The sequence below is a fragment of the Euleptes europaea genome, chromosome 6 (genome assembly GCF_029931775.1).
Source record: "Euleptes europaea isolate rEulEur1 chromosome 6, rEulEur1.hap1, whole genome shotgun sequence".
Classification (NCBI taxonomy): Eukaryota; Metazoa; Chordata; class Lepidosauria; order Squamata; family Sphaerodactylidae; genus Euleptes; species Euleptes europaea.
Genome location: NC_079317.1, coordinates 59,215,036 through 59,344,607, shown reverse-complemented (window position 1 = coordinate 59,344,607; position 129,572 = coordinate 59,215,036). Strand labels below are relative to the sequence as shown.

Below are 129,572 nucleotides of genomic sequence, written 5' to 3'. Positions count from 1 at the left end.
AATTTCGTTATGATTTATTATCAGTAAATGTTTGATTTGTATTCCAATTTTATATACCTATATACCCGGGGTCATGTAAAAATTTCTCGGGTGAAAAGGGGTCGCGAGTGGAAAAAGTTTAAGAAGCCCTGTACTAGACCAGGGGTCTGCAAACTGCGGCTCCCGAGCCGCATGCGGCTCTTTGGCCCTTTGAGTGCGGCTCTCCGAACTTGGTTCGGAGCCCCTGCTCTTGCGCCCGCTCGCACCGGCAGCAGGGATGCGGAGCTGGCGCGCCTGACAGAGAGAGCCGGCGAGTGGGCGCGCTGTCTCTTCCCCCCCCCCCGCCGTGGAGAATGGCTGGGTCCCCCTTTCCCTTGCCCTCAATGGTTGGGAGGCTAAAGTCTCCCCTCCCCTCTAGCCGCGCGATTGCTGGGCGGGCGGCTCAGCGGTTCCTGGCCCCCTGCCTATCAGCTGTTGGGCGGTTCGGGCTTCCTTTGGTAGACCTGGCCTCCGGCTGAGTCCCATTGGGAGGCCATGTCTACCCACTGGCTTTCTTGGCAGTAGACCTGGACTCCGAGGAGGGGGAAAAGTCCCCCTTCAGAGGCCAGGTCTACCAATTGGCTTCTATGGGCCTCCAGAGGCCAGGTCAACTGCCAAGAAAGCCAATGGGTAGACCTGGCCTCCCAATGGGACTCAGCCGGAGGCCAGGTCTACCAATAGGCTTTTATGGCGGTAGACCAGGCCTCCAGAAGAGGACTCTGGACGGCGAGGGGGAAATGGCAGGGACTTACAATTTAATTTTTATCAATAAATAAGATCACTATTAAGTATGATATCAAGTTTTATTCAGTGTATCTATAGTTTAATTAAGACTTAAAACTTTAATTAAAGTTTATTAAGTTAATAAACAGTGTACCTACCTATACAGTTTTAAGAAATTTGGATCTCAAAAGAAATCTCAGTCGTTGTACTGTTGATATTTGGCTCTTTTGACTCATGAGCTTGCCGACCCCTGTCCTAGACCCATCCTGCAGATAGCATACTGTAGAACGGAAAGGGATCCCAAAGCAACATGAGAGAATCATCATCAGGGTCCAGTTCCAACATCGTCCTAATTCTTGTTATGGACCAAAGCAACCAAGCCACTCCGGTGTCCCCTCCTCTGGCCCAGCGACGCCTCCTCCCCCCTCGCTTGGGTCGCCCCTGCACACCAGGGCGTGGAAATCGAGTTGTGCGTCTGTGTGGAGCGGGGGTGGGGGGGTTTGAACACCGGGGGTGGAGTTGGGGAAAGTTCACGCATGTGACTCCGAGGCAGCTGCTCGCGTTACATCGCGGCGCCCCGTCCCGGGTCCAGAAAGAAGCCGACGCCGCGGGGCTGGACGGCTCTGCCCTCCTCCTCCTCCCAGCCGGCCTCCCCGCCCCTGCCCGGTTGTTGTGACCTTCCCCAGGGCGGGGAAGCCCGTGCCGGTCGCCCCTTCTTGGGAAGAGGTGGGTCCGGCGGCTGGCCCTCTGGATCCAGCCCCCTCCCCTTCCGGGGCTGCGGTCGCCCCTTCTTTCTTGCGCGCTCTCCCTGGGCAACCTGGGCACTTGGTGGCGCTTCCTCCGGAGCCTGCGGCTGAGCTCGGCGGGGTCTGCCGTCTGTGCAGCGGGTCGCTTCCTCGTTCCCTCCCCGCGATCACTTAAGGTGCCGGAATAAAATCCACCTGCTGGCGCTGAGGCAACGTGCACGTGTATTTGGGCGTCTGGATCGTGATAAGATCGTGATAAGAAAGCGATCGATTCAGAGCCTTTTTCTTCTTCTGGTCCCGTCCTGTTTGAAAGAGCTGGGGACCTCCGGGGCTGAGTCGTCCAAAGGACCGTCTTCCAAATGGCTTTCTTTGGCGTAGCAGCTGTGACCAGCTGTAAGTACTGAAGGGCAGGAAAGAGTGGCGGAGGAGAAAGTGATTTCTGCACGTTTTCAAGGCATGTATGCAAAGTTATGTTGGTGGTTGTGAGTGCGAAATGTTTTTAAAAAGTGTTCTGCTTGGATTGTTTTGGCGTTGCCAAGGCATCCTTGCATTTGAGCCTCAAGCTGCCTGCTTGCCCGCACTTACCTGTGAGTAAACCCTGTAACGACACAGTGGGCCGGGAGCAAATGTGGCTGCAATCCTGTGTGCGCTTATTTTGAGATGAGCCGAGTTCTGCCACGCTTGTTTCTGAATGCATTCACACTGGGCAAGGCTGTAAAGCTGCTTCCTTGCCTCTTTAGTCTTTTGTGGGAGGGTGGATACGGGGAAAATGAAAACTGGGTGTTGCAGAAAACATCTTCACCAGCTGCATAACTTTGTCACGGCTTCAGAAAGATTATAATTGTAAGGGTTGGGGCAGGGTGTGTGCGTGTGTCCAGATTCGAATGTATTAGTACAGTTGTGTAACAGTTTGCAATTAAAATACTGTGACACGTCTGTTACCACGGAACTAAAAGCACACATGTTTTAATTGTCATCTTTTCACCTGTGCCACCTCTGCAGTACGAGGAGAAAGGGAACAAATTATGATGGCTTTTTGCCCGCACCCCATCGAAACCTGGAACCAGGCCTGCAAAGTTCTTTGGTGTACCACAACAACTCTACTTTAGCCTGGGAGACGGAATCCAAATGCCCCTTTAGACAGGAACTCCCTAAATGGCTGTGGTCCAGTCACTATCTTTCAGTCAGTTGTAGAGAAAGAGGTTATAATGCGCTTTACTCATTTGGAGCACTGCAGGAATTAACATGTAAGCATTGGAAGATATTGGTACAATGACATTCAGGAGAAGTCAGCATGCGCACACTAGCTGTGAGTTGTCTTCCAACCTGTTGCTGGTAGCCAGCCTTTGGAGCAAGTGAACCAAAAGTCAAATCCATGCCCTACAATACATGTCTCTGGAGTTTCAAGGTAATTCTGCCTCCAGGGAGCAGACAGTAGTGTTTGGAGTAGATGCTGGCAGCATACTTCATTTTATTTATTTATTTAAAATCTTTATATGTCAAATTTCTGCCTGGAAACTACAGATCTCCAAGGTGACTGATAATAAAGAAATTAAGATGCAATAAACAAAACAAAACCACCAGATAGCAAAATAGATCAAAATTTTAACAGAAGCGGTTTTGTAACAATATCAAAAGAATTAGTATCAACAAGAGTCTATGGTACACACAGTTCTTTGTGTCCCGTCTCCCATTTTTCCCTAAAGGGGAAGATCGTACATTGTGAAAAGGAAAGAAGAGAAGATGCTACTTCCTCCCTATAGAAGGGATTGGTAGATGGGGTGCTACCAGTGATAAGGCCCTGTTGAATTTGCCTATTGCCTAGTGAAATAGGTTGTTGTTGTCCATTACAGTGTTACTGGTGGGAAGCTGATGCTGAAAAATGGTAACTTGCATGAACCCCTCCTGTCTGTACCACCTGTACCATATTGGTTGCAGATTGGCTGGCCATGCTCTGTACAACTTCAGTATTATCTGCATATGCGAAACATGTAATCTTATCCCAGGGAGATAAAATCACTCTCTTGTGCGTCATAATTGAGCTGTTACAAACTTTTCCTTGGACAGCTCTGTACTCAAAAGTAAATCAAAATCTCCATCTCTCACAAGTGTGCAGTTGGAAATATTTGGGGAGGTGAGATGTAGCCATTTAATTCCCTAATTAGAACAGGTTAAAAACTACAGAGGATTCAATTGTTCTTTTGTTAGTGATTTGTTACCCACTTTGATATTTTTATGCTTGAGTGGTGCCCTTTTATAGTGCAATTGCCCACTGAGCATTGAAATTACACCTATGAGTAGGGAAGTGGGGCTAGCTGTTAGGACTCTGAATTAAAGGGCTGGCTCTACTTTTAAATAGTATTTATAGACAGAAGGTAGAAGTTGGATGATACCTTCAGCTGTTTTCAGAAACACTTCTTTAACATTTCCCCATAGTTGTAAATTCAGCGGAACAGTTGAGTGGTTTGAAGCTGCTCTCCGTGGTCCCTTTTTGCCTTGTGTAATATTATGTTCGTATTTAGAAATGATACAATAGAATTCCTAGCATCACATTACGGAAGAATAGCTCCTTTAGCCTGGCTTCCTTTTTCTAAAGATAGGATATATGGATCTATGCTTATCAAGAAAAGTGTAGTCTGCAAGGTTATGCAGACTATATATAGGAGATAAAGCCAAGGTATTCGTTGGTACTTTCTTCATACTATTCTATTACGTTTCAATTTCAGGCTTGCCTTTGTGGTGCCCTATATCAAAAAGAATACCAGAGTTGGGAAAGGGCAATCAAAATGATCAAGTGGTTGGAGCACATTCTGTGTGAGGCAAGGTAAAAAGCGTTTAGGGCTTTTACATTTTGGAGAAAGAAATTCCAGGGGAAGGACACGATAGAAGTCTATAAAATTATGAATGATGTGGAAGATCAAGAAAAAAAATTCCTTTGTGATTCATAGAATCATAGAGTTGGAAGGGATCACCAAGGTCATCTAGTCCAACCCTTCACAATGCAGGAAATTCACAACTACCTCCCCCCCACATCCCCAGTGACCCATACTCCATGCCCAGAAGATGGCCAAGATTCGAGAATTTAGAGTTACTCAATAAGACTGATTGGTGTTACCGTAAGTGCAGTAGTGACTCCTAGCTAAGGTGACTTTAAAAAGCACTGGATAAATTAATGGAGGGTCTATCAATGAGTATTCACCATGATAGGTAAATAAAACTACCATGAATACCAGGTACTGGCAAAGAGTGATGCTTTCATGTAGTTATGTAAATTTCCCAGAATCACCAGGATGGCCATGGTAGAACGAATACAGGACTAGACGGATCTTTGATCTGATCTTCATGTCTTTGGTCTGATCTGATCTTATTTATGTATTCATTCCTTTTCCCTCTTCTGTATCACCACTGATCAATACATTCCCTGTATACATGGTCACCCGTAGACCCCAATGGTGACTTTTAGTCCTTGGTTGCCCATAGCAATTGCATGTTCAAGCACTAGCTAATGGGCAGCCCAGTCTTAAGGGGAATAGTTAGTTGATGGCCGGGGACGGCGTAGCCACGCTTCCTCCTAAGAGGTTTCCTGGGCTGTAAATAAAATAAAAAACTCCACTTAAAAAAAATCCCTGTGAAACTCCCCCACTGAGTTTCACGGGGCCATGTCAGCTATTTTGCTGGTGTAACTCGATGCTTGCAAAATGGTGTGTTCCTGGGGCGAAAGGGCTTTGGAAGATGCCCAAAGGCAGCTCTGCCCCCCTGGAAAAATGGAAAAACGCTGTCGGGGAGGCAGCGCTGGCGCACAAGGCTCGCACTCCCGTGTCGCTCTCCGGAGCCACCGTAAGTGGCATGGACACTGGCGCTGGGGTCACGCCAGCTCCTAAGCGACTCCTGTGCCCCCTTCAGGATTGCATGGTTAGATGAGGTGATCTGAGCCTTTTAATAGCATTATTGTAATAACTGCCTTACGATGACCTTGTCTAATGATGTGGTTTCAGAGGGCCTGTGAGTTAAATGTATGTAGATTGCATCCATAGCCAGGCTCTTGAGTTCATTGGAGATATTTTATATAATGAAAAGTGTTCACTTCTCTTTGGAGAAAGATGTGAGGTGGCTACTGGGGGTTTACTTGAAAGCCAGTATTGTGTAGTAGCTAGCATGTCAGACCCAGGTTCAAATCCTCACACTACCATTGAAACACACTGGATGACCTTGGGCTAGTCACATATTAATGCCCCTCACAGGGTTGTTGTGAGGTTAGAATGGAGGAGAGGAGAATGGTGTAAGCTATTTTGGGTCCCTATTGGGGAGAAAGGTGAGGTATAAATTAAGTAAATACATAAAGTTTAATTTGGCATAGTGAAGTCTTTTCTCCCTTACAAATCTTACTGTATCGTAGAGGAATCCCCCTTGATAAGATCTTTTTAATACTTTATTATCTAATTAGCCAGATTTACAAATAATATCCTTCTGCCTTTTATGGTTCTCTGAGGCACCCTCATACACGATCAATGTGATAATATGTATTTTATATTCCAAGTCCCGCTCGTTAACCAAAGGCAGAGAAAATTCAAATGGAAAAACTAAGAGAAACTTTCACACAGAATGCTGCACATTTAATTTTTTTGTCATAACAAATAAGTTATGCAGTGTACCTGATTTTGATCTCCATTTTATCTGGATAAGCAGTAGTATATGTGAGACCCAGTGACCACAGATTGAAGCCATGGCAAGAAAACGAGTTGTTCTAAGCTGTGTTAAGAGTTTTCTGGCTGAAGTCTGAAGCTGGTTGAAGTCTTGGTTAACACAGGATTCCAGTCGTGGCAGGGCTTTGGGAAGGACACAGGGATATTCTGAATGTTTGAAATTTCTGGGAGAAATTCAAGGCTCTCATTTCTCATCTGGTGGGTGTGCCCTGAGGGCAGCCATGTCACTGGCTGGCCTGGAGCCAAGGGGACTCTGCCTGACTTGCAGGACTGTTTTCCAGCAGGTCATTTCGTAATGACGTCAGATGCGAGAAGGGAATGAGACTTGGCAGGGCAAAGTCTGCAGAAAGTTCAGCCTGATATTTAGACCCGTGCCTTAGAAGGAATTCCATGTACACACATTTTTTGCTGTGTGGATGTTAGCACACATTCTTGTATGCTGCCAACCCTCTTTTTCTGGTATGGCCCTCTTTTAATATTTATCTTCATTTTGACTCATTAGCTTAACCCCCCCCCACCAAATGATTTCTTATGAATCCCAGCAGCCAGAATATTCTTTTTGCTTGTACAGTTTTTCAGTGTACAGTCAATTTGACTGATTCTGGTAACTGCAGTTAGGCATAAGCTAGACAAATTCACGAACAAGTAGGGTTGCCAACCTCTAGGTACTAGCTGGAGATCTCCTACTAATACAACTGATCTCCAGCCAATAGAGATCAGTTCACATGAAGAAAATGGCTGTTTTGGCAATTGGACTCTATGGCACTGAAGTCCCTGCCCTCCCCAAATCCCGCCCTCCTCAGGCTCCACCCCAAAAATCTCCAGGTATTTCCCAACCCGGAGCTGGCAACCCTGTGAACAAGAGAATCATGGGTCTGGAAGAAACCCATCTAACTTGGACTCCTGCTGTAGATCAGGAACCTTCATAGGCAATAACCCTTTAGCTGACTAATACTTATAATACACTTTATTATTTATACAAACAGTGGAGATGATATACTGTGCCAGAGGTTGCTTTTCGTAATGTGGCACGTGCAGCACATTGAATGTTGTAACATATTTGTTTTCTAATGTGGCCTGCAGTCATGACACTATTTTATGTCTTTGGCCTCTGACTACCTTCGCACTGGCTCTGTTCAGCAAATACCCTTGAAAATGAGGACACAGGGAAGGACATCTGTTACATTTAGCAAGTTTAGAAGGTAATCACCAGGATATCTAAGGTGGGTGTGAGCAGAAAAGAGGCTGTAATCCACCAGTGCACCAATGGTGGATTTCTGATAGACTACTTAATGCCTGCTGATTGCAGGGAATGTTTGTTTTACCTCTTCACTTTAGAAAGTCCAGCAGAGAATGCTGGGGGTCTGATTTAGGGGGTAAGGCATAGGGTGAATCCCTGTCTGAAAACTCTCTGGCTGCTGTTCAAGACCTGAGTTCTGACAATGTGTGGTTTCCTGTGGATGTGGTATCTCATCACTTCCAAGAATACCATATGATGAAAGTGTAGTGTAACTTAAGTTGGCATGAATCACTGTTGCCAAATTCACAAACAAGAGAATCATGGGTCTGGAAGAAACCCACCTAGCTTGGACTCCTGCTGTAGATCAGGAACCTTTATAGGCAATAACCCTTTTTTAACTTTCACTGGACAGGCCTCCTTGCATTTTTTTCAGGCTGAATCCCCTGACAAAGTCAGAGTCATAACTTCATTTTCTGCTGTCCATCTGAAGATCAGTGCTGATGGTGGAGTCAAAGGCTTTTTATACATGGCTGTTTCATCACTGTCACCCCACCAACTCCTTCGGGGCTTTGCTTTGATTATGATTGCATCTTCCAACCATCAGAGGTCGCCTCACTCTCCCCACGTGTTTGCCCCATGTTTTCTCGATTCTGGCGACCTCTGATGGTTGGAAGATGCAATCATAATCAAAGCAAAGCCCCAAAGTAGTCGGCAGAGTGACCATGAGGAAACAACCATGCATAAATGGTTGCAGTTAGAGCTAGGACCCTAGGGTTATAGCGGTTTGGCTTCAAAAGCACAGGCCTTTCTCTGTGCCCTTCCATCAACAACCCAAACAGTGAACCGTTTCTATCATGCCCTTGGGGGGACGAGTATGAGAGAGGGATGGGGTGAAGTCATTTTGTGAAATGGGAAACAACCAGCAACAGCTCTTGAGTTACACAGATGTTACACAATTTATTTGACAATGTCAGGTGTTCTTAAATTTCCAGAGTTGCAGTTTCATTTTTATACTAAAAATCAAAACCAAACCTGGAGATCATTTTAAAATTGAAACAAGTACTTGTTTGGTCAGCTTTTACAAAAATAGGAACCCCCTCAGTTTTTTCTTAGTAATTTCTTGAAGCGCCTTTTATTGAAGCAGTTGATTGCATTTGATTTAAGCACTTTACCAATAGGCTTGCCAGGTCCCCCCTGGCCACTGGTGGAGGGGGTAGGGTTGTCAACTCCAGGTTGGTAAACTCCTGGAGATTTGTGGGTGGAGCCTGGGGAGGACAGGGACCTCAGAGGGGTGCAATGCCATAGAGTCCACTCTCCAAAATATCCATTTTCTCCAGGGGAACTGATCTCTGTACTCTGAGCATGAGCTGTAATTCTGGGTGATCCCCAGCTCCCATCTGGAGGCTGGCATCCCATCTGCTTTTAGTCATTCTTTTTCTAAAATTATTTTTGGTGCTATTGAAAGATTCTGATGGATCAGAATAAAGATCTAACTTTCTCTGTCTAGTCTGCCCATGGAAGTTTCTTCTCTCTGGTCCCTTCTGTCTCAGCCTAATTTTTCATGGTAGTGCCCTAGGGTTGCCAATCTCCAGGTACTAGCTGGAGATCTCCTATTACAACTGATCTCCAGCCGATAGAGATCAGTTCACCTGGAGAAAATGGCCATTTTGGCCATTGGACTCTTTGACGTTGAAGTCCCTTCCCTCTCTAAACCCCGCCCTCCTTAGGCTCCGCCCCCCCAAACCCCGCTGGTTGCGAAGAGGTGCCCTCTCTTTGGGGTGGCCTTCTGGAATAAGGCTCTGGGAGGGCCTTTTGAGAAGTCTGATTTGCGCTGCCTGTGGCTATTCCAGTAGATATTGTGGTTGTGATCTTACTGTTTTGATTTTGTGCTGCAGATTTTTTTACATGTTGATGTAAGCCACCTTGAGGCCCCTTTTATGGAAGGATATAAATATTTTCAGAAACAGTTCAGCATTCTGTTTCCTACAGCAAACAGTTAGATATCTTTGTGCAATTTGCAAGCCAGATGTGAAGGCAGCAGCCCACCCCTCTTGTTTGCCCCAGTATTTGGTATTCAGAGCTCTGTTGCCCCTGAAGGTGGAGATGCCATTTAGCTATCAAGGCTGGTAGTCACTGACGCAGACATGTCCTCCATGAACAGAGAGCCACACATCATAGTCAGCTTTAAGACCCTACAGTCACTTTTGGGGCTTGAATGCTTGAAGTGCCTTTTGCTCTGTGCTACAGTTGGTGTTTTAATAAAGCTTAATCGCTTGTTTGTAGTATTGATAAGAAGCTGGCACATTGCACTGCTGAAAGCCAAGACCTGGCTCTGGTTTTCTGCATCAAAAGGACAGAACATCTTAATCTGACAGAAAGCCACATGTTCAACCAATTGGCCAAAGGGGTTTGCACTATTGGCCAAAGGGGTTTGCACTATATTTCCTTCTCCAAGTCTCATGTCATGACTATTGATGTTATCCCTGTAATTGTTTAGGGTGCTTCTACATGTAGGTTTTGAAAGAGGTTGGAAGTACGGTTTTGAGGCAATTCTAGATCCTGCAATATACCCGCAGAAAAGTGCTGGCACTGTGTTGATCTGCTGTGTGTCCCTGGCAATCCACTCTACATAATAGGATCAGGCAGTCAAGGTTCAATGCAGGCAGTGCAGCCCACTATCAAAGTGGAGGAAGGAATATTTTCCTTGCTGTTGTCAGAGTCTTGCCTTCTGGGTTCTAAGTTTCTGTATAAACCCATTCTTTCTCTCCAGGTGTCTCCAAACTTTGAACGCCAGGCAGAAAGTAGAAGGAATCAGCCAGCCATAGCTGTCGGTCCAAGCTGTGGCTCCATGCTAGACTGGGTGGGTTGCATAAATGGGAACACAGAGCTTAAGAGCTTGGTGGAAGTAATGTATGGCACAGGAGGCTGTTAGGGTCTAACAAGACTACAGGAAGCAGAAGAATAAAACTTCAACAGCACAGAGAGATTTTATTTACAAAGTTTGTATCCTGCCTTTCTGCCCTTACAAGGGCTGCCAGCGCGGCTAATAATTTAAAACATACATGATAAAATACATTCTAGAACCATTAAAATAAATTCCTCTCCCAAACTTACTTTAAAACAGCTGTAAAAAGAGTTTAAAAGCAGAGTTAAAATACATAAAACTGTTAAAATATATAAAGAACATAAAATGGTTAGGAAGGATGGATCATTGTGGGAATGCCAAATGAAACAGAAAAGGCTTCACCTGTTGGCAGAAGACAGCAAAAGAAGGGGACAGACGAATCTCCCTGGGGAAAGTGTTCCAGAGCTTTGGTGCCATGACTGAGAAGGCCCTCTCCCAGATTGCCACCTGCCTCAGAAGGCAGGGGCACCCAAAGCAAGGAATCTGAAGATGACCATAATAGTTCACAAAGGATGTAGCAGTCCTTCAGGTATGTTGGTCCCAAACCATATAGGGCTTTGAAGGTGGAGACCTGGACCTTGAATTGTGCCTGGAAACAAATTGGAAGCCAGTTTAGGTGGACCAAGACTGGAGTGAGATGGTCCCTATGACCCATTCCAGTCAACATCCCGGCTGCAGCATTTGGTACCAATGGAATTTTCCAAACACTTCTCATGGGCAGCCTCATGTAAAGCACATTGCAGTCATCTAACCTAGATGATGGAGGAAAGTAGGGCAAAGTGGTAGGGCATGTGTATGTGTTTCTGTGTTAAGGTTCCTTCCGCGCCAGGAAGAACTAAAGATGGGAAATAGTGAAGAATTATAGCTAGGGGGTTAAGGAGCCTAGCTGTGGACACAGCAAAAAGCACCTGACCTTCAAGGGTTATTTATAGGGTTGCCAGGTCCCTCTTCACCACTGGTGGAAGGTTTTTGGGGTGGAGCCTAAGGAGGGCAGAGTTTGGGGAGGGAATTCAATGCCATAGAGTCCAATGGCCAAAGCGGCCATTTTCTCCAGGTGAACTGATCTCTATTGGCTGGAGATCAGTTGTAATAGCAGATCTCTATCTGGTTCCTGGAGGTTGGCAACCCTAATTATTTAGTACCTGTGTAACATGGGAGTTTGGGTAGTTCCAAATTTCCTTCTTTTAGAAATCCTGTGGTTGGAGAAACGCAGACTGTTTAATGTGGGTGAAGCAGGATCCCATTTGAGTTTAGCTACAGAGTTGGGTCAAGTGACCAGTATATGCACTTGAACCATTCACTTCTAGGGCACAGAGGAGCCTGTGTGACAAGAAAGGTAAAGTTATTTTGTGAGAGTGTTCATGCTGGCATTTATGGCTGTGTCAGGCCCCCGACTTCACCTTCTCACTTGCTCCTAAGCTCTTCAGGCAGGTAAACCATCCATCTCCAATGATTGCAGCAATTTAGAGAGCTGCTGTTTGAGCCAGCGGTGTGGGGGAGAAAATGCCAGAAGGATGAACTGGAATAACCTCGTCTTCTTTCTCGTTCCCTCAATTGGAGGACCAAGTGCATCCTGCAGGGAGGGGAGGGAGCACAGCGCATTCTGGGATCTGCTTGTATCTCAGAGCACTCCCAGACTTCTCTCTTTTGCTCCTTGTGTAGCTGTGAACTGTTAAGGCCACCCAGTCAGTGGGTGGCAGATGAGGCAGCGGCAAGCAACAGAGAGGCAGCCAGTGGCAGGGGAGAAGGGAGAGAATCATACACGCAAGACAGCAGGGCCAGGTAAGGAGAATAGGATTTGGGGGTTCTGGATCATCATTGTGGAAATGGTTCAGTTCATCTGATTGGATGGTGCAGGATAAGAACGGTGTATGCTGTGCAGTTGAGATCTCTTTTCTGACACCAAATTGCCTTTTATGTCTCATGAATCTCGTGAGACTGAAGCAGTGGGGAACAAGCCGGATTTTGTGTTCTGAAACACACCTACAACAATGGAAGGATGTGGGATAGAAAGTCATTAGGACCCATGATTGTTACTTAATATTTTGAATTCTAGCCCACCGTATCCTGTGAGTTGAGGGTGGCTGTTATTGGGTATTGCTTTCTAAGGCACTTCTTCATCCTCTATTCCTTCCCCAACCTGAATAAGATTCAGATTCTGCTTCTTTGTAGGTATTGGTGCTAGGGTACTATAATGCATAACCAGAGGTATGTGGGGAGCGTTTTTGCAAAAGGTGGGTATTTCACACATGCTTTACCACTGATTCCTGATCTGACCGACAACCCTTGGGCATTAACATTCTTTACTTGACTAGATGATGAGCTAGGGTTTTGGCGCCAGACATTTAGGAAGTTCAGTGGCAGAATATCTTTGATAATTTTAGTGATTACCATGCTTCAGGACTTTAGGAAAACCCATATGCCAGTTATTCCCAAGGATGGGATTTTCCAGTGTTTCTGAAACTGAAAGCTGGAATAACTCTGCATAAGACTGCATTATTAAAATGTTAGGAAATGAGCAAAAACGTTATTTTCTTAATCACATCCAGTTCTTCCTAACCGAACTCCCTTTCCGCCTTCGAATAATCTCTTTGTAACCTTGAAGTTTCCTCTCTTTAAATAGCTTTTATGCCCTCCTCCTGCCTCTCTGGCTACTTTTCTGTAATAAATTCAGCAGAAAAGGGTTCAGTCTGCTTCCACAGAGGTGATATGTTCTGGTCTGCCTCTCAAACAGCACCCAATGTTGTTGTTTTCCCCCCACAAAGTTGTCCTCCTCCCCTTCCATTGCCTTCCATGCTTTACCGTCCTTTGCTCTGATCTCTCTGCAGCCTGTCCAATGTTTTGAGAAACTTCGGGATCAAATTGGGTTAGCCCACATGTGCAGGAAGGTGGGTATTTCTGAATTCCCCCACATCTGGCACTATTTTCTACCTCTATTCACTCACGTTCATTATTCCCTCCCCCTTGTTAATGGCAGGCTTTTTGTTAGCTTTTTAGGGAACTGGTGGTAGGTATATCACTGTAACATTATAGCGACATACCTAGTTCAGTTTTTTTTAAGCTGGCAAAAAAGCCCTTGGACTGACCATATTTCCTTGAAACAAAAACGGGACATTGGGACGGCAAAAACGGGACACGGGTTATGTAATATTATGTAATCCGATCGGAGCACTTTTTCTATGAGAATTTACCCAGCCATGCCTGCATGCAGCATAAGAAATGTCAGAACTGAAGGAAACAAACATTGGAAGAGTAATGAGGTGCAAAATGGGACAAAATTGACATTTTAATTAAAAAGATGGGATGGCCAGGAAATTTGATGGAAACGGGACTGTCCCATTCAAAACGGTATGTATGGTCAGCGTACCTTGGAGGAAGATTTCAGGCATGAAGGAATGGGCTGGGAAAACCCAAGAACTGTCCAGTGTGGATGCTCTGCTGCGAATGCCTCTGAGTGCACAGTAGCAATGAGTCCGCAATGGAGGTATCATCCTTGTGTGGAAGCAGCCTTTGTTAAAAACCCTGAAGCATTTCAGGCACAGTCTGCTTTTTTACACTTTGCACTGTTAAAATATTTTTTATTTTGCATCTCTTCAACCATACAGCTTCTTTTTGATGCGTCGCATCACGTTTTCAGGGTTTATGACCATGCGGAGGCTGCTTTAAATGGCTACCAGCAGCAGCTGTTTGCGGTAGTGTGGAATGGCTTGCTGCTGTGGAAGTCAGTTGAGAGCAGCCTCTATGTGCCTAGTACGCCAGCCCTAAGAATGCCGTTTTGCCTAATTTTAAAAAAAGAAACCCACCATGGGAACCACCATTTTTAAAAATTCAGTGGATGCATTTGAGTTGGAAATATAATCTGACTTCTCAGAGTTTAGCTGTAAAGTGTAATAGGTGTAAAACGGAAAGCTTTTGAGAATTAATCCCTTAAAAAAGGGCTGCCAACCTCCAGGTAGTAGCTGGAGATCTGCTATTACAACTGATCTCCAGCCAATAGAGATCAGTTCACCTGGAGGAAATGGCTGCTTTGGCAATTGGACTCTATGGCGTTGAAGTCCCTCCCCTCCCCAAACCCTGCCCTCCTCAGGCTCCCGCCAGTGGCAAAGAGGGACCTGGCAACCCTATTCCTTCTGCAGGCTTTTCTGCTGGTCCAACCTAATATATATCTTGTTTCATCCCATGGCTGTCCATAATTTATTGTGAAGGTGATCTGTCCTGGCCCCTTAAAATGCAAAGACTGAGGCTATTGCAACTGTCTGCTTCTGCTTTGGGTAAGGTGCCTCTTAGCATATTCCATGGACCCTTCCTCTTTCAGTTGTCCCCTCTCCACTTCCTTGCAAAGCTCACTTTTCAGCTGAATGATGTGTTCATAGAGGTAGCCAGGAGTAATTGCAAGGGAAAGGGATGCTATTTTGCCATTCCATGCAACAATTTTAGGCAACTTTGCCAGCATAGGTACACAAAGAGGTGTTTAACACCTGAAGATCCCTATCTCCTAATCTTTCCCCAGCAGCTTTTGACACCAGGTTTGTTTCATAAAGGGGGGGGGGGAGAAGTACATAGCTACTTGTGAGTAGTGATGAGGCAGTGGAGGGGGTGGGCTAGGCCTACCCCAAAGGAGCCTGAGAAAAGGGGTACTTGAAAGAGCTAAGAGGAACAATTGTGAGGGAGTGCTGAGAGAACATTTAACTTCCCTGTGACAAATCCTCAGAGGAAGTGAGGAAGCCTTTTAGGAAGTTTGTGAAAATTTTGCAGCGTGGCATAAAAAATGGGAGGAATTGACCAGAGCAAAAGGTCAGGTTGGCACCAGACTGTCGTGTGTCAAGAAAACAAGTGTGTCTTGTGTGGGCTATCATGCAGCCTTGTCCTCTCATTGTCACATGTCTTCGATAACATGTATATCAGAACAGAGAAGCTGTGATTTAAGATTTCAAGTAAGACTTTGCAAAATACAAGTCAAATGTAGAAAAACATAGTTCTTCTTATCTGGAAGCCTTAAAGTGCAGTCCTCCTAAGTCCATTGAAGTCAATGGGTTTAGAAGGGTGTTACTCTGTTTAGGATTGCACTGTACAAAAAAACAAGGCGGAAGGAGGGTCTGATTTGGAGGACTGGGGAAGCAGCTTTTGAAAGCGAACTGGCCTTAACCGTGCCTGTCACAGGCCTCTGAATGTACAAGCTGGCCATTTTTACTTGGTTACTTGAAAACATATTGGAAGCTCACTTGGCGTAAACTGTGGCTGTCTGGTTACTGGTGTGAGTCATTATAATCATATAACATTAACATGGGAAAAATTGCACTTGTTCCTAATTTGATTCAGGGTTTATATTAAAATTGTTAGCGATTAATTCTAAAAATCTTTGACTTGAGGTCCAACTTTGAGAAAGATCGATGGAATTGTGCTGCATGTCTTTCCCCCCGTCCATATAACAGCTATTCAGGAATCTGAAGAGTGCTGTCGTGTCTTCCCTTAGTCTTCTCTTCTCTAGGCTAGGCTAAAGGAAGACCCAGCTGTTCTCTTCAGATACATGAAAGGGAAGTAACATGGAAGGGACAATGGATTTGTCTCTCCGGAGAGCAGAACTAGATTAATGCGCTTAAAGTTGCAGGACAGTCGATTTCAGTTGAACTTCAGGAGAAGCTTCCTAATGGTAAGAGCAATCCAGCAGTGGAACCAATTACCCTAGAGAATGGTGGGCTCTCCCTTGCAGAAGGGTTTCAATTTCAAACAGAGCCTGGGCAGCCATCTGTTGGGAATGTTTCAGTTTTGCAGTTCCTGCATTGTGTAGGGAGCTGGGCTAGCTGGCCTCTAAGATCCCTTCCAACTACATGTTCTTTATGCATTGGAAATCCATCAGTAGAAAGTGCTGATGATGGCATGTCTTCCTGTCTCTCCCTGCCCCCCAGGACCAATATTCAGCCCTAAGAAAAGTATATTCCCAGTGTCACGTGTGAAGCTATAGCTATGGGGGTCTGGAGCCAGCAGTGTGGACGGGGAAATCTCTCTCTGCTGCCTCTTACATGAGAAGAGTTCTGCTGACAGAAGAGACAAAAGGGAGTAATTTTGTCCACTCCTCACTGCAGTATCCCGACTCATATGGCTGTTACTCCATGGTGGTCTTACAACCCCGGGAACAAACCTTTTTTTGGTTTGGAAATGGCTACTAAGGGAGGAGAGAGCTGGGAAGATCAGCAATCCTTAAGAAGACTTGCACTAGATCTGACCCTTTATATGGTATAAACCTATGCCTGTGGCTAGATCAGCCTACCAATATCTCTTACCTATCTCCCTAATTATGGGCAGTGTAGTTGGCCTCAGTCAGAAACTGGGCTTTCCCATTGCTATTGAACAACCTCCTTCATGCTTTGGGCCTGTTAGGTTATTCAGTCTTTTAGGGAGGAAGTAAATGCTAATATCAATTTTGCATTAGAATATTCATTGATTTTTGAAGATGCTTATGTACGTTTAAACTATTGGCCTGTCTCCTGGAGGCTAACTGATGGTCAATAAAAGTGGACCCTCCATGCCCTTACTGTTGCTAAAAGTCTTATATTACAGTGCTGGAAAGATAAATGCCCATCTCCAGTAATCCAAAGTATTCAGGACCTTAGAGCCTTATCAACATTTGAATGTATGGGATATAGACAACAATTGTGCATGGACATTTTTTTAGATTTGGGAGGGGCTGTGGCTCAGTGGTAGAGTATCTGCTTGGCATGCAGAAGGCCCCAGGTTCAATCCCCGGCATCTCCAGTTAAAGGGACTAGGCAAGTAGGTGATGTGAAAGACCTCTCTGCCTGAGACCCTGGAGAGCCGCTGCCTGTCTGAGTAGACAATACTGACTTTGATGGACCAAGGGTCTGATTCAGTATAAGGCAGCTTCATGTGTAGATATTTGCAGTGTTTTGTAGATGTTTATCTGTAGTCTTGCCACCATTGTTATATATTTTTAAAATTTCTTTCTGTTTGGGAGTTTGATTTATAGTAAAAATTAAACAAACAAAAATCAACAACAGACTCCCTGATATCAAATTCCTAGCTTGTTAAACTTGGTTATTCCAGAAACCTTTGTTAATGTGATTGAACTGATGAGTTGAAACATTGTTATCTATTCGACCAAATTACTTATTCATTGTAATGTTGGTAGATTGTTGAAGCTGTCTATGGTTGATCTTTTATAATAGACTAATTATGTATTTTAGTGTTGTTGTTGTTTTGTGTGTGATGTCTTCTCTGTCTGGGTTATAAACTTTGTTGTTAGCCTTGAATCAGAAAGGTGGAATTTACATATGGGAGATAAATGCTGCATCGTGATGAAGTACAGGAGTAGGGGGTTAACGTTGTTGGAGTCTAAATAAAAACAATATGATGGTGGTCTTTCTCTCCTTCATGGTGTTGCTGCAGTAATATAGTCCCCACTCTTTTGTTGTTATTTCTGGAATAACCTTATATAAAATGTTCAGATTACTCAAGGGAGAACACTCTGGTACCATGCCTACTTTAGAGTGTTGGACCATCATTCAGAACACTCTGTCTCAAGAAGGGTGGGAAAGTTCATAAAATTGGAAGCTGGTATTAGTAGACTTGTTTTAAACCATTTTAAAAATACACACACACGACAATATCAAGTTGCATACGATATACTTTTTTCTACTATTGCAATTCCGTGGGCTATTCTGATGTACCATTATCTTGCAGAGTGTGAAGTAAGGAAGTAGGAAATGCTATCATAGCCACTGTTTTTCCTACATAGTAATATTTCTTTACTCAATGAATAATTAAACTGTGGAATTCACGGCCGGTGAGATAGTGATGGCCATGAACAGAGGTAACATTAAAAGAAGGTTAGATAGATTCATGGGGAAAGGCCAACAGTGGCTACTAGCCATGGTGACTGAAGGGAGCCTCCATATCCAGAGGCAGCAAACCTCTGGTGCTGGGAGGCAGTGGCAGAGGAGGGCCTCGGCTTCTATGCCCTGTTTGTTCGGCCCTTCAGGGAAACAGGGTGGCTGGTGTGTGAGGATGCTAGACTAGATGGACCAGTTATCTGATCCAGCAGATACTATTTATAGGTTGATTAAATAGCTATTAAGAAAAAGAAGGAGGGGCAGAGCTGGACTTCATTGCTTGGGAAATAGATACCCCAACTATGACAAGCTAGCTTTGCTTGCAGGTAACTAGCTTTTAAAAATGTTTTAACTCCCAACAGGGAGTTCGAGTGCTTCTAAAATGGAGGTCAGCAATGTCAAGCTAACCTGTTTAAATCAGGTTCATCTTAAGTTAGGGTTGCCAGGTCCCTGTTCGCCACCGGCAGGAGGTTTTTGGGGCAGAGCCTGAGGAAGGTGGGGTTTGGGGAGGGGAGGGACTTCAGTGCCATAGAGTCCAATTGGCAAAGTGGCCATTTTCTCCAGGTGAACTGATCTCTATCAGCTGGAGATCAGTTGTAATAGCAGGAGATCTCCAGCTAGTACCTGGAGGTTGGCAACCTATCTCAAGTGCACACTCCAGGCCTGGGATCCCTCTTTCAGTCCATTTTCAAGTATCTGAGAAATGGATGTATGTCTCCAGCCTCTGGGAACTGCTACAACCCTTTCTCAAAGGCGCCTTATTAATCTACTCAAGTTCAGACAGCAACATCAAGCTTTTATCCTATCAAAGGCTGCCCTGTAGATTCAGATGGCAGCAAGAATTGCTTTTGCTGTTTGACTTGGCCTTGCTGGATAGAGGATGTGTCAGTTTTGAGGTCCCTCTAGGCATGCATCTGTGTCTGTCCAATGTTGTTTTGCTTCATTACTAAGCTGATGGTAGCAGAAAAACAAAACTGTGTCATCCAGATTTTCACGTGCAGAAATTAAACCCTTCTCCTCCCCCCCTCTTTTTTTTACTGCTTTAGTGTTGTAAGCTGTAAGGCAAATCTTTAGTGAAGAGCTGATCCACAAAAACAGTCAGCATCTAATCTGTAAAGGAGGCCCAAAATATGACAAGGGGGTTAATGTGCTTAATTCTTGAGTGGATGCCTTGCTTTACATGCTCCCACCTTCTGAAAGGAGGCTGGTGGCTAGTAGAAAACAGTGTGATGCTATGTATGTGGACCTACTCTTTGGAACTTTAGGCAACTCATAGAAGATGTTCTTGTTTTCCCAGGTCCTCAGTGAAGTATTTTTAAAACACGTTTTATTTTATTTTTAGGATACAGAATAGAAAAGGGAAAAAGGGAATGATAAAAAAAGAAATCAACAACATATCTTAATCCATGTCCGGGGCAACCCCCGCGGCATATATTACCCCCAGTAATACATTGACACTTATTTTACTAATGATATTTGCAATACTTGTATTTCCCACTCTTTCACAATATGATTCATATTTGTCTATCTCTTTTTAGCTGTAGGTGAAGTATTTTTTTTGTAGCCCCCTTGGCTGATTCTAATATCTGTAGTGTATCCGATGCTGGCTCAATTTATTTGGTTGTTAGTGATTTTGATTTTATTGTGAGATACCTCGTAAACTCTGAAGAGGTAGGATAGAGATGTAATATGTAATGAAACGTTTAGCAGCCTGGACTCTGCAAGGTTTATTTTTAATTAGGTTGCAAGGAGCTGAGCCATCTTTCATATTGCTTTGTGATGTCTATCAAACCCCAGTTTCTGAACTTCTTACGTTAATTACCAATCATATAATATCAGAGACTGCAATGAAGGTAAAACTGAACAAAACAAAGAGAGGGGGAAGTGGATAGAGAAAAGCTGGAGACAGGCAAAAGTAGGCGAGAAGGCGATCAGGTTTAAAGTCAGATGATTATGACTTAAAGAGGAAGAGATGACAATTCTGAGGAAACAAACCACTGGAGGCAGGGGCAGTATGGGCTGACACCCTTGTGGAAACGGTGTGTGTAAAAAAAAAAAAAAAGGAATTGTATTTTCTTATGCTTCTGTTTTCCTCAAAAGGCTTCTTCGTTTGGCAAGAAGGCTGCAATGCAGTGCTGAGATTAGCAGTCACCATGTTTCACCCAAGAGAAGAATGTGAGCCCCACTAAAGAAGCCATCATGGGTCCCACACAACTTGCTGCACACAGCCATGGGAAAAAGACAAGTGTATTTGAGATGGAGGAGAAGAAAAGGTTTGCTCTTTTCTATGGCTCAGAGATCCCACCTGAGCACTCAGGTAAGTTCAAGTCCTTGGTTTAACTAGAATGAATATTTTGAGCAGACTAATAAGAGCCAATCTACATGTTATCCAGATTTATTTTTATGTAGATAGTTTTACCTCACTTTCTCTCCAGAGTGGGCTCAAAGAGGCTTTACAACACCATCCTCCCTTCCCCAGTTACATCCTCACAACAACCAGTCTGTAAGGTAGGTTGAGAGAGCAAGCTTCAGTGGCAGAGTAGGGATTTGAACATGAGTCTCCCAGACCCTGATCTGACACTATAGCAAGTACACCAGGCTGATGTAGCTGAAAGTGGCAGAATTCCGGACTGTAATACTTCAGATTGAAGGTGGGGTATTTTTGAATCCTTCCCCACATTACAAAAAACACCACCTTGCATGTGGTAAACCACAGGGAGAAAAGCTTTAGAATCAAGCAGAGCTTCCTGACTAAACATGTGTTACATCTGTGGATTTGAGAAAGGGAGGGGAAGATAGATGAATGGAAAGGGGTGGAACCAGTTGTGGGTACTGGAGACACATTACAATTGATGGTTTTTCAAAAAATTTGAAAGTGGTTTGATAGAGGGATTTGTGTCATCTGCCTTTTGCCTCTGGTAAATAGCTTTTGCAGGCTTTTGCACTGTTTTTGAAAAGCCTGCAAATGTTATTTGATGTGAGACAGCAGTGGGACAAAAGGGCTGTGTTACAAAGCAAGAGAAGACCGGCTTCTCCCACATCACTTTTAAATGTAATAAAAACTATACCAGATGGATAGCAGCAAAACAACAAAGATCCTTTTCATCCTTTCACGTCTGTTATGCCATATGTTTTCATGGAGTAGAGCCTACTTTATCAAATGCGTGAAGATGCAGCTAAGGATACGCTTAATGAAACTGGTGGAGGGGATTTGAGCCCCCAAAGTTCATGCTATAATAAATTTATTGGTCTTCAATGTGCTACAAGACTGTCTTTTTTTATTAATAAAGAACTAATGTTAGACTCCCATAGAGAAAAAACAATGCTGCCCTCTAGTGACTGAATGAGAGAGAATAAAAGAATCTTTACATGACAGCAAGTCTCCCAATTTTAAAAAGTAGCTACTCCTTCACCTGCATATCTTTTTGCTTAATTTTTGATAGAACACTCCAGGGAACTTCCAGGTTCTTTCAGAGCTGAATGTAAATGGTCAGCAGGGCAGGTAGTACTTTCTGCATGATCTCAGATGTATAAGAAGGGGGGGTTGCTTGTCTGACTTCCTTTTTCTGTCAAAATCTCCCTAACACACTAGTTTTGTATGTGAAGAGATGTTTTAACAAGACTTGGGAAGGATTGTAACCTGTGATCATCCATATTCTTTAGAGGCGGTAGAATTCTTGCTAACGTTCTTGTTGTACAGAGGGCCCACCTGAACCCCTTGAAAGGATCTTTTTCAGTAAGAGCCCAGTTACCCAGTGACTGGTGTGGCTTATTTTCCCCCCAACAGGTGTCATCATCATTATCCCTTTATTGGCATAAAAACACAATACAGAAGGACACAAAAAGAATGGAAATATTAAAAACTGCCCTTTATAGAACAGTCCCCAACAGGTGTAAATCTAATATGATTTACGTATGGTTTACACTTTTTGTCTGAAGAGCTCAGGGATGCATACTTAGTTTTCCCCTCCATCCTCACAATAACTGTATGAGGTAGACCAGCTGAGAGAGACCGAGTCAACCAGTAATCTTCATGAGTGAATGAGAGTTGAACACGGGTCTACCCCTGCCACAGGATGATGTGATGGCTCCAGGTATAGAAGAAGAGTTGTTTTTTATATGCCAACTTTCTCTGTCACTTAAGGAAGAATCAAACCGCCTTAGAATCACCTTCCCTTCCCCTCCCCACAACAGTCACCCTGTGAGGTAGGTGGGGCTGAGAGAACTGTGAGAGAACTGTGACTAGCCCAAGGTCACCCAGCTGGCTTCATGTGGAGGAGTGGGGAAACCAACCCAGTTCAGCAGATTAGTGTCCGCCGCTCATGTGGAGGAGTGGGGAATCAAACACGGCTCTCCAGATCAGAGTCCACCGCTCCAAACCACTGCTCTTAACCACTACACCACACCAGTTTTAAAAAGCCAGTTTTAAAAGGGTGTTAGACAGATTCATGGTGGATAGTTCCAGCAACAGCTGTAGACCACAATGGCTATGTGGAATCTTCATCTTCGTACTAAGTAATCTTCTGAATAGCAGAGCTGCGGGCAGTATAAGGGGAAGCTTTGGCCGCTGTGCCCTGCCTTGTAGGTCTTCCTGGCCACGTGGCTGGTCACTGTGTGGATGCTATACTGTATGGACCATTTGGTGTTATCCAGCATGGCTGCTCTTACGTAATGTAAGAATTGGCTCTCATCAGTGGCGGACTGGGTCTAAAAATATTGGTTGCCAGGAGACAAAGGGGGCCCACTCACAACTATAACGCTATCATTTAATTTTTATAAGAAATAAATAAAATTTTCAAAAAATTTTCAAAATTTTTTCAAAAAATACAAAAAAGTACAATTTAAATTTTAGTTCCATACAGTAATAGTATTGGAACTTCTATTATATTTTCAAGCTACTAAAAGGTCGTTAACATTTTTAACATATTGTCTAATGTTTTAGGGGCCCCACTTCAACAGGGGCCCACAGGGCCCACTTGCCATCGGGCAAGCTGACACCCTGGCCAGTCCGCCAGTGGCTCTCATGTAATGTTTGAACCAGCTCTTTCTAGATTAGTCCCCTGGTTCTAGAAGTGTGTGAGAAACTCTTGCTAAGTATCTGAAGAACATGATTAGCAGAGGCAGTATCTGTGTCTTCCTGAGGCGCGGTCTGTCGTGTGTCTTGATTAGACCGGGGTATAGTGCTTCCGAGTTATTCCATTTATGTGGAGGGATTTCTCCATGCTTTATAAGAAGCCTTCTTAGCCTCCTTTTAAAAAATCCTTTCCCCCTTGTGCTCTTCTCTCTGTTTATAGAAAACCCTCCCCTGAAAAGGAAGAAGGGGCCTGCCCCCAAGATGCTCGGAAATGAGGTGTGCAGCGTCTGTGGGGACAAGGCCTCCGGCTTCCACTACAACGTACTGAGCTGCGAGGGTTGCAAGGGTTTTTTCCGCCGCAGTGTCATCAAGGGTGCCCAGTATGTCTGCAAGAATGGCGGCCGGTGTGAGATGGACATGTACATGCGCCGAAAGTGCCAGGAATGCCGGCTGCGCAAGTGCCAAGAGGCAGGCATGCGGGAACAATGTAGGTAACAAGAACAGTGGTTACCCAAAGCAACATGGAAGAGAGAGAATATACTGGGATCATGCCGCTCTGAGGGCTTCTTAATGCGATATTATGCCTTATACGTAGACCTGCCACAAACTGAAGTAATGGTTTTAAACATCAGACAATATGCATAATGCAAACTATTTAATTTCAAATGTTATTCTGGTTGCAATATATGAATTTTCACTGAATTGAGAATATTTAGGAATTAAATCTCATGTTATGCAGACCATCAGACCATCACTGGAAGCTATGAGGGGGGAAGGCTTTATGGCAGACATAATAGCTTCAGCGTTGTAAAAGCCTTTAGGAGGCTGTGCAGAAACATTTTGAAAAGCTTTCTCTGCTGCCATGAGATCTTGAAATTTGCACTTTTAAAAAACAGAGATCACAGAGAGGACACTGGCCTTTGCAAAATGTCGTTTATGCCTGATTAATGAAAAATAAACAGCCTGCTTGTGTAGGAGCCGTGTGAAGAAGGGGCGAGTGTTACCAATGCAGATGGGTGTGTAGAACACAAGAAGTGGTGATGGATGCTGCTTCCGTACTGCAAAGGCAATTCCATGCTGGCCATAATTAGACAAGGAATAGAGAATAAAACTGCTGCTATCATACTGTCCTTGTACAAATCTGTGGCGAGACCACACTTGGAATACTGTGTACAGTTCTGGTTATCACATCTAAAAAGATATTGCAGAGCTTGAGAAGGTGCAGAAAAAGAGCAACCAAAATGATCAGGGGACTAGAGCAGCTGCCCTATGATGCGGTTAAAATGCTTAGGGCTGTTTAGCTTGGAAAAAAGGCAGTTAAGGGGAGACATGACAGAGGTCTATAAAATTATGCTTGGCATGGAGAGAGTGGACAGGGAGAAGCTTTTCTCCCTTTCTCACAATACCAGAACGTGGGGTCATCTGCTGAAGCTGGAGGGTGAGAGATTCAAAACAGATAAAAGGAAGTATTTCTTCACACAATGCATAGTTAACTTGTGGAACTCCCTGCCCCAGGATGTAGTGATGGCTGCCAACTTGGAAGGCTTTAAGAGGAGAGTGGACATGTTCATGGAAGAGAGGGGGTATTCATGGCTACTAGTCATGATGCGTACCTATTCTCTCCAGGATCAGAGGAGCATGCCCATTATATTAGGTGCTGCGAATCACAGGCAGGATGCTGCTGCAGTCGTCTTGTTTGTGGGCTTCCTAGAGGCACCTGGTTGGCCACTATGTGAACAGACTGCTGGACTTGATGGACCTTGGTCTGATCCAGCAGGGCCTTTCTTATGTTCTTAAGTTAGGAAAGTGTCTTAAAGGTTTCCCCTGTTTCATGTTTGTACCTTTTCTGTTGTGTGTCTATTCCCTCACTGCTCCCTGTTCTGTCCCCAACTTTCAGGTGTTCTTTCTGAAGAGCAGATCCAGCTGAAGAAACTTAAGAAGCAGGAGGATGATCAGGCTAGAACGGTAGTTGTGCGGCAGAATCCGCTGTCGCCTCCCAGCAACCCTCCCAAAATGACACCTCAGCAGCTTAACATGATAGAAAAGCTTGTGGCAGCTCAGCAGCAGTGCAACCAGCGCTCCTTCACAGACAGACTCAAAGTGACGGTAAAGGCACATTTTAGGGTGGTTCTAAACTAGAAGGGGAAAACAAACGCCACACGATCTCAAGGATCTGGGTTGGAGTCTCTTTGTAAGCATCTGGGCAGGGTCATGGAGAAGTGGCCACCACCCAGCCTGTTACTCCCTTCCACACTTACAGGCCCTACTGTGGCTTCCAAGAGAATAAGGGCCAAACTGGTAGAGCCTGAGAGGGGTCTTGGCTGCACCTCACAATAGCTGGAGTCGGAGGTGTGACCCTCAGAGCAGGGCCAGTGGAAGCTTCCTATTGCTGGTTTGGGAAGCAGCAGAGTTTACCACAGTTCAAAGTGCCAAAAGGCCATGTTGAAGCATCATGGCCTTTGGGCTGTGGGATGCTGGCTGATGATTGCTGGACAAGGAGAACTGTGGTAGTTGTTTGCATCAGTTTTATTTGTTTGAAAGCTCAGGGCAACAAGGCTGTGGAGGAACTGAGACATTTCACTGGTTAGATTTGTTTTTCTTTCTAACTTACATCGACTTCTTTCTGTGCCCCTGCCCCATTTGCTTTCCCTTCCAACTGCAGCCGTGGCCTCAGATTTCAGATCCCCATAATCGTGAAGCACGACAACAGCGCTTTGCTCATTTTACAGAACTTGCAATAATCTCTGTTCAGGAGATTGTGGACTTTGCTAAGCAGTTGCCAGGTTTTCTGGAGCTCACCAGAGAAGATCAGATAGCTCTTCTAAAGATGTCTACAATAGAGGTAAGAACTGGATTTTGTCAGAAGGATCGACAGCCAAGAGTTGAGTGCCAACTTGGCAAGTGCTGAAAGGCAGGCATGCAAGAACGATTGTGCCTTTAGCAACTCCTTTTTCGGGAAATCTTGCCAGCCATGAACTCGCTTCACTGGTGGATTACCTAGCTATGAGATCCTATCTAGCATCTCTCTAAGTTTATAAAATCAGCTTTCCTGATGTTTAGGGTACTTGTTTGGTTATGGTCACCTTGTGCTTTCCATAAGAGCAAGAATTCCAGCATTATGGGATTGCTTTCCCTCAAAGTTCCCACTGCTTTCATCTCACCCACTAAGGTTAATAAGGATTGAGTTAATAAGGAGGGCTGATACACTCATTTCTTCCACCATCTTCTGAAAGAGGAACTTGTCAGCAAGAGACATCAGAAATGTATTGGGCTTAGCAAAGTTAGTCTCCCAACCAATATCAGGGCAATTGAAATCTCCTGTTATTACTAATTATTGCTTCCTTGAAAAAGGTTTGTTTCAGGAAAACATTGCCCTTTAGTTCGGAGGTCTGTAATAAACTCCAGCCCCAATCATGTTTTTCTTTCTTTCTCTATTTATTTTTGCTCTGATGCTCTCCACAGGGCTATGAAGTTCACTTTCTTGGAGTTCTGCACATGTACACATTTTTGGTATATAATATTACTTCCCTCTTATTCTATTATTTTTGGACTTATTCTATTACTTTCAGTTGTTCCATTCCAATCACAGCAGCCATCCCATCAGCTCTGTGATACCTATTAAGTTATATTTACCTCCCTGTAGTATGAATTCAAGCTTACCTTGTTTATTTCCTGTACCATGGGCTTTAGTGTAGAGACATCAAAAGCCATGGGCATGTCTTTCCTGCTACTTGGTATGTGTCACGCCGCTCCTGGGCTTCTGGGACCCCCGGGGTCTCTGCCTGGACCAAGGGTGGGGGCGGAGGAGCCTCCTCGGCCTCAGACCAGTCCGAGGGGGAGTCAGAGCTTTCTCCCCTCTCAGACGTTGCCAGGTTGTCGGCTCCCTCTCTCGCAGCCTCCTCACAACCTCCGTTTGGCTTCCTCCCCGGCCGCGGCTCCCCTCTCGCCTTATCACCTTTTCCAGCCAGAGAGGCCCCGCCCCTTTTCCCCACACCCCCGTCCCGCCCCCGTGCTCCCCCCCCAGCCGGGCGTTGCCGGCGTCTTGCGGCGATCGGCTTCAGCTGCGCCGGCCGCTCTCCCCTGCCCCAGCCGCGCCCGCCCGCTCAACAGCTGAGGGGGGCGGAGTCTGTGCGGCCGCGTCATTCTGGCCGCGCCGGGCCTCGGGATTTGCGGCGCCGCCGCTCCGCTCCTGGGTTGCTGGGCCCCATCTGATCGGCTACCTGGGGGAGAGAGAAGGAGCAGCGTTGGCTTCCCCCGGTTCTCTGGGGGGGGGCTGGGCGACTGGCTGTACCCCCTCCGCTTCTCCAGCGGGTAAGCCTGGGCCCAGGGCTGTGGGTCCGGGAGAGCTGTCGGCCCGGGAGCCGGCCAGCTGGCCCGTCCCGGGACAGTATGTGTGTGATGATGGTGATTAGACACCCATGGAACTCCCCTAGTTCCTCCTGTAGCACCTAAGTCCCTATCTTTAGTATTTACCCTTGTACTTTCCATTGCAGGTGTATTGCAGAAAACAGGATTTGACTACTTGGCTGCTCATTTACTTTCTTACCTTGTATGGGAGACTGTTCTGGGTAGTTCTGGAGTTCTGACTTGTCCAGTTCAAATCCTGGTCCCTTGTGTTCTAGGGCAACAGAGGTTAAGGACTGAAACTTAGGTGACTACTGTGGTAGAATGCATGAAGCACTTCCTCACTGCATGGTACAGCTCTTGCTGATGGTGCGGGTAACAATCTGTGAGTGCAGGAATCTAGTCTGCTGATTTCATAGTGAAGACCTTCTTCCTTTTGTTTAATGTTTAAGGTGATGCTGTTGGAGACATCTCGGCGCTACAATCCAGAAACAGAAAGCATCACCTTTTTGAAGGATCTGAATTATAATCGGGATGACTTTGCCAAAGCAGGTGACCTAACCTCAATGTAGACCATCAGTCTTCATATGTGGGATTTCCTTTGAGCCTCAATCTGTTACATGGGTTCCATTCTTCTTCTTCTTTTACTACCTATGCAGATTTTTGTACCTCTCCCAACTTTCTTCTCATCTCTCTGTGACCCATCTTTGTTTTTCTCCTTGTCTTAATTTTTTTTATAAAACTAAAAGTCAAAGAGGTGCTTGAGTCCCTCATGCTGTCCACCTTACGTTGGCCTGTGACCTAGCGGTGGTGTCTCAGCCAGCAGTTGAAGACGAGTGGTTCAGACTGTCGTGCAAATATTTGTTCTTCACTGCGGGCCAGTATTCAGGGCAGCTTATTTTCTTTACTGAAACATAGAATGCAGAGTCTATGCCAATAGAAATCAAACTTTGTTCTCATGATAAATTAAGGAGAAAGGGTGTATGTCAGTGGTGGAGCATCTGGTTTGCATGCAGAAGGCTCCAGTCTCAACCCTTGGTATCTCCAGTGAAAAGAGTCAGGTAGTAGGGGATGTAGAGGACTTCAGCCTGAGACCCTGGAGCACCACTGCCAGTCTGGGTGGACAATAGTGACCTTGACAGACCAAAGATCTGATGCAGTATAAGTCAGCTTAATTTGTTCAAGGAAATATTCCCATTTTTCGTAAGCTTATTCATTTTGCAGGTTTTACCCAGAATCTGAATTTTAATAGTTGGTAACATTTTTTGATGAGATGATTGGGAAATGCCAATTATTATGTATTAGTATTATTATGTATTAGTAGCACAGGGTGGCGCAGAGTGGTAAGCTGCAGTACTGCAGTCAAAAGCTCTGCTCACTACCTGAGTTCGATCCTGATGGAAGTCGGGTTCAGATAGCCGGCTCAAGGTTGACTCAGCCTTCCATCCTTCTGAGGTTGGTAAAATGAGTACCCAGCTTGCTGGGGGTAAAGGGAAGATGACTGGGGAAGGCACTGGCAAACCACCCCGTAAACATAGTCTGCCTAGGAAACATCGGGATGTGACGTCACCCCATGGGTCAGGAATGACCCGGTGCTTGCACAGGGGACTACCTTTACCTTTACCTAGGCATACATGACTGCAGTGGTGGTGGCCGGGGGAGGGGGTCATGAAGAAAGAACCAGTCACTAATGCAGCCTTAGAAACTGCAACACTGTAATCTTTCTCTGCTTGTATATTTTCAAACATACTTTTAAACCACAAATTAGAAAAAAACCTGTTGTTTTCAAAATGAAATCAGAATGTTAACAGATTCTTTTCAAACATGCAGACCGCAAAACTATCCAACTCATTTTCTTTCCTGTAGTTGATTACTTCTTTTCCCTTTAATGTAAGTTCTGGTCCCCAATTTCCCGGGCTATGTAACCTACTGTGAAGAGAGAGCTTTGAAAAAACAGTACTGTTGATGCCCTAATAATGGAATTTAACCACCTTACTTGCAGCATTATCTTAGAGTGACGATTCCCTTTGTATTCATTGTGTCCTGCTTTTAGGATTTCAAAATTATTTTTGAGGGTTATGATTTCCTTAATTCTGGAGGATTTTTAGGACTAAAGTGCCTTAATCGATGTCTCAGATAGAATACTTTTGTTTTATGTAAATAGTTAACATGCCCATGTGCCAATTATTATAGATCCAGATGTTTGTGGAGAGGAGGTTTTACGTCTGTGGTTTGGATCTGTGAATGGAGTGAGTTCACAGACGTAATACACCCGTTCCCCCAGCAGCCCACTACGCACACCTAAGCTGTTGCTGAAGGCCAGAGGACCCTCTAGAATAGTGGTTCCCAAAGTGGGCAGTACCACCCCCTGGGGGTGGGGGTGGGATTACATTGGGGGGCACTAAGAGTCAAGGGGGCAGCAGGGGGGCACTAGAGGTGGGCCCCTTCAACTGTGTTTGATAGGGTAGGGAGCGCTGGGGTTGAGTTTGTGGAACCAAGGGGGCAGTGGCCCAAAAAGTTTGGGAACCACTGCTCTAGAACAATATGACATATGGCGTGGTGGTAGGGGGCTGCTACTGTAGAAGAAATATTTTAAATTTATTCCCCTCTTCAGCCCGGTACAAGTGGTACAAATTCCATGAATGAAACAAAAGCCATGCATGAAAGGAAACCCCATAGAAGGGTAGAGGTTGTCAATTTGGCTGTCCTTAACTTCCTGCTGCAACCTCCACTATCATGTAGCATATTGTTGAAGGGGCTGCTCCTAGACTCTTAACATCAGCTTATCATGGGGGGCTGCAAGGGGCAGCTGGGAAAGTTAGTAAAAATCATTTCCTTGACCTCACTTCATTTGTAGAAGCCTTGGATTCAACTCTATGCTTCTAATTGGGATCAGTGTGTCCCATGGAGTGTTTATTGAGCGCACCATGGTGGGAATATAATTTAGGAGTATAATGGAGTGACTTTTTGCCCATATATTTCTGTCTAATTCAGGACAAGAACTCAGCTGGTTTCCAAATACCCTCAGTCAGCTTTTCTGCAATATGAATAAGCAGTATTGATTGTTAACCACCAGCTCTTTATCTTTTTCTTCCAGGCCTGCAGTTTGAGTTCATTAACCCCATCTTTGAATTTTCAAAAGGAATGAATGAACTACAGCTCAATGATGCCGAATATGCACTTTTAATTGCTATCAGCATTTTCTCTGCAGGTAATAAGCCTGGAAGGGTATAGAAAATACTAGCATTGATTAAAAAGGTAGAAATGATGGTTGACCCCTTTTATCAAATACCCATATGGGAGAGGATGGGGTCCTGATGCTAGTACTGAAGGATGATTTGTGCTGCGGGTATGATTTCATTTTCCTGAGTGGCAGCCTTTGTAATGTGCCAAAAATCAAATGCAAGTCTGAAATAGTGTAAACATCCCCAGTCTTCAAAAGTAGAATAAATGGAAGAAACCCACAATAAAAACAGAATGAAAGCAAAATCATTAGTGCCTAGTGAAAGTTTCTGTGAAAGTGGCCTTGTTTTGGCCAAGTAGTGTACAATGCAAAGGGATCCATGCATTTGCAAACTGCAGACCTTGCTCTCCCATTTGCTCGCAGCATTTCATAGTCACCTTTATGAAGGGGGAAAAAGTATGTAAACAACTGAGAAATTGGACACCCCTGCTGAAGTCCCTAATACAAAGGAAGATAATATGAAAGCTGCCCTTTTCCTCAGTTACCCCATAGAATCGTTGCTTAATGGCTCTGGAGGGAGGGTTTCTGCTTTGTTTCAGTGGCAGAGAGAAAAGTAGTCCAGAGAACGTGCTGTGTGCAGTGATAATGTTCACCTTCTGGGAAATACAGGATTATGATAATGGATTGTTTCTGAGACACCAAGGCCTGAACGTCAGAGGTCTCTGTTTATTTTTCAGCATGTATAGTCTGCCTTTCTTGATAAAAGCTGGGTTGGGAAGGGACGTGGAGTTGTGTGGTTGTCTGGATGCTTTATATAGACAAAGGTATTTGACTGCAAACACTGAGTACAATCCAGCCGTGGTGAACTAATCCCATTGATTTAATAGTAATAGTAGTAGTAGTAATAATAATAATTACATTTATATTATACTGTATCTCAGTTCTTACAACATCCCTGCAAGATAGGCCAGTATTGTTATTACAGATGGGGGCTGTGATTGAGAAAATATGGCTCCCTTAAGGCTACTTTTCTTAAACATAACTTCTGGTTCACAGCCGTGTCTCGTGATTATTGTTTATCCATTTCAAGTTGGTGGGGCTTTTTCTTGGCTTTATTGAGTCTTCCTTGAGAAAATCTTTAATAAACACAGACCAATCACAACAGCTGGAGAAACAGTTTCTTGCAACAGTGTTTATGCTGTAAGTTGTTTCTCAGCTGCAGGATGTATGGGGGAGAGTTGTGGGTCCAGGCTTACGGGGAAGGGATGGCTTTCAAGGTCTGAAGTTTAATAGGAACAGGTTAAGCATTACCAGTCTGCATTCAGCTACCTATAAAGCTTCAATCTGCTTATTGGCAGACCGCCCGAATGTTCAGGACCAGCCCCTAGTGGAAAGGCTGCAGCATACCTACGTAGAGGCCCTACATTCTTACATTTGTATCCACAGACCAACAGTAAGTGTCTAGATTAAGCTTTTGAGTAATCACAATGATACCAGAGATATGGATCTGTGTGTATATGTATTTTCTGATTAAAATACTCCTAAATTATCCAAACAAGTCTGATACATGATTAGCCATGCAGTCTGTTTTCTTTTTTCTTTTTTAATTATCACTATTTCTATATGAAGTAACCTTATCTTGAGTCAGATTGTTGGTGCACTGACAGTCACTTTCAAAGATGATGGGTTTCCCCAGCCTTGTTATTGGAGTATTTTTATCTGGAGATTTCAGTCGTTTATGCATGGGAGTTTTACCTGAGGATCGTTGCTGGCTGGACCCACACTTTCTTTTTGGGAATCTATGCACTAGCAGTCTCCAAGCTCAAATTAGGAAGTATTTGAATCCCTGCCCCTTGAAATGCTGCTTTGTAATTGGCTGTAGTGAGAAAAAAGTCCCTCTCCGAACCCAATAACTGCATAAAAAAGCATTTTAAGAGCATTTAAAGAACAAAAACAAAAAACGGAGCTATTTGTAAGGAACGGTGGGGGGGTGGGGAGAAACCCAAGCCTTGTTTTTAAAAGTCTTTCTTGTGCCCAGAAAGAACTCCAAGGAAGCATTTGCATCCTCACCCCTTGACACGCTGTTTTGTAATTGGCTATAGTTCTTTCTGTGAGAGATGCCAAGCTTCTGTGTCCCACACTTTGCCTTATGCATGGGGATTTCAAGTGGGCTGAGCTTAGGGGAGATGGAACAATTGGGTTAATAGAGGGATGGGAAGTCCTGGGATTTGTGAGGGTGGGCAGCGAGCTCATATCTAATGGACGGAAAACTCATGCATAACTCCAAGGAACAACCGAGACAGACAGGGGATGAACGTGAGTGAAAGTACCCATGCATAAATGGCCTTCAGGAGTTTAACGGGGGGCGGGACGACACCTCCAAGCATATGCCATGTAGCTATGGTTCTCTTCCTCTGTTTAGTGTTTATTCAGTAGGAGACATTGTATAAAACAGAGAAATGATGTAGTTCCTGCCTATAGAGGCAACAGAGAGAAACTGCCATTCTTTTGAAGAGCGCTTGGGGGCAGGAAGAAAGTATGCCTCTGAGGTACTTTAAGCTGCATTATTGCAACAGAGCTTTTCTTACCATTTGCTTCTGTCTCCTATGGACACCAATTCCCTACTCATGCAAGAGGGAAGTTAACAGGACCTTGAAGTTAACAGATAAAAGCTACTGCATATTTTCCTCACAGCTTTGTTCTGTTAAGAGGCAGACATATTTGGGGACTTTGCAATTTAAGTAATGAATTTCTGTCTCCCTTCTGAATATAAGGAATTCCCTTATGGTGAGTTATATCAGTTCTCCTGGCATTGTTAGCAGCACTCTGGGATCTTGGACAGCTTCTTCCCTGCTTCCTGAAATCTTTTCAGCTGGAGATGCTGGAGGATTGAACATACTTCTGCCTTTGAATGGTGGCCCTGATTCTTGGGGGCAAAAAAAGTTTGGAAATGGGCCTGTTGAAGGTGTGAAAACTTGGGCAGGATCTCTAATGTTACAAGTAATTGATTTCATTGTCTTGCCCAGGTTTTGTACTTCATACTATTATGATTTCTCAGTCATTATCCCTGCCTTATTACCCTCAGACCCTTGATTGCTTTCTATGCCATTTACCACCCAAATCTTTTTTTTTCTTTTCAAAACAGAAAATACTAAGATTTCAATGTATTATGCAAAGCTGTGTATGGAAACTGTGGAGATTAACATAATTTATTCTGAGCATAGAACTTCTAGGCACGGGTCATCATTACTGTCTGTGATATTAATGTGGCTGCGAAGAATGAATTATGTGCTTTATAATGTGCTAAAACTACCGTTTTAGCTTTATTATTATGTATCACGGTATATAAAAGACTTTACAATCTTATTCAATCTCAGAATAACTTTCTGAGTGGATCATTACTAGTCCCATTTTGCAGATGATAAACTGATACTTGAGAGGGATGGAAAGATTTAGAGCTGTCTATCTCTAGTACATTTTATGCTTCCCCATTTTGTCCGCACAACAACCCTATGAGGTAAGGTAGGATGAGAGAGAGGAACTAGCCCAAGGATAGCTGGTGAGCTTCATGGTTGAGGGGTGATTTGAATTTGGGTCTCCCAAATCCTAGTCTGGCACACTGACCACTAGACTGCATCGGCTCTTGCTATTGTCTGATATGATTGTCTTTGTTTGTGACTTGCAGGATCATCTAATGTTCCCACGGATGTTAATGAAACTGGTCAGTCTTCGGACCCTAAGTAGCGTCCATTCTGAACAGGTGTTTGCTCTTCGGCTACAAGACAAGAAGTTGCCGCCACTCTTATCAGAGATATGGGATGTCAGTGAGTGACGGCACTCTCCCAGGGCGCTGACCCACTAACCTCATTTTTCACCTTGTGCTAACCGGAAGTCATCCTCTTCTCTCCAAAGTGCTTAAGGCAGTGCTGAAGACTGTCGGGCCAGTGGTTTCTTTTAGACGGCAAATAAGATGGACTGTTTTGGTCTTGCAAAAGTAGGACAAACAACAGAAACACCTCAACATGGTAGAGATGAAGAATCCTCCTCAATAATTCCTCCAGTGCCTTTCCTCTTCCACGCGCTGATACTGTGATGTTAATCTAACCTGTCATCCAGGCACACAAAGAGGCTTCTGAGGGGTTTCAGAGGCGGGCCCCTTGCAGGTCCGCTTTGTGGAAGAACATTAGAGTCCCTCTGGAATGCACTGGCAGTTTACTACAATATATATATATTCTTAATATATTTTGTCATTCAGAAAAATTAATAACAGACTAGACACAGATGAGGATACTTGTGGTATTTCCTCTTCATGAGTCTTCATTTCTTAAAGGGTTGCTGCTTTCTGGGAGGTGGAACCACAAGTGCCATTTTTTGCTGACTTCTTGGAAAGGGGGGGCAGTGGGTTGGGAAGGTTGCTGTACAATAGAGAAAACTGCTCATAATTTTTCCCAATCATTTCCCTCCTGCCCAAAGTGTCTTAACTATCACTGTAATATTTTAGGGCCAGTCACACATACAATTTGAATGTGCTGGGGAGCCATGTTTAATCATAGTTGTCTGCCATGTACAACTGTTTCAAATGTGATGGTGTGCACCATGTGTACACAACATAAACTTGGGCAGTGTGATCCTATGCATAACTGCTCAAAAGTAACTACCTTACTCTCAAGTAACTAGATGTAGGATTGTAGTCTTAATCTGAAACCTTTTAAGTGGAAAGCAATATGTGAAGCTCCAACATTAACCTGGTGTACTTTAATGTGCATCATACGTAAGGAGTATGCACTGAACAGCAGGCTTGCCTACAGCCTTCTGCACTGCATTGTGCTCTGCTATCACATGCTGCCCTGTTCCTGTTTAAGCAAAAACAGTAGTGTGTTGCATCACTGTGTCTTCAGTTTCAGTGAAAGTGGTAATATGATAAATGTGTATGTAAGTCACAAACTTCTACTGGATCCTGTCCAATGCATTTTTGGGTTTTTGCGGGGAGACAGAGAAACTTAACACAAAGGAATGTATTTTGTCTTGGGCCATTTCCACACAGGTTATCTGCCCTGGATTAAATGCTAGTGGGACGCTGGTTTTTCCCCTACTTCCCCATGGCATCTTGGTGCATTTGTGTACCTTCCGGGTGTTTTTCTCTGATCTTTCTTAAACCTGCTTTGCTCTGAAGTTTTGGGAAAGATCGCAGTAAAACCGGGATGGCTCCCATGTGAGTGAGAAAGATCAGATTTTCCCAACAACATGGCAGCCATTTCCCCTGACCATGGATGGTGCTTTTATTTGACTCTGCTCAGCACAAAGGGGAATTTGGGAAATAGCTTACTGAAAGGTAAATCCTTCAAGATACCCATGTGGTTAGTTCCTGGCTCCAGCTGTGTGGACTGGTCCCTGTCAGTCATTAGGACCTGAAGAGGTCAATGTGAGCTGAAACAATCTCCATAACAGGAGGCACAAGTCTTCCCATTCCTCAGTTTTGGAGCTGCCAATGTGTGAATATATGTTGGAATGGAGCTAAATATTGAATTTAGTATTTACAGCCTGACCTACAGACTGAACATCTCAAAATGTGGAACTAAACGTTATATGCAAATCCATGTCACCAAATTTGATAGCTGCTTTTGTTAGAGAAAAGACAGCAGGCCAGGAGAGGGTGATTTGGAACAACTGGTGATGGGCTGCTTAACCCTTTTTTTATCCACCAATTTAAGCCTGTGGCTCCCATCCCTTGCCATTTTTCTCCTCCTGGAGGTTTGCACGGGTAAATATGTAGCATGTGGCATCCTTAGGCTAGGAAAAGCAGCTGAAGGAGGATTGGAAGTATGTGTGTTTGTGGGGGGGGGGGAATGTTGAGCAGTGAAATGGGCGAGCGCTCTGCCCCTCCCCCAGTTCTCTGCTCCAAATTGACCTTTACAAAAACAGCTGTTCTCTTACAAAAGTACTCATTGGGGTTTTGTTATATGCATTTGCATGTAATGTTTAGTTCTTTCAGATCTCTTCAGGAAAGAATAGAACTCGGTTTGGATGTGTGATGCAAGCCTGTTCATTTGTCTGTTAAGAGTATGAAAGGACCTTCATCTATTCAGAGACATCTGTTTGTTTGTGTCCTTTCTTTTCTACCTTGTATATTCCAAATTATCCCTCCGGAATGGCCCTTCGGTCTTTGTACCCATAAATAATTCAGTATTTTCATCCTGATCCTACACAGAGTTACACAAGCCTATGTCCATGATTTCAGTGGGTTGCAGTTGACGTATTTCAGCATAGGATCCAACTGCTTGAGCAATAATTTGCCTGACAAAGTACTCATTGATCTACTGTTTGATACCAGGAATCAAATTTGAGATTTCCTGGTAGTCTGGTTTTATGTGCTTCCCTTATTATTAGGGATTGAAGTAAATGTGCCCTGCTGCAATCATCCTGAGAGTCTGGTCCCACAAATGAATGTGAATGTTGACTATGTAACCAAGTGCCATACCTGTGATGTCGGCCTTGTGTTTGTTTTGCACTTGAGGTTGGTCTTTTTCTACTGGCCTTCATTATGTAAAGCACTTATAACCATTTTTAAAAATCTGTATTTTTATAACTCATTGTAACTGCAACATTCTTGCCATTTAATTCTGTATTTTAACTAATTGTTGGCAAAACGTAATTTTATGCGAAAGAATAAAGGCGAATAATAACTTTTATTGCCTTGAGGGGAAAAAAATCAAAAATAAGTTCTGAGATGACAAATGGGAGCTAATTATATCAAGAATTGAGGAGTCAGGCCTGTGAAGGAAATGAAACAAGTTGGAAAGTGAATTACTACACAGACCCAGGGTATTGTCAGACTCTATAGTTTGTGAGGGACATTATATGATGCCTTGGTTTGCTGTATACGTAAACGGAGGAATTTTTTGGCTATAAATAATATGCCAGATATTACTGTATTTGTGTGTAGTTTTGGGGAACAATCCAAATTAACTCATGTTCATGAGAGTTTGCCATGACTTCAATAGAGTGAAGATTGCGCCTTATTTGGCCACAGGAGCCCATTAGTGAGATCATGTGGAAAATGATGCTCACCATCTTTCTGGGCTACAAGAAGAGGAATCTATAGCCTGTTCAGATTTGTTCCAATTTTGGGCCCCTTGTGGTTTAAGTATCATACTCATTTTAGATCTTCCTATGGCCATTTGAATTTAAATCTTCAAATGGTCCAACACCACCTAGCAAGCTTCCATGAAAGAGTGAAGATTCAAAACTGGGTCTCAGATACTAGTACAACCCTCTAACCACTGTCTCTCTGTAACATTGCAATGAATAAAATGTGTACATCTATATAATTACAGTCATATGGCCACAGCAAAAAATCATTTAAAAATGTTCACAGGGGAATCCATGGTTTCTGGGGGTCTGACCAGAAAAGGGAAAATGGTATGACCTTTCAGGGCACAACTGTGCATACCTTCCAGTCCTCATAGCACAACCTCTTCCTTTGACTATGATCATCCAGGAAACATCATACCAAAGCAGGTTTAGAAGACAATGGAGCAAGCCGGGAGGATACTAGAAGGTGGATGATTGATCCATGATTGCTGAATGAGATCACAAGGATCCTCCAAAACAAATTTGCTCCACTTTGGCCAAATAAGCGGAGCAAATCTTCTATATGGAAACAATCAAAGGCTAACATCTTCCAGGTGCCACTAGAGTTCTTTAATTCTTCAGACTGTTTTAGGAGGAAACTCTGAAGCTTTGGAGACTGTTTAGTGTGTGTCTTAAGTGCCGTCAAGTTGCTTCCTACTCATGGCGACCCTATGAATGAAAGTCCTTCAAAATGTCCTATCTTTGACAGCCTTGCTCAGATCTTGCAAACTGAAGGCTGTGGCTTCCTTTATTGAGTCAATCCATCTCTTGTTGGGTCTTCCTCTTTTCCTGCTGCCCTCAACTTTTCCTAGCATGACTGTCTTTTCCAGTGACTGTTGTCGTCTCATGACGTGACCAAAATACGATAGCCTCAGTATAGTCATTTTAGCTTCTAGGGTCACTTCAGGCTTGATTTGATCTATAACCCACTGATTTGTTTTTTTGGCAGTCAATCCGTAACACTCTCCCCCAACACCACATTTCAAAGGAATCTATTTTCTTCCTATCAGCTTTCTTCACTGTCCAGCTTTTACACCCATACATAGTAATAGGGAATATGATGGCATGAATTAATCTAGTCTTGGTGGCCAGTGACACATCCTTACACTTCAAAATATTTTCTAGCTCCTTCATGGCTGCCCTTCCCATCTCAATCTCCTTCTGATTAGTATAGGAGGGAAATAAAATTTTAGAATCCTTTTTGTTTTGAGATGGCTAGGTGAGTTGTGTGTGTTAGGTACTGTAAAGCAGCTTCTGACTTATGGCAACCCTATGGCCCTGATCTGGGTGGCCCAGGCTAGCCTGATCTCATCAGATCTAAGCAGGGTCAGGCCTGGTTAGTGATTGGATGGGAGCCCACCAAGGAATGCCAGGTTTGTTGTGCAGAGGAAGGCAATGGCAAACGACCTCTGTTAGTCTCTTGCCTTGAAAACCCTATGGAGTTGCCATAAGTTGGCTTCGACTTGACAGCACTGTACACACACATGTATTAATGCCCTCCAAAATGTCTTATCGTTAACAGCCTTACTCAAGTCTTGCAAACTTAGGACCATGGCTTCCTTGATTGAATCAATCTATCTCATGTTAGGTTCTCCTCTTTATTGTCTTTTCCAGTGATTCTGTCTTCTCATAATGTGACCAAAGTACAAAAGCCCCAGTTTAGTCATTTTAGCTTCTAAGGAGAGTTCAGTCTTGATTTAATCTAGAACCCATATACATGTCTTTTTGGCGGTCCACAGTATCCATAAAACTCTCCTCCAATACCACATTTCAAATTAATCAAATTGCTTCTCTTCAGCTTTCTTTGTTAGGTGAGTTAACAGGAAATAACTAATAAAGACAGAACTCAGAAGCCTCTCAGAAAATGGGCAAAGAAGAAATTAAAGGGACAATGCCAGGTACAAATTGTGGCTGAAGGGGATTTTTTCTAATTAAATATATTGTAAGATGTTGCCTATGAAAATGGGAATTATCAGATGTTTCTGAGGAACACAGCATTAAATTAAAAACCAGATGCTACCACCATTTAATCCTTAAAATGACTGTGGAAAAGCAATATTATAGCAGTGCAAAAGGAAAGAAGTATGCAATCAGTTCTAAGGGCAAAACAAGATGCTATTTGTAACACAAGATTGCCGCAGGGACTTGAAGCAGGACAGCAGCTGTGACCTCCCTATTGGAGAAGCACCACAGAGGTCCAATATTGGATCAGTACTAAAGAGGAGGAGGGTCTTCAGCCTCTCTCCTGCCCCCCTTCTTAAATCAAAAGAGCTCAGGGGACACAATTCATCCAACTAGGGGTCTGTACATGTACTGACGGGCTACATGAGGAAGAAAAAAGAGGGGAATAAGACCCAACCTAAAAACAAGCTGGGTACCCGAGGTTGGGTAAAAGGGGAAATATATACATAAATACTGTAAATATAATTTATTGGAAGCGCTATGTAAAGGTTGAAAATATATATATATAAAAAAACATTAAAATAGCACAATAGCATATCCTAAGGTTGACATCTATAACCACAAGCAAACGCATTTCGGCCTATTGGGCCTTCATCAGTGGTTAATTAAAACCCATGTTAGCCTGCACACATTTACAGAAATACATACATACATACATATACATACATATACAAACAGTTCAAACCCAACCAGGCATGTGTATAGATTGTAAAATCTATTGCCAATTACTCAAACATCTGGTCAGATTGGTTCTAGTTGTAATACTGGTTAGTATATGTCTCTCATATACTATGTGTCAGGTATCAACCTAGTGGAGCAGTGTGGGCTACATGAGGATCCATTTTTTTTTATGAAGTTTGTGTATCGTGGTGCTGTGAAATGGCATGTTTTGTGATACGGTCTGTAGACCTGGTTGTATATGAGTTTTGGTGTTGAGTTTTGGGGGAGCCCACATGGTAACCATGAGACTCCAAGAGGGATCCATGCTATGGATCCATGTATTAGTGCTGTGAAGTCACCATGAAGCTGCAGAAGTGTGATTTTTATAGTTCTATCTGTGGCCAAGGGCATGATGAGTTATTTGATTGTGAATTTGTAGTGACCAAAAATTAAAATCCTGAAGTTGTGTGCTTTTGAACCAAGTTTTTGCTCCATGGAGGTGCTGCAAAGCAGCGGATCTGTATTTTTGGTGTTTCAGTCTTTAGCTATGGACATGGTATGCTATTTGATGGTGAATTTGGGGTTACCCAATGCAAAAATCATGAGGATCTGTGCTTTGGAACTATGTTTTTGTTCCATGACAGTGTCACAAAGAGGTAGATCTGTAGTTTTTGTGGTGCAATCTGTGGCTATGGACATCATATGTGATTTGATGGGGAGGTTGGGGTGAACCATCACAAAAATCCTCAGGATCCATTCTTTGGAACCACATTCTTGCTCTGTGGCGGTGCCATGAAGTAGTGAATGCATTATTTTTGTGGTGCGATCTGTGGCCAAGGACATGATAGGTGATTTGATAGTGAATGGGGGTGGTGGTCTAACACAAAAATCCTAAGGATCTATGAGGATCATGCTTTGCAACCACGTTTTTGCACCATGGTGGTACCCTGAAGCTGTGGATGCATGATTTTTCTGGTGCTACCTGTTGACTAAGACACAATCTACAATATGACAGTGGTTTTATTTTGTTTAAATGTAAAAATCATATGAATTAATGAGTATCCATTTAAAATAGAATAAGGTACCCAAAAGGTAAGGAATCAACATGAAATCATGGGCTAATATTGATACAAGCGATTTTGTGAATAATATATTATAAATTTAATACAAACACAAAATTAATATAAACAACTTGTATGTAGCCCTGTATAGACCCATTTTTCCACTATATCTTGATGACTGAATACTGGGAAAGGAATACTTCTGTAGGAGCCTAAGATTATAAAGGCAACTCTGGATGAAATATACATAAACAAATTTTAGACTTTACAATTTACAAATGTCAGCTTACTCAGTCTAAGGATTGCAATTTTCTTATATATTCATGTACTTTCAAAATGGCATAGAATTGTATTAATCGGACCACTGAAGAAGGCTTCACAGCCGAAACATGTATGGTCTGAGCTGCGATATTGTTTGGGTATATTGTTACACTGTTGTAATTTTGTGTTTTAATGTTTATTTGGCATGTTCAGCACAGATATATAGAGACTAGAACAGGGCTACTTACAAGTTGTTTACATTTATATTAAATTTTGTGTTTGTATTAAACTTATTCTATATTATTCACAAAATCACTTGTATCAATATTAGCCCATGATTTCATGCTGATTCCTTACCTTTTGGGTACCTTATTCTAGTTTTACAGGGTTAAGTCCCCCCCTTTTTTGTTGTTGTTGTTGCTGTATCCATTTAAAATAATCTATATCTGACCCAGTCCCAAATAAATCCGTATGCCTAATGGCATAGGGTGGTGGTAGCATCTCATACTCTGGGAGGTGGCAGTTTTTATTTGCAAAGGGCCTTCTGTTTGGGTAATTACTTGATCGCCTTTACTTGTATTGTGACAGTAAGCGGTGCAAGAGTCAGATGCCATTTATGCACGGGAGGTTTTGCCTTGGATTTGCCGCTCTCTAGATGCGCATTTTCCCCATACAGATTCTCAAAACTCAATAATAAGCCCCCATGCGGAGTTCTGAGAAAATTCCGATGGGGAAAAAGTGCATCTAAAGAGCGGCAAATCCAAGGCAAAACCTCCCGTGCATAAATGGCCAGAGGCAGTTTAATTCACAGTGGGTAGCCGTATTAGTCTGTCTGCAGTAGTAGAAAAGAGCAAGAGTCCAGTAGCACCTTAAAGACTAACAAAAATATTTTCTGGTCAGGGTAGGAGCTTTCGTGAGCCACAGCTCACTTCTTCAGATACCTAAAGAAGGGAGCTGTGGCTCACGAAAGCTCCTACCCTGACCAGAAAATATTTTTTGTTAGTCTTTAAGGTGCTACTGGGCTCGTGCTCTTTTCTACAGAGGCAGTTTGTGTCCCAAAACGACTGGCGTCGGTTCGAGCCTTTCCCCTTGGCGAGGCCTGCGCTGGCCGTGGTGCTCAAGGTTCCGCCGGCGACTCCACAGCGCCACTTCGGGGGGGTGGCCGGGGGGTGGCGCACTCCTTTCGCCTTCGCCCGGCGGAACGGTTCGTTCTCGGCCCCCCCCTCCCACTTATTGGTTCGCTCCGCCCTCCTCCGGCTCTCGACGCGGAACTGGCCGGGAAGGTTGGGCGGCTTGGCGGCGCTTGAGTGCGAGGGGGGGGGGAGGAGGAGGAGGAGGAGGAGGAGGAGGATGCGGCCTCCAGTGACAGGTAAGAAGAACAGGCCTCGGGCCAGGCCGCCTGCGCCATATGGGGGAAGACGGCCGGGAGGCGCGGGCTCGTGAGGGGGTGGCGACGCGAACGGGGAGCTGCGCCTGCGTGAGACCCGGGAGACGTGACAGGGGGGCTGCTGCTGAGGTGAGGAAACAGCGGCGCGGGGCTGGGGGGGGGGGGCTCGATTTCCCTCAGGGTTCTGTGTGGTCTTGTTTACTCCTGGAAAGAGGGGGCTGGTGGGGGCGCTGCGTGACGAAGCACGGATGCTTGCGGGGGTGGGGGGAGGATGCATGTGAGTGTTGGGCCTGCAACGGCAGGTGGGAGGATGTCGGAAACCGACGCAGAGCCGTGTTGTTTGTGCGTTTTGCGGTGGGGGGGTGGGGAGCTGCCTGAGGGGCCGTTGGTGGGAGGAGGGGGAGCAGGGCTAATAGGGCCTGGGCGTGAGAGGGCTGCTGCAGGTGCCAGAGGCAGCTCTGGGGCTGTGTTGAGGAGGGCTGCTGAGCGTGTGTGAGATTTGAGTAGCTTGGCCCTGCGCTCCCCCTTCTCTGGGGTGACACCTTTGGGTGGTATCTGAAGGGTGGTATCTGAAGAAGTGCGCTGTGGCTCACGAAAGCTCATACCCTACCAGAAAATATTCGTGTTAGTCTTGAAGGTGCTACTGGACCCTTGCCCTTTCCTACTACTGCAGACAGACTAACAGAAAGTCTGCAGACAGACTTCTACTACTGCAGACAGAAAGCTCACACCCTGCCAGAAAATATTTTTGTTAGTCTTTAAGGTGCTACAGGACTCTTGCCCTTTTCTACTACTGCAGACAGACTAACACGGCTACCCGCTGTGAATTACCTATGCATGTGTAGCGATGCATTCGAGGAGACTGCCCTGTTCACCCCCCACCCTAGCACCCAGCCATCCTTCGGGGCTGAGTAATGTGGATGGACACCTGTTCTCCCTGCACTCACTGGAGAGCCAGTGTGGTGTAGTGGTTAAGAAGAAGAGTTGGTTTTTATGTGCCGACTTTCTCGACCACTTAAGGGAGTCTCAAACCGGCTTACAATCGCCTTCCCTTCCCCACCTCACGACAGACACCCTGTGAGGTAGGTGGGGCTGAGAGAGTGTGACTAGCCCAAGGTCACCCAGCTGGCTTCATGTGTAGGAGTGGGGAAACAAATCCAGATCACCAGATTTGCCTCCACCGCTCATGTGGAGGAGTGGGGAATCAAACCCGGTTCTCCACATCAGACTCCACCACTCCAAACCACTGCTCTTAACCACTACACCATGCTGGCTAGGAGCGGTGGACTCTAATCTGGAGAACCGAGTTTGATTCCCCACTCCTACGCATGAAACCAGCTGGGTGACCTTGGGCTAGTCACAGTTCGCTCAGAGCTCTCTGGGCCCCACCTACCTCCCAAGGTATCAGTTGTGGGGAGAGGAAGGGAAGGAGATTGTAAGCCGGTGTGATTCTCCTTAAAAGGTAGAGAAAGTCAGCATATGAAAACCAACTCTTCTTCTTCTATATGAACACCTGGGCAAGGTCACTGGTGAGAGGAAGAGGCTAAAACGCAGATCCAGAGTTCAGTGCTGCTGTCAGTGGAGATGTTTCTTTATGCTTAGTGGTGTGCTTTATATCATCCCAGAGTCCCTTGGGTCATCTTGCACTCTGCAGAGAAAAAGCAAGAGTTTGGGCATCTGCTATGTCTTGCAGAAGGTGTTGGTGATGCATTTTCTAATTTTCGTTTTCTGACCTCCAGTTTGCTCCACTAAAGATGACAAAGAGATGGTGGTTGATAGGATTTGAAGACACTGTTAACTCGGGGTTAATATTAACCTGACAGAGAAGCAAACAAAGTGTAAAGGAATGTACTATTGACAGTGCTGTTGAGTGTTCAATTGGCACTATAGCTAAGTAATGTGTCTAGGGTACATGTATGAGGCACACAACTGTATTTGGTTTTCTGGAGATACCTCATGAGTCTCTAGTGTAATGTAAATAGTTACTTTTGTACCTTGTTTGTATGATGTCTCCCTCAAACGTAGTTTCATTAAAATCTACTTTCAGCAGAGAAACACAGCCCCTTGAAATGTTAGTAGTATATTTTATACCTCTCTTGAAGGGAAAGTGTTAAGACATTTTGAGAAATAAGTAAATTTACGGTACAATCCTAATAAAGTAAGTATGGAGTTTAGTGGATCTTACACTCTAGTAAATGTGCTTTGGATTGTGTCCTTCAGCTGCAATCTGAATGGCACATTTTGGAGTAAATCCTGTTAATTTGGTTGGTGAGGGAGATCAAGGACATTTTCACATGAGAGGCTGTAGTGGTTCCCGCAGCTGTAATATAAATGTAGAGTAAAATATTGACTAAAACATCCATTTGTTTTTTAAAGCTTCTGTTTATTTGTTGTCCTGCATTCATGTGTCTACAGAAGTAGCAGAAGGGCTCATATTACATGAAAGCATTCTGAGGCTTCTGTTATATATAAAAACATTTTGACACATTCTGGCTTTCAGACATGGGGCTTAAAATTAGTGTTCTATTTCTGTTTTATTCTGTCCTAGTATTCACATATGGCAGAAATAGCATGTGAGAACCTCAAATGTTCTTTCAGTCACCTATGTGAAGATCTTTGGACTTCTGCATGGGTCTTTGGGTCTTTTCTGCATGGATTCCCCCCCACCCCGGTCAGTTCTGGCTCCATACTGCTTCGGTTTATCCCCTGATTTCCACATGCATTTTTGTGCATTTAGTTTTCACTTAGTTTTTTTGTCTCTCCCCATCCCCTGTTTTTTTACCATCTCTTTTGAAACCACTTTTACCCTGATCTTTTTCTGGAAGCTGATTTTGAGTCAGCTTTTTCCTAGTTCATAATGTTTCTATCAATTTTCTTTGTCCCATCCAGTCCCACCCACCTCCAGCTTACTTTTCGATGATTGGACTGTCGTCATTTTTAAACCACTACCTCTTCCCCTCGAGACAATGATTTCAATTTTTTTTTAAAGGCCCTAAAATATCAATATCACACTATAGTGTTGCAATGATTATTTAAGCAGGTTCTTTGACTCCTCGGCTTTCTTTCTTTTCTTTTTTTAAGTAAGTTGCTAGCCTCTTCCCTTGCAGAGATATGCTTTTTCCCCTTATATCTCCACAAGGGATGAGTCTAGAAACTTACTTTAAAAAAAATGAAAGCTGGGATTTTGTCATAGATGCCTGTTGATTGACTACTGAAGTGCAGGATAGGGTGGGGGCTATTATCAGATGTTTCAAAGCTTCAACTAATTCAGTATATGGCAACTCAGCTCCCTGACAGGGGTAAGGAGTGAAGCAGAGGGACCATATTAGACCAATACCACCCACTGGCCATCATTATGCCTCTCCGCTGAATTCATGGTACTAGTTATTATAAAGTCATATATAGCTAAAATTAAGTGTGCCCCCCTTATGACATGCCCCTGATCCTTAGAAGAGGGCTTTCTGAAAGGCTTGCTTACATATGAGGTGGAGTCTGTAAAGGTATGGATCTTCTCAGTCATTTGTAGAGGCCGCTCCAAAGCCCAACTTCTATGGAGAAGTTAACATATTTCTGTTGTAGCTTGGTTTTATGGTGTGTTGGAGCCAGGTTGCTCCCTCTCCTTTAGATGCTTTGTGAGGTTTTTGGGGATGATTTTTATATTTGGGTTGTACAGTATGTTTACATTTTTGACTAATTTTTTTTCTATTTGTGTCTTTACATAGTTTATATAAGTACTTTTGACCTTTCAAAAGACAGAGATTCTTCACACCGCTCATAATTTATAGTGTAAAAGATAAATAATTAAGAATGTACTTTTGTAAAGTTTATTTGCGACACTTTGCAAATATGTTCTCTTTTGTCATACATGACATAACTATCAATTCCACAAAAATATTCTGGATAAAAATATTATTTTGAAAGTTGCACAGGAATGTTACTGTGGTTCACTGAAGAATGGTGATAATGAATATCTTGTCAGAGCAAGAAAAAACCCCAGTTGTGTCTCACAGTGAACAGATAGCAGCTACATCAGCTGAAATGGCATGTAGATTTGTAATTAAAAAAAAACTTTATTACACTGTACTTCTTCATAATGCAGCCCATTGTGTTTAAAATGAAATAGTCTTCTACTGCACATCCAATCAGTGTATTTCTATCAGGGCGTTATTCACATAAAAAGTGCAAAATCACCATATACAAATAAGTGGGGGTGGAAAATAGTGAGTTCTGACCACAAATGGGGGGATTTGGCTTATTACAAACATTGAGAAAAGCTCATGGGAGGGATGTTCAAGATTGTCCAGTGAAGAGCCTTTGCGACCATTTGAAATACTTTTTATTCTTTGCTAAACAAAGTAAGGTTTAGAACTGTGGTTTAAAACATTTTACTAAAAGAACCAATTCAGAAACATTGTTCTTAAGATGAAGAAATTGGCTTAAGTTAACTTTGGGAGAGGGGATCCTTGGCAGGCTGCCATTTTCCTGCCAGGGGTAGGGGATCCTCTGCCTCCATCTCCTTTCTGCCGCCACTCCTGCAGCCATCAAGAGAAAAATAATGTTTTAAAAATTGTCCCCTCTAGGAACTGCTGGAAAAACTCTATGGCTTTTGCTAGAGATGTGTGATATCACTTCTGGGTTTTCCCTGCACGTGATGTCATACCATTGCTGATGCCCCCCCCCCCATTCTTCTGCTATTTGATAGCCAGTGGCTGGTAACCCTAGATCCTGGAGGCAGTTTTTAACTTGGCTCATGCAGCTGGGCAAATGGGTGCCTAGAAGACTGCAGTAAAACAGTTATGATATGACACAATTTTCCTTCTTAGTTATGTAGTCCCTTGCTGTGCATTATAGTTCAAGTAGCATACAATATGTGTATATTAAATGTTACTGTGCATAATGTGCATATCAAATACATGTTCAGATAATTGACCATTTTTGCTACACTGAATGGATCAGTCCAACTGTTACATAAAATGTTAATTTGGCATATTCCCCTTGTGAGAAAAATGGTGGTTCAGGACTGTATATTTAGTGTACTTACACGTCACCTTTCTCACTGAGACGAAAAGTGAGTAATTAAAATAAAAAGTGGAATAAAGACAACAGTGTAAGGAATACCATAAAAATCCAGCAATTGAATAACAAAAATTCAAAACTGGTGCGGAACGAACAGGATAATACATACAGCAAATCTTGACTACATCTTTTAAGGCAGTGGTCTTCAACCCATGGATCAGACTCATCACTCCCAGCTGAGTTGCAGAGCCCACTCTTGCTTGGTCATGAGCGCCTGGGGGGTTGCCCCTTCTTTGTTTCCATTTGGAAGGACCTGCTGTGTACAGGGCAAAGGTGCCATGCATCATCCCTCTTCTTGCATGCAAAGTAGCTGGATCGTGAGGTAGGGTCACTCAGTGATGGAGAGGATTCCTGCATGTTTCTGATCCTTGGCTTGTTCCTCACTATAGAACAACTCGTGATACTCGAATTCACTTCCCTGTCCACAGCTCTTTCATATGTTGTTACCCACAATACCGGCCTTGATGTGGTCATAATCGCTAGCAGCAAATATCATACTTATGAATTTCTTAGATGGCTTTAATAGGGAAGTTACACAAATTCTAAACGTACTAGAAATGGAGGGGGCTTCAACCTAGACAGGGAAGCTAGCTTATGGGAAGTACTCTGTACACGGGGACAGTCTTAAATTAGCTCTGAATAGAACAATGAGATCTGAGTGGCAAAATGCAAAGTTATAAAAAAATATGAGGAGGAAAACAAATTAGAGATGATTCTGCTTTCACATGGCAATGTAATTATGTGAGCTAAAATTAGTTTTAATTTTAAAAAAATCTTCTACCCTGCCTTTCTCCTGCCAGGCGAGACCCAAGGTGGTTTACAGATTGCAATATACAGAGCTGCTTCATACACCACAGTTTTTAGGTTACTGTACATGTTTTAAGTGTGTGTAAAAATGTAAAATGTGAATGTAGCAAACATCAAGTGCATTATTAATGTAGGTATACTCTTCACTGAACTATAAATGGCTGCAGCTTATCCGTTGTACAACTAGTAAGAAGCTGGGTGTGCCTCAGCATATCATGTGAAATACACTACGCTGAAACCTGAATACATTCAGTTTCTTCTGTATATTGGGCTTTTCCTTTGAAGGACAGTTTGAGAAAATGTAGCATATCCATTTAGTAGTTTCTCTGTAGTGCCTTGCTCTTCAGTTTGAGCCGAAACTTACTATATGATCAGTTGTCAGTGCTGGAGCTGAGAACCAGTGCACATAATGATGAAAGCACACTTGAACACATGCAAAATGCCTTTTACTTACCTTGTGATAATCACAATTAGCTTTTCCTACCATTAAGAAAAATAGCTTCCAGATCAGAAAATACCACTTCAGTTAAGATTTGAGCCTCAGCTCCTCTCATTTTAGAAATACAACACTGATTGGACGTTGTAAGCATTTGGATGCTTCCAAACAAAGCAAGTTATCATGAGAGTGAGTTATGTTTAGAATCAGTAAGATGATATTGTGGGGTAACTAAGCTGTTTTGAGTTGTCTTGAGTGCTCCAATATTCTCTGCCTTCTTATTTCTCCAGTGCTTTAAACTGTTGAAGAGCAAATATTACTGGATTATTTATCCTGAGTAATATTTAAAGTAAACAAAGTACTATATAACTGGAGGAAATGAGAGAAAAACTAGTTAAAAGTGGAGTGGGTCTTCTCCATGTGTCGGCTCTATGTGAGATGAGATTGGTGGGCATAAGGGGCAGGGTCTACTCTGTAGAGGCATGCTAAGCTCTGGAGTGCTCTTCCCCTGGAGACTTGTTTACCTCCCATGTTGATTGATCTTTGGAGATCAGTTAAAAATTGTTCTTTTCCAGAGGGCCAGGGGGATTTAAGCCTCCCCCCCACCATGTATTTTAGGCTCTTTTATGGCGGGTTTTAGTACTGCTTGGTTCTTTAATTTTTGTTTTGTTTCTGTTTGTAAAAGCTGGTGGGGTATATGCTTTGGACTGTGATTATTTGCTGGTGGTGTTTTGTTCCTGGTTGGTTTACTTTTGATATTTTATTATTTTAAATATTTTCACTCTTTTCTATCCCTGTTGTAAGCCACCTGAGTGCTTTTAAGCAGAAGGAATGGGTGTTTTATAAATACATCTTACTAGGAAGCATGTATATTTGTCTATTAAAACATATGTTACCTTTCTGCCATGGTGGTGGCACTCAACTCTGCTTTCAGTGTATAAAAAATATGAAAGAATGCAAAGCATTAAAAAGTAGCAGCAATAAAATAGTAAAACAAAACTTTGGGGAGGGTGGGGTAAAAGTGTAATAAATAAATAAATAAAGCTCACTGTAGTACCAAGGGGAGGAGAGAAATTATGCACCAAAGGCTTCGGTCAAAGTGTCTGACAGACAAGAGAGGGAGATTCAAAGGCATGGTCAAACCACTGAAAACACTTGTCTGTAGTGGATGCCCATCTAGCTGCCAAGAATGGGGACGCACAGAGAAGAACCACCAGTGGATAATCTCAACTAATAGCTAGTTAGCTAGTCCTTTGGGTACCAGGTCCCCACAGCTGTATATGGCATTAAAGGTCAACACCAGCTCTTTAAATTGTGTACACTTTATGAAGAACACTGAAGTAACAACTCAAAATGAAACCTGTGTTAGTATTAAAAACTCTAGTACATTATACACCAGCAAAATGTCCATCATTATGACAAGTGGGGTTGTATTAATGCATGCTGTAATGCTGTTGTTTTGCCAATAAAGGTTTATGTATGTAAAATTGTGCATAGAAACAAAGTGGAAGCCAGTGAAATATCCTGATTTCGGTGTGTCCCTGTAGGGATGAATTTAGAAAAAAGGATCACAAGATTTTCATACAATATAAATTAGTTCTGTTGTTCTCAGGATCCCCAATCTGCAAGGTGGCATATATGGGAGCCTTGCAGCCTCCAAGTTACCATTCTGCTCATGAGCACTGATGATTTTTTTTAATTTATTGGCTATGTGGCAAAATCATATGGCTTTGACAGTGAGCAATTCTGTTGGCAGGTGCTTAAGCCATTGATTCTGGGTCAGTTCTAATCCTCGTGCCTTGTCAGGAGTTACTGTCAGAAAGGACTCAGATGTCAGCTGCTTGGTTTGCTGTCTATTGTTTATGCTTATAAAGCTTATGTGACTGCTCTGGAGGCAGAATGACTTGCCTCACTTTGTCACTCTGCAACTGTGAAAGACTAGGAAAAGAGACTCCCAATGCTTGTAATTTGTTCTGTGCAGCCTATTGTGAGTTTTTCATGTAGTTGCAGCTTTGCTCTGGTGCTTAGAACATCAAATATAAATAAATGAGACCACCATAACGCATTTGGAAGGAAGGGGATTTTAGACTTGCTAAATGCTTCTAGACACAAATATCTAGTGTATGAGTTTTGTAAAAGTCAAAATGTATCAAAACCCTCATACAGGCAACCTGTTTCATTTCGTATCTTGTATGCCAAGCACAGTATAAGGGAGTAATAGAGCTTCCTTGAAGGTTGCCAGCAAAACAAGAGCTCAGAAGCTTGCATAATGTGCAGAAGCCACCCAGTGGGTCTCCTTGACTCTTCCTGTTGCCTGCAACTATAACGCCAGAGGCTGCTAGCTGCTGCATCACTTTCAGTGCCGTTCCTCTCTGCTGAAGAATGAATTCAGTGTGTGGTTTCTCCAACATTCTCCCTATGTGCCTTCTCCCAATGCTTTCCGCATGCACTATGAAAGGATAACCTCTCACAACAATCTTGCACCACTTCGGCTAGATGTCACAGCAGAGTTCTTTACCAGAGTGGAAAACAACTCCCCCCCACCTTTCAAAAGTCGAAAAGGCAGTCTGATAGACATACTTCTGCCTTTCTCTGTAACACACATCATTCAGTTAAACATGCAGCCTGGCTCACTTAAGAGCAGTCCTACAACTAACCCAATCCTTTTATACCTGAGTGATCTGGGGATGACACAGGCTCACTTAGCAACACATTCTGATTTTGTTTGGGGAAAACTGAAAAGGGAATGTACACGCAGTTACTTGCATGGGGAAAATAAAACAATGGAAGGGTTTCATATACACAGGAGAATGTGAAACACAGAAAACGCAGCCTGAATAAACTGGTTCCCTAGCTGACTTCCAAATCCTGAGCCATGTTGGCCTGACATTGGCCTATCCAGCAATGGTCGTTCTTCTCCTTTGTTTGCTCCTGGGAAAGGCAGGTGTAGCTACATGGATAGGTGCTCTTTCCCCCTTCCAGTTGATACTAAGCTGATCAAGTGATGCCTCTTGGAGGAAAAACCCTATCCCTCTCTATGGGGCTTTGTTATTGGCTGGTCTGTCCCATTTTTGCTAGAGAGGGTGATCAAAAGGACTGTCTGATTTGAGAGGTTAATTAACACATGGGGTTAATGGGGACCACGATGGGACTAAGGCAGGAAGGAGGGATCACTGAGGGAAAGGCAGATGAAACAAAGTCTTCACCCACTGGCAGAAGATAGCAACAGAAGGGGACAGATGAATCACCCGGGAGAGAGAGTTCCAGAGTTTTGGTGCCGCGATCGAGAAGACCCCCCCTCCCCCGGGTTGCCAACCGCCTGATCTCAGAAGGTGAGGTTACCTGAAGTGGGGCCTCAGAAGATGACTGCACCTGTTAGGTATGTTCTTAAGAAAGTAAGTAGTCCTTCAGGTGTGCTAGTCCCAGGTAATATGGAGCTTTAAAGGTCAACACCAGCCCTTTGAATTATGCTTGAAAACAGAGTGAGAGCAAGTGTAGATGTCACAAAACTGGAGTGATATGGTCACTATAATGCACTTCAGTCAACATCCTGACAACACCAATGGAAGCTTCTGAATATGTTTCAAGGGCAGCCCCACATAGAGTGCGTTGCAGTAATCTAATCTAGATATAACCAGGACATGTACCATAGAGGCCAGGAAAGGCAGCTGTCTAATCAATTGAAGCTGGTGAAAGGCTCTCCTAGTTACAGCTGCCACCTGCTTATTCAGCAGCATGCCTGATTTCAAGAGCACCTTCAGACTACAGCCCTACAAGGAGAATGCAACCCTATAATAGAAATCACAGCTGATGAAATGTCTGTGGAGTTCCAAAAGAACAGCAGCCTTCTCAGTGTCCAGTGTATAGACCTGGCAACCATGTACTTCCTGGTTCAGTGGCCCATTTTCAGCCCTAGGGTTGCCAACCTCCAGGTAATGCTAGAAACAAACAATAAGCCCCCTATGCTGCACTAAGTTAAGCTTTAGCAAAAAAACAGCACGTGGCTCACAACTTTCTCTATAAAGCAATATATATTTTACTAAAGTGAACTTAGAAGATAACAACATGCCCAAAACTCACAAAGTGCTGTACAACGAACCCCAATAGTGACAAACATACACTCCTACTATATATCAATATATACAATGGAACAATCCAGTTCATAGCTTCAAGAAGCCAATATAACACGCATAGGCCAAAAACCTTTGACAGTACCCCAAAAGTGCATCCAATAATGTCAGAAGCGTAGATAAGTAGCGCAATTTGCGTAAGTAATGTATCTTTTCGTTCCGGCACTTCAAAAGTACATCTAACGCTAATAGCGTAAGTGCGGCTAGGATAAATTACGTGTCTTCGGTGTCCATTGGTTTTATGCCACGGGCTTCTAATTTTTCGCAGGCGTTCTTGCGTTAATCCCTTTTACTTTTGGGTAGGAGTCATTCATAAAAGTATAGGTATGTGCATCCTAGGTATTTGTCCACGTTTCACCCTAAGGCTTCTTCAGCCTAATATACATCTTCCGACCTCTGAGGGTTCGTGGAAAATTCATTCTCTGTGTCTAGTGTATAGTGCTGACAACCATGTACTTCCTGGTTCAGTGGCCCATTGTTTTCAGCCCTATGGTTGCCAACCTCCAGGTAATAGCTGGAGATCTCCCGCTATTACAGCTAATCTCCAGCTGATAGAGATCAGTTCACCTGGAGAAAATGACCGTTCTGGCAATTGGACTCTATGGAATTGAAATCCCTCCCCTCCCCAAACCCCGCCCTCTTCAGGCTCCACCCCAAAAACCTCCTGCCAGTGGCAAAGAGGAACCTGGCAACCCTATTCAGCCCTCACTTGCTTGTCCACTTCCTTTCTGGAAGTTGTGCACAGCCCCCCCCCCCCCCGTCCCCTGTGAGGTTTTGCGTTATCCTTGCTTTCTCTTGTCTGTTCTTCAGCTTCACCTCTCCACTGTCTGTGGTATCTTCAGGTCTCTGTCCTACTGTCTATCTGGCCTCTCTTTTCCATATTCTCTAGAATTGTTCTCTCCCTGTCCCTTACGGTGTAAAACCTCTCCTGGCCTTAAATACTCGGAAGTTTCCCTTTTTGGCTCACGTTTATGTCTTTTCTGCAGACCATGTGACTGCATTGTGTTCTTTGTAACTTGGCATGTTTGTGAGTTGGACTGTTTGCACTAGCACAGTCCTTTAACATTGGTGACTTCATTACCATCTGAAATACAAAATAGGTATCTCTGACATTTTGTATCTGGTTTGACTGTTAGTGACATACATATATAATGCCGTTCTCTTGAGGAATATGCCCTGTATGCAAAAAGGCTGTTTTTTCTTCATTTTTCATAGTTCCATGAAGAATGCCACCCCCTTGAAACATGGTCCTCTAAGCGCCTGTCATATGAAGGCTTACTTGACCTACTTGTCTGAAAAACAAATGCATACAATTTCTCAGTGTAACATTTAACTTGGGAATGTATCTTAAAAATAAACTATGGAGAAGGAAAATGTTGGCTAAGTTTGTTTTGTTCAATAAAACATAGTATTTTATACAGCTTCACATAAAAAATGCCAGCACAATGAGGCAATAATAATCTGCTTTCAGCTGAAATAATAAAGGTGTAATATATGCAACAATGTGATGGTGTAAGAGACTAGAAGAATGTGGAGCTAGTTAGAGATATTCGGTGAGTCTGATGCATCTGAACAGTAATGAAAGACTACAATCACTTTTGAGTTAGCAATGTTTTGGTGATGCTAGTAAGATAAGAGAGCCAGCATGGTATAGTGTTTAAAGTGTTACACTAGGATCAGGGAGACCTGGTTTCCATTCCATGCTTGGCCAAAAAGCTCACTGGGTGATTTGGGGCCAGTCACTCTCCCTCATTCTAACCTACCTCTCTGGTGTGTTGCAAGGATAAGGTTTCCAACGAGCCTGGAGAAAAATGTCCTACATGTTTATAATGTATTTTATCCTATGTGTACTATCAATGCTGTAAGCTGCCTTGAACCCCGTAAGGAAGAATGGGGGCTAACAAATAAATAAAAATGAAGGCTTAATGTGTGGAAATAGGCATCTGTAGCTTTTCATGGCATGGAAATAAATAATATCCCATTGAACCTCTATTAAAAGGACAGGACATTCCCCCCCCCCCTTGTGCAATTGTGGGGCAGGGAGCGGAATGGTAGGAATCTGTGTACACCATCCTGAGTTCCTTGGAGGAAGGGTTTGCCACAAGATAAAAATGTATAGATAACTAGAATCATAATAAGAAATGCAGAAGGCTGTAATTTTCTGAATTCGGAATCATTTTAGGGCCATAATATGTTCTCAGGCTTGTTCTTATTCTATAACCTGTCTTGAGTCTCAGAAAGAAAGACAGGCTATAAATGATTAAACTGGAGTCTGGTTCTTTGTATACTGAATGCTTGCAAAACAGGCTGGTTCTTGGCCTTGTGTTAGAGGATATTTCTGGAGAAAATGAACTGAAGGTCCAGGCTTCTTGTACGTATGTCAGGGGAACAATGAATTGTGGTATGAGCGTATGGTTGGTTCAGCTCACAACCAGAGATAAATGATCCGATTTCATTTCAGCTATACTAGGGGGAAAGCCCTTGTGAGTGGTAGCTTTTAATGAGTGTATGTTGCAAATATGCCATCATAGAGGCCTCCAGTATCATGAAAGCAATGTTTAATTGCTGATTCAAGGCAGCCATTGTGCCCAGGTGAATCTTGTTTGTAATGTAGGTGGTGCTGAGAGATGTGTATGTTGCAGGTAGGGTGGGGGGGACTGCTGTTACTCTATAAATGGCTCTAATGGGTTGTGATCTAGGGCAAGAGACTGAGTTGCTATGGAGACTGATCTGAATCAGATTACCTGGGGCTCCTATTATCCAGGCTCTGCATGCATGAAGGCTGCATGACCAAAACCTTTTTTGTGAACATATGTTTTCCTGAAAGGATGACTTATGAAAAAGGAATCAGAAACTGTACTAGTGGTAACAAAATTAGTCAAATCAGTTGCTAAAGCAACCAAGACAACCCTACTCTATTCTTTATTGTGGGGTTTTTTTGGGGGGGGGTTAATACTGAGGAACATAGAAGCCTTCATACTGGTTAAGAGCTGATGACATAGATTCAAGAACTGAATTTGGTAGTCATTGGATGGTGTTTTGACTGGCATGAAGCTGAATTGGCTTTTTCAAAGGCAAGATCATTTTAAAGTCATTAGAAGCAAAGCTGTGGCATCTGTGTCCTTTTTGCCTTGTCCTCTTAACTGGTTGCTTTTTAATATTTCTGTAGAATTCACTTATTTTTGATGAGCCCATATCCTTTTCCTTTAAGAACTGGAAGATATTGCAATGAGGGTGCCACATATCTTTCCACTTTCAGTGTACACTGTAGGTATATCATGTACATGGCTAGGTTAGAATTTCTTGCCTCATACAAATCTCCTTTTGAAATTAACAGCTCTTAATGTCCAATGTCTTTTTTAATGTTCTGCAATCTTTGTCCTCTCACTAGATTATTTCAGTTACCTGAAATATACTAAAATATGCTAATCAGATATGACGTCTGTGGTTTTATATTCTAATGCAGCAGTCTTCCAACGTAGGGTTGACACTCCATGGTAAGTCCCTTTAATTTGGGTTCTATTTTTTTAGCTTTTGAAGAGGGTTAGGATGTACTTAGGATCTTTATTGTACTTAGGGTTGCCAGCTGGCCAGGAAAAGAAATATCCTGTCCCTTTAATTTGTGGAAATGGGCAGTTGAAGCTTTTCATGGTGTGGAAGTAAACAGCATCAACTGGTATTTGCTGCAGATCTAAGTGCTTTAAAGGGACTACTAGAGAGAGAAGTTTAAAAATTGGCAACCCTTGCTGTACTATAGTTACTTCAACACATACTGCCTGCGAGCTGCTGAACTGAGAAAATGGAAACTTAGCTAAGTGAAACTGAAATGAAAAATGTGTTCCCTCTGTGAAGTTACTCTTATCAGAAATAAATAATGCATGTCAGATGCTGTGCTTCTGAGTTGTAACTTGTCTGGAGGTTTAGCATTGAAATATCTGTGTGGGATCAAGTACATGCTGCTGTAGATCCTGCCTGTGACCTGGTAGTAAATTCAGCCTTCATCGAGCAGAAGATACCTTCTCGATCAAGGCTTGTAAGCAAATTAATTAACCTATATTTTATATTAAAGTAAATAATTTCTAGTTAGCTTTCTATCTGGTATAGCATGTTAGTTAACTGCCCTAGAGCCTGGTTGTGTAGTGTTTATAGCACAGGGCTTGGGTGCGGAAAACACAGGTTCACATAGCCCTACTTAACTATGAAATTTAGAACAAGACACGTGTACAGCTGACATGTTTGTCAGTTTATATGCCCACTTTGTTTTGGGTAAAGCAAGCATTCGGTGAGCCTTATTTTGACATCAAAGGAGGACATGAATAGATGTTTTAATCTCCCCCTGGGGCCAAACTAGTCCCCCCCCCCTTGGGTTCCACCAACCCAGCTCTCATTCCCCTCAGCCACTTGTCAGCTGCTGTGAACTAATGTCCTTAACACCACAGGGTCCCCATTTGGATCAGCACTGCAGTGCAGGTGGGAAGGGGTTTCAGTTATGGCTTCCCTTTAATGCTTGCAGGTACAAGCCAGCTTTCACTGACTAACCACTACGTTGGATCTTTTCACCCACACAGGATTCCACCACATCAGCCTGCCCTTTCCCAAGAGGCAGACTAAATGGTACAAGGTCTGCTTATCACCAGAGATAGGCCTAACAACCTGGTACTCTATTCTTTCTGAGAAAGAATACCAGGCACAGCTGCCCTTTAAACTGTCTGCTCTCCTGCTGAGGCAGACCCAAAACTATCACCGCCCTCTCCCACAGGCAGACCTGAACGAACTGCTCCTGTGCTTCCCTCCAACATTCCCTCCAAGAATGCATTTTATAAAAGATGAGTTTTAACCAAGGGCGTGATCTTAGAATACTTTAACGAAGTCTGTAATGCTTTTATGTATTATATTTATTTGTTACATTTATATAGCACCTTACTTTTAAAGGTCTGAGTATTATTTTAGCTTTGCAAACATCTTGTGAGGTATGTTAGGCTGAGATGTGGTGACTTGCTTAAGATTGTACTCTGGGAAATCTGTACTTACATTTCCCACATCCAAGCATTCTTGGCTTTCCTGGATGAAACATCCCCTTTTTCAAGTCTTGCCACAAGAAGGTGTGTCACAGATCATACGGTAGTTGTACCAGAAAGCCTCTTTTTATGTCTTCACTGCTGAAAGGGTGTTGTGTGTGAATTTATTATCAAAAAGCTGCTGATCTGCAGAAAATACAATATAAGCACTAGTGGAACTGTTTGGCACACCACTACTTTGCTGACTAATGACATCAGATAGCCAAAAGGGCATCTATCCTGCTGGAAGGGTATGCCTTTTTCTCTTTGTTGCCATTGTATGTGTGCGTAATTCTGCTGCTTGCTTCAGATGCTTTGCTTGAGTTACCAAAATCTGTGTGCAAGCCATGTTGCCCTTCAGCTTCTCATTTCTGTGTTGTGAGACATACTGTCCTTTAAAACTGTTTTAGACATATGGTTGCAGGTGGGTGAGTGACTCTTGCAATCTGCACATTGGGTTTTGAAGAGGTAGAGGAACTAATAAAATGCAGAACCTGAGCTCTGAACTATTGTGTAACATACCTGTGTCCTGGGCAATTTGGTCTTCTGACCTCACCTTGCAATAATTACGCTCCTCCTGTTCTGAATGTAATATTTCTGTAAACAGAATGCAGCACTTCATGAATGGGCTCTGGCTTACAAAACGCTTCTAATAAACGTGTTAACTTTCAGACACTCTTGTCATTTTAGCTACCCTTCTGAATACCTTGTGAAACTAGTTACTGTCTTTTTTTAAAGCTTCATACAATATGATAGTCTCCAAACTTTTGTTTCTTAGTCATTCTTCGTGGCGCTAAAGCACTATTTTATAAGTGACAGAAGATTCTGCTTGATGTTCAGCTTCTGAATACTTCTGAAAGAGATGCTTTTGACTGAGGCATTGTTGCCTCTGGACCATCAAAACTTTGGAGCATTGCTTACTGGAATGTGGTACCTTTTGCAGTGTTAGGGGTTTGTGGATTACTCCTCTTTTGTGCAATAATAAGAGGCTGTCTACACCACATAAGGTTAAGAAACTCTTGGCAGGCATAGAGTTAGGAGTTACATTGGCTATAGCCAATTTTTTTGCTCACATAATCAAATTCAAAGGACCTCAAGTGTGGTAACTGGTTGGCTATTTAAATTATTTATTTTTTATTTTATCTAGTGTGACATTGCTCAAGGTCTGTTGGCTAAATGAGCAGTATCAGCAAAGTAAGATTGTCATGGTAAAGTAGTATTAAGATGTCTTGCCTATGTGATTTTTCAATATTCTTGTCTTTCTTTTCTAAAGAAACTATATATCTGCATAGATAAACTAAACCCCTTTGATGTCCAATAACCAGAGCATGACTAAAAGTGGAGAATTTTTGAAATTGAGAAAATGTATGACATAAATTGAAAGGAAGGAGCTAACATATCCCAAGCCTGAAAAGATTAATATAGCAAAAATGCAGAGTCAGATATTCTTTTCCCAAACAGACAAGTTTAGACTATCCTCATGTTTTCTCTCCTTCTCATCCTTCTCTGATGTCTCCTTAGATAAGGAAATGAAGACTTGGTGATGCTCTTACCTGAAATTTAGGGGCTGAGTTTCAACCCTCAGGGTTATTAGTTTCTAATATCAACCTAGCCCTGGCTTCCAGGGCCAGGTTTAGTTTAGGAAGCCATGTTGGTTGTCAGGTCATTGGCCCCAACCCTATTGTTGCCTAATAATAATATAATTAACATATTGTGTCTGGTTTAGAGATTCATCACAAAGAGCTTTAGCTAAAATATGCTCACATAGTGAAAGGCTGACATGTAACAAAATAAGCCTAATGTGCCTTCCTTAAGATCCCAGGATCTAGCTGTGTGTGTCTGTGTAAAGTGCCGTCAAGTCGCAGCCGACTTATGGCAACCCAGTAGGGTTTTCGAGGCAAGAGACTAATGGGTGGTTTGCTATTGCCTTCCTCTGCATAGCGACCCTGGTATTCCTTGGTGGTTTCCCATCCAAGTACTAACCAGGGTTGACCCTGCTTAGCTTCTGAGATCTGATGAGATCAGGCTACTCTGGGCCATCCAGGTCAGGCCCAGCATCTAGCTGTGTGTGTGTGTGTTAAGTGCAGTCAAGTCTCTTCCGACTCATGGCGACCCTATGAATGAAAGTCCTCCAAAATGTCCTATCTTTGACAGCCTTGCTCAGATCTTGCAAATTGAAGCCTGTGGCCTCCCTTATTGAGTCAATCCATCTCTTGTTGGGTCTTCCTCTTTTCCTGCTGCCCTCAACTTTTTCTGGCATGACTGCCTTCTCCAGGGACTCTTGTCGTCTCATGACGTGACCAAAATACAATAGCCTCAGTTTAGTCATTTTAGCTTCTAGGGTCAGTTCAGGCTTGATTTGATCTATAACCCACTGATTTGTTTTTTTGGCAGTCCACGGAATTAAACTGATTAGTCCACTGATTAAACTTACCCTAGCCTAGTAGGGTAAATTTAATCAGTGTGTATATAAGAATTGTGCTGCTGGTTCAGCCCAATTCCCATCTAGTCTTATACTATGTTTCCAACACTGCTTCTTTGCAACAGCCAGTTTTCACTAGTATGCTGCTTCTAAATACAGAATGTGCCAGTGTCATGGCTAGTGGATGTTAATACTATTTAACTGGCTCCAGTTATTTGTTTAATCCTTTCTCAAAGTTATTTAAACTAATGGACCATGACCTTATCCAATAGCAGTGAATTCCAGAAGTTCATTCCAAGTCTGAAGTCTAATGCCTGAGCAGAGCTTGTGTGCTATTTGTAGAAACCCATATGTCTACCTGCATGTACACAGCTGACCCGATTAATGAGTGCCAGCACTTTTTTCAAATCACTTCCACAGTGAGAATTTGTCTCCTATAGTCTTCTAAAGGTGATTATACCTTGTGTAAATCAACCTTTGCCTTAGATTTATTCCTCTCCAGTGCACTTACCTGTTACAATCATATTTCAGTCTAGGCATGAAAAGTATGGACACTTTGTGTGATCAGGCTGTTTTATGACACGCTGCTGCTTGTGATTAAAGTGTTATATATGAGTATAAATCTGACACAAATTTCTCTTGGTTGTAGATTGATGTCACAATTTCCTTGAGCATCCTTTTCCCCTGAAGCACTCGCTAGAAGCTAGTTGATCCAATGAAAAAGGAGTTCACTGAGATGACTTAAAGAAGGAGTGAAGACAATGGTGCAAAAAAAGAAGAGCTGTCCTCGGTTACTGGATTATCTTGTGATTATTGGGGCCAGGTAATTTACAACAATCCAGATCTGATTTGCCTCAGATAAATCTGTTTCAGGATGTGTTTTAGATGGGAGTGGCCAATGAGATGGATTGGAAGATGGAAATGGTCACTAAATGGCAAACAAAATGGAGAGGAGCCCATATCTAGGCATCAGTTGGAGACAGCTGAAACATGAGATCTTGGCCAACCACAAACTCATTGGGTAGTCTTGCACGTGATGCTGTCTTGGATCTCAGTTCCTCTAATCCCCCACTCTCCTGGCCCAGTATATAATGTGGAGATAATATCTTTAATCTGGGGTAACTCTCTTTAGGATTGCATGGTTGGTCCTTTTCTCATGTGAGTGGGGGCATCCATTAGGGAACCACACCCTTAAGTGCCTCTCAAATGTTAGCCCTCTTACTGTGAAGAAGGCAGTCTCTTGCTTTCTCTGCTTCCTGATGAAAACTTTCTCCCTTTTATTTGTCTCTCCCATGCAGTAGGTTTTACCAGAAGTTATCACCTTGCTTCACTCATTTCTTTTTCAATCTGGATGAAATCACTGGGTGCATTGACCATTGTTTGAGTTTTGTAAGTCCATAGATTGCTTCGGCTTGCTCCTAGTCAGGATTTCATTCCTCATCTCCCTTACTATCTTACTACTGGAAAGAGTATTACCTCATGGTCCAGTTACAGCGAAGGTTCCTGTGGATTTTGTGCTGTTCCAAAATATAACTAATGTGTTTCTGTAATAAAGCAATTTTGCATTTACTTTCCTTGTAGACAACCAAGCAGCGATAGTGTGGCACAGACACCTGAACTACTACGCCGTTACCCTCTAGAAGATCACCCTGAATTTCCTCTTCCTCCTGATGTAGTGTTCTTTTGCCAGCCGGAGGGATGTTTGAGTGTGCGGCAGAAGCGCATGAGCCTGCGAGATGATACTTCATTTGTTTTCATGCTCACAGACAAAGATTCAGGTGTCATTCGCTATGGGATATGTGTCAACTTCTACCGCTCCTTCCAGAAGCGTGTGCCCAAGGAGAAGGGGGAAAGCAGTGGAGGACACCGTACCCGAGATGGGCAGAAGGCACCCAAATCTGGAGATACTTCCACTGCCCAAGAAGAGATGGCTAATGAAAGTTCAGAGAGTGGTGGTTCTCTGCAGCCACCGAGCACAGAGTCCACCTCAGATGTGAATCGATCGCCTCGGAGTAAACATCCAGCAAAAGGCACTCACCGCTCTCGTAACAGCACCCTGACCTCGCTTTGCATACTTAGTCATTATCCCTTTTTCTCTACCTTCCGTGAATGTCTGTATACCTTGAAGAGGCTGGTAGACTGCTGCAGTGAGAGACTCTTGGGAAAGAAGCTGGGCATCCCTCGAGGAGTTCAGAGGTACTTGAGGGGATGAAGAGCTTGCTTCAAATTCCACATTTAGAAGTGGCATTTCACCCGCTGGGGTATAAGGTTTGCCTTTTAAAGGAGGCTGTTTCCTTGTAATGAAGGGTAGGCACAGAATCGCCTTGATTTCCTGTCCTGTTTGTAAGACATGATGGAAAAGTGTAGGTTGAGAAGTGGCCACATAATTTGGGCATGGGGTTGTCACTGCAGGTGCAAAATCACCTGCACCATGCTCCCTGTATCCAGTAATGCAGGTGTCTGTGCTTTTAGTAGTGTGCCAAAGTGTGCACCCATGCAAGACAAGCCTCTAGTGTGGTTCTGCTTTTTTTAGCCAAGTGTGGGGATTCTGTGTCTTTCAGCTGAGAAGAAGATCACCAATGGCCTTCTTTATACCTGAAAGTGGTCTGTAGCTAGTGGTTCTTAAGTTTGCATCTCAACCAATAATGTCTGTAGGTAACTTGGTGACCTTGCACTAGTGACTTTGTAGTTCTGAAGTTAACATTGCATCTTATTTGGATTAGTTTGATCTAGCTTGGCAGGCTCTGGTGGCCTCTTAGTTCTCACATTCTAAACACAGACATATGGTGAAAGAAGAATTGCAGTTTGAATTGAGAAGTTAGCATTCAATTGTAGAACTGCACGTGAGAGTATTTCTGTGGTTCCTTTTTGGAAAATCCTTGTTTTGTTCAGTAGTATGGTGTTCTGTAAAGTGCCTTCTGAACTAGAATTTCTTAAGAACCATACATTTTAATATTCTCTTTCTGTACACATTGGCAACATGATAGAAGTGGCAAGCAAAGGCAGAGCCAAAAATAGCAGAAGGATTGAGTGGAAACTTTGGAGATGTACATAGGAAAAATACTGAGAATTACTCACAAAATTACTAACGCCTGTATTCAGATGTCATGAGCGAACTCCAGTTCAAGCTGTGAGTATTTTGTGGTCTGTTTCTTGCCTATAAACTGGAATCCCAGTTCATAAGCAAGCCACAAACCTCGGTTGGCCAGAGCATTCCCAAATGGGCATCATAAATGGCTGCAGTTTCCTTCAGTCTATTAAATCTTCAGTCTGTGCTCTATCAGTAAAGGAGGAAGGGAGAAAGCCTGATAATGCCAGACAAACCTTGTAAACAAACCAGAGTTAAGTGCCCTAGTAATGTTGCTAGCCAGTGAACACATCTCTAGAGCAATGGTTTGATAGTTACAGTACTACCCTTTAAATATCCTTGAGGATTATCTATTAGTTCTATGCGGTCTTAAGGGTTTTAGTTGGAAAATACCTGGAGATTTTGGGGGTGGGCCTGAGGAGGGCAGGATTTGGGGAGGGACTTCAGTGGGGTATAATGCTATAGAGTCCACCTTCAAAAGCAGTCATTTTCTCCTGGTGAACTGATCTCTGTCACCTGGAGATCAATTGTAATAGCAGAAAATCTTCAGCTACCACCTGGAGGTTCGCAACCCTAGCAGTCTCATAGGATGTGTTGTCTCTTGAATGCTCAGCATCTGATTTGTTTGGGTAATTTGGTTTCTACTAGTGACATAAAAGAGCAAAGATATTTTCAAAACACTGCCATGGCCAGAAAAAGCTGCTGTCCAGAAGCATGTGGAGGGGAGAAGTCTTTCTAATGCGAGTCGCTAGACAAAAATTCCCTCTGTCCACCCTGTTACATCAAACTAAACATCATATGATAATTCACATGATTTGCTGTTAACTTCAGAATGAATGATGTTCTTCACCACTTCATACGTGGCAAAAATAATGTATAAACCATGTGTTTGTATATATGTGTGTGTGTGTGGGGGGGGTTTCACCGCTTCTCAAATGTCATCCAAACATATACAGTTTCTTTCATTGCTCTGTTCGAATAAATATTTTTTAAAATACTTCTTCTGCAAGTAACTTCTAGGAATCACTGTATTATAAAAGGCATTACCAGGAGAAAAGTAGAGAAAGCATGTGATTAAAAACAGTTGTTTTTTTTAACCCATATCTTATGAAAAATTAAAAGCTAGAGCACAGCTTTTAGGGTTCCGTGCAATAAACCAAAGTTGTCTTACTTTGTGTTTGTTGATCTATAGGGCCAGCAGTATTTCTATGTACTGTCCAAATGCTTGTTGTTTTCTTTTCTTGCCCCACATTTTGCTTTCTCTATTCATGGGCAATGTCTTAAGTATGATCCATGCATTTTAAGAATCGTAAATTCTGCTGCAGGAGAATTTTGCTCCATTACTGTAGCAGATAATATTAAATCCCTGCTATTGGGGAAGGGCCGTAGCTCAGTGGTAGAGCATCTGCTTGGCATGCAGAAGGTCCAAGGTTCAATCCCCGGCATCTCCACTTAAAGGGACTAGGCGAGTAGGTGATGTGAAAGACCTCTGCCTGAGATCCTGGAGAGCCGCTGCCGGTCTGAGTAGACAATACTGACTTTGATGGACTGAGGGTCTGATTCAGTAGAAGGCAGCTTCATGTGTTCAATCCCACCCTTCTCCTAATCTGATTAGTAAAACCAGAGCAATCCTTCAGACATCATGTGTATGCCCTCTATTCTAATCTCCAGTAACTTGACTATTTATGGAGAATTCTCAGCAGATTGAATTAATCTTGTTGCTTTTGTACAGGGATACTATGTGGCGGATTTTCACAGGCTCCCTTCTAGTGGAGGAGAAATCCAGCGCATTGCTACATGACTTGCGCGAAATCGAAGCCTGGATTTACAGACTGCTTCGGTCTCCTGTGCCTGTTGCTGGCCAGAAGCGTGTGGATGTGGAAGTCTTACCACATGAATTGCAGCCTGCCTTAACCTTTGCCCTCCCTGACCCATCCCGCTTCTCCCTGGTGGATTTCCCGTTGCATCTGCCCTTGGAGCTGTTAGGTGTGGATGCTTGTTTGCAGGTGCTATCCTGCATTCTTTTGGAACACAAGGTGAGAAGGGAATTGAATCAGTCAATCTACAGACATTTCAGCGACAGACTTTTGGAGTGGCATTGTCCATTTTAAAACATTTCATTAGAAGCTTAACAAAGACGACTGTGAGAGGCCTCAAATAAGCATGTCTGCTGCAACTCACAAGTAATAAGGGTCCTGAAGCTTCTACGTGAAAATGTATATCTATCTGAAACAGTATTAGGGAAGGTTCTAATAGCATTGGAATGCAGGTCATGTGAAGTCAGAGTGTGATAGTACTGCATGATAGTGGTTAAAAGCTCCTAGTACACTAATACGGTTTTCTTGGTTGCAGGTAGTGCTGCAATCCCGGGACTATAATGCACTTTCCATGTCTGTGATGGCATTTGTGTCTATGATTTACCCACTGGAGTACATGTTCCCCGTGATTCCACTTCTTCCCACATGCATGGCTTCTGCAGAACAGGTATGTCAGTACTTCAAAGAAAGTATTAATTTGGTTCTGCTTAAGCCTTCTCTTTAAGGAAACATTTGCATTCCTTCCCTCTTTACCTTATTATCAAAATAGAGACACATGTGTTCTCTGTGCCTGATATGTACTGAGGTGCTCTCTATACACTAGACATGAACAATAGTATTCTCCAGTGCTTTAAAATGGGTTCCTGTTTATAATGCAGCCTTTGACTAAAAGCAACCAGTATCCTTTGATAAGAACTTTTTTATCACTTCATGAAAATGCTCTTAGATTTTGTCATCTGTTTCCACTGATCTCAAAATATGATAAATTCTTTGTAAAATATGTATTTTATCAGTATCTTATTCTCTTTTGGAGTATAAAATGGTTTCGTATCCAAACTGCAGATCAGTGTTACTGCCTGCCTATCTTTGATAGTGCTGCAGCATCTTTGTTCCCAAATTATTCACTGAGCTCCAAATATGATGATTTGTAGTGATATCCTGATTGTGCTCCAAGTATCGTTCTCTCTTCAGTGGTCTGTTTTCAGTGATTATATTTTTGGGCAAAGTATTATAAGGATTCAAATTCTGACTATAATACGTTCTACCCACTACAGCTACTTCTGGCCCCAACACCTTATATAATTGGAGTCCCGGCCAGCTTCTTTCTTTACAAACTAGACTTTAAAATGCCTGATGATGTATGGCTTGTTGATCTGGACACCAATAAGGTAGGTTACTCATATTCAGAAGACAGTACTAAGCTGTAAACTTTAAAAAATTATAAGTATCTGAGAGTGTTTCCTTTCTCAATTAATTATTCTGGCTGCAGCCAGCATACTGATAAATTGTAAACTTTGAGCACCCATGATGGATTCTTGAGCGAATGGTTGTGTATATGGAGATGCATATGTACTGGTTTTGGCTTCTCTATAAGACTAAAAACCCAAACATGCAGAGCCAGGGGGGCCCAAATCAGGGAGCCTGACTGTATGCAGATAGGTGCGCTCAGGCTCCCTGATTTGGGCCCCCCTGGCTCTGCATGTTTGGGTTTTTAGTCTTATAGAGAATGCTTTTTCTGTGACCATTTATTCTGTACAAATATGAAAATGAGAGAAGAACTAGAAGAAAATAATAAAAATGTTTCTTAGATTCTATGGAAACAATAATAAAATAGAACTCCAAAAATATATGTTCTGTATAATCTTGCCTATAGAACCTTTGCTGTAGTAAACATTTCTGACTTGATGTTTGACAAAATGAAATATGATAAATTATTGGTTATTAGCAAGAATGTTCTTTCTTTCCTTTATGGTCCTGTACTCGGAATTTTTAAAAAAAGTGAGATAGCTTACAACAGTAACAAAATAAATTCCCATTATTAACATTAAAAAGGTTACAGAAGCAGAATACAATTGTTGCCTCGGTTGCGTGTCAATGAAAGAGGTCTTGTTCTCTCTCCCTCTTCTCCTATAAAGAAACTGGCCCCTGATGGAGTTAGAGGGGAGGGGGCAAGTGATAGATAAGCAGGCTAATAGAAGGAGCCTTCATCTCCCTCCCTCTCCTTTCTGATGGAGTAATGTTTTCCGAAAAATAATTAGAACTAATATGAGTTAATCAGGTCACATTTTAATAAATGGGTGATGCATTAGAAAACAAAAGCTGCACTCCTAAGAATGCTTTCCTGAGAGTAAGACCTATTGGATTAAATGGGTCTGAGTAGACCTGCTTAGGATTGCTCCAAAAATCACCTGCTTCTAAATTCAGTTTAGAGCCTGTCTAATAATCTGCCAGCAATGAGAAAAGAAATTAGACAGAGAAATTGCTTGCTATACCTTCTCCTGTGATTCTAACTTGTTTCCATGAAACAAGGCAGTTTGATTTTAAAAATTCAATTTCAGGTGATTGCACCTACAAATGCTGAATTGTTGCCTGTTTTACCTGAGCCAGAAGCTTCAGAACTGAAAAAGCACTTGAAACAGGTGAGTGAGTATTTCGGTAGGTGTCACAGGGAGGAGTTTTAGAGTTAATTTGTTAGTTAATGGAAGGCACAGATCTGATTGTATCATTATTTGTGAAGAGAACATCTCACTAATGTAAGAAGCATGGTTAACTTATTTCAGACTATTGGCAATAGCAGGTCATTCTCCTCTGCCACTGTATCCAGCATAAAAACTTCCTCTTACCACATGATTTTGAACTCTGTTATTATGTCCAGCAGGTAACTGTAAATAATAGTATAGGCTCAGACAGAAGAGTTATGCGTGGATATCTGGCATCCAAGGGGTTGTCTTAATTCCCCAACCTACCATAGATTCTAGCCCTGCACGAACAGTAATTTCCCAAAAGTGCTGCTGTGGAAGAGTCTTTGATGAAGCACAACAAACCATAGTTGAAGATGTAGAGAAAACCCTGGTGTTTTGCTGCAGACCCTGGACTCCTGGTATTTTGGAAAAGTTTAGAAATAGTTTTGTTTTATGTAATGTGTACATACTGCTGTTTCCTTCTTTAACTGCATCTCCTCCTGTTGGTTTTATTTATTTAAAACATTCATATGCATTTTTAACCAGATAACATGCCTTTAGGTTTACAAGAGACAAATAAACATAAGATTTGGTGACCAATGAAAGTACTGAGAGGATGAAGATGTGAAATGTCCTCTCCTTATTCCTTAGATGTTTCTCTTAACCGACACAAGCTAGAAGTTCTTCTTGTTTCCAAAGTGTCATGTTACTGTTTTCTATGCCAATTTTTTTTACTGTTCATTTATTTTCCTTCAGCTTGGTTTGTGAAAGTGCAGTTTTAAATAAATAATGATAAAGTAAATTAAACTAATTAACTTTCAGGCAGTTCGTGGGTCACAGCCAAATAGTATAGCTATGTGAGGGCCGGCAAGCTTAAAACAATTTTGTGAGCTAATAACTTTGGAGTAATTTACAGTGTTGTCCTTCCACACATTTAGAGTAGAAAGGAAGTCCCCTGGAAATTTATGAACACCCTTGATAAACATAAAACATCCAAGGGCATTCTGAATTATACTTGGAGGCACTGCATTTAGCCTCTTACTGCAGTTTGGAGTCTGATATGGGACATTCATATGGCCATTTTGATGTAGTTGTGAAGTACTGAAATTGCTGTCAGTTGCTGGTTTGTTTGTTTGGGTATTGTTTCGTTATTTTGCATAATAACCTGTTGTCAGTGCACACTTCAAACTATGCTGGATTATAGTTTACTACTTCCTTTCTCAACCCATATTTTAAAATAGTTTCAGATGCGATAACCCACAATCTTGATATGAAACATGTCAGAGTGTTGACGGTATTGGTTACCATAGAAAATGTGTTGCCATCAGATCAAAATTGTCATCTGAATTAACCCTTATTCCTAAAATCTATGCAAAGTTCCTTCTCTTTACAGTCCTCATGGAGTGTTTGGATCTTCACTTGACTTGTTTGCCTTTTTTTGACCATCACTTCCATATTCATATTGCTGCCTACGAGGTCCACTTTCTCTCTATGTGGTCATATTAAGTTTTATCATTTTTGAGTCCAGTTGGCTGAGCCTGTCAAAATTAGGTTTTATGTCTCTATTTCTGTTCTCTACTTCTCTCCTCCTGCTCCTCCTGCTTGCATGCTGCATGCAGTATTTAAAGGTAAAGTGTTATAATAACCACTCAATAACTGCTGTTTCTGTCTTCATAGAAAAGCAGAACTGTATATTTAACTCTCTGTTAATTCCCTCATATATACATCTACAATAAACAGCCATTGACTTTACAGTAGAATCTACAGCTCCCCTTTCAGACTTGGTTTGCTTTTCTCTCCACAGTTTAAGAGGCTATTCAGCAAAACTCCCACACATTTGGGGACTAGAAATAGAACTGGCCAACATTTCTTCCATTCAGTAGAGCAAACCATGAAATCTTATTTTCTAGAGTGTGAAGGGAGGGAACAGGGAAGATGGCAGAAGTTGTGATGGTGGTGGTAGCGGTAGTAAAATCTTGGCAAGAGTATTATGGATGGATGCATAAATAATTACATAAAATATGTATGGGCACTTCACTGTGCATTCAGAGCAGTCACAACTTGAGGTTTTAATGTGTCATTGGAAATACCTGCCCCCATTACAACTGGCTAACACTTGCCTACTTTTTAGAAGTTAAAAAGTGTCTGGGAACAGATGTGTGTGGGTGAAGCAGTCTGGCCTCCCTCAGGAACTGTGCCTATTTATGGTCCCTTTTATTTTCTTTCTCATCTGTGGTATTTAGTAGTAATCGTTTTTTCTCCATCTGTCTCTCTGTGGTCATGTGTTCGTCTTGGCTCTATCCACTGATGTTGTCATGTGATCTTCCATCTTGCCTCCAGTGTCTGGTTAGCATGACTGCAATCACTCAGCAACAGCTGCTCACGCCTGACAAAAAGGTGTATTTTATTTTACTTCCCCCCCCCTCTCAAGTTTCCATTGGATTATTTTTTAAATCTGTTTTTATTTATTGGCTTTTGGAAATAATCAGAGGGAAGTTTAGAGGAAGACAGTTGTGGGAGAAACTGTTGACAGGGGAGACCTGTGGAAAAGGTTTCGGGGAGGGCTGCAACTCTTAAGTACACAGAAGAGGTAGGGTAAGATGTGATTAGACCAGTGAGATTGTATGTAACATGTAGAAATTGTAGTTTTAGGCCTTTGAGTGCATGATTGGGGAGAAATTTGCAGGCTGTGAGATATTACGTTCCTGAAAGTGCCAGCTCTGCTGTATTAGATGCTGAAGGTGATAGAGTTGATGGAGGCATAACTGTTGCAAATGGTGCTCTTCCCCAGGAAACTGGACTTCTCTGCTGAGCACATTGACCTGCACCTGTTGGTTCGCTTGCAGTGCAAGCATAAACAGTTGCACCTTTCTAAGCCCACTGAAGTCAGTGTGCTTAGAATAGTGTGACTCTGTTTAGGATCCTCCTGTTAGAAAAGTAGTTCTCAGGGTACTTACTGAAATGATATTGCTCAAATAGCCAGAAGGCCACAAGCAGCATCACACTAATATAATCCCCCAAATTAACCCTTTTTACATTTAATTACCATCTGCAGAAATTTAGCCACTAATAATGTGATTCTTTTATTGGTACCAAATAACCACCAGGGAATTAAACTTTGCAGGGAGAGATAAAATTTATAAAATAGGAGTTGCCTTAAATATTTTTGCCTCAGACCATCCCAATGAAAACAGTGCAGCAAAATATATTCCAGGGTCTCTATATGGCTGTCCCCACATACGCAGCTGAAGGTCAAGAGCCTAAGAGTTCTTGGCTCTTAGCCCATGGATCACAGTCTGTAGTATTATCCAGATCAATTAATCTGGTGGACACCAACCCAGGATGTTTTCTCTAGTTTTTGTCTTTTTTTTTACACTGTGTTTATGTAAATTTGTTTAAAATAATATTTTTTATGAGCCCCAGTGGATCCCTGTCAGGGAGAAAAGCGGAATAAAAATATACTAAATATACTAAGTGGTGGTCAAAGAATGTCAAGGTGTTTCTGATCTGTATTAAATGCTCTTGTGAATATCTCCTGGGTTGTGTATTTCTTTTTTGAAAAATAGATTTTCAGCGATCTGCACCTTTTCCTTGACCAGTTAACCCACCTGTGAAAATGGTGGAATAGTTTATCACACCAAGGGCCCAGAGCATACTAAGTTGATTCTTGTTTGCATGTAAGAGCTGAAAGAGATGTCAGTCGATTCCAGGGAACTAGAATCTGGAACTTGGCTTATGGTGGCTCATGAGGTGGGGCAGTGTGTCATTGGCATTCTTGTTTATTATGCATGTGACCTGTTGCTCTTCAGGCTTTGGCCAGCATGAGTTTGAATACCCAGCCCATTCTTAACCTAGAGAAGTTTCATGAAAGCCAGGAGATCCCACTGCTTATGGGAAGACCTCAGAATGACTTGCAATCCACACCTTCTACAGAGTTCAACCCCCTGATTTATGGCAATGATGTAGATTCAGTGGATGTGGCCACTAGGTAAGTCTGAGCGATATCCTTTGGCCAGCCCTCTAAATCAATTCTGTCTTGTGATAGATGATAAATATTATTTTCAATTTAAAATAGCATAACTTTGTTAAAAATGCATGATTTTTGTGAGAGAAAATGGGGTAGAAGACAGAACCATATATACTGGTTTGAGTTCCTGGGAGGGTGTTCTTTATTGTACATAAATGTTCTATCCTTCATTGGTGCCTGAAATGTTACATTTTCTTTTTTTAGGGTTGCCATGGTGAGATTCTTCAATTCTCCAAATGCTTTACAAGGATTCCAGATGCATACCCGCACGCTTCGCCTCTTCCCCCGGCCAGTGGTTGCCTTTCAGGCTAATTCCTTCTTGGCTTCACGACCAAAGCAGACACCCTTTGCAGATAAATTGTCTAAGACGCAGGCAGTGGAATACTTTGGAGAATGGTCACTCAACCCAACTAATTATGCTTTCCAAAGAATCCACAACAGTAAGTCCCAATCTTGTATCTTATATTCCATTTGACTAGAGTTTTTCTTTTCTAATACAGAAACAATGCCAGGAAAGTAACTGCCCAGTCACTTCCTAAATCTGTCTGTTCTGTGGAGGACTATCTTTTCCAATAAAAAATATTTAGAAAGCCCCTAGCACAAGAGTCCCCAACATGGAACCTGTGGGTGCTGTGGCTCTCACCTTTCTTGGTGTCGGCCAAGTGTTTTCAGAAATGTGGGGGGCCAGCTCAGTAGGGCTTCTGATTGGCCACTGGAGATTTGATTGGCTGTGCAGATTTTTAAGAATATTGCTGTGTGACTGAAGGTAAACTGCAGCAGTATTTTGTGACTACACCTAGCACGCTGTGTCAAAATTCAAAATGTGCCCACAGGCTCAAATAGGTTGGGGACCCTTGCCCTAAATCATCTTCTCAGTGGATTCTGAATGGTTTTCTTAAAGTTTTATCTGCCTTTTCAGTGAAACTGTGGTCTTATTTTGATCAAGGCGTCAAAGGGGCTGTAGCTCAGAGGTAGAGCTTCTGCTTGATATATAGAAGATCCTAGATTCAATTCCCAGCATCTCTGGTTAAAAGGATCAGGCAGTAGGTGATGCAAAAGACCTCTACCTTAGACGCTGGACAGCTGCTGCCAATCTGAGTAGATAATACTGACTTTGATGGAGCGATGATCTGATTCAGTACAAGGCAGCTTCGTGTTGTTCATGTGTAAAGCAAATAAGTTTCTTTTAACTTTCTTATTTTTTTTTACAGATATGTTTGACCCTGCTCTGATTGGTGATAAACCAAAGTGGTATGCCCATCAACTACAGCCAATCCATTACCGTGTCTATGATAGCAATTCTCAGTTAGCTGAAGCACTGAGTGTCCCGATAGAGAGGGAAACAGATTCAGATCCTACGGATGATAGGTTAGTGTGGAGGATAGTGTTATGTAGCTGGTCCTTAATGTAAATCTGTTGGATCTTTTCTGCTACTATATCCTGCTTCTTAGTGAATTCTTTGGTTTCCACTTTCTTCAACTTCATTTTGTCAGAATGCTTGTGCTAGAGTAACAGCCACTGATAGCCCCAACAGGGCAAATAGCAGCTCCGCAAAGCCATTTCAGGTTGGGAAAATGGTGCAGAGGGGATGCTTAAGCTGCTTCTTCCTAAACACCATCGTCCTAATTGTAATTGGGTCCATATGTATCTTGGAAGTAAGTTCCCAATTCGGGGAAGCCTCAGAACACATCTAATCAAAAGTCCTTGTGGCAACCCTGTGGTGGACACAAGGACTTTGTAATTTGTGAATTGGCCCTCAGCTAGAGTGCTTCTCTGTGGTTGCTGACTTACTGTCCATGTTGTTTCATCCGGTATAGTTATCATATTGTTTTCTCACTGCTTCTAATTCTTGCCTCATACTCTCCTCTTCGTAATAGTGGCAGCGACAGTGTGGACTACGATGATTCCAGCTCTTCATACTCATCCCTTGGTGACTTTGTTAGTGAAATGATGAAATGTGACATAAATGGTGATACTCCAAGTGAGTAACAATTTCATTAGGCCTACATGTATACTTCATTTTGATTTAATTGAGATTGTTTATGTGACTGTCTTTAAGCTACTAAAATTGAACAGGAATGAGATGTTATCCTTAGATAAACATGCATTTTGCTCTAGTTGTAATAGCTCATACCATCCAGCAAAAATATTTACTGCTCTATCCAGTCAGGTATCAGTGAAATGTAAACTTTCTTTCCTGCTTCAGTAGCAACCAACACTACTTATAGATATGAAGGGTCAGTAAAAAAATAGAAAAGAAGTTGTTACAAAGTTTAACTTATTCCCTAAATATGCCGCTAGCTGCATTAGGAATATATGAGACTTTTTCTGTCAAAAGACAGATGATACACAAATTTTGGAGTAAAAAAAAGCAAGTATTTTCATACTTTTTCTCAGAAGGCAAAAGCTAAGATACATACGCTAAGGTAGCAGATACAATTTGCTTCTCTCTCTTTATTATTGGGTATATTTGTAGTTTTGCTTGTAGACGACTGACTTGTTTATTCATTTACATTTCATGAATATGCCAAATAGTGCAGTTTTATTTAATAAGTTATAAATAATAAACTTGATTCAGTTAAAGCAGTAAAACTATTTTAGGCTTGATTTTAAAAAGCATTTTGAGAGCCAGCATGATGTAGTGGTTAAGAGCGGCAGACTCTAATCTGGAGAACTGGGTTCAATTCCCCACTCCTCCATATAAAGCCTGCTGGGTGACCTTGGGCCAGCCAAAGTTCTCTCAGAACTTGCTCAGCCCACGTGGAGGCAGGCAATGGCAAACGACCTCCGAACGTCTTTTGTCTTGAAAACCCTACAGGGTCGCCATAAGAGCTGTGACTTGATGGCACTTTCCACCCCCCAAAAAAGCATTGCACATATGTCAATCTCCCCCACCCCACTCCCTCATCCCAAATGCTATGTTTGGCATTTTTACATCTTCACATCTGTGAGGGAGAATCTGGTTCTGATTAGAATCTGGTTAGAGAGAATCTGGTGCTTCGTCTTTGGCTTTCTCAAGGTTTGTCATGAATTGTAATGGTAGTGTTTGTCATCACCATCCCCTCTTGATTGTTTCCAATTAAACAGCTTTGTTCGATGAGATACAAATCTGGTGACTTTACACATCATAAATCAGCATGGGCCTTGTGAAGTGAAGCAATGTATCCTCTAATACCGTGTTGTATTTACAGATGTGGATCCACTAACTCATGCAGCTTTGGGTGATGCAAGTGAAGTGGAATTTGATGACTTCCAAGAGTATTCTGGTGATATGGATGAACAAGCCCCAGACAGTGAGAATTCTCAAGACAACAACCAGCCCCGTTCAAGTTCAAGCACTACAGCCAGCAGTAGCCCCAGCACCGTCATCCATGGGGTGAATCATGTGTGTAATGAAGCTATTGTACAAGGCCGCTCAAACACCAGGAGTTAAGTCCTAGAGGAGCTATAAGTTTGAGATGGTGGACCCTTGGGTAGGAGATGAGAATAGGATTGCCAACTAGTTTGGCATTCATTACAGGTCAGGTCTGTTCGTAAAATTGTTTGTTCAGATGAGCATGAAAAACTACCACCTCCTCATCCTATGATCAGACAAAAGTGTAAAGGTTTATAAGCTGCCCAATCCTTGAACCTTTGGACTAGAAAAAGACTGGCATGTTGTTCACTGATCATATGGCCTAATTACAAAATAAATACTAGGTTACATATGGTAAACTAACAAAGCTTTAATGCTTACAAATAATATATCCATTAAAACTAAATGCATTTTGGCCACAAGGCCTTCCCCAGTGGTACAAATTATTAAAATACACACCCTAAAGTAAAATTATTCAAAACACAAAATACAACATTTCTGACCTCAGCTTTGTTAATTTAGCATTTTTAACCCATTATTTATTAGGCTTCTTGGTTAGCAGGTTTTTCTGGGTTGAAGTTTTTTCTTCCCTTTCTGTTTTGGTTCACTGATGATGTGGGTTGAAGTTTTTTCTTCCCTTTCTGTTTTGGTTCACTGATGATGTGACAATGAGCTTCTTAGGCAGTGAAGGACACAGGGGGCTATAAGAAATGTTACTATTCCTTATTAACAATTAAAAAGGATGATCTGTAATACTAACCAAGTTGATTTTGGACTGGACTAATAAGAGGAATAAATTAACCTGTAAAATCCTAGGTGCATGGACAAAAATTTGGAAAATGATTTTGAAAGTCTAACTACAGACATCTGAGCTCTGCTTAGCTGAGGTAGTGTTGTAAGTAATCAGAACAAATGATGTTGAAATATTAGGGCCCCTTTGAGCCCTTCACCAGCTGTTACAAAAGTATTTGTTTGTAAACGAATTAATTACTTGTTTTACAGGAATCAGCTGAATCGGTAGATATGGAGGAGAAGATGGTACCTGGCTTTTCAAATCACATTTCCAGCTTGCAACCAAACTTTCCCAAGATCAGCGTGGATCGTCGTGACACTGAGAGCCCTACAATCAGTTTGAGTACTGTGGATGGAGTGGTGAAAAAGCGAGAGTATGATAACCCATACTTTGAACCTCAGTACGGGTTCCCAACAGAGGAGGAAGATGATGAACAAGAAGAAAGTTACACGCCAAGGTTCAACCAGAACCTCAATGGCAGTCGGTAAGAGATCCTCATCTCCGCCTTTCTGTGTGGGCTGTTGTGGAGTTCACTTTACTAATTTTTGGACAAGTGAGTTCACCATCCGTTTCCTCGGAAATTCCTCATGGTCAACTAATGATGGTTCCCTGTGATGGGTCTCTGGGGAACCCTCTACCTTCCCTCTATCACTGTCCTTCACCAGTGGGTGAACACTTTTCTGCTTTGTTTCAGTCCCCCTCATTGAACCCTCCTTGTTTATATGTATGTAGCTATGTGTTAGTGTTTTGCTGAATTGTTTGTATTGTTTGAGATATATGCATTTTAAAATTTGCTTTAATGTTTAGATTGTTTGCTGCCTTGGGGACCCTGGACTGAAAGGTGGCATAATATTGTACCTGGAGGGATATGTTTTATAAGCATTTAAGCCTCCATAGGAGGTAACCTTTAGCCCCTGTTAATAATAGCTTTAGTGGCCTGGAAGCAATCCCATGCTGCTTCAGTGTATGCATGAAGGAAGGGATCATGTGGGTGGGTCAGCAGGAGGTTCTTTCCCAGCTTATTGTCACATTCCCTTCCAGCCAGCCAATGTGCAGGTGAGAAAAGCCATCAGATTGAACCTGCCAATATGACAACAACATATTGACAACATGTTCAGTATTGATAACATTCTACAGTAGCATAGCATTGCAGTGTGGGGGAACAAGACGCATGGTGTGTGATGGTGAGCGTTTGGGTGAAAGAGATCTAATTGAAGTTAGTGGGGGAAGAGAACCATAATTGTTATCTTGAAAACTCTCTCAAAAATCTGCAGAAGATTAGGGCTGAGATTTTTGTCTCTTGGGTCTCATAGAGAATCTAATTTAGAATAAATTTCTGTTAGTATGAAGCACAGTGATGGTGGATATTGAAAATTTATGTTATTGATATGAAAGTATTCCAGTTACGATGCAGGATACAAGGGGCTGTCAGTATTGTAATCTATGTCTCTTTTTTAAGGCCTCAGACGCTTCTTCGTCCCAACAGCTTAAAGCTGGGCAGTGACTCTGATGCAGAAACGGATTCTCATGCCAGTTCTCCAAATTCTACAGTCTCCAACAATAGCAGTGAAGGTTTTGGGGGCATTATGTCTTTTGCTAGTATGTATCATTGTTTTGTTTACATTAACAGCAGCATGTGGGGGAAGTGGGAAGAGAGAAACATGAAAGAAAACATAGAATCGTAGCGTTGGAAGAGGCTTTTTAGGTCACCCAGTCCTGGTCAATGCAGGAAGTCCAAAGCTAGGCTGTCTAGTCCCTACTTGAACATCTCCAGTAAGAAGAGAGCCCAGCACTACGCTAGGTGCTTGGTTTCATTGTCAAGCTACTTTTACCATTTGGAAATTTCTCCTCAAGCTCAGCTGAAATCTACTATCCTGGAAATTGAGCCTTGTCTGCTGGAGCTGCAAAGAAGTCTTTGCCCTTTTCTATGTGACAGCCTGTCAGGTATTTGAAGAGTGCAATCCTGCCCCTTTTTGGGACCCAGCTCCTTCATCCTTTTCTCATAGGATTTGTCTTTCAAATAACCTGTGTAAGGAGAATGAAACACTTGACTCCAAGGGGACTCTTTGAGAGATGCTAATCAGACTGTTGCTTAGTTTGTCCTATCACCCTTAACTTCAGCTTTTACAGTAGCAGGGCAGGGAGAGGGAAGCAGATAGAGACTTGACCTAGCAGGGAAGTGCTGGGCTTAGTAAATATTAACATAGGGCTATGGATCTTGAAATGGGATCTGTAAACCTGGCAATTCAAAGAGCAGGGGAGCGGTGCAAGGGCATAGTGTTTGTTGCCACCCAGGGCCCAGGAAAAGCTAGGCAGAGTTGTTTTGGAGTTGGTTTTGACCTGTCCTTATTCAGTGCTAATTGTATGCTGCATACTCTGTGACACCTGGCATTGACATTTTTTTTTAAGACTCATGATTTGTGTCTAGCTAGTATAATAAACTGCACATAAGATGCAACTGTATGTCTTGGTATAAAGTCTTTTGAAGTTCTATGTAGATTGGGATCAGGATACCTTAGAAAGCACCACATCCTTTATAAAGCTGATTTGGCATTAAGATCTTCTGGTGGGGCCCTCCTAAACTGAGGTTAGCAGGGCTTTTTTTGGTGATGACGTTCTGGTTGTGAAATCCCTCTGAGGCCTCTGTGACTAGCTGCCTTCTGTTTTTCGAAAACCGAATAAGATGCTATTCCAGGGAATAAACTATTTGCTGCCTGCTCTTATGTATATCTTTTTGGGCATGTTTCATAACATATTTGTATAGTTTGTTGAATTCTGTACTTTTAATGAAATTTATTATAGTCATTTTGTGGGTCCAATGGATGGAAATCTTAGCTATGAATAAATTTCAGCTATCAGTACAAATTACATTTCTCCAACCAAAGGATTAGGAAGATCACATATCTGCACAAGATAATATTTTGCCTTCTCATGTTGACACCGTAAGTAGAAGGCATTTTGGAAATGCTGTGACTAATTTTTGTCCTTTATTTAAATAATAAACAAGCCCTGTTAGGTCTAATATGAGAACATTTAAGAAGGCCTTTGGGGAAAAAACAAGTTTCACAATATGTTTTTATGTGAATATCTACACCACCTACAAATGTGGCATATTCGTTTGTGTGGCCACAGGTCACACAAGCAGTTCCTTTCCTTCTCTATTAAAATCCATTTTGGATATGACAGTGTTCTGGGCATTAGAAAGTTTGTGTTTCCTGTTCTCTGCAATTCTCAGTCTCATTTGAAAGTTATCTTGTGGAATCTTCCCAGCAGGAGAACAAATGCACAAGTCATTTCTGTAGTGGAAGCTTCCCTAACTCCTCACTGGGGAAATGCGCAATACTGGTTTTCAAATGAGACAGAGAAGCATAGGCAGCACAGGTCAGTTGCATATCCTGTTTTTTTTAACCTAGTTTCTCATACTCAACCACTGTCATGTCTAAAGTGTCTCTGAGAATTTTGATGCACTAGTGAGGACGCACCCTGATCTGAATAGCCTAGGCTAGCCTGATCTCAGAAGCTGAACAGGGTTGGCCCTGGTCCGTATTTGGATGGGAGACCACCAAGGAATTACCAGAGTTGCTACACAGAGGCAGGCAATGGCAAACCACCTCTGAACGTCTCTTGCCATGAAAACCCTATGGGGTTGCCATAAGTCGGCTACAACTTAATGGCAAAAAGAAAGAGGAAGCAAAGATCCATTCAATCTCTGGCAGAAAGCTAGTCTGACTACTGAGGACAGAAAGTTGTTCAGGTGTAAACAACAAAGTGAATTTCAGAATGAGGTAAGGGGGTAATTAGGTCACTTGATATATTTTCTTTCTGTTATAGGTAGCCTATACAAGAACCACAGCACAAGCTTTAGCCTGTCCAATTTAGCACTTCCAACCAAAGCTGGGAGAGACAAAAACACTCCATTTCCTAGCCTGAAAGGTAACCATTTTTCCTTGCCTGTTAACTGCCTTCAGAATCTCTTTGACTGCCAAGCAGTCAAAGAAACATCCCCTGCCCCAAGGCACTTTGGGAAACAGGGTAATTTAGAAACATATTCCTTGTGGGTAATGCGTGGAATTTCTTTAGCAGAATTTTTCAAGTTGCTATTAATGATGTGTGGAGGCGGGGGGAACGACACATTGTTTTTGCTTCCCTTTACTTTAATACACAGGCTGTAAGAAATGCACTTCAGTGGGAACATATTCTCCAAGTCCAAAATGGTTGTGAATTCTTAGTCTTTTGGACTGACACAGGCTTTATTGCCTTTGTGAAAAGGCTGCTGAAAAGGCTCTTCTCTTTGCAGCAGACAACATGGCTGCCATAGTGTTTAAAATCTCCTTACTGTGTGCCTTACACTAGTTTGTGTGCCAGAACTGCAGAATTGTCAGTGGCTGGTCCAGGTGTGCAGGTGCTGTCTGCAAATGTGAAGATCCTGCTAGTAGGGGCTCTAAAATGTTAATGCTTGCCATGTGGAGCACTGTTATGGGAAAGGGCTAATTCTACACGAAGCCAGGACATTTAAACTTTCCCCACCCACAGTGTAGATTTGCTAGCTGGAAAAAAATCACTTAAGAAGTAGCTATAGTCTTTCCCTTCAGAGCCATAGGAGTTAGCTTACATTAGAATGCTTCTGTCACCCTTGCAGAATTCTGAATGGAGGCTGCCGGTATTGAGCCTAGTTTTAGTGAAAAGAAGAAGGAACTGCAGTTTATCATTGTTTTTGCATTGAAACTTTTCAGTTGATCAACCAGAAAAATGTTTTGTTTTGCTTTTTCAGTTCTTATATAATTAGAATATACTATTTTTTCTTTTATTGAGTTGATTTTATTTATTTCTTCCCCCTCTCCATTTTCATCGTAAAGATTACTTTAATCTGGAAGTGGGAAGGGATGTGGATGAAGGTTGGTATGATGTCTTGCTAACCTTTGACCTTTATTACTAAAAGGCCAAAAGTTGGTTTTGTGTTGCTGCCTTGGACTTTGCTTTGGGTAGAATAATTTTTTCCTGGGTGTATGTGTGTGTTTGTGTAAAACTAAAACTGAGGAGGTATGTGATTAGTTGTTTGAAGACTCTGCATGGTCTCTCTCTGGGGATATTTCCATTTGTTCATATTCCCATATTTATTTGTGCAGAGATCTTTTGCTAGTTAAAACCTGCTGTTGATAACACACATTGGAAGAAAACAGTGATGGATTTTGCCATTTATTTCGTGTTTTGTGTCTCATTCTCTGCAGTTTTTCATTTCTTGGAAACTTCTGTTCCATGCGTCCTCTGAGAGTTTCTAAAGTTTAATGCACAATGTTTCCTTCTCTTTGTCAGTTCTTCTGTGTCTTTCACATATGGCTTAACTCGTGCATCATTTTGGGAGATGATCTGGTGGTAGACTCTTGTGTGTGCTAAATTATTGATTTTCATGTTGTCTTTGAGATACAAAGCTGGTAGAGTATTGTTCCACATTAACTCCATTATGCCATCATTTCATGACGTTTTCCAGTTCTTCCTTATGGTTTCATCTTTTTTTTTTTTTTTTAACCTTCCTTCATTTTCTGACGGGAGAGAATTTTTTCTTCCCTTTGCTGATGCAAGAAAAGATACTGTAGTAATTCCCAAGGCGTTTGTTTTGAATGGGATTCAGAGGAGCTTCTGGGCCTTCAAATAACCTTCTTTCTTCAATTAGGGATATGTCTGCTGCAAATGTGAATCAGTCTTATGCTAGTTTTAATTGACATGTCTTCTCTCAAGGATCCCTAAAAGTGATAGTTCTGTGGGGAGAAAACTGATAAATGTCTGTGATTCCTTTAGAGTTATAATACTTAGGATTCTGTAGACGGAAGCCACAAAGATCAGCCATTTGTTTCAAAGTATATTTCTGGACTTACTGAATCTTAGAAATGCTGATTCAGCACACATGGCTACACAGGACAAGCCACACAGGGGCAGTGGTCACTCTTCTGCTAATCACTAGTAATGCAAACTGTGTTACAAGGTGGGTCAAACTAAAACCAGACCTGAAACATCTTTTCTCCCCTCTCCAATGCCAGTTGGAATCTCTTTCTTCAGTTACCTTGCCCCTTCCCGCTTCTGGTTTATTCCAAGAGGAAGCTTCTATCTGGACCAGCCTAATAAATGCATTCCTTAGCTTAATTCAGGACTTCTTTTTGAGAGAGAGGGATGGGGGGAGGAAGTAAGCAACAAATTCGTTTCTGGATATTTAGAAATGGTGGTGATTTTGCAATACACTACTAATTATTTATTTTGTGTCCCAGTATTTGGGCTTAATACTATAATGGAGATTATTACTGAAGCTGGGCCAGTAAGCAATGAAGGTGGGTTCCTTGCATCATGAGATGTGCATGACATAGCAGCTCCCAACAAGCATCCTTGTGCCTGTCCTTTTGGGCAACTTCTCACTGGTAACCAGTATCACATAGTTTCTATTGTTCATTCTCCCATACTGCATTACGCTTTTCCATAGAGTGTCTAATCAGAAGATGGTTCTTGTGGCAGAAATGCATGCAGAGCAGCAAAACTTCCTGCCTTTCACCTTCTGCTCTTGTTACCATCTTCTCTTTTGTGTCTACCTCATTCCCATTACTGTTTTCTGCCGATGTATGATGCAATAATACAAAATATGCGGCTGCTTTTTCAAGTTTCTTCGTATGTCCTTTAATTAGAGTGTTAGTTAATTCTTGTGGGTCTCATTGGTGCCATCCATGGACTTAGATATCCATTTCAATGACTGTACTGTCATCCTGTCTCCTCTCACATGCAGGAAACAGAAGAGCCCTTGTGGACCAGAAATCTTCTGTTATAAAGCACAGTCCCACAGTGAAGAGGGAATCTCCTTCCCCTCAGGGACGGACTAGTAATTCCAGGTAAAAGTGTGCAAAATGACTACTTTGCAGAAGATATGTGCTCGACTGTTCTTTAAAACCTTTGCTTAGTTCCTGTAGAAGGCAATGAGAACTGTGTTCATATCCCCAGAATAGTACACATACCTGCGTCTTAAGTGCTGAACTAAACCAGACATTGGGCAGTCTGTTAATGGATCTTCTGTGATCTCCCCCCCACACCACACACACACTCCGGCTTAATAGCAATGGAGTGAGGAGCTGTGAATGTTTAAACCCTAGTGCTGTTTTCCTGACTTCAGTTGCATTCCTACAAACCCCTGCTGTCTGCCCCTTGGGGGAAACAGTTAGTTTTGCTGAATGAGAATGGGAAAAAGGAGAGGGTTAAAATCAGCCACCCCCACAATGCTGTGGCTGTGATCTGGATTTTCTCCTCCCCTCTCCAAAACTGTTATCAAAAGTATTATCAAAATTGTGATCCACAAAACTTTCTCAGTGATGTCTGTTTGTGTCCTCCATTTATATATGTGGTTCTCATCAGTGTTAAAATTTAATTGGAGTCAGACCAGTTTTTGAGATTATTTTGAATTGGTGTATCCTTTAAAATACTTGCAGTCTCTTCTAAGCTAGTATCATCCATTACTTCATTCGAGTCAAGTTGTTAATTATGATCAGGTACAGTATTGCAGTGTGGTATCAAGGCTACCATAGCCTAAATGCAGATATATTTGTGATGTTCTAAGATCTTTTGATCTTAGTACCCAGCTTGCTGGGGGTAAAGGGAAGATGACTGGAGAAGGCACTGGCAAACCACCCCATAAACACAGTCTGCCTAGTAAACATCAGGATGTGACGTCACCCCATGGGTCAGGAATGACCCGGTGCTTGCGCAGGGGACCTTTACCTTTTTAAAGATCTTTTACTTGGTAATTAAGAGGGAGACATCTGTGAGAGCATCTCAAATAGAGTTGGGTTGTATCTTACTAGCTTTTTCCATTGGCACAAGAAGGTCCCTTTTAAACCCCCAAAAGGCTATGCTGGAGATATTATTTATTTGTTTTCTTTCTTTTATATCCCGCCCCTCCTCAACTCAGGTAGGGCTCAAGGCTGCTCATATCCTGCACAATAACAATAAATACGCTTCAATCAGTCCATTTAAAACACATCATAATCATAATAACAGCTCTATAAAAATTTGGTAAAATCTGAGAAACTGCTCATTACACTAATCCATAGGCAAAAATTCAACGTAAAGATATCCAATTAGGAGGGAAGGGCGAGGTGGACAACATGGATTCAAAGATGGAACAATCATACAGATTATACAAAGTTTCAATTGATACAAGTGATACAGGGAGGCCAGTTGTGAAACCATTGCTGCCCTCAACTTTAGGCCTGGCAGAATATCTCTGTCTTACAGGCCCTGCGGAACTGAGGGAGATCCCACAGAGCCTGAGTCTCATTTGACAAGGCTCTGGCCCTGGTTGAGGACAGCCGGGTATTTCTTGAGCCAGGGACTACTAACAAGTTGTTATCTATGAGCGCAGAGCTCTCTGAGGGGTGTATTTGGAGAGACGGAGGTATTAGGACATATGGGTACAAAAAGCCACATGAGGCAGGGCTGCAGTGCAGAGGGAAATTGGGAGAGTTGCCCCTTATTGCACCAGTGGAAAAGTTAGTAGGACCTAGCCCCATGTCTACAGATTCAGTATTCAGGAATCTTACTTTTCCATCCTGTACTCTGTTTATCTCCACCTTGTAGTGAGAACCAGCAATTCTTAAAAGAGGTGGTGCACAATGTCCTAGATGGGCAGGGAGTTGGTTGGCTAAACATGAAGAGAGTCCGACGTCTGCTGGAGAGTGAGCAACTCCGTGTCTTCGTATTAAGCAAGCTCAATCGTACCATCCAGTCAGAGGAGGATGCCCGACAGGATGTGGTCCAGGATGTGGTCAGTTCTCTGTTCATCAGTGTTACTCAGGCTAATGCATTTCTACAGAGTTGATTAACTGAAGGAATTCTGAAAATATCTTGAATTCATTCTTTAGCAGTTACAGAAAATGCAGCTTCCAGTTACAGAAAATTGATTAGAATGCAAGGGAATGGTGGCTTTTAAAAGGGACAGTTAATTAACTGAAACAAGCTTATAATTAATGAAGCATCCTCACCACTGTGAGGGTTTTCATTGTAGGAAATCAACCGCAAGGTTTATAAAGGGATGTTGGACTTGCTGAAATGTACGGTGTCAAGCCTTGAGCAGTCGTATGCAAATGCTGGACTTGGGGGCATGGCCAGTGTCTTTGGCCTATTGGAGATAGCTTATACTCACTACTATAACAAAGGTAAGAGAATTCAACCATTAATGAACCACGTTAAAAAAGGAACATAAATTCTGTGGAAAGGCCTGCTTTTGTTCTAGCTTTGTTGTCTGGCGCATCCAATGGGGTGAAATCCTTCTTTCTTCTTCCACAAATGCAAAGAGATCAGTTTCATAATCCTGTCCCTTCCTCAGCCCAGTCTATCAACCTGCATGAAGGTTCCTCCAAATGGATCCTGCAGGGATAACATTTCAGAGGATTGGGAGGGGAAAACATGGGTAAACTTCTGTCCACAGATGGCTGGATACTTTCCAGTGTTCTAAAGCTTTTCTGACCAAGTTTACAAAGATTTTTAGATTTGGATCAGAAGAAAGTTACCAGTGTGTCTTAAGTCCCCCCCCCAAGCTATATAATTTGAGTTAAACATTTAAATTAGTGCTGAACTTTCTCACAAGCTTTATATAAATTAGCATCTTTGGTAACATATCAAAGCAGGTTAAATTGTATAATAGCTTATAGAATTGAATAATTTAACCTGAGTAATAAGGTTCTTGAGAATGTGGAAGTGTAGTCAGTTTTGAAATTTTAATCACCTGCAACACTTGAATGCTTTGCTTCATACCAGGCAGAGGAAAGTTTGCAACTCATATACAATAAAGGAATTAAGGAATGGTTTCACAAACCGACAGGCATTGGAGATATGACCTAGGAGAGGATGAAAGCACTAGAAGGCCGTATATGTTGTTTTTCATTGGCATAGAAGCCCAGCCTTCATTTGTTGTTAGTTTGTGGGCAAACTCTAATAGTTCATTGCTTTGAACAATGTTCTAAAACATGAGAGAGTGTATATTTTTTTCCAAATGAGCTAAATTGGCATAATTTTAAAAAAATAATTCTGGCTTCATGTTGGTAAACTCCTATTTAAAAAGTTAATCCTTGTTTTGGAGAAAGACAGTTCTAATCGCTGCTAGAAATAGCATACAAATTCTTCCATAAATTCATCTAACTTTTAAAAGTAGTCATCTCAGCTTGTTCTGTGGCAGTGAAAGTTAACTATGTGTTGGGTTGCATAGTTCTTTCCGTCTGTTCCCAAACCTGCCACCCATCAGTTTAATTGGGTCTCCTAGAATTCATAAACGAATAGAGTGTTCTTTCTCCATTTGCCCAGAGCTTTGATGAAGGCTGGATAAATTATGAGGGCAGGTCCTCTAGGTCCTTCAATGCCTTGAGAAGGGGGGTGGGTAAAGGGTTTTTATAAATAGCAAGCAGTAGTTTTTCTGTGGACCCGGTCCTCTGTATTAAGGACTACTTCCCAGCTGGTGGTGAGACCTATTGGCATGATATCTAAATGTGAGTACTGTTTCCTTATATGTAAACTAACAATTAACACCATCTATCCAGTCCTCCTCCTCCTTCTCCTCAGTTTCTTTTCCTTTCCATTTTTTCCTTCTGACTTCTTGAGGGGAGCTCTACTTATCTTCTCCTTTCTTTTAAAGAACCAGAGAAAAGGAAACGAAGCCCAACAGATGGAGCAATCACTCCGGTTGGCAAGGACCCTATTTTAGCCATGAGGGTGGAGCCGAAATCCAAGGTGCAGCTGCCAGTACCCCAGCTCATGCCAAGGGCACCAAGTCCTGCAGGGAAAGGGCCAAGGGAGTTTGACACAAGGAGTCTAAAGGAGGAAAATTTTGTAGCTTCTATTGGTGTGTATTGGTGTGTATGTGGAATGCAGGGAAATGATTGTGCACTGGCATTAGAATCTACTTGCATCCTGCCCATTTAAACATTTTCCTTCATTGCTGCTGTAATACGCTTCTCTTTCACCTGGACTGCAAAGACATGCTCTTTTTGCATCTTGGAGACATATTCACTGAGCCTAACTCTCCCAACATTCCCCCCCCCCCTATTTCTGACACTTCCGTATATTTTTGGGAATTGTGTGTTAGAGTTGACAGAGAGGGCAATAAGATTCTGGAACCTAGCTGTTAGTAATAGTCAAAGTGGACAGGGATTAGCACAAACAAAATTGGTAGTCTGTAACTGAAGAATAGTTTCTTAGGAGTGTTTGGACACAAAAAACTAATTGTCTTACAGACTGACCCTTCCGCAGGTCTGAGTTCATTGGGACTCACACCAAAGTGTATATAGAATTACAGTATAGGTAGGGTTGGTCTTTGCCTGTCATCTTTTCCTGCAGGCCGAATTGCAGCCCCGTAGATTGGTTTTGATCAGGACAAAGGGGGCAGGGGCACACACCTCACTTTGTGCAGCAGTCTTAATCCAACCCCCCCCCCTTGCAGCTGCGTTTTAGGGCCAAAAAACTCATCAGGAGATCCAGTTACGGATCTTCAGCATAATAAGTAGTTTGGTTCTGTATGTCTCTCCTCAAATCTTAGTGGCCTGGACCGATGAACATCCCCATCTGATAGACAATCTGTTTCTCTTTTCTCAATAAAACTTACTGGAATGGGGTCTATAAACCTAATCATATTGTTCTCTTATATGTTAAATACCCTTTAAACAAGCTGTTGTGTTCCAGTATTTAAATTCTTATATTGGTACAAACAGTGTTGCTCCTGATTAATATATAATTTTAATAGGATTAGATTTATTGCAGCATTTGGTTAGAACCCATTTAGGAAAAAAAATCTAAATCTTTCCTGAGGGACTAGTGTCTGGGCATTTATGGTTAATCTGTGAATGGAAGAAAACCAATTTTTGAAGGTTTGTAGCACAAGAGAAATGACATTCAACTACATGCAAGGTCATCCAGTATCCAGTGTCTGTACAAAGATACGAGATTATTGTTATCAAATATATCAGATTTGTTTCTGAAATATGATTCCCCCACACAACACACACACATGTATCTGTTTAACAGATACAGAATCATTCTTGAACCAATATGCCTAAGAAGGGAGCTGAGTTATAAAAGATATAGAAAGGACCAGAGCAGTGATTGTATATTCAGCCCTAATTAACATTGGAGGTCCTAAGGAAGAAATCTTGTTTGTAGGTTTGCGTATGCTCGTTGCTATTGTGAAAATGTACTTCAGACAATATTGTTGTTATTATAGTTGGTAAAGCCAACTAGCTAGCAACCATCTTTCTCATCTCTTGCCCAGTATTTGTTGTCCTTTCACCAAAAAAAGTATGTGCTGTGCTTAGCTCTCTTGTATCATTGCAGAAACCTCAGTCCTCATTTATTAGTACAGTTTATTGCTCATGATCCCCTTCTCTTGCAAGCAATTTCTGAACCAATTTCTGATCCAGTTTCTATCTATACTTTTCCATGCCCTGGTTCCACTTCAGATTGGTAAAGTAATCTTCTGCACTGTTTCCCTTGCCTTTTCAGCTCTGGTCTGGTGAGAGCAGAGTTTCCTGTCTTCCTTGTAGCATTCCCAGCTTCTGCCTTATAGAGGGGAGAGAGGGGATGAACTGCAGTGTTCCTGCTGGAATTTCTTGTGTTCTGATTTGAGACTGTGCCATTGGGCCACCAGGCCACCACCTGGAATTACTGAAGTTTTTCAGCAACAGAATGATTGCATCTCCCCCCCCCCCACCCCAAGAGGATGCAGAGCTTCACACATTGCTGAGAACACATGTGGGACCTATGGCCCCACACTATGTTCTGTGTACGTCTCATGTCAGATGCATTTTCTCCTCAGTTCCCATTTGCTCTGGGCCCAATTCGGATTGTGACTGTGGCACTTGTGGAGAAGCATCTTAATCCTTCCCTATGTGCTGTTTTTCCAACCATTAACAGTCCTGTGGATGTGATACTTGGCCTGTTGGGAAAACCCGTGTGTACACTTGTGAGTCTCCCACCCCAGACTTTTCAGATCAGGAAAATGGTATGTGTGAGAAGGAGGCTGAAGCCCCTTCTCCATGTGTGCTGCAGTTACAATCCAAACAGGGTAACATAAATGGAGGAATTGAGAAGAATCTACAGCTCACATGTTTCATAGGACAGAGGGTGGGGATCCCAGACAACTTGAGTTATCTGTAATGTGGCATAGGAAGAAAGAGTTAAACATCCCTTTCCCTCGGTACCACTTATTTCATTTTCAAAGCAGCCACAAGGGGGTCAGGAAGACCATGAGATGGATCTCCCAAATTGTATCTTGTCTGATCCATAGACTGCTGCAGTGTTTTGGGGTTTAGTGAGTGAGCTGCATAGAGTTGTGTCGTTTTTGTAGAGAGCCCTGAATACCTGTCATATTTGGAAGTGTGATGTGAGCTAATATTTTGTATTCTTTTTGTCTGGATTAACATAACTTGGATGATATATTCAACACATGGAAGGCTAGAAGAGCAGGAAGCAAGACCAAAATTAATCTTTAAAGATACCCTTTTTTGGTGTGTATTGGGAGGCATCAGTATTTCATAAAATTAGAAACAAAGTTTTTTCTCTCAACATTGCAGTTTGAATGCAGCATATTTCTGACAATATGTCTCTTGATCTGTCACTTTTATGAAGTCAGATGAGATCAGGTGAGTCTTACCTGGAGCAGGGTTTTTTCCCCCTTAGCCAATTAACTGTACATTAGTAGTATTCTTGAAATCTAACAATGGAAGATTATACCTCTCTACTGCTGATCTGACTGAAGAAATATGTTTTCACATATCAGTTATCATTAAGCTCTGCTTTGGCAGTTCAGAGTTGGGTGGCTTAGTTTTGTTTTGTTTCTGTTTTCCATTTCTGCCTCAGCTGCTGACACTTTTTCTGTCTTTCTCTCCTGCTTGCATTGCATCTTGAGTAGAATTGTGGAACAAGCACCAGGAAGTGACAAAGCAAAAGGCTTTGGAAAAACCGAGTAAGGACACGATAAGCACAGAAACCTGACACTTCCCAGGCCTCCCCATAACTGCCAACTCCCCCAGCCTTTGAGCACCCATGCCACATGCACCGTAGGGCAGACGAAGGAGGTCACTATTTCGTAAGGAAATTTAGTGCTGGGTTATGCTGAACAACTCTTCTCACCAGGAGAGGAGAAAAATCTACTGACTCCTCTATCCAAGCTTCAAAACCCATTCTTATCACTGAATCTGAAATAGATTTAGGCCAGGCTTCTTTTAGGAGCCTCTGAAGGCCTCAGCTATATGTTTACATCAAGGAGTGTTCTGTGTGGAGAGGTTTTGTCCTATATTTCTCCAGCAATTGATGATGCCCCAAGTGAATAGTCCAAAATTATTAACAGCACCGATCAGTTATTATGGAGTATAATGAAACAGGTATTGATTAGTAACTGGTGGTGGAAAGCACAGTATGATTTTTCTGGGCATTTTGTGCCCTGGACAGCACACTGGTCCTTGGATAGCAGGCCAGTGAAGGTCTGCTTCAAGGTTCTGCTGTTTCTTTTCTTAAAAATTAGCTGTTCATATGCACAAAATTATAAACAATATATTCACTTGTGTGTAATGTATAATCATGACTGTGATGATATATAACTTCTAGAAACATGTATTATGTGACAAATGGAGGTTGAAAAGGTAATGTGTTTGTAGATTTGGCAGGGATATGGGACATACTGCACATTATACTGCAGCTCCAGTACTAGTGGGGCCAAGTAGTCTGGGAGGAGAATTTCAGAGGAAAATGGGCTAGCAGGGAAAGATGAAATATTTTCTTTATCTCTGTTTATTCTCCAGAGTGCTTCCTCTCAGATGCACTTTGCAAAGGAAAATGAATTACCAGGTTTTCCTTACATGCAACTACAGTATGTAATACATAGTATGCCCAAGAGGATACCACTAAATACTTGAATACTTGGGCAGATCTTGCAGATGTTACTATGAGTGATGTTTGGTGGTATTTGTGCCCATTCCTTGTTAATGTATTTAATAGGGTTTATAAGCTGGCAGACCTCTTTGTGACCTCTAAGTTGCCCATAATTTCATGCCTAATAAATATTGTGAATGCAAATTTGGTTAGATTTCTGCATACAAGATAACTCTCATTGGGCTACTAGTATTTAACCAAGGCTGCTTCCACACAATGAGGAGTCTCCATGTTGCTTTCATTGCTGGTAGAAATGCAGAGAGGCGTGTTGATAAGAGCAACCACACTTGGGAGTTTTCTGTGCACTTTCCTTTGTCTTCCAACTTTTTCACATGTGTTCCACAGCAGCTCCATCTACTTTGGCTCTCGAGGTGGGCTTGTCACAGTTGCTATAGTAACTCACCACCCCTTTTTTGTTATTCACATATATGCTACTGTGTTATAACATTTCTGAAAATGTAATAGATATAGATATAGAAATGTAATAGAAAATTAAATAGATAAGTAGCAATAGGTCATGTTGGCACTGTATAACTTACCATTTTAAGGAGGGTAGCCATGCTGGTCTGGAATAGAAGAATGTGAATCGAGTCCAATAGCACCTAAGAGACTAACAAGATTTTTGGGGTATAACCTTTCAAGAGTCAAAGCTCCCTTCATCAGTTTTTTTAAAAAATCTTTCAAAAAGCCTTCTGGTCATATGGCAGGAAAAAATGGTGGGGAAATATTGCCTGCTACAGGAGGGTTGACTGTAGGAAAAAGTCACCAATGTGGATGGGACCTTTACAGGGCAGGAAAATGTGCACCATTCATTCCAGATGGCATGTGAGCACACTTGAATTGCAATCTCTCCAAAAAGATCAGAGTAAAACAAGTTTGGGAATGAGCATATTGAGGACAGAGAAAACCTAGGAGCAGAATGATTGCAATATGATGTCATGTGGAAGTGCCCAAAAACCTCCCAAGCCCGCTCCAGTTTGGAATTGAAGATGGAGGAAAAAACGTCCATGTGGAAGCAGCCAGAGATGTCTGTTTGATGCATACAGTAAATTGGACTGGATTTATTTAGTCCTGGTGGTAGGTTCTTTTAAACTTTAAAGGATGCTCCCTTTGAAGGAAAGGCATCGGTCAAGGATGCTTCGGTTACGTCATAGATTGTCTTGAAACTGAGGGTTGGACTTAGATGATTTTCTAGGGAGTTCTCAATTCTCCAGTTTTTAGAAAGTGCATTTTATCCAAAAGTACTGAGAAAGGGGAAGTAGAACAGACTTTGAAAGAGTTTCCCTCATTCTGATAACAGAACGATGTAAACATGCAGCTGTAGATTCTGTTCTGCAACAGAATTCAACCAGTGAATGCACAGAAACTGAGTACGCTCCCATAGCTTTCAGTGGAGTTTAATTACGTAGATGCATAATTATGTCCTCAGGTACAGTAATTAAAGTCTGGTATCACTTGTTAATTGTTAGGTTATTTTCATTTTGAAGCTAGTTTTTATTTCACCCATGAACGTGGACTTTTGGCTTAAACTGACCAAGTACTTAAAGGTAGTTTTCTTGTTGTCAGTTTTGTGTGTGTGAGAGCAGTTTACTGATTGACACAGCTGATATTTTTGAAGGTATTTAATGAAAGTATATTTTTATGTATCCTGAAGAAATTGACTGCTTACCTTCTCTGTGCCTGCAGTTTGGTTTATAGCAGTGCCATGAGCAGTGAATGTCCCATTCACAGTGCTAACTGAATCACAGTCAATCACATCTTTCAATTATGATTAGAAATCTACATTTTAAATCTGTGTATATTGATCTATAGATTATTCAGGTTAGTGTTGTCACCGTTTTTGACTCATTAAAGGAATTTTAAAATTTTACTTCTCTGCTTACTTTCCAAAAGAGCATTCCTAGCATCATGAGGAGGTATCTATATGCTATGCTAATGTGTTGGAGATATTGTTAAAATAGTTAAGCTAAAGTTATAAAACTACTATTGATTTATTAAAATACTCTTTTAAAATGTTATCTCTTTAAAATACTTATGAGCAGGTATATAATACCATTGGGATGAGCTAAACATTTTTCCTAATGGCTTCACCATTCATGAGTAATCTGATCATTCCAAAACGCACACCAATAGTTATTTGTTCACGTTCATCATATATATTGTTCCCCCCCTTCCCCCCTTTTGCGTCCACTTTTTCTCTTTTTCTGATGCTGGTGCTATCTAGTGCTATCTAGTGATACTACTATTACACACAGTTACATGCACACCTCCAAATTCCTAGTTTACCATATTTAATGGAATGTAAGGTATTGCTACCCTGAGTGCATAGAATTTCAAGATAACATTGCCTGTACACATCCTAGATCTATAACTTAAAAAAAAAAATCCTCCAGGTGCTGGTCATGTGTCCCTGTTGTGGAACAGTTGGCAGATATGGTTATGGCAGAAGCGTTGTGTTCAGTCTCTTCTTCCTTCCAAGCTCTTAATGGTGACCTATGTACAGTCTGTAGTGTATTCTTTTCCTGCCCCCTTGCGACTGTCGCGCAGTGTTTTCCTAACCCTTCCAAGATTCTGTCGCTCTTCTCACCCATTTTCTTTCTGTCTGTCATCTCATTGGGGAAGATTAAGAATAGGGGGCTGCATGAACGTAGTATAAAACTCTTCAGCATTTAAAAAGTATTTTATTTATGAATGTAGAGGGATAATGGATGCATGCCTTCATACCGGCTGAAACCTAAATTCGCTGTTTCACTTAGGTTGTTGCAAGCTCTGGAGAGCCATTTGTTGCATTTTTACTTGGACAATGTAATGCTTTTGAATCCTCCAAATATCCAACTTGAAGCGCTTAATTCTCAGTACATATTATTGTTCTTGACTGATTGGGTGGCCAATCTGCAATGTGTAACCTAATTAGCAAAGGGGGAGGGAACTTAAGCTGTTTCTGGCAAAAATACCAAAGATGCTACCAAGATATTAAGCAATAAGGTGTTAAAATCCCCCCCCCCAAAAAAAACCTGTTTCCAAGAGCAAAGGAAGTGGCTTTCCAGAGTCATGTAGTGTTTGGCATGTATCAATGAGAATCTGTCTGACACTCTTTTTGTCTCCTTTCTTATTTGTTTCCAAATGGCTCAATTGTTTAAGGAAGTTGGTCTGCTTCTGACGTACACTGACACATTTTATATAACAGGGGCCTTGACCAACTAAGTTATATTGCTTTATGGTACTGAGAAAGTAGAAAAGCGGATGCTCTGGTTCTTTCTCTTGGTCTTACTTGATCATCAGTCTTCAGACCTGGCCTTATTGGACTAACAAGATATCCTTTCACCTCTGCTTAGGGTCAGAAGGTACAAAACATTTTTTTGATCTTGGAGAAACTGAGGAGAAGAAGTCCCAAATCAGTGCAGACAGTGGTTTAAGTCTAACCTCCACTTCTCAGGTGAGTGCCGTTTTATTTATTGTTGAATGAGGTTCTCAAATAGTTTCTCATTGGGAGGTTAGGTAAGAGCTTGTAAGAATCTGTTGTGACCATAAGGATCCCTTGTGACCGCATGTAAGAATCCCTTGTGACCATCTTTTGTGAGAAATTCAAGTTTGGAGAAGCATTGATATCCCAGTGACAGTCTCAAATCTATGAATTTCTTGTTGCTTATTCTGGGCAGTTAGAAATCATTTCTTAGTAGAGTAGCTCCAAATGAATTGCCTTGACCATGTGTCCAAACTGAAATGGGGAATACCTAATGTGAACTATATTTCTTCCCATCTGTTTGTGGCTTCAGAAGAGTGATCTGGACTCTGTGGCCAGCGTGGGACCTGCTGTTATGATCCGAAGCACCAGCCAAGATTCTGAAGTTAGCACAGTGGTAGGGCATGGCCAGAGTGCAATGCTGGGGCTTGATCTGAGCAACTCTTTTCAGGCCTGTTTGTGTGCATGCACTGTTTTCTAATTTCATGTGCTGATGTTGCTCAGAGTGTGTTCGGCATATGCTGACTGTCCTGTCTCCACCCCACCTCCCTGCCGTTTAAAGTGTGTCCTTGATCTGTACATGGTCTTACCTAGCATACCGTGTCTCTCTACAGTTTTGCATTGTGTGCTTATCTATATCCTTTGTGTTTATATTGTGACAAAGTTGCCATTTAGATTAGGGAAAACGCTTCAAACTGTCAATTTGTTCAAGGACTTTTAATTACATATAAGAACCCTGGTTCTAAACTTGCCATTACTTTTAACCAAAATTACACATTTTGACCCATGTATATAAGTAGGTCTATGCCTATTTAGCCCTGACCTGGATGACCCAGGCTAGCCTGATCTTGTCAGATCTCAGAAGCTAAGCAGGGTCGGCCCTGGTTAGTATTTGGATGGGAGACCACCAAGGAATACCAGGGTTGCTGTGCAGAGGAAGGCACTGGCAAACCACCTCTGTTAGTCTCCTGCCATGAAAACCCCAAAAGGGGTCGCCATAAGTCGGCTGTGACTTGAAGGCACTTTACACACACATGCCTATTTAAGCCAAAGTACAGTGGCTTAAACAGTTTGTTGATTGAAAACATCATTTCTGTGTACAGAATATTAAAGAGTGAGTATTAAAAAAATCTATCCTCTTTTTTAATGTTATAAAAGTTGGATTCATATGTTTGGCAGCCCTCATTCAATGATCTATAGGAGCATCTATAGTAGGTTTGTTAGTGAGTGCATGGCTCACATGGGATTGTGCAGAGCTGTTAACTGACTGAAGATGCAGTCCATGACATTCTGTATTCAGCCCACCCACCCCCGTTCAAACATTTGCAAATTTCCCCAACAGCTGTAACTGTCCAAATGGTGGGATTTTTTACTGCAGCCCATGTGGAGGGCTGGTTCATAAAATCTCTCTCAGATGGAGAATTTGCAAGCACCTCTGCCTGCTCCTGCAGGTGAAATCCTCACCCCCCACTTGAACCTTTCCAGGGATTTTGGAGATTGAATTGCTAGAAGTTTTTTTAACTGGATTGTCACTGATAACTTTGGAATTCATGGTTCTTCTGAATTAGTTTTTCTGTACTTTGCGCCAACTATCGATGGGAAGTCAATCAGAGGAAGAAAGTCATTACATTAAACTAAGTCCTAGGGTCAAGCAAAAAGAATGAATAAATAAATATATTCCAGGAAGAATGGGGTTTACATTTTTGTTAACAATATTACTGCTCTTCACTGGTGCAGAAAAAAATAAATAGAAACTCTATTTCTTCTGGGGAAGTTTTTTAAAAATTTGAGTCTGTTCTGTGTCAGAGCCTTGACCTGGATGGCCTTGTCAGATCTCAGAAGCTACGCAGGGTCAGCCCTGGTTAGTACTTGGATGGGAGATCACCAAAGAATACCAGGGTCGTTACATCAAGGAAGGCAATGGCAAACCACCTCTGTTAGTCCCTTGCCTTGAGAACCCTATGAGTTCGCTTTATACACACAGATTCTGCGCCTGTGTACTGATACAGAAAGGCATAAACATACCTCACAGGAATTCTCCTTCCGTCTTTGTGCAGGAGCAACACTAGCAATCTAGTACAGAATAAAAATAATACCCAGTTTCCCAAGAACAAACAAATTATCTTCCTAATTTTTTTATTTCTGAGTGTCAGCACTCCAGTGCAAAGTAAAAAAAAAAAATTAAAAAGAAAGATTCCTTTTCTCAAGAAGCAGTGTCTGTCTATGTATCTATTCATTTTAGGGGGAAAGGGGGGTAGTGCTGTGAAAAAAGTCTTTGCTCATCAATCCATTATCAGCATTCTGAAATATTATATTCTTAACCAGAGGAATGGAGGCCAAGGCATATCTTAGCAGAACTGGCAAGAATCTGCTCATCCCTAGTGAGTGCATGGAGGGGGGCTGCCCAATGTATGAACCAGGCCAAAGAAAGAGTAAAATGCCAGTTAGAAAGCATTGAATCTGGTTGTAACTATACCTGGTATCTTAAATTGTCCTGCTGTGCCTAAATTTATTTCAGTGTATGTTTCTGAAATATTAGCATTCTGTGAGTCTGAGTTCTTCCTAACATATTCACTGAAGAGGTGAGGAGCAGCTCTTTATTTCTAATTATTGTTGCTTCTGATAATGTAACATTGTGGCTTTTAAACAAAAATCTAACACTTGTCCTTGAAACAGTATTTTCGCATTCTGGGATTCATTAGGCTGGATTCCTTTTGTAACATGGCCCAGGACAGATATATCTTACATTTTATTTTTTATTGTAATAATGGAATGTTTGACATCTAGTCGACTTCAAAGTGGATAAATATTAGACTTCATGGTAAATGACAAGACAGCATAAACTGCTTGTTTTTTCCCCCCCCTCTTCAGGTGAGCAACAGCTCTGGGGAGACGCTAGGAGCAGACAGCGACTTAAGCAGCAATGCTGGTGATGGCCTTGGTGGAGAGAGTAGAGGAAACCTGGCAGGATCACGAGGCACTGTGTCAGACAGTGAAATCGAGACAAACTCCGCTACTAGCTCTATCTTTGTAAGAACTTGCTTGGTTTTGCTTAGCAGTTGTGTAACTGAATGGATTATGTAATAAATCCATTATCTCATTAGAAGAGGAACAGAAGGGCTGCATTCCCTGATGAATGTGCCAATTGTAGCTACGTGGCATTTGACACTACTTCTGTGTGTTTTATGGTGTTCAGCACTATAGTGTTTTTGTATAACGTTTGAATTGGTCCTGCGTGATAAAGATTTCTTTACACTTGTTGGGGCAATGCAGTTTCTTTGGACCTCTTTTATTTTAAAATTTATTTTATTTTATTTTTAATTGAGAAGTGGTTGAAAATCTGCTTCTTATCTCTGTGTTCACCTGATTGGAATCCCTCTGCACAGTAATATTACTGTTTTGTTTGCAAGATAACATTGGCAGCTGAGTGGTATATAATGTGGCACAATAGGACATGCTTGATTAAACTGACTTTTGTAATTTGATCTTTTTAAAGGGTAAATCTCACAGTTCAAAGCAAACAATAAAAGATAATAAATGCAGCAGTCCTGGGAGAGCTCTAGAGGATTCAAGCCAACGAGTTTATCTCTATGAAGGTCTTCTCGGTGAGAAATTTTTAGAAGTTTTGAGCTTATCTTTCAGTTGTTTATTAGATTTTATACCATATATGGGCTGTTCAGAGCTTAAACATTCCAGCAAATAGCATTGATATTCCATTCTTGGCTATATTATTTTTCGAAACAAAAGTAATACAGGGGTGGATTTTAACAAATATCTGACACAGTGAAGTGACCGTGGAGTGATACTCTGTGTATATGTATGATGACCATTCATTTGAATGCTACATCACATTACAAAAACGTTCTGAGTTAACAGTTCATGGTCTTTTTCAAAATAATTTGTTGATTCACTTGACTACAACATATGATCAGAGTGTTCAAATTAATAATCCCTTCATACTTCTAAAAATCAGAACACATTTAAATTCAGTACAAATAAATTGAAGGAAGATGTAAATTATTATAATTCTTTAAATAGTTTAATTCTCAGCTGTCCTCCAATCTATTTGGGATAGGGAGAAAAAGTAGTGGGATAGTGATTAAGGGACTGAAGTCTCCATTGTGTAATCTCTGACATACCTACCATGCCATGTTGTTTACATAGTGTAACGTCTTTCAGATAAGTGAGGATACTTCTTACAAAATACTATAATTATAGATTCAACATGCCCCCAAATTATATCTTGAAGTGTACAAATAGTGTCTTGAGAAGTGATATACTTGCACAATATGTTAAAGATCAGAATATACTGACATGTTTGGAGAGTCACAGACCCTTTTTTGACCAGGTTTTGGAATACATGACATTTTCCCTGCAGTGCATTTTCACCTGGGTATCACTAATCTAGAGAAATGGCTCAGTCTTTTTTTTCTTCTTGTATTTTTCATTTTTTCCTCTTTGCTGCCATGTTGCTGCTTGCTTGGAACTGTAAAGGGAGGGATAAAGGATCTGTCTGGGACCAGTTAGAGGATGCTGCCATGGAAACCTTCTCTCTGAGTAATAATTTATACTCTCTGCTTTTCTGTGTGTTTGTTTAAAAAATCTGCAATGTCATGCATGTGTTTCACAGGCCTCTTCTATTCTTGTTTCTGCATTATCACTGTTCTCTGTTCAGATAATGTTATCAGAGCTTAGAGAATGAAAGAAAGTTGGTGTTCATCATTAGCAGAGCTAGCTGCAGCTTGTGAGATGAACTAGAAGTGTTCTCAGTTTAGTTTAGGATAGGAAAATGAGCTTGTGTTTTATCAAAACTATGGTTTTGCTGTGGGTTTATTTCCATGATTTGTGTAGCTTCTTGGAGCATCTGCATAGATTGGGGGGAGGGGAGATTTCAGTTCTGTACCACAGAAATATGGAACCATTTGATTAATATACTTAATACTATCCAGGTAAAGAACGCTCAACTCTCTGGGACCAGATGCAGTTTTGGGAAGATGCTTTTCTGGATGCTGTGATGTTAGAGAGAGAAGGAATGGGGATGGACCAGGGGCCTCAAGAAATGATTGATAGGTAAATTACATTAATTCTTTCATGCTTATCCCTTTCTGCACTATTTCATCTTAAACTGAACTAGTTTTTGGGGATCCAGGATGTGGTTTTTTACTGTGACATGCTTCTAGGCATAGCTGTATTTAACTCTCTTTTATTCTTGATCTGCAGAGACTTCCTCTAGTGATATGATCTGCTGGCCCTTTGCTTGATTGTCTTTTAAGGCAGGGGTTAGGAAAGATAGTATTCTTGGCTTTGCATAAGCAAAGTAGTGTCTTCTACTGGGTCAGGGGAAGGTAGAAATAACAAACTGAGAAGAAAAGAATACAGCAGGGAGAAAATGGCAACACCATATTTGTTGACTTTTTTTGCTATCCAGTCACAGCCAACTTATGGCAACCCTGAAGGGTTTTTAGGGCAAGAGACATTCAGAGGTGGTCTGCCATTGCCTGCCTCTGCGTACCAACCCTAGACTTCCTTGGGAGTCTCACATCCAGGTACTACCCAGGGCTGACCCTGCTTAGCTTATGAGATCTGACAAGGTTGGTATAGCTTGGGTATCCAGGTCAGCGTTTAAGTATGTTGAGAACAAAAGAGAGAGAAAAATGGGAAGATTTTCAACAGTAAGTACAGCAGTACACTAGAATGAAAATATGAATGTGGCCCTAATAGGGCCAAAGGGGGTGGGGAGATTCTGGAAGCCACTTTGTTCCTAAGGCTCCATGTTTGTTAAGTGAGACTGTCACATCTGCAGGGAGGAGAAGAAATTAGGTACTGATGCGAACAAGTCTTAGCCTATTTTATCCCGTTGGATATATTTTCAGGCTTGAATAATGAACTTCAGACGTAGCACAACTGACTGTTTAGTAGGTAAGGTTCAGCCAATTTAAAAGCTAACACAACCCCAGTAACTGTAAAATCCAACCAGCTTTTACCTTAGTTATTTCTTGGTACAAAATAGATAAAAGACTTGTATGCGGAGAGTGGGTTGTTCTTCTCTGTTAGGAGTTGAACCCACACAGCTGTGTGTAACCAATAATGCTTCAAATTCTTGTTTCCAGACTTCATCTTATTTTTGCCATGGCAGGTAATCGATGAGGTCTTCAGATATTATAAGAGGTGTTATAAATTTGGCAAAACAGAGCTATTCTATAAGTGTTTCCCATTCTCATTGGTCAGTATTTGACAGCCCCTTCCATATTTCCTTGCTTTAACCTTTCCCTATTATCATGTTTATATTGAACTCTCCCTGGATCACTTATTGTATTGTATGCCAATAAAGGTCTTGAATTGAATTGAACTCTCCCAGTTCATAAAGTTTTGATTGTCCCACTCAATCTTTTGCCCTATGCTTAGCCACTCATAGTGTATCCAGTTAGAAGCCAAAAGGAGAGTCTGACATAGAGTTAAAGAAAAAGCATAAAGATGGCCAATCAATAATGGTTAAGAGGCAGAAAAAAATAAACTAAAACTTAAAATTAAAAACTAAAGAATGTCATGTGAACTTCTTGTTACTGGGTAGGTCCCCGTCATTGCATTGCAACAACATGAGAGCATTCAAAGAAATGCTGTTATCAGTGTAATCCTAATCAAAGACAGGATGAACAAACTCTGTAAGAAATCTTCCCTACAAGGACAGTTGCACATTTAAATCTGGATTGTAATAAATATAGAGAAATGATAGAATATAAAGACTCCCGTCATTTCTCTATGGGTGCTGAAACTCGAGAAGAACTTCAAATTAAGGATTGGTTTATGTACTATAAATTAAGGGATGTATTTAGTAAAGATAATAGGCTGGGTTTTAATCAAACCAAATCTAAATTTGAGATTATACTATCTAAGGGTAATAAAGGATTGATAGGAAGGATTTATAAAGTATTTATAGAAATGAATTTAGAACAGGAAAGGATTAAACCAGTGATGGTGAAATGGATGAAGGATCTAGGTTATAATATAGATTTGAAGATATGGGAAAATCTGTGGAAAAAGGAATTTAAATTTACTATTACGAATGAACTAAGAGAAAATTTATATAAAATGTTTTATAGATGGTACATAACCCAGTATTATTAAGTAAAATGAAAAAAGACGATAAGGCTCTCTGCTGGAAATGTGGAACAGATATAGGTACATTCATGCATGTTTGGTGGTTTTGTAAAAAAATTAGGAGGTTTTGGCGATTGGTTTTGAATGAAACTAATAATTTGACTAAACTGAAAATAAAAAAAGATCCTGCCTTTTGTTTATTGGGTATTCCAAAAAAAGATTTAGATAAAGGTGACAGTCATATATCAATACAGTTTTGCCGCAGCAAGAATTACAATTGCTAAAAAATGGAAGCAAATAAATAAACCTTCAATTAAAGAGTGGAGAGAAAAACTATGGATGTATATGCGGATGGCCAAAATTACAGACTCTTTACATGGTAAAGATATGGATGAATTTAAACACACATGGTTAAAGGCCGCCGCATATTGGGATAAATTGGCAAAAACGGATTTTAAAGGTATAGTTAATGAATTATAGTTCAATGTGATAATTAATTATTATAATAATAGGTTTTTATATACTGTCATAACACTTCGCCGGAAGTCCAATGGTGAAGGGCACTTAGGTGGGTGGTAGGGTTTTGGGGCACTATAGGCCTTTTTTTAAAAGAAAAGATAGTAAATAATAATGTATTAGCATTGGTCGTAATAGTGCTCTGTATATGTTTTGTGTATTTTATGTTTCTTTTTCTTGTATTGGATTATGATTTTATTACTATTATTATTATCTTTTTCTTTTTTTCTTTTTTTCCCTTTTTTGTATGTTTAATTATAAAAGCAATAAAAAATTTTTTTTAAAAAGGACAGTTGCGAAAATGAATGATCATCCTTGTATCTGCTTCCTGGAACAGTTTGGCTGAAATTATTCCTTTATTATTTACTTAATTTATACCCCGTTTTTCTCCCCAAAGCATCTTACATTGTTCTTCTGTAAACCATTTTATCATCACAACATCCCTGTGAGGTAGGTTAGGTTAAGAGTGGGTGACTAGCCAGAAGTCATCCAGTAAGCTTCCATGGCAGAGTAGGGATTTGTTCCTTCACATTTAGGACTTGGGAATTCCTTCACATTTGTAATTTTTAGTTTACTTCATTTTCCTTCTGGAAGCATTTTTGTCCTGTTTCAGTGAATTGGATGAAGGTTCACCTTTGGCATCACTTCATGCCTGTTTCTTCCCATAGGTATCTTTCTCTCGGGGAACATGACCGCAAACGTTTAGAAGATGACGAAGATCGCTTGTTGGCTACATTGTTGCACAATATGATAATCTTCATGCTTATGTTGAAGGTGCTACTTTTTCATAGTTTGGATTCATTTTGGACTTTTTTGTGCCGCTCTTGATAGCTGTTGCCATAAAGTAACATTGTATATGATCATGAGGAATTCCCTCCCCCCCAAATAACACTTGTGCTGCACATCAGTTAGTTAAGTCAGTGGACCACATGAAGGGTCAAACTTCTCCTCTCCAAATAATTTACCAGAAAATCCAGGGGTCTCTTCTCTTCCTGTTGCTTGGAGCTGGGATGGGCATCTGTGGGGGAAGGAATGCTGTGCCTGAGCCAGAGGAGGGGTCTTTTTCTAGTTCTTAAGCTTTGGCCTCTCAATTTGCTGTTAATCGAAGGGGAAACTGAGAGGGCAGCACAGCAGGAAAAACAGGGAACCCTTCTCTTATCCATGTGTCCCAGTCTTAGGTGCCTGCCCTTCCCCATTTCTTGTAGGGAAAGGCACACCGATGAGGAATGACTGCACTTGACAAGGAGGCTGGTCTTCGACTCACTCCTGTTGTCACCTCTTCCTCTCTTTGAACTGCTTCAAAATATGCTTAGGGGAGGAAGCAAGAAGGCTAAAAATTATTGGGTTACCAGTTGTCAACCCCATAAATACTGATAGCCCAAATAATGAGATGCCATGAATATGTCTATCTTTTTTAAGTTGGGTATATTTTAGCTCTTCCCTCTTTACAATTACTTAATTTATGTAACAGCAAGCACACAATTTCTTATTGGCCATTTTCCGTAGGAGTTTCTGCTAACTGGGTGCATTGCTTTCAATGCCAGTAATATCCACCTTGGAAACGGTGTGGCGTCTAAGAAGAAAAAGATGGTTCTGTTAATTGTTTTGGTTTCCAATTGCCCATCTTAACTTGACTAGAAACTTTTTCTGTCGTAGCTAACGTTCTCTGGGAACACAGTCAGTGGCAAATAAAAGTTCATAAACCTATATTCAGATACAGATCATTATGTGCAAGGGCTATGTTTATAACTAGGGAGAGATGTTTATAACTAGGGAGAGATAAATAACGAAGTACTGTTTTTTGCTGTTTAGGTAAACAAAACTGAGATTAGGAAGAAGGTACGCCGATTGATGGGGAAATCTCACATTGGACTGGTGCACAGTCAGCAAATAAATGATGCGCTTGACAAACTTCCCAATATAGTAAGTTTAAAAAATACTCTTATGTATGTTTTTGCTCTTTGAGAATGGATTAGTCCTTAGCGAATACTCTGCTGTAATGGCATTGGTCATTGCCAGCAAAATTGAAAATGTTAGTTTATGATGTATTTACTACAGCATGTACAATATTAACATATAGCGAATAGACTACACAGCTGCAGAACACATTTATTTTGTACAACCTCCTGTTAATGTCTAAAACAAATTCATTATGATGTCATAACTAGTGGTTATAACTTTTTATGGTAGGAGATGGTGAGACTCAGACCTGACCTTGAATACTGCAGGTATAGTAAATTTCTCACATGAGAAAAGAATTAGGGCATAACTACAGGAGGCACTATGAAATCCATAATCAGATATTTCCAGCAGTTTTTAAAAAACAATAACAGCTTCCCAGGACCCTAGAGGAAAAAAGATGGGCACCCATTTTTTCCCTTCCAATAAACAGCAGCAAAGAGTGAAGGCTGATTCATTAGTTGACAAAATCTTGTGAGAGTAAAAGAGTTTAAACCCTCTCTTTTCCCATGTGACCCTGTTCTGAATTTGCCTCTGTGCAACTGCTATTTTTTAAAGTTAGGGAAATATACTCACAGATTCCCTAGCATCTGGTTTCGTTCAGAACCTACCTTACTTGGAAAAATGGAACCAGATACCAAGGTTTTCTGGGTTTCTTGTGATATCATCTTCAGAGCTCCAATAGGAAATTCCTGCTGCCTCCTACCTATGGGGTGTGTTTGGGCTAGTATCCACTGTCATTGGGGTTGGGGCACAGTCTACTATGGTATCTATCTCCCCCTTTACCTGTGCAGATTTAAGGAGGAGATAGATACAATAGTAGACTGTGCCTCAACCCCAGTGACAATCTTTCTAAACAAAAACTCTGTCCTTCTTTTTCAAGCTGCTATATTTGTCTTTTTAGGAAGAAGTTGTATCACAGATGCTAGATTGTATTCTAACCAAAGTAATTTCTTCCAGTTGTGTGTGTATGTACGTTTTTTTCTCTGGTGTTTTAGCTATGTCAAAACTGAGTTGCCTGTTTTTCTGTTGTTCCCACACACCTGCTGATTGTTTTTTCTGTGATGACTTTGGGGCTTCTTGAAAAAGCAATCTCCTGAAACCTAGTGAGAAGGCTATCTTATTGCATTTGTTTTGTAAACAAATAGTACAATCTCAGTTTACATTTAGAAAGATTCAGCAAACCATATTATACAAAAAAGCAGTTGTAGTTCACTATGGGGAGCTATTATTGGATAGAATTCCAGCATGGAAGGTTAATTTATTCTTTGTTATATGCAATTTAGGCTTCTCTATAACAGTCTGTCATCCCTCGATTCTGCAACTTTAAAGTCCAAAATGGTGTTGTCTGTCTTCTTTAAACTTGGTGCACGAATCTCATCACACACATGATTAAAAATATATGTAGTTGTTATGTCTGCAAATTGTGTTTTTAAGTTGTATGTATAAAACATGCATATACAAGTGGCAGACACACAAGATTCACTAGGGAGGGGGGAAATTCCACTGTCCCCCTCCCCATGCTTCCTTGCTGGGCCGCTGGTCTGCAAAGCCACCACCAACAGCTGCCTGGCTCATGCAGTGGGGGAAGTAGAGGGAGGCAGCTTCAGCTCCACTGTCCTCCTCCCCCCAGCCCGCTTGCAGCGCTGCCACCTCTGCCTGCCGGACACATGTGGCAGTGGCTCCAGTGGCAGCTCTGAGCTCCCCCTCCTGCCCACTCGCCTGCCACATGTGTTAATGGCGGCTTCAGCTCTCTGTCAACCACCCAGCTTGGGCAGCAGTAGCGGGTCCCACTCCTCTGCCTGACCCACAGTCACCACAAAGGGGGACATTCCCTTATGCTGTCTGTTCCTCTCTTTGGGGTGGTTTAACCCCCCTCCATTTTATGGGTAGGTGTTCTACATTTTTCTGCAAACCTGGGGGGGTTCCCTCAGGTCTGCAGAAGAATATCCTCTATCTGAAGCTGGACCCATTCTCCGGGTTTTTCTGCCTAGACAGGAACTAGGTTCAAAATTAGATATGTGATACTTTATAAACATGGGTAAAATCTAGCCAAAGTTTAAACATGTTGTGGTCCCACTGTTTTTGATAGGAGATGGTTCAGCATGGGTAGCATTAAGTATATTAGGCCTGTCAAATAGTTATCGTTTCTCTGTTAAAATAATATAGGAAATAAAAATAATTCTCCTCTGACTCTTAAGGCTTCAGGTGTGGAGAGTTTTGTACCATTAAAGTAGTCCCTAGTATTGAAAAAGGTTAATAGTGTAGATTAAAACACTGGAAACAGTCTTGAATAGAATGCTCTCAGTATTGGCTATGGATGAGGTTTACATTTCTATAGAACTATAGTAAAGGTTGCAGGTTCATAACTGAGATTCCCCTCCCCCCCTTTTCTATTTAGGTTGGCAGGGATCTCCCAATCCGACCCAGCGGCAGCAGACACATCAAGAAGCAAACATTTGTTGTGCATGCTGGGACAGATACAACAGGAGACATTTTTTTCATGGAGGTAGAGTACAAATTAAAAGTTCATAAAATCAGTAATATGAATTGAGTTTTGCTTGATGATTCCCATCTTAAGACTCTTTGTTCTTTCAGGTATGCGATGATTGTATTGTGCTGAGGAGCAACATTGGCACTGTATATGAACGCTGGTGGTATGAAAAACTCATCAATATGACATACTGTCCCAAAACTAAAGTGCTGTGTCTCTGGAGGAGAAATGGCCAGGAGACCCAGCTGAATAAGTTCTACACCAAAAAGGTACATTTTCTGTCCTACTTTTGTCACAGCGAGAATAGAATAGAAATAAAAGGGCATTTGTCTGATAGCCTCAGACTTCTCTGTATTTGAGATTTTCCTGTGTTATTAGCGTTAACTAGTACTGTGTGAGAATGGAGTATAACTTGAAATTGTTTCCATGGGTGAAGTTGCATAATATGTCATCTGTGTCAGCAATTTTCATTTTAAACATGGTTTCAAAAGGTAAGATGTAGGTGCCATGTTTCTAGTAAACTGCTGACATCCTAATCTTGGGTTTAAAATGTGATTGATGCAGTTGTAATCCCTGTACATAGGAAGAACTCTGCTGGATCTGACCTGTAGCCAATTAGTCCAGCATCCTTTTTCACATAGTGGACTGTCAGTTGCCCTAGAGGGCAAACAAACAAGGCATAGAGGCCAAGGCTTTCTCCTAGTGTTGACATATAGCAGTGGTATTCAGAGGTTTGCTGATCCTTCCCTTTAGCCGCCATGGCTAGTAGCCATTGATGGACCTCTCCTCCATGAATATGTCTAACACTCTTCTTAAGTCATCTGTGTTTGTGCCCATCACTACATCGACTGACTGATTTCACAATTCAATTCCGCATTGTGTAAAAGAAGCATATCCTTTTGTCTGTTCTGAACCTGTTGCCCATCAGCTTCATTGGATGTGCCCTCAAGGTCTAGTATGATGGGGGAGGGAGAAAAAGCTCTCAAGCCACTTTCTGCACCCCCATGCATAATATAATAAACCTATATCATTTTCCTCCCTTAGTCATCTTATTTCTAAAAATGGAAACCTCCAGCCTCTTTAGCCTTTCTCATAGGAAAGGTGCTCCAACTCCTTAATCATCTTGGTTGCCCTCTCTTGTACTTTTTTCAGCTCTGCAGTATCCATTTTAAGGTATGATGACCAGAATGGTACACAGTATTCCAGATGCCCGTACACCATAGCTATATACAATAGCATTACTGTGTTGGCCATTTTGTTCTCTGTCCCTTTCCTAATAATCCCTATCTTGGAGTTTGTCTTTTTCGCTACTGCTGCACTCTGAGTCACCATTTTCATTGATCTATCCACTACAACTCCTAGATCTCTTTCAGTCTCGGCCTGATTCAGACTCCCTCAGCATGTATTTAAAGTTAGGCTTTTTTGTTCCAATGGGTATCACTTTACACCTACCAACTTCATTTTCCACTCACCAATTTATAAAGATTCTCCAGGAGCTCTTCACAACCCATCTTGGTTTTCATCCTGAATAATCCTGTAAAATGTCAAGGCCCATTAATCTCTTTATCTGTAACCTGGGAAGATTATAGTAATTTGTGTGCTGTTTAATAAAATAGTAAGGTTCTACTATTTTAGTCAAATATAAAATTGGAAGCTCTTAGACCCACTTGACACAAATTGTTTGTAATTAAATATGCTCTCATTCCCACATAAAATAAACATTAGTGCAATATAGTGTGATCAAACCTGTTGAGTTCCCCCAAAATAGTATTTTGTAAGACAATATTTTATGATATTTGACAAATATAAAGCAACAACTTCCAATAGTTCATGAATTAAAATATTATGTCGTGCATGCCCTAGTTATATCTAGATTAGATTACTGCAATACACTCTACATAAGAAGTGTTTTAAAACTTCAATTGGTGCAGAATGCTACAGTCAGGATTTTGACTGGAATAGGTTGTAGGAACCATATCACTCCAGGCTTGGCTCATTTACATTTTGTTTCCTGGCACAATTCAAGGTGTTGGTGCTGACTTTTAAGAACATAAGGAGCTTTTAGACCCATTCTCCCATTTTCTTTCTTCCTTTGAAAAATGTCTGATTCTATCTGGTAATGTCTGCATGTCCTTTTGGAGAAGAAGAAGGAAAAGGAACTATAGACATTCTGTGAAGCCACAACTGCTTGTTCTGGCTGCTCAGAGAAGGAATGTCCTCCTTCCAGAGGGTATAATCCACCCCGTTAGTTTCTCATATCCTCAACCTAGTATGTTTCACTTCCTGTAATTCATCAACAGTGTTCAAGGACAAGGCACTACCTTTCTGTTGTGAGAAGCCAAAGATAGAAGGCAGGGCCAAATGACATTAAACTCTCTCCATCCAGTCACCAAGCAGCTCTGATATGGTTGCAGTAATGCTGGAGTTATCACATGGACCGGAATGAATGCATCTTCTTCAGCCACAAGCAGTACTTTTCTCTGTTTTCACAGGGCAGCAGTGCATTGAGATCCAGTGTGATATAGTGGATAGTGTTGGATTTGAACTGAAGGGGCCTGGGTTCAAATTCCTGTTTACCATGAAAATTTTGGAATGACTTCAGGCTAGTTTCCTGCTCTTAGCCTTCACTGGATTTTTGTGGTGTTAACATGGCATAACCCCCAGGCACATTCCTCATAGCTGTGTGGAAGAAGGACAGGATTCATGTTAATAAAGGTCTGCTTAGAGATTTTGCATTTTATATGCCTTATTGTTACTTTTTATTTTCTTCTATTGTAGTGCAGGGAACTATATTATTGTGTAAAAGATAGCATGGAGCGAGCAGCAGCAAGACAACAAAGCATAAAACCAGGTAAGAGAAGGAATGGATGAGATTGGGCAGGTACTCAGCAACTTTCTTACAATATTTTTGAGGTGTGCATGGTACTTTATATTTAAAGTTTGGAATAAGCTATGTTTACTACTGGCGGTGTTGATGGCCAAAAAAAAAAAAAAAAAAAAAGAGAGAGATAATTCAAATTCTAAGTGTGTACAAGGATAGCCGTTAGGGGCAAGTTGGACATGGACATCAGGGATAGATTATAAATCGAAGAAGAAGAGTAAGGAATCCTCTTTAAGGGGCAATAAGTCCTGTCTTTCTCAGTATGTGTTAATGTTACTTGTGTGAAAAAGTACAAAAGTAAGATGACATCCCAACTACAGACGTTCTGTTTATGGTCATGCTATTATAGCTTCTGCTGCTAAAACATAAAAGGAACTGAGTGAGCTAGTTTAATTTTTTTTTTCTGTTGCAAAACTCATATTAATACTTACAAAGTAAGGGACCCATGAGAAACTTGTGGGGAAAGGAAATCCTGTCCCCCCCCCACACACACACAGTGTCCCTGCTTCATCTCCCCTTTGTGCTCGCCCCTCCTCCTTCCCCCCCATCAGTGCCATCACCTCCTCCTACTCTTCTCCCCCCCATCACCACACTACGTTTATGCTCCTTCCTTTTCTGACCTCCTCTCAGCCAATCTTTTATTTTTATTTTTATATATATATATATATATATATATATATAAAAACCTAGTTGTATAAAGTTATTAGACTACCGCATAATGCCAACGGTGATCTCGCATGATCTCAGCTGACACTTTTTTAAAGTTGCAAGCTGTATGCAGGCTCACAGATAACTCTTCATTGGAGTGAGGTTGATCCCCAATTTTAAAATATTTTTCTGTAAGCTTTGGGGTTGTACAGTTTTTTTTTTTTTGATCTGCACTTTGGGGCTGAGTTTAAAATTAGATACAAGATTAATTTGTAAATTGTTTGTTTTGTTAGCTACTTTGAGCAAGTTAGATTTTGGAACAGTAAGATATAAATAATTTTTGATATAATAAAACCTAAAACTGTATATTTCTTGGTTTAGGATTTGTGTTTTGAAATGCTATGATCCCTTAAAGCCTGGGAAAATAGCTTTAAACCTACTTACAATTTCTAAATTTGTCAGATACCTAGTTTTGGGTTATGATCCCAGGGACTGAGAGAGGCTTTTCTGCTGTTCTTTGTTATATATTCTATAGAAACCACAGATGAATTATGACTCTGTTTTGGGAAGATAATTGCTTGCCAGGATTCCTCTGCAATAGGTCATGCTTTGTTTTTCATGTATATATTCAGATCACTTTGTTTTGGGGAAAAAGTCCTTTTGTTGTTGTTGTTCTGTAGGCCCTGAATTGGGTGGAGAATTCCCAGTGCAGGATATGAAGACTGGTGAAGGAGGGCTACTCCAAGTTACACTGGAAGGAATTAACCTGAAATTCATGCACAGTCAGGTAGGAAACAACCCTTCAATTATATGTATTTGAGCATGAAGCTTCTTGAAGCATTCCAGTATGAATGTGTTTCCTCTTCCCTGCATTCACAAGGGGGAAGGAAAAGGCATACAATTTCTCTGTTTTTGTAATTAGTGTTAGGCAGGTACAATATACTTTAAAGATTTTGCACAAGATAGTGACTCTGACTACTAGTTGGCAAAATTCATAAATCGCCTATCAGAGAGCTGTTAAAATATGACCAAAAGGATTTTTAAAATTACTTAGAAACTAAACCCAATAAGTATGCAGTGGAGTTGCTGATTAAGCTTTTCTTCACAATGTTATAGATGAAGAATGTCTTTTTTAATTTGGAAAGTATAGTTAATATAGTATTGTGAGTTTGGCTATGTTCGATTTCTAGAATTATCTCCAGCAACATTTAATAATTGTGGAATGCTCAAGGCAGATTGTATGAGCATGGCATAAAACATACCTTAGTCATTCTAATGGAGCAGTTCATTCACTATTTACCTGTAGTATACCTTTATCGTATAGAATTGGCATTGGAAAGTTATTTTAATAGCTTATTTTGCATCATATGTAGCTCTTTTGTTCTTAATAGTGGAAAGTGTTGCAGTATATACAGAGATACAGAGAGACTTCCTCATAAAGATAAAGACATTGTTCTTTTGGGTGTAGAGGAAACACAAATGGAATTGTGTGTCACTCTTTGTCATTTTATCTGGATGTGTTTTCTTTTTGCTTCTCTTGATCATTGTTTTTCTTTTGCTTCGTGTTCATGTTTGTGTTGCACATGTTGTAGAATCAGTTTCAGGGCTGTGAATGTGTGTGTGTGTGTATGAGATTGAGAGAAAAATGGAGAATAAAATTTGACAGGCAGCCTCATGTGCAGTGCATTGTTTTCTTGTATGTTCAACCTTCCCTCTACTGGTGCCCGTAAATGCCAAGGGACTGCGCTTCAACAAAGCTTTATGCACAGGCACAGGAAATCCAAGTATGTGAGTGGAGGCTTTTTTGAAGTTTCCACTGCAACCTCTTGCATTACTAAAGAGGCAAGCCACATTTCAGTTGACTTCACGTAAAATAAGTAGCTTTGTTGAATGGCAGCCAAGGTGTTTTACAACTTGTTTTCTTATGATCAAACATCTGTTCCTTTCTGTATGTAGGGGTATATATGTGACGCACAGAGGAGAAGTGATAAAAAATCATTGTGCAAATCTGATTTCCTCCCATTTCTGATCATTTAGGGCAGAACTGCATTTTTATGCCAACAAACGTGTGCTTTCAGACCTGTGATGAAGTAATATAGATGTAAAGGATTAGGCCATTTGCACAGGAGGAGGGGGATGTTTAACTCTTCCCATGCCTGCTAATTATCTCCTATAAATGCCTCTTCCTCTGGCAATTGCCTTCTCTTTATTTTATTTCTGACTTCAGAAGTCCTCTGGAGAAAAAATAGGTTGAACATGACTGGGGGAGGGGTATTCATCTGGCAGACAGTTTAAGAAAATCTCCCTCTCTTGCATACTCCCCTCCCCACACATTAGCGTTATGAGGAAACTCCATCTAAGTTTCAAATATGTTATTGATTCTCAATTAATGCATTCTACTTTTCTACATATTTAGGTTTTTCATTGAGGGGAGCATGTCAGTCAGTTGGGTGGTTGTTCAAACATACAGGAGAACTTTCCATTTTTGAAGATTCAGAGAGATGCTTAATCATTGTTCCTGAGATTTTTGAAGCTGTCTGTGTATATTCTTGGGTTGCACAGTCTGATTTTCAACAGTAAATATTGTTGCTGTCCACTGATATTCTTTTACTGTGAATGAAAGATAAACAAAATATTATTTAATTTGAAGTTCTGTTCTGCCCTTTCCCATAGGTTAACAGCAGGTCACAGTATTTCAAAAACATAAATATGAATGTAATCCTGAAAAGATACACAGTGTAGGAAACAGAAAACAAGTAGTAACTAAATTTAACAATATCCCAGCTAGGAACCTGACACACTTTTCCTACACATTCACATTTTCTCAGACCAGCTTTTACCCTTAAGCATTAAATGCAGCCCAAACAATAAGAATTTAAAATACATAAAATGCTCAGGTTTGGATTTTATTGATTTGGGGAGGGAAATCCTTAATAATGAAAGAGCAACCAGAAACACATCTGTATGCATATAACTGGGATATAAAGGAGGAGGTTGTCTTTGAATCCTGTGTATCTTAATCCGTTTTGGGATTTTATAGGGGAAGGCCAAGAACTTTAATTATGTTTAGAAACATGGCTGGCTGAAGGCATGTTGCCGCTCCATGTACCCTTGCCCATCTGGTGCTGCCCCTGCCTGGTTCAAGGCTTTCATCCCATCTTGGACCTCAACCACAGTGGCCCAAGTGCAGAGGGGTGGGCTGCTTTGTGTACCTCTTGCACTGGATCCAAAGAAGTGGCAGTGGTGCAATGGGTATATACTCCTCTGCTTCCCCTGCTGGGTCCAAGACAGGCGTGAGAGATATTGACACTGCAGTCAGGTTGCCAGCCTCTAGGATGAGTCACCAAAAATATAGAACTTGAGCTGCAAACTTAGAGCTAATCAAACCTATGCAGCCACTATGGCTTAAATTAAATTAACAAAAACCAACGACACAGTATTAATCCTCATTCCATAATATAATTGGTCATTTGTTACTTCACAAATGCCTGAAAGACTAATGAGGTTGCAAACTGTTGCACCTAAGTAATAGTGTGCAACCCTTACTCACATGTATAAATACCACAGTAAGTACTGATTATATCAACACCATACAAAAATATTTCTAGGTCAAGAAACAACTATAACAAGACAGGTTTCCGGTATATTCTACTGTTTCATGAAATATTTCTTCAGTTGTCTGACATTAGTCTTTCAGGCATTTATGAAGTAACAAATTACCAATTATATATATTATGAAATGAGGATTAATACTGTGTCATTGGTTTTTGTTTAATTTAAACCATAGTGGCTGCCTATGTTTGATTAGCTTCTAGGATGAGGCCAGGAGAGCCCCTGGAATTACAACTGATCTCCAGACAACAGATCAGGTCCTCTGGAGAAAACGGCTGCTTTGGAGAGTGGACTCTATTAGCATTATGCTCTGCTGAGGTTCCTTCCTCCCCCCCAAAAAAAACCCTGCCTTCACCAGGCTCCACCCCCAGATTTCCAGGAATTTTCCTAATCTGGAGTTGGTAAACCCTGCTATGCAGTCTGCCTTGGTCTGGGAGAAGGTGACAGGAGAAAGCCCCATTGGTGACCTCCTCTCACACTGCTGCCCTCTGCTAATTTTGCAGCCCCTTGGATTAGTGGAGGGGAAGGAGGAAATGAACCAGCCCTGTCTAGAAAGCTAGCAGGAAATGAATGTAGCTCCTAGAGCCCTGGCTGCAACATGCTGTCTAATAAGCTTCTCCCAAGAGGTGAGCTTCTGTGTTTTGTATCAGTAGTCGTTTATGAATTAAACTCCATTGGTGTTTCAAGCCGAATACATTGCGTTTACCTTCAGTAGCCTGCTACAGAGGTAAAAATTACAAAAGATAGTGCTGAATTCCATATTTTCCCTTAGAAAGTTGGTGCTTCATTAAAAAGTTGCAGACTATCCAGAGATTGATCTGGGTAGAAATTTTACACCTGCTTTCTGGGTCATTGATTTGCAGTTCCTCATTTGTTGTTAGTCTTTTTAAACATTATTTTTGAAATTTGCTGACTTTGAACCATTTTACCCATTTACTAAGTAATAAACGTAGCTTCTTCAAATCCTTTTCTAATAATTCTGCCCTACTTTTTGGCACAGTACATGAAATTAATGTTGCATGTACGGGTGTATTGAACGGAACTGAATTAAACTGAAAAAAAGTTTTATAACAATTCCAGTACAGAGGTATCCTAAGAAGGGAGAACAGGGTACCTCTGTACTGGAATTATTATTCTAAGGGTACAGAAAGACAGTAAAACGAAATGGGACTTCACGCTAACATCTGGAGTTGTCTTTTGCCCAAATCACAAGACCTCTTGGTCATTATTGCAGTATTGTGTGGATTCAAGCTGTTCGTTATTATTATTTTTTAATTAAGTTTATTTTGTTGCTTAGTTAGAGACTGGGAGCCATTTTGTGGGAGGAAATCCTTTAAGAGGCTGTGAGATTTAAAAAAAAAACTTATTTCAAGGCAATGTACTTACTCTTCCCCCCTCCCCCAGTGCTGGAGTACACACACCCTTCCTTGTGAGGTTTTTTTTACACCAAAGCAATTCTCTTTGCTCCTCTCAACCACTGCCCCTCCAAGCACAAAGGCTGCCATCAACTTCTACTACTTTGCTCCTTTGGCAATTTATGTTCACTAGTAGAAGTATAGAGCTAATTAAAACAAAAAATCTGTAAAGTCAGGTGAAAAACACAACACTAGGACTGAAGTACTTATATTCTGATTTCCCTTCTGTTTTCTTTCTACATACATCATGAGTTGTTCCTCACCTTGAAAGTGTTATCAGGGGTCCAATTTCTGGATGTGGAAAAAAAATGGGATTGAGTGGGATCATTGCTATTGAAAAAGCTTGTTTGTTTCCACACAATTGGTTTCTGGCTCAGGGAGGTAAAAATCAGTGCTGCTTCATCTTTCTCAATCTCCGCGTTTCTATTTAGTGTCAGTCTGCAGTCTCTAGATCTTAAGAGGCAGTGCGAGCAGTGTCAGGTGTGGAAATGCAGTAGCCTCCTGGCTAGGGTGGGGAAGCACGGCACCTCTTGCCCTGCCCTCTGTGCTGGAGGAGGATGCATGGAGAGGCAGGCAGTTAGTAGGCTGGGGCAAGACCACAAATCGGAGGCCAAATTTCTGAGCAGCTGGTGGACCTTCCTTTGTGTTGTGTTTCAAGGTGCGTTGGTTTTTCTTTTTGCTGTAATGCAATTGAGTGCCTGAAGGGGGTAGCGATGTTGGATATGCCAGAGTTACTAACTCCTTCGTTTCTCTTCCATGCTTTCTCCTCCTGCAAGGAGCGGAAGGTACTCCATCTTCTGCTGTCTTCGCTTCTTAGCCTTTTAAAAGTTTTTTTTGGTTGATTTCTAGCATTGTGGCAATTTTTGGTTTTTTATTTTTGAATTTCCTTTTCTTTTGATTTTAGTAGTAAATTACAGTTGAATTTGGTAGTACGTGCTATGAAAATTGCAAGTTATAACTGCTGTGGTGTGCTTTTTGGTTTGGAAATAGTTTCCTCATTTATATTAATCGTCGTTTTTCTTCCTCTTGTTTTCTTGCAGGTTTTCATAGAGCTGAATCACATTAAAAAGTGCAATACAGTGCGAGGAGTCTTTGTCCTGGAGGAATTTGGTAATTACATTATTTTGATACTAGGTCTGTACTCACATGGCAGTAACTCAAATTTCTAGTCCCCTCAGTCAGTCAGAACTGTGTCTTTCGGATAACGGGTTTGTTTTTAAGGTGGGGTGATGAGGGTCAAAGAAGGTGGCGTAAGTTGCATCTGAAGGGGTTTCTGAGCTGGAGAGGACAAGTGGGTTTGTGGCATTAATTAAGCTCAGATAGTAAGAAAGAAAAGATAATCTCGATGTGGAATATAGCATGGATCTCAGGTGGCTCTGTGGAAGCAAGGAAATTTCAGTAGTGATTTTTCAATAATGCTGTTATTTCTATTTGAAGCAATTGGATGTGACATGCAGCTGATACATGCGTTGGGATAATACATTTTGATAATGGGCTCTAAACCATGACAGTTTCTGCCACAATGCATTTGCTGGCTAGAGGAGCTAGAGATGCTTGTGTTTGCCACATGGCAGCTTTTCTGGAAGTAGTATCTAATCTGAAAAGAATTGAGGCTAGCCATAAAACTTTGGTTACCTCTACTTGACGCAAGTTTTCATAGGGGTCAATGTAATATTTGTTTTTGTGGGAGTCATATTTTCTGATGGGGAATGAAGAAGAGATGAAAAAGGGCTTAAGAGGGGATGAAGAATTGTGCTAATATGTGTAGAATTTCACCCAAACTGGTTATAATAAAATATTAGCTTAAAATGAATTTCCTAGTATATCAGTATTCCTTGTCATATGTTGAATCTCTGAAAGATGTAATCATGTAATATAGAAAAAGATTCCAGAATATTACCTTCTGAAGATGGTTCTCCAAGATATATTTAAAGAGTATCCGCACAGGTACAAATCATCAGGTTAGTAGAGCCATGGTGCTCTAGATGGTGTGTAAACAACTTGTCTCACTTGCATGATGTGGGCGCCTGCACACCCATGATTCCATCTCATCCCATCCATCCAGTTATATGTCATGAAACAATAATATGACAATAGGCTGGCAAGCCTGCCTGCCACCTTTGTACTCCTCTTAAAGTATGCCCTCCCTCTCTCCCATCCACCCTCATATTTATGCATCTTGACCTCGCTGTAGGATTTGGTGTGGTGTTGGTACAAGGTCATCCTTTGTCATGCAGTTTTTGCTTTACAAGGTACTTATACCCACTTTTTGCTGTACCATCTGGGTCTGATTTAGTTCTGCATCAGTAGTTGCATGTTTTCCTAATATCTGAACTTTTTTAGTTCAAAAGGAAATTTTGTAAAATTGTTTCAATATTTAGTTTCAATATTTAGTTAATTTTCTATCCTTCATTACCATTTCTCTCTTTCTCATAACTGTACATGGTTGAAAGGGAAACAGCTATAGATTCTGTTTTTAAAAGTGCTTCCTTTCTGCATGAAAATATATTGTGTTCCTTACAGTAGTATGTTAGCTGTTACAGGCAAAAGAAGCTGCAGCAAAAAAAAAAAAAAAAGCATCTGATAACAAAAGAATAAAAAACATTCCAGTAGGGGCTCCCAACCTTATAAGCCTGTGATCACTTCAGGAATTTTGCAGGAGAGGGTAGTGGGTGTGTTCATAAAATGGCTCGTATGGGGGCGGAGCCACTCACAGAATGCTGAAACGTTGATGGAAGCAGCTGTTTCCAAATGGATGCTGCCTCCCAAGGCAATGCTTCCTGAGTTTTTCTGAATACCTCCTGCCTCAAGGAGGGGGAAGAAAGCCAGGACAGGGGGCTTGCTTTGGGGAAGAGACAATGTTGGTTTCAGAAATGGGACAGTTTGGTACATGCAAAGCCACAGGGCTAGGTTACCAAGCACAAAGCTATAAGAAAATCTGTCTCCAGCCAAGCCTAGAACACACAGCTGTGACTTGTCTGCCCAGAATGAGCTCAGCACTTTAGTAGTTAGTCACCTGTTAGGACGTTATTTGCGTCTTCCTTTTCTTTCCATTCAAGACCCTTTGGATTTTATCCCAGAAGTAAAAGGGTACCAGGAAACTAATGGCATGGAATGGGGCATATTGACGATTGCTGCATTGCATAACATCATGCTCTGTAGTCAAAACACAAGCTGCCAATAATGATATCTAATGGAATACAGCACTCAGGTCAAACTAGAAATTTCTTGTAAGGTTCATGCTCAGAATCTTCTTTTTTCCCTTTAAAGTTTTATAGCAGCTATGGGGTAAACTGAATTGGAACCACAGTGCTGGGGAGAGAGAAATCTAACTCCCCAAGATGATTAGGGGGTTGGAGCCCTTTCACTATGAGGAAAAGCTGGAGTCTGGGATTTTTCGGTTTAGAATAAGGGGGGACATGATAGAGATTTATAATATGCACAGGGAGGAGAGAGTTGACAAAGGAAGAACTTTTTCTCCATTTCCCAAAATAGTAGAACTTTAGGACATCCAATGAATGTGATGGGCAGTAGATTCAGGTTGGACAAAAGGAAATACTTCTTGACACAGTGAGTGATTAAAATGTCAGAGGATGTAGTGATGGCCACAGGCATAGATAGCCTTAAAAGGGGATTAGACACCTTCATGGAGGATAGGTCTATCAGTGGTCACTAGCCATGGTGACTAAATGGAACCCCCACATTCAGAGGCAGTCAACCTCCCAGTTCCAGGAGGCAACATAAGGGAAGGCCTCAGCCTCTATGCCCTGTTGTTGGCCCTCTAGAGGAACTGGTTAGCTACTGTGTGAGACAGGATGCTGGACTAGATGGACCAGTGGTCTGATCCAGCAGGACTCTTATGTTCTTCCTTGTGCTATTTTGTCTATTTAATCCTCTGCTGTTGTTGTTTTTCCTGTGATGGGAAACATATATGAACCATACCAGATATAAATCGGGAAGACTGCAGAGGGGAGAAGGGTTTACCCCCCATTCCAAGCCCTGATTTATTTTGGTAGCAAAAACATTATATGAACCAAAAACCATACATTCTTCATTGGCAAACTTCTTTTTAAAACATTGATCTCTTCTTTATGTGTGTGTTTGTGCATGTGTCTTTTACATAAGGAGTTCCTTTTCCTATTGATCACTTACCAGTTAATACTTGAAATGCATCAGGGAAGACAATTTGGAGTGCTTCAGCAAATCAATGGAAACTGTAACATTTATGTGGCATTTTTTGAGGTTCGCCTCTTTACTTGATGTGAAATAGAATGCAGCCCCAGACTCTATGGGTAGATAAAGGAACTGAACAACAAGATTAGTCTGCTTATCATATGCAAATGTGGTATGAATGTATGGAGAGACTGGATATCGCAGCCATCAGGCAACACATACTAACTCCATTATGGGTATAATAAATCCCAAATGAAGAGTGTACATCGTCTTAGACCAACAGGTAGTAGAGAGCAAGAACCGATTTAAAAAGGGGGAAAGCTAGGCCTAAGATACATTTTGCCTATTTGCAGCAAGAGATCTGGAAGAGTTTGTAAATCTATTCATAATAGGCATGAATTTTATTTTGACTAGTGACTGTGTACATTTCCAAAAAGGAATAATTCAGGTGAAATTTTTTGAGGTGCCTCTCAAAGATTTTGACCTAAATTCAGCAGGTACTTCTCAGGCACTTGATTTGTGAGGAGATAATGGTTTTGCCTCTCAGTGCTGACCATTCATGAAAACCATATTCTGAATACTCTGACACAACAGAGCATTGAGGTCCAAACTGCCTGTTATATTTAACACATGATAACCACAAGGACTAGCAGCCATATGGCAGCTGCAAGTTCCACATATAAGCTCAATTTTAAATCATAACAGGGGCCTTATTTGGATGGAGACTGCAGCACAGGGGAGGATGGGCTACAGCCTCCCCTCTGCTCCATTTTCCTGACCCCAAGCTAACTTGAGTGGCATTATTTGCACCATTAGGGTATATTGCTTGCACATGCAATATATATTGCTTGCACATGCAGCCTCCTGTGGGGCAAATAAATGGTGCTGGGGGAAGGCTGGACCCCCCCCCCCAGTGCCACAATCCCGATCCAAATTGGGTCCCTGCAACATTTGGAGCTGAGTTTCCATGGATAACACAGAGCTGGTGTCCTGCTGCAAGTCCCCATGGGGATCATGTGTAAATAGGGTTGACAACACCAGCTGGGGAAATTCCTGGAGGTATGGTGGCAATGCCTGGGGAGAATAGAGTTTGGGGAGGGGAGGTAGCTCAGAGGCATGATGAGAATAATTCCATGGGCAAGGATGCTGGAAGGGAAAGTGAAATATGGGCTCTGCTAAAATAAGAGCTCTGTGGCAAGATATCATAGTCCCACTGTACACCGCATTGGTCAGCCCACACCTGGAGTACTGTGTGCAGTTCTGGAGGCCTCACTTCAAAAAGGATGTGGACAGAATAGAGCGGGTGCAGAGGAGAGCGGTGAGGATGGTCAGGGGCCTGGAGACCAAGCCCTATGAGGAAAGGCTAAGGGACTTGGGAATATTCAGTCTGGAGAAGAGGAGGTTGAGGGGGGATATGATTGCTCTCTTTAAGTATTTGAAAGGTTGTCACTTAGAGAAGGGCAGGGAGCTGTTCCTGTTGGCAGCAGAGGATAGGATTTACAATAGTAGGTATAAATTACGTGTGGAAAAGTGCTGGCTGCATATTAGGATTTTTTTTTTTTTTACAGTAGGAGTAGCTTAGAAGTGGAATCAGTTGCCTAGGGAGGTGGTCAGCTCCCCCTCACTGGCAGTCTTCAAGCAGCAGCTGGATGAACTCTTGTTAGGGATGCTCTAGGCCAGTGGTGGCGAACCTATGGCACGCTGAGCCAGGGCTGCCGAGGGACGGGAGAGGCGGTGGCGGGTTGGCGATCGGGCAGCTCTCAAGGTTCCCCCTGGGCGCCGGACGGGGTCTGCGCTCCGGAGAGCAGCCATGGACTGGCCGGCTACTGACGGCTTGCTGGGGCTTCTCCTGCTCCTGTCGCTGCTGCTGGTTTCTCGCTTCCGGAGGTGCCGGTGAGTCGCTCGGTTGCTTTCACCGGTTCCCCCCAGGGAAGGGGCTTCCAACGGGGGAGGGGGCGAGGATCCTCCCCTCCCCGTCGGCGAGGGACCTTCCCGGTGGGGGTTTGTGCCCCCCTCAGGGATCCCAGCCCAGCCTTCTGCTTCCCCATACCGGCCAAGTGGGATGTTCACACATGGATGCTGGCGCGTGTTTCTGACTCTTGTCTGTCCGCCACTCTCGGAGATTCGTTTTCGCCATCTATGAACTATGGCCGTTTATGCATGGGAGGTTTTGCCTTGGATTTGCCGTTCTCTAGATGCACATTTTCCCCATCCAAATTCTCAAAACTCAAAAATAAGCCTCCATGCTGAGTTTTGAGAATTTGGATGGGGAAAATGTGCATCTAGAAAGCAGCAAATCCAAGGCAAAACTTCCCATGCATGAATGGCAAAAATCTGAATGGCATTCTTATGCGGGTGGAGGCGGGTGTTTGAGTCCTGTGTTCGACTCTGTGTCTGGACGCGCGCAGACGTACACACAAGCAGTGTAAACGAGGCTCACAAGTGCTTCGGAATGTCAGAGGCAAAAACAGCCAGAATCTTTCCACTTGCAATGTGGGTACACCCAAAGGCCATCTAGTCCACCCCACTCTTCAAAATCATGAGCATCTACCCGCTGGTCTCTGACAGATCAACCCCCTGCAATTCTTTCAGAAGAATCTAAATTATAAAGAATGTGGGATTCAAGAGACTTCCTTATAATGAAACGGACGGGCAGGACAACCCTTTTGCAAAATTACTCCAAGCTAGAGTAGCATTGTGTAGTGGTTAAGGTATCAGATAAGGACCTGGGAAACCCAGGTTCAAATCCCTACTTGCACCATGGAAGCTTGCTTGTTGACCTTGGGCCAGTCACTCACTCTCAGCCTCTACCCTGGCAAGTATTTGGATGGGAGACCACCAAAGAATACCAGAATCCTGATATGGAGGAAGGCAATGGCAAAACACCTTTAAACGTCTCTTGCCTTGAAAAACAACAATAAAAAGTTGTTTGTATAATTGAAAGCTCTGTTATTGTGTTTTTCTTTTAAGACAAAAGATGTTAATGTATGAGATGTTTTTTTCTAAACTAAAACCTCAGTATTCAGGTTAAATTGCCATGTTGCCACATTGCGATAAATAAGTGGGTTTTGGGTTGCAGTCTGGGCATTCGGTCTCTAAAAGGTTCGCCACCACTGCTCTAGGCTGATCCTGCTTTGAGCAGGGGGTTAGAATAGATGGCCTGTATGGTTCCTTCCAACTCTGTGATTCTATGTTCTCAGCCTCAGAGCTGCGTCCACCCTTCCTCCTTGGCCTGCTGCTGAGCCCTACCAGATTGATTGCCGAATTGCTGCCCTCTCTGATCCCTCCTTTCTTCCTGCTTGCTTGCTCATCCATGTTCCCAAGCCCTCTGCCAAACAGCTGGGCTGTGGGAGGGGAAACACCCCTTTCTTCCCTCTCCTGTTGTTGGCTGCGCACTCCACCCTTCATTGGCCCTTGCCTTGCTAGGTTGGTGGACTGGCCAGGTCAGGCTGACTCCCACCCTAGCTGGGGGCCGCTGTGTCCTGGGGACTGCTGGGGGTGGCATGCTCTCAGCCACCATTGTAAATAGCGTGGGGCAATGTGTGCCTGGCGCTGACATCATCAGCATATGTCTCCTGTCACCAGTGAGGACCTCTGCTTCTTTGGGGCTGTCTGAGCTGGGGCTGCTTTCACCCCTGGCTCTGCCCCTACCCCCATGAGCTCCTGGGATAACTAGCGCTGCATGGGTGATTCTAGCGCCAGCTCCGACACTGGGCATAAGATATTTTAATAGTTTTATTTTTGTTTTTAGATAGTGTCTTGGTTGCCTCAAAGAAGCTATGTTTCTCTAGCCTTCTAACCAAGCACACATAGCTGCTGAATGGAAACTGCACAGTTTAAAAGAGGTGCTGCATAAATGAAAAGTCCTACAGGTGCTGTATAAATGTAAAGTCTTTGCCAGACCCACATTTAAATCAGAGATTTGGATACATTAGCAGGGAATATTGAGCCTTGTACCTGTCCCTTAATTCTTCCAAACAGCATAAAGCGGTAAAATACATCCCATACCTTACTGATTGAAATTTGGGATAGAAAAATATTCTGCTTACCTAGTCTTGAGCCTCACTAATTGATGTTTTTGGGCAGTTGCATTCTAAACTACTGAAGTTAAAGATGAAGGGAGAAAGAAGCTGTACATCTGGCCCTGGAAATCAGCAATTTCTCCCAGTAGTTCTTATGCCCTGCAGGATATACATTTTGTATGTATTCACATACACACAGGACCTGCAAGGATCTGCAGGGTGGATTTCATTTCCCCTTGTTCCCATCTTCCCACACCATTTCCTCTTTTCCTCCCTCTGGCAGCCTCACTGCTTCTATTTTTTTCTTGTTTATTTTTCTCCTTCCCACCTTTTATCTTTATCTGTCTCCCCCCCCAAAGTTGTCCCAGGTTTCATTTTGTGGATTTTGTTGATTTGCACTCTGGAGCAATGTTCATCATTAGCTATAGGATGCAGGTATCTACAGGGAGAGACTGAGTCTCATTCTGGGGAGGGAGGGAGTCATAATGAAACAATCCATTGGATGTGGAATATGAAAGCCTCAGTGCAGCGACTGTCATCTTTGCGAAATCCCGTCCTCTGCTTCCTTTCATATAGGAAGAATTTTCGTTTCAAACAGCTATTCAGAAAGATATGATTAACATAAATAATGAGCTTATGCTGTAAGACTCATTGATTAAATGTTATTTTTCAAAGTCATTGTGCTGTAAGCTTGGTGGTTGTTTTGTATGTTATAAAAATTCCTGGCACAGAACTAATGTAGCACACTTAACCTGGCGCAGAGCTAATGCAACAAACTGGAAGTTAGAGATGGGATCCTGGGGCGCAGGGATAGGCCGTGCCCACAACTACTCAGACAGAGGGTGAAAGCAGAGCAGGAATATTAGGCCTTTGGCTCTGGAATTTGAGTTACTGCTATGTACTCATGCTTTACTTTTTTGTGGCCCCTTCACTGTCGCTGCTATGAAAACCTTCATTCTCCAGCAGGTAAAGTGTTTCCCCCCAATCCTGATTCTTTCCTAGTCCTTTTTATTATTCTTCACAGGACACGAGGCTGCAGGATGTTTTCTTACGTACTTCTAAATTAGCAATGTCAGAAATAATAATATTCCTAGATGAGAGATATCCCTTTTTCCTATCCTTAAAAAAATACTTTGCGGCAATAATCGTTCGTAATTTTTTATCTGTTTAAAATCCTACTGTTCTTTTCTTATCCCCCCCCCAAAACAACAACAACAACAACATTGTCTTCTGTACCAAAGGAGGTGTAAGCACAGAGTCCTTGAGCTGGGCAGAAGGTGGCTTCGGAGAGCATGATGGCCCCCTGTCTAAGTTTTGAATTTGAGGACTAGGGTCTTTGCCACTTCTCTGCTTTTCCTGCCTCACGATCCCAGTCCCTTCTGACTAATCTTGTTTTTCAATATGAACTTGCAGTCTTGTTATAGTTGCTCCAGTCTGGTGTATGTCGGCTTCATTTTGAATTGTTTGATGGTGAAACGGAATTGCTGTCGGACCATATGGTTCCAGTTAGTAAAGTAGCTTAGAGATATACTTCATTCTTTTGCCAGCTCAGATCACTGGGATCATGAGTCAATGTCTCACAGGCATGTACATGTTTTAAAATAAAGGGAATTTTCCTTGGATGTATCCATCGATGTTGTCATCACAGTACCTTGGGTCAAAGTTACAGATGCGTTGTTTCATATTGGAGACTCATTGACATGCCTCAGTATATATTGCGTAATCTTTATTGTACAGTATTATTCTTTTTTCCCATTTAGGTTTTATGTTTCTCATGTATGAAAAGATTTGCCAGACGTTTGTGGCGCTTTCCTATAAGCATTTGCACTGACTTCACTTGTTCATAGATTTCCTCCCCCCTTATTAGGAGGTATCGTGGTTGAAAAGATACTCATCTTTCCCTCAACTATACTCCTATGCAACCAATATATGGCTTCATTTTGAAAAATCTTCCTTACATTGTCTTGTGGTTAGAAATTCTGAGGTGGTGTCAGTTGCTTTTTAGCAAAAAGATTCCAAATTGTGCCTTGCTTGTTCTCAGAGATTTTGTGGCTCTATTGATACGCAGGCTTTAAATCTGGGAAGCTGGAAACCAATTAACCCTTTCTTTGGTTGTTACCTGCTTTCTTGTGCTGAAGGAAGCAGGTTTATTATTGTCTAAGTGACGTTCTGTTAGTATAAGTGTAAATAGTTCATATGTATCCTGTTTGGGAAGCCATTGCTGCTGCACAGAGAAGATCTGAAATTGAGAATGTGAGAAATGTCAGATTGGCAAATCACTGAAAAAAAGTGTTGACACTCTACAGCTGGCCCTTGCTAAATATTTTACTTTGGAATATTCTGTAAAACCAGAATAAAAAGAAAAGCAACAGATGAGTCTGTATGAGAGCCTAAATTATCTTACCCTAAATCCTAAATTGTGCTCTGAATTATTTTTATTTATTATTCACTTTAGTGAACTGTCATGCAGTTTATTGATAGAAAGGAAACTGGATTAGTAAAGTGCCTTCTTCCTGCGGCTGTTTGTACATTTCCCTTCCCCTCACCTTTGGGAACATTGTACTATTCTCCTCATTTTTTCCTCTCGTTTTTTGAACTTTTTGTTTTGTCTCTTGCCCGTCCGGTTTTAGTTCCTGAAACTAAAGAAGTGGTGAGCCACAAGTACAAGACGCCAATGGTGAGTCATCTGCAGCTACTTGTAGTTATTTGCAAAGGTTTGTAGTTCTCATGGTTCTCACCCTGTGATGTCTGAGCATCTAGATTGCTGTCCATCTTGCATTTTGCTAATTTCCCCCAAAGACCTTGTCATTTATGCTTTTATTCCATAGGATGGTTCTGTGTAGGTATGCTTATGATTAGTTTCAATAGGAAGAGAATAGAAGAGTGAAAGAGTATACAAGAATTTACAGAAACATAACTTTTCATGGGCTCAAACTCACAAAGACCTCATGCTGCAATAAACTTTATGGTCTTTAAGGTCTCTTTCTCCCCCCCCCTCTTTTTTTGTCTGCAACAGACAACATGGCTACCCCACAAAAATAGGCTTTTAATATTTGTATTGGTCTCCAAAAGGAGGAATGTTGGGACTAGTGCAGAAAGAGGGACCAACAGTCTTGATGGCTTAAATTTTATCTGATTATTCCTACTGTAAAAATTGAAATAGTTGATCCTTAACAAATAATACATCTAGAAAATGAAACTGTTAATCTGTCATAGCATACAACTAATTGTAATGACATTTTATTTTTATCCCATTTGTCAGAAATTGAAAATATTTAAGCTATAAACTATTAAAAGTGGGAATACTTAGCTCCATCTCTCAAGTTCTATATTAAAAATCTGAAATACTTTCATTGGGATAGAATTCATAATTTCACCTATGGATGTCCATGAGAGTGCTCTACAGTTAAATGGAACATTATTTAACTAATTTGGATCCTCAGGCATAATATATAAGTTTAATAATAATTTTTAAACATGTTTATTTAAAAAAAAACATTTGGACAAGCAGCATACAAAAGAAAATTTAGGGGAGTGACAAATTATTAATGTAGTTTAAAGTTTGGGTTAGCGTTTGGATTGCTATCAAGCATAAGAAAGAGATCTTTTACCTGTCATTTTGAAAATATATATAGCTAATGGATCTGTAGCTGAAATTCAGCTCGCCTCCCCCCACTAACATTAGTACTTAGACACAAAATTGTGTAGTAAAATGTCTTATTGTAGGCCTTTTGGGGACCATATAGGCAGACCAGATACCAGACAAGATGAGTTAAGCCTTTTATGTTACCAGTGCCTACATTTTGTTCATTTAAATCATCTACTTGGGTTGGAGACATATGTAATATAAACGAGATTCTCAACAGGGCCTTTAGTTATAGTATATACTCCCAGATTTGGAATTAAAATGATAGATGTGCACATGAGCAAATGAAATACTGGTTCAGCTGTTAGTCTTGTCTGTCCTATTATTCTTCAGTTAAGATGCCTATTTCCTGGGGGGTTTCCTCCAAATGACACATGTATGTTTATTCTTTTGGACATTTATCCATTGCTGATTACAAAAAATAGTTCCAAAACTGCTCTAGGGAACAGCAATAGAATGGCTGAATGACAACACAGAAGCTGGCCAATTAGTCATGTCCATATCTGGTTTTTATTGCCAGTGTGCAGAGCTGCTATTTCTAGATCTTGACCCTGAAGAAGAAAGGGACTCTCCAGATTGGCTGTACTGGTACGAAGATGTTACATTTACATGTGTCTTCGCCCTCACATTTATTCAAATCTGAAGCTGTATGTGTTCCTTATCCTTTCAGCTCCTGGAGATTGATGGGTAACCCATACCAAGACACTATATCACATCCACCAAAGCATTTTATATTTCCTTGAGAAGTAAAGGATATCTAATGAAAAGTGAACAGTACATCCAAATATGCCCAGTCTAAAATTTAGTTGTCTAGAGTCTCATTATCTCCTTTTCTAATACCTTCTAGGCTCATGAGATCTGCTACTCCGTATTGTGTCTCTTCTCTTATGTGGCCGCAGTTCGTGGGAAAGAGGCAGAAAGCAAAAGTAAACCTCCTCGTCCAGTATCCAGCTGATCGTGATCACTGGGAAATACAGTGGCGTGTAATACTTCCCTTTCTGTTCGTGTTACTGGAGCTCGTATAATCATCTCTAATGAAAACTTGCTTTATTTATTACTCCGCAAGTTCCCCTAGAAGACTGTTCAGTCCCATACTGAAGCTGCCCTTCCATAGCATTTTGGAATGATCAGTATCCCTTTTAGAACAGTATATGATCTGCTCCTGCCAATCCTTTGGAATTTGCTTCTGGAATTAGCTCACTTGAGGTTCTACTTTTTTATTTTTGTGGGTACCATTGTTACATATTTCTTGAGTCTTGACTTTCAGGTTTTCAGTGATGTGTACAATGGAAATGGCTCAGGGCCTTGCCTGAGTTATCTTGTTGCTGTTATTTAAATGCTTTTAGGTCCTCATTATTTTCTTCCTTCATACCTACCCTTCTGACATGGAAATCTCACTACATGGCCCTTTTTGTCCTTCAATTCCTTCAGCCCTTTCTTTGAGCATCAAAGCAAATGCATATACCTATTTAATCGCTGCATTTTCAGAGGAATGGCTAGGAATTGTGGAGCAGGAAGTATTAGGTGATCTTTTAAAAACTGGTATGCATGTACTGTACATATTCTTTTAAATGGGAGACTAATATTTTGCTAACATTCCAGTTGTTCATTAGCACATGCTCATAGTGGTAGCTAGAACTCTTCATGGTAAGTGTATAGCATTGTGAGGAAAGACTGGGGTGGGGGGGGGAGCCGTTAAAAGCCAATATTGTGCTATTGGTTAAATTATATTGGCATACTTATGTAAGGTCCAGTTGGCTGGCGTGA

General features: G+C 41.7%; 2 protein-coding genes across 24 annotated transcripts; both read left to right on the top strand.

Annotated features, from left to right (window-relative positions):
- Positions 1 to 20,354: 20,354 nt before the first annotated feature.
- Positions 20,355 to 34,626, top strand: NR1H3 (nuclear receptor subfamily 1 group H member 3). Its single transcript, XM_056851441.1, has 8 exons — positions 20,355 to 20,499; positions 23,477 to 23,743; positions 25,154 to 25,362; positions 25,919 to 26,098; positions 28,053 to 28,152; positions 30,698 to 30,811; positions 32,143 to 32,237; positions 34,470 to 34,626. The coding sequence occupies exons 1-8, from the start codon at positions 20,382 to 20,384 to the stop codon at positions 34,614 to 34,616; spliced, it is 1,230 nt and encodes a 409-aa protein (XP_056707419.1). The 5' UTR covers positions 20,355 to 20,381; the 3' UTR covers positions 34,617 to 34,626.
- Positions 34,627 to 61,864: 27,238 nt separating this feature from the next.
- Positions 61,865 to 128,878, top strand: MADD (MAP kinase activating death domain). 23 transcript variants are annotated; one of them, XM_056851345.1, is made up of 36 exons: positions 61,865 to 61,997; positions 62,756 to 63,370; positions 65,995 to 66,298; positions 66,615 to 66,746; positions 67,354 to 67,467; positions 68,638 to 68,718; positions 71,101 to 71,157; positions 72,570 to 72,748; positions 72,992 to 73,227; positions 73,999 to 74,155; positions 74,665 to 74,768; positions 75,979 to 76,172; positions 77,145 to 77,419; positions 78,395 to 78,534; positions 80,767 to 80,868; positions 83,196 to 83,255; positions 83,702 to 83,804; positions 85,543 to 85,729; positions 85,970 to 86,120; positions 87,593 to 87,799; positions 90,860 to 90,913; positions 95,214 to 95,314; positions 95,655 to 95,738; positions 98,213 to 98,371; positions 98,838 to 98,946; positions 99,836 to 99,898; positions 100,291 to 100,411; positions 103,624 to 103,729; positions 104,768 to 104,878; positions 107,316 to 107,423; positions 107,513 to 107,677; positions 110,187 to 110,259; positions 111,618 to 111,724; positions 117,005 to 117,074; positions 126,790 to 126,836; positions 128,653 to 128,878. In XM_056851345.1, exons 1-36 carry the CDS (start codon positions 61,936 to 61,938, stop codon positions 128,758 to 128,760), a joined length of 5,046 nt encoding a protein of 1,681 aa, XP_056707323.1. In that variant the 5' UTR covers positions 61,865 to 61,935; the 3' UTR covers positions 128,761 to 128,878. The 23 variants fall into 23 exon arrangements, with proteins under 23 accessions (XP_056707323.1, XP_056707324.1, XP_056707326.1 ...); XM_056851346.1 differs by lacking the exon at positions 83,196 to 83,255 and adding an exon at positions 81,792 to 81,830; XM_056851348.1 differs by lacking the exon at positions 71,101 to 71,157 and having other exon boundaries at positions 95,655 to 95,726.
- Positions 128,879 to 129,572: the final 694 nt, after the last annotated feature.

What these genes read in the sequence shown, in the direction of transcription:
- NR1H3 (XM_056851441.1), top strand. Translation starts at nt 20,382, where the DNA reads ATGGGTCCCACACAACTTGCTGCACACAGCCATGGGAAAAAGACAAGT. An exon ending in GGCAGGCATGCGGGAACAAT is followed by an intron (nt 23,744 to 25,153) that starts GTAGGTAACAAG and finishes CCCAACTTTCAG; the next exon opens with GTGTTCTTTCTGAAGAGCAG. An exon ending in TTTGTATCCACAGACCAACA is followed by an intron (nt 32,238 to 34,469) that starts GTAAGTGTCTAG and finishes TGTGACTTGCAG; the next exon opens with GATCATCTAATGTTCCCACG.
- MADD (XM_056851345.1), top strand. Translation starts at nt 61,936, where the DNA reads ATGGTGCAAAAAAAGAAGAGCTGTCCTCGGTTACTGGATTATCTTGTG. An exon ending in CCGCTACTAGCTCTATCTTT is followed by an intron (nt 98,372 to 98,837) that starts GTAAGAACTTGC and finishes ATCTTTTTAAAG; the next exon opens with GGTAAATCTCACAGTTCAAA. An exon ending in TCTCTATGAAGGTCTTCTCG is followed by an intron (nt 98,947 to 99,835) that starts GTGAGAAATTTT and finishes GGAACTGTAAAG; the next exon opens with GGAGGGATAAAGGATCTGTC.